This window comes from Lynx rufus, unplaced genomic scaffold (genome assembly GCF_022079265.1).
Source record: "Lynx rufus isolate CCGP_SWC_20201006 ecotype Redwood Valley unplaced genomic scaffold, mLynRuf1.p SCAF_20, whole genome shotgun sequence".
NCBI lineage: Eukaryota > Metazoa > Chordata > Mammalia > Carnivora > Felidae > Lynx > Lynx rufus.
In genome coordinates this window covers 9,248,147-9,392,325 of record NW_025814835.1, presented here as the reverse complement: position 1 = coordinate 9,392,325, position 144,179 = coordinate 9,248,147, and the positions used below count along the sequence as shown (strand labels likewise).

The following is a 144,179-nucleotide window of genomic DNA, read 5'->3' as shown; positions in this document are numbered from 1 at the left end:
CTCATTCCCCAAAGCAGCACTCGGAGGGCGCGCGAGCAGGCCTGTGATTCAAGCTGAGAAGGGTGACGTGCTAGGGTGAGAAGAGTAAAAACCAGGGACAACCCCCTTATTTAGGACTGGAATAATTTCTGTCTGTGTATCTTAGGTGGAGGATGCTTACCCTCAGGGCTGGCCCTTCCGGGTATTACATAATGCAATAACAGCCCTTCAGTTGGTTAGGACAGTATAAGCTGCAGATTAATTGGTACATACCGAGAGAAGTGCAAAGAAAGTCGAAATGGGCCATTCACAATACATCCCAGCTGAGACGCTAGGAAAGGCAGTCATTAACATCGCCACTCTATACTAAATTAAAAATTTCAAGACCAAAAGCCAAAAAGAAGACATCTCTTACCTCCATTTCCACAAATTGGCGTGTGCTTTCTGACAATTTTTTAAATATTTGAGTTTCATAGGAGGCTTATTTCCTGGAACCAGCCTACATAGATTTGTGTCGCAGCTCCAACCCTGACTAATGGTACGATTTGAAAAATCTATTTAACAATTCAGCACCTCAGTTTATTCACCTGGAAGTGAAGTAAGAATAGCACCTCCCCCCCCGCCGCCCAGTGTTATTGTGTGAATCACGTGAGTATGAAAGGGCTGAATTAGAGGGAGAACCCAGAATAAAATAAGTACTGTATGTGTTAGCAGTGTTTAGTATTACGTAAAATGCAGTAGATTCGAGAGCAGATACAGGTCTGTGACTCTAACTTAAATAGGATAAAAGGATATGAACAAGAGGGCAAATGGACCAATGATACTTGCTAAAGTCTATACTTTTTCTATTGAAAAACAGTAAACATTTATAAATGATATAAAAAAAACCTATAAATGAAGTAAAACAGTGTATTATAAACATTAATTTTAAAGAAAAAGGTTATTTTAAAGAAAAATGAAAAAGAAAAATTCTTAATACCATAACCTATGATACCAGGAAAAAACTGTATTTAAAAGGAGGTATAGGAGCACCTGTATAGGCTCAGTCGGTTTAGCATCCAGCTTTGGCTCAGGTCTTGATCTCATTGTTCATGAATTCGAGCCCCACATTGGGCTCTCTGCCCTCAGCACAGAGCTTCCTTAGGATCCTGTGTCCCCTTCTCTCTCTGCCTCTCTCTCTCTTTCTCTCTCTCTAAAAAAATAAACATGAAAAATTAGTTTAGTTCTATTTTAAAAAATAAAACACTAAAAGAAGCTACATAGCCTAAATATCTTAATTTGTAGACAATAAAGAGAAAAATAAGAAAATTAAATTCTTATCTTAAGAAATTAAAAGAACAATTTAAAAAACAAAGGGAGGGGCGCCTGGGTGGTGCAGTCGGTTAAGCGTCTGACTTCAGCCAGGTCACGATCTCGCGGTCCGTGAGTTCGAGCCCCGCGTCAGGCTCTGGGCTGATGGCTCAGAGCCTGGAGCCTGTTTCCGATTCTGTGTCTCCCTCTCTCTCTGCCCCTCCCCCGTTCATGCTGTGTCTCTCTCTGTCCCAAAAATAAAAAAAATAAATAAATAAAACGTTGAAAAAAAATAATTTAAAAAACAAAGGGAAACTAGGATAGGAAATTAATAAAGATATAGCTGATGTAAAATGAAATGTAAAACAAAAGCTATTTGAAAACCTAGATCTTAAATTGATACTTTGAAAAGATTACTAACATAGATTAACTCCATGCCAACATTACCGAAGCACAAAGATATTCGCACTGACAAGATCAGAGATTAAATAGGAATCAGACGAATAAATATAGAAAAAGTATGCTGATTATGGGCAAATACTTAGTGAACTAGATAGGGGTAAATTTGAAAAGTTAGAAAAAACACAATTTCTTTGCAAAATACAAATTTCCAAAATGAAATCAAGAAAATAGGAGGTGACAAGTCACTTACCACTGACAAGATTAGGAAAGTTGTTGTAGAGCTCTGTCACTGAAAAGGGTATCAGGAGCAAATGGATAAACAAATTTTCCTGTGTCTTAAAGAACAGATATTTCCAATATTATTTATAATATTCCAGGCCATGGAAATAAAACACACACACACACACACACACACACACACACACACGCACACACACACACGCACACACACACACACACACACACGCACACACACACACACACACACACACACTAATTTGTTTTATGAATAACATAAGCATATCCAAAGCTTGACAAAAGTAATACCAAAACCCAATCTGATTTAATTAAGAGTAGATATGCACAAGAAACAACATGTGTTGGCGTGGAAGCAGAGAAAGAGGAATCCTCTTGCACTTCTGGTGGGAATGCAAACCAGTGCAGCCACTCTGGAGAGATGGAGATCCCTCAAAAAACGAAAAATAGAACTACTCTACAATCCAGTAATTGCATTATTAGGTATTTACCCAAAGGATACAAAAATAGATTTGAAGGGATATGTGCGCTCTGATGTTTATAGCAGCATTATCAACAATAGCCAAACTATGGAGAGAGTTCAAATGTCCACTGACTGAAGAATGGATAAAGAAGGCGTGTATGTATATGTATATGTATATGTATATGTATATGTATATGTATAATGGAATATTACTTAGCCATTAAAAAGAATGAAATCTTGCCATTTGCAATGACATGGGTGGAGCTAGAATATATTATGCTAAGCTGAATAAGTCAATCAGAGAAAGACAATACCATATGATTTCACTTATATGTGGAATTTAAGAAAAAAAGAAACGGTTGAACATAGGGGAAGGGGGGAAGACAAGAGAGGGAAACAAACCACAAGAAATTCTTGACTATAGAGAACAAACTGAGGGTTGATGGAGGGAGGTGGGTGGGAGATGGGCTAGATAGGTGATGGGGATTAAGAAGCATACTGTTGTGATGAGCACTGGGTGTTGTATGTAAGGGATGAATCACTGAATTCTACCTGAAACCAATATTGCACTGTATGTTAACAAACTAAAATTTAAATTAAAAATGAGTAGATATGCAGATATAAGAAATAAATATTAGCAGAGAGATCCAAGAAGATGCAAAAATATATTATTCAGGTTCCATATCAGGTCTGCAAGACTGGTACAATGTCAGAAATTGTTTAGCACATTTTGCCACAGCAATACAATCAAAAACCATCTGATGACATCAATACATAGATACTGAAAAGAGTTTTATAAAAATTCCATGGTTATTAATAAAAACTACAGAGAGCAGGATAAATTTCCTTGGGAAATTAATAGAATTCTCACAATATTTTATTGCTACAGAGACTTGCATTTCATTAGATAAAATAAATGTTGTTCTTGGAAGTAAAGGCACTCGATTACAAAAGACCCCTGGAGCTTTTAACTTTATCTCAATGTCACTTTAAAATATTAAAGATGGAACATTAATTAAACATTGAGAGGTAAGATTTAAATATTAACTTGCAGACGACCAAGAGTTGTACTTAAAAGAGAATGAGAATCAACATCATGGGAGTGCTGGGGGCGGGGGAGTTTAATTCACACTCTACAGTTTACTTCAAGACAGGATTTTTCCCCAAATAAGATCAAATTATTGCAGTCCATTCTGAAAAATATAGTGCAAGTAGCAAAATATTTCTAATGGAATAGAAATAGCCCTGAGTTTTCTTTACTTCCCACTTTAGTATACTATATCACAAGATCTAGGGTGGATAAAGGCAGTTGTGGCCATTTATTATCAGAGAATGTTCTCTTGGATTGGACTAGAGGCATTGCGGTTTGAATACAAACCATGGAATAAAAAACAAGCAAACAGAACATTGCAGAAACTTTGTTTCAATTTATTGTATACTCTGCTAATTAAAGAGAATCATGTATTACTTTATTTGTGTCTTTGTGCCTTAAAATAAAAAAGGAGGGCTATTAGTTGGTAATGCCAGTTTAGGGATTTTTTTTAATGTTTGTTTTTGAGAAAGAGAGAGACAGAGTGCAAGCTGGGGAGGGGCAGAGAGAGAGGGAGACACAGAATCTGAAGCAGGCTCCAGGCTCTGAGCTGTCAGCACAAAGCCAGATGTGGGGCTGAACCATGAGATCACGACCTGAGCTGAAGTCAGAAGCTTAAACAACTGAGCCACCCAGGCGCCCCTTAAGATTTTTTTAAAGCCCACCTAAGCATTGTGAGATGAATTTAACAGTCCTTTGATATCTCTAGTCATGCTCAATATTAATTGAGGATTCTTGCACATGCACTTGCTGCCATGTATGTATATTAGAACCCTATCTATGATCACAGAAAATTCCTGAATTAAATAATTAAAATGTGAACTCATCTGCTTTCTCATGAGATAAAAGAAAACACATTGACTAAACTGTTCAGAAGATTGTATATCTAACATTATTCTAATAAATTGAGAGTAGAATGTCACCCTAAAAGCTAAATTTACAAGAACAGAAATATGTAATCTTTGGATTCTGTAATCTTCATTTCACAATGATTATCACTTAGGCACTTGTACTCAGCCCTAAAGGTAAGAAGGAGAAATGCTGTCCCTTCTCCAGAGAAAGTCACTGCCTAAAGTAGGGTACAGATACAAAAATCAAAATTAAATGGGATAGGCACAGATGAGTGATGTCAGCAAATGGTAGAATTTTTCAACCCTCATCTATTAGAATTAATAAACAATTTCAACAAAGTTGCAGGATATAAAGTCAACATATACAATGATCAGTTGCATTTCTGTGCACTAACAATGAACTATCCAAAAACAAAAAAGAGGAAATGAAGAAAGCAACCCAATTTAAAAGCTCCTCTAAAAGAACGAAATACTTAGGAATAAGTTTAACCAAGAAGGTGAAAGATCTGTATGCTGAAAGCTATTAAACATTGATGAAAAAAAGTGAAGAACATGCAAATAAACAAAAACATTGTGTGTTCATAGATGGGAAGAATTAATATTGCTAAGATGTCCAGAATGCCTAAAACGATCTACAGATTCAGTGCAATCCTATCAGAACTTCACGTTGCACACTTTAAATATAAACAATTTTATCTGCCAGTTATATGTAAATGAAGCTGAAAAAAAAATCACACTGAGAAAAGAGCTGTGCTATAAGTTTGTATGCTATGACCTTGTGGAGTAGGGATTATGTTCGGCTGTGAGTAAAGGAGGTGTTGCAGGAGGGAACGTTGGTGTGCGAATAGTGAAAAATAGAAAAGAGAATGAGCAAGGTAGAAAATGAGGCGTTTCAAGCAAGGAGAAGAGCTCATTCAAAGGCCCAGCTAAGGTGAAGCATGACCATGCACACGGAAGTGAGATGTGTCACAGAGGTGACACTGTGGCAACAGAGAAAGGGAGAATGACAAACCAAGGTGGCGTGGTGGCAGCTGGTAAGGAGAAAAGTGGGTGGAATCTAGAGTTCCTTCAAAGATGACCTTGTAAGTCTTTGTGACTAGTTGGATGTTGGTAGGAACCTGGAGAAGGACTTGTCTAAAATAACAAGCCTCAAAACTTGGTGAGATAGCAATGCTATTCACTGAGATGTAAAATATATAATAAGTGTAGAGGTTTATTGGAGAAAATGACAAGTTTAGTTGGCAGCATGTTGAGTTTAAGGTTCTGTGGAATATTTAGTTGGAGACAATCACAGCGAAATAGACTCAGAGGCCTGGAGAAAGTCATTTGGGGACATAGGAATTATGTTTCACCCAAATCCAAAGCCATGGGTAAAATGTCTATTGTGGAAACAATAGGAAATCATGTTGTAGTAGTTAAAGGTCATTAAGTCTAACCATCCGTGGAACTTGAGTCTGTTTTTAAGTGTTTTCTTCTAGCAAATCCAGGAAACATACTGTCTCCTAAACCAGTGAGTATATTAGAAATTCTTCTGTATGATCTATTAAAATCTCCACCTATATTCAGTCCTTCCTTCTTAATATTTAGTTTTTTTATTCACATTGCCCCCTTCAAGGACTCCATTTACACATACTTAAGCTGCTTGAAGCTGTACAGCTCAGTGCTGTTCTCCATTCATTTGTTTGTTTTTATCTATGAGTTTCATGTTGGGTGGTTTCTATTGTACATTTCCGAGTTCACTAATCTTTTCTTCTGCAATGTCTGTTCTGCTGTTAATCCAACGTACAGTTTTGCATCTCAAGTATTATACTGTTCATCTCTAGCAGTTTGATCTGAGTCTTTGAGGCCTTAGATGCTCTACTTAACATATTCAAACTTTCCTCTAGTTCTTTCATGTATAATACATTGTAAATAACTTCGATGTCCTTGTCTGCTAATCCTTACATCTTTGCCCTTATGCACTAGTTTCAGCTTCATTTTTCTCCCCATATTTCCTATTCCTTTGAATTCATAGCAATTTTCAATTAGATGTCAGACATCATATATTTTACCTTGTTGGGTATTGGGTATATTTTGTATCCCCATAGACATCTTGAGCTTTTTTTTCTGAGATACAGTTAACTTGCTTGGACACAGATTGATCCTTCAGTATGTTGCTTTTAAGATTTGTTAGGGCTACAGTCGCACATATTTCAGGGCTAATTATCTGTACGGTTGCCAAATTTAGCAAAGAGAAGTATAGCACACCCAGTTAAATTTTAAGTTAAGCAACAAATAATGTTTTTTAGTATAAGGATGTCCAATACCATATTGGGATATATTTATGTGTTAAGTTTTCTTGAAGATTCAATTCATTCACTCATTTGTTACACAAATCTTAATGAATTTCAAGTGTTCTCTTAGGGACTTGGGAGGCTAAAGAAAAGAATAATGAAGTGGAATATAATGTCTTGAAGAGCTTATAATCTAGGTGGGAGACACACAAGAAACAACAACAAATTATTTTTTAACAATAGGTGAAAAAGTGTTGGCACTATTTTAGAATTTCAGTCCACTGCCCCCCAGAAAAGTAAACAACAAATATTTATAAATGTAAAAGTGATTACTTACAAATGGATGCTGTTTTATGAAACATTACACAAACTCATTGGAGTTTGACCTGTTTAAAGGATGCATACCACTGCACAGGGTGGATTTTAAATGTATTAATGATGACATTTGCCCCCAGCAGCTTATGAAAGCCCAGCCTTGCATACATGTGCCTTGGTTGTATGAGACTGGTCTCCTGAGAACTATTACCATTCCAAGAGTAAAACTGGCAATAGGATCTACCTATATCATTAATATAGGAGCAGGAACTTCTCCAACACTATTATTATTTCATATTCTTAGGGAAATTTAAGAGCAATAATAATAAAAAGTCCATTACTGAATTTTTAAATATTTTTACCTCAAGCAAATGAAATTGAATGGTAATTATACTGTATATATCTCTCGTTAATGTTACTTTTTAGACACTTTATCAAATATGGATATGGGAAAGGAATATTATTTATTAAATAATGGATTAAATAAGTACAAGGAGAAGAATAAGATCTATATATTATTTATACTCCACTGGCTCATTTAACTTTGAATTAACCCAAAATATTTATGATCATCTCAAATTAATGATGGCCTTTTAAAATGAAACTTAGAATTACACAGAGAGAAAAACTGCAAATTTAATAAATGTCCTGCAAGGTAATAAAATTATAAAAAGTGAATATCTATCAAATAAGTTGGGGATTATGGTTAGATGCAGCATATATCCAAATCTAAGTTAATTTGATTTTAAACAGTGGTGCCCTCCTTAAGGCAACCACCAGCAACTGAAACAAGCAATTTAGATTTCAGAGCAAGATGTTTTTCTTATCAGAAACTTTAAAGGACTAATACTGCAGTTGAAATTTTATTTCATTTATTAGGAAAAAAAAAACTATCTGGTTTGGGAAGTTTGGATGGTCCAATACTTTGAAAAACCCTTCATGTTGTAGTTTCACTGTCAGATTTCCAGGGAGACATTACTCTTCACTGGGCAGTCACAGGAAGCATAGATGAAGAAAGCTTGTATGTTATGGATAAGTTCAGTTCAGTATCTGAAATCATATTAGATGAAAGTTTACTACCAGTTTAAATACAGAGCTGAAATATTTCCTTGTAATCATTTGAGGCTTCTCTCATGCTTTGGTGTCCAGAAAATACAAACTAAGGATATCCCTCTAAATACATACTTTTCATTGCCTTCTTGTTCTTTTACCTACTAAAAATCATTGTGTATCATACTACTTCACATGTATAAATGCCCTGGTATGTACGTATGTATGTACGTACAAACTTATGTATATATGTATTTTTATTTATTTTTATTTTTTTAAGTAGGCTTCATGCCCCGCGTGAAGCCCAATGCAGGGCTAGAACTCACAGCCCTGAGATCAAGAGTTGAACTGAGCCACCCAGGCGCCCCATCCCATGTATAAATGCCCTGGTTTAAGCGTGTATATTACACTTATGAAAAAATGCAAGAAAAAAAATGAAAGCATTATGCATAAAAGGAACACTTAATATTCCAAATCCTAATTAACATTCCAAAATTCAAAATAATAATCTTATCATTCATCTCCTTTATATTATCTCCCTATTTACATAAACTGAATGTTATTTTTCATACATAAATCTTTATATCCTTTAATGAAATATCCAATTTTCATGTGTCCCTTTGTTATTTTAGACAAAAAAAAAAATTGTTAGTGCACAGTGATCTACATAAAGAAAGTCCTGAAATTTGCTTTCTTTCTAAAAATTTTGATACTTAACCCCTGACATAAAACCATTTCATTTAGTATGTAGCCTGTAGCAATAGCTACTAACTTAGCAGCAGTCGTAGAGAGGAGACGAAAAGCTCCCAGCTGTGTTGTGAGCCAGCGCAGGAACATCTAGAAGTGGGTGCGTACAATTGCTTTCTTTTTTTTATTTATTTTTTATTTTTTTAACGTTTATTTATTTTTGAGACAGAGAGAGACAGAGCATGAACGGGGGAGGGTCAGAGAGAGAGAGAGAGAGAGAGAGAGAGAGAGCACAGAATCTGAAACAGGCTCCAGGCTCTGAGCTGTCAGCACATAGCCCGACGCGGGGCTCGAACTCACGGACCGCAAGATCATGACCTGAGCCGAAGTCGGACGCTCAACCGACTGAGCCACCCAGGCGCCCCTACAATCGCTTTCTGATTCCGGTGATGATAAGCCTTCACAAGAGATTCCCCCATAACATAACCTTAATCTACAAAATTCCTACATATTGCAACATTTGTATAATTGTAAGACGTAATTAGAGGGCTGGTGGTATACCTTCCTCATAATGATAAGTTGGTACAGGTTTATTTTTTTCTTTGAATTAAGAATTTATCCCCTGATGTTTTCTAAATGAATTTCCCTAATATTTTGGAGGACCTATTTCAAGGCAAAATTGATCATTCAAGTATTTACATCATCTGTAATGTTTCATACACCTGATAACTTAAAAAAGCTTCTTTTAACAGTTCTTGGAAACATAGTTTTATAGTCAATTAATTACATTTTAGTGTCTTTCTGTAACTGTGTCACTTTATACATAAAAATTAAAATTAAAAACATGCTTGCTTTAAAATGAGAAACACAGGTAAAAGTCAATATTAAAAATATGTTGAGGGGTCCTTTGGTGGCTCAGTTGGTTAAGCGTCCAACTCTTGATTTTGGCTTGAGTCATGACCTCACGGTTCATGCGTTCGAGCCCTGTGTCAGGCTGTGTGCTGACAGTGCAGAGCCTGCTAGAGATTCTCTCTCTCTCTTTCTCTCTGTCTCTCTCTCTCTCTCCCTCTCTCTCTCCCCCTCCCTCTCTCTCTCTCTCTCTCTCTCTCCCCCTCCCTCCGTCTCTCCCTCCCTCTCTCTCTCTCTCTCTCTCCCTCTGTCCCTCCCCCTCTCCCTTTCTCTCTCCCTCTCCCTCTCTCTCTCTCCCTCCCCCTCTCCTTCTCTCTCAAAATAAATAAATAAAATTAAATATATACATATATGTTGAACACCCTACACCCTATCCTCAATAGTAATAGTACATTTGTAGAAGTAATATAGATAGGAATACATATACACACATATAATGGTATACTAATACAAGAGAATATTACACAGTATTAAAATTTATTAATACTAATTTCATGGAAAAATGTTGACAATACAATATTTGGGGGGGGAACACTGCTCAAAGCAAATGTAATAATTATTTAATTCAAAGGGGGAAAATATAATTCACAGTGGGGAAGCTGGGCAGAAATCTACTTAACCAAGTGTTGTGCTCTAATGAGACGAATCAAAGTGTGTGCCACCAGATGGGATGCAATGAGGAGAACACAGAATCCTTTCTCTAACCTACCTGTGAACTTTAACCTGGATCTCATCATGATGAAACATCAGGCAAACCCAAATTGAGGGACACTAGAGAAACTGCCTAGCTTGTAATCTTTCAGTGTCTAGCTCAAGAAAATCCGGAAGAAGTTGAGGAAGTGTTACAAATGGAAGAAAACTGACAAATACAACACAAGATTCTGGATGTGAATACTATTGTTGTAAAGAACATTATGGCAGGGGTGCCTGGGTGGCTCAGTGAGTTAAGCATCAGACTCTTGGTTTCAACTCAGGTCATGATCTCACAGTTCGTGAGTTCAAGCCCCACTTTGGGCTCTGTGCTGACAATATGGAGTCTGCTTGGGATTCTTTCTCTCCCTCTATCTCTGCCCCTCCCCTGCTTGTGTTCTCTCTCTCTCAAAATAAATAAATAATCTTAAAAAAAATTGTGGCAGAAAATGGTAAAGCTTGAATGGTATCTAAGGACTAGATAGTAGTAATTGTCCAAGTTAATTTCTTGATTTTGATGGTTAGATTGTACTTATCCAGGAGAACGTCATTGTTTATAGGAAACAACGTTAGTGTGGAGGCGTTTTGGAGCATCATGTTGTGGTCTACTCTGAAACAGCTCTGGGGGAAAGGAAGTTCTGTTTACTATTCTTGCAATTTTTCATGTAAGCTTGAGATTGTTCAAGTAATGCATCAATAAATGAGATTAATAATTATATGCAACCTGGTTACCTGGATGACTGAGAGACATAATCTGGTTTTCATCCTTCTGTTAAGAAATTTGTTTTCCTATGAGTACCCCTCACCTGGGAAGTTCAGTGAGTTCCCAAGGATTGCTTTTTGGTTCCACAAATTCTTCCTAGCGGTCACATGTCATTTTCTCCAGCCAGTGTCCCTCCAGACCTCTGACAAGCTGGAGCCCTAGACAACCTTGTGCTTTTTCAGACTTCAACTGCTTTCTCTGCATGACTTCCCCTCAAGTACTTAATTTGATGTGGCCATTTGAGTGAGCCACATTGTCCGTATACTTGGTCAGATATTATTCTGGATATTTCCTTGAGGGATGTTTTAGTATTTTTTTAGATGAGATTAACATTTAAATTGGTAGGGCTGAGTAAAGAGGTTTACCCTCCATAATGTGGGTAGGCCTCATCAAACCAGTTGGAGACTGGTGTCCCCTAAACACGAGGGAATTCTGCAGCAGACCATCTTCAGATTTGAACTGCCATATTAGCCCTTCCCTGGGTTTGCAGCCTGATGGTTCATCCGGCAGATTTCAGACTTGCCAGCCTCCATAATCATGTGAGCCAATTCTATAAACTCTCTCTCTCTCTCTCTGTCTGTGTGTCTGTCTCTCTCTGTCTCTGTCTCTCTGTGTTTGTGTCTGTGTGTCTGTGTGTCTGTGTCTCTCTCTTTCTCTGTTTTTTGTCTCTCTTTCTGTGTGTGTGTATATATATATATATATATATATATATATATATATATACACATACATGTATATATATATACACATACATGTATATATATATATACACATACATGTATATATATATATATATATATATATATATATATATATACATACACGTATATATATATAAACAACTACTAGTGGAAGGAGGTACTTTGAGGGCCTGAAAAGAGCAAATAAAAGAACAAGCCCTACATAGATGAAGGCAGGCCTCACAGGACAGGGGTAGTTTCAACCCCCAAAAGGAATCTACTGGCATCAGTCTATACTAGAGTCTTGATCCAAAAACAAATTTTATTCCAGAAGGAAAAGTGGGGACTTCCTTCTCTCAGTTTTAAGGCCAACTGCCTTCCCCATCTGCCTGACAATAAAGCACCTTGTTCCTGGCTATTTGAAGTGCTTTGCGATTCTGTGTGAAGTTTTAGGATGAAATTTTATATCTGCAAAAAAATGCCTTTGGGATTTTAACAGATTGCATTGCATCTATAGATCACTTTGGGTAGTATGGACATTTTAACAGGATGGACATGGTTTTCCAATCCATGAACATGGGCTGTTTTTTTCTATTTGTGTGTGTGTGTCTTCTTTAAGGTCTTTAGTCAATGTTTTATACTTTTCAGTGTACAAGTCCTTCACCTCTTTGGTTATGTTTATTCCTGGTATTTCATTATTAGTTTTGGTGCTATTATAAATCATTTGTTTTCTTAATTTCTTTTTTCATTGTTTATTGTTAGTGTATAGAAACACAACTGATTTTTGAATGTTCATTTTGTATCCTACAATTGTTGTGAATTTGTTAATTAGTTCTAACAGATTTTTAAAAAGAATCGTTAGATATATATGCATATATATATATATGTATATATATGTATATATGTATATATATATATATATATATATATATAATCATGTCATCTGTAAACAGAGATCATTTTATCTCTTCCTTTCCAATTTGAATGCATTATTTTCTTGCCTAATTGCTCTGGCTAAGATTCTCAAGTGTTATGTCAAATAAAAATGGCAAGAGTGGGTATCTTTTCCTTGTACCAGATCTTTGAGGAAAAGCAGTCAGTCTTTCACTGTTGTGTATGATATTACCAATGGGCTTTTCATATATGGCCTTCGTTGTTTTGAGGTAGTTTCCTACTATTTCTAGTCTATTGAGAGTTTTTATCGTGAAAATGTGTACATTTAGTTAAATGATTTTTTTTTCTGTATCAGTTTAGTTGATCATATAGTTTTATACTTCATTTTTTTAATGTGGTGTTTACATTAATTGATGTTTGTCTTTTGACTCATTCTTGGATTCCAAGAATGAATCCTATTTGGTTATTTTATATAATTGTTTTAATGTACTGTTGAAATCAGTTTGGTATTTTGCTGAGGACTTTTGCATCAATATTCATCATGGATATTGGTCTGTAGTTTTCTTTTGTGGCTTTGTCTAAATTAGGCCGGTTTCATAGAACAAGCTTGGAAATGTTCCCTTCTCTCCAATTGCTTTTGTTTGTTTGTTTGTTTGTTTGTTTGTTTTTCTGTCTGTCTGTATGTTTGTTTCTGAAGAATTTCAGCAGGATTGATACTAATCCTTCTTTAAAATTTGATAGACTTTTCCAGTGAAGCCAATCTGGTCCTGGACTTTCTTTGTTGGGAAGTGTTTGATTACTGATTCAAAAACATGTTGTTGATCTCTTCAAGCTTTCTACTTATGATTCAGTCTCGGTAGGTTGTGTGCTTTTAGGATTTTATCTGTTTCTTCTAAATTGTTCAGTTTTTTTTGTGTGCAGTTGTTTATAGAATTCTTCTATATGTATATATTTTTTATTTCTGTGACATTTGTTGTAATAGCCTCTCTTTCATTTCTGGTTTTAGCTATTTGAGTCTTCTGTCTTTTTTATAGGTTATTTTAGCTCAGGGTTTTTCAATTTTGTTGATCTTTTCAACAAACCAACTCTTAGTTTCATCGATTTTTTTTCAATTTGTTCGTATTCTCTATTTGACTTTATTTCTGCTGTAATCTTTGTTATTCCTTTCCTTCTGTTAGCTTTAACTTTAGTTCTTCTTTTTCTAGTTTCTCGAGATGTAGAATTAATTTGCTGATTTGAGATCTTTCTTCTTTTTCTAATGTACACATTTATAACTATAAGCTTTCCTCTCCACACCATTTTGTGTACCCAGATCTTAGGCCCTAGCCTTAATCAATATTAAGTACCTTGTAAAGTGTGTTTATTTATTCTCCTTTGTTTCCTACACTGGATCCTCATCCTTTTGTGTGATGAGTATTAACTGAATGCCTTTTCTGTGCCAAGCACTGCATTGTAGCCGATGGACATCACAGACAAACAAAAGAGCAGTTATCCCCATATGATAAAGACCTTAAGGGAAGCAGTATATGGTGATAAAAGAACATGATGAGCCTGTATCAACTAGATGGTTTTCTGCAAGCAAAAACCTAAGTCATTTTGGCTGACAAATAAGGACATGTACTGTGTTATATAACTGGAAGTTCAGACAGATAGCAAGCATCATGGCTTTCCTAGCCCTACAATTCTGTCTCCCTTTCTCTGTGATTCTCCCAGCTCTCTTCTCTTTGTATGTTGGGCTCCTATTCTGGCTGGTAACAAGGAAACTACAGTGGTTATGGAGTGCACATTCAAAAGAAACAATGTCTAAAGGAAGCAGAGAAAATATTGCTGGCAAGAAGGATAAGATTAACATTCCCTGCAAAAGGATTTCAACAAAGTTTTCAAGAAACACTGCTTACGACTATGTGTCTAGAACTCTGTTTTGTTGTGTTCTATCTCATTTTAAAAACATTCTGGTCACCACAAACTAAATTTATTTAATGACTGACCCATGGAGCACTCACCGAGGGGTGAAAAATAGCTTAGATCTATTACAGTCCACCCCTCGAGCTAGATGCAACCCCCTACACTGCCTGATGTTGGAGGTTGATGTCAGGATTTCAGGAAGGAGGACCTCACAGTGTCTGCCATAGGCTCCTGACCTAAACCTGAAGGCTTGTGGTAGGAGGTAAAGGTATTTGAAACAAAATAATATTCAGTGAATTTAACAGTTCAGTGAGGCCAGGGGCACCTGGGCGGCTCAGTTGGTTAAGCATCTAACTTCAGCTCAGGTCATGATCTTGTGGTTCATGCGTACGAGCCCCACGTCGGGCTCGGTGCTGAGAGCTCGGAGCCTGGAGCCTGCTTCGGGTTCTGTGTCTCCCTCTCTCTCTGTCCCTCCCCCACTCGCACTGTGTGTGTGTGTGTCTCTCTCTCTCTCAAAATAAATAAATGTTTAAAATATTAAGAAAAATAAAAATGGTCAGTAAGGCCAGAATATAGAAAGTGAGATCAAAAGTGTGAGAATGGGCATTGAAAGGAATTTTAAGCAATTGAGACTTATCGTACAGCAAAAGGAGGTCATTAAAGATTTTAAAGCTGGGTGATAATGATAGGAAGATAATTCAAGCATAGTGTAAAAACATGTCTTAGAAAAGTGTTGCATGTAGCTGAGCTCATGGTGGGATATGGAGGGGATGGGGTGTATGGACAAGGAGATTGAAAGGGTTAAAAAGGATTCCTTTTAAGCAAGGAAAGAAGCAAGGAAATATTAGCCATGAGTTAGGAAACAGGACTATTAGCTAGATTGAAAACAAAAAAACAAAGTGAGCTAAAATTTGGAAATACTGTGTTCCTTTGTCTATGGGACCTTAAGAGATAAGTCAAGAGTCTACATCATGATTTGAAAATTAGTAGCATACAGAAAGAAATGGGGTTTAAAAAAGAAAGAGAGAAATGAGATTAATGTGAAAGACTATGGGGAGTGAGAGAATCAGACCAGGAACCCTAAGGCATACCCACATTTAAGGAGTGAGTAGAAAACAAGCACAAAGACTGGAAAAGAGCAGCCAACCATGTGAGAGACCTGGAGAGTGGGACAGCAAAGAAGCTAAGGGACAGAATAAAAGAGGAAAACTGGGAAATGCTGTAAGGATGTCAACTAAAGATAAATATGAAAATCGCCTATTCAGAGAGACAGAGAGAGATCACTAACCGTCTTGGGAGAGTAATTACACTGAAACTCCACAAGACTGGTGACCATGTGTTTAAAGGGTACATTATCAAGTGAACAAATGCTCCATTTCCATAAACTTCACCATGAGAGGCGAGGGAAAGATCTAGCCTGACAAACACCATTGAGGGAGGACTTTATTTTTGTTAAGATAAAAGAGACATGCAAATCACTTAAGTAAATATAACAACACAATTTTGAAACCATTGGGTTGCCTGGAATGGTATAGCCAAGAGGTACTACCTATACTGTAAGAAACATACATTGCAATACATCAAAATGAATTAGTGTTCAGCACAATCAATGGAACCTACTGAATTTTCACAAAGATAGTGCCTCTCCATCCTGATTTTCTGCTCAGAGCAGTAGCCAAGGAGCATTGTTATGCTTCTGTGGAAAGCAGTGCCACAACACTCCTGCAAGGAAAGGAGAGCGGTAACCTCTGTGAATGTGAAAATAGCCCTGCGGCCCAGAACGGGCCCTGTTGGCAATGCCTTGCCCAACAAAACACGAGCGGTTTGATCTCCCAGTCAGTACTTCTTCAGAAAAACTGCATCATAAATAACTACATGGAATCTTTCCTCTTGGACAGAAAGATAACTCCAGAGGGGGTAAGAAAGCCACTGCCTTTCCTGGTTTCTCTGAGGGCATTTGCATCATTTCACATCTGTATATTTCTGGGTGGTCCTGGGCACCTGTATTAATGGGACATATATCTGGGGTTTCTAGAGTATATGGACACGTAGTACCTAAACACCATAGATCAAAGAAAGAAGCTTTGCTCCAAAAGCTCTGAAAGATGAGTAAACTCCTCTACTCCCTATTTAGTTTCGCCCTCCATCACCTACAGGATTATGTCAACCCACTTTGCTTCATGTTCAAGGCTCTGTGAGTCTGGCCTACAGATTACCATATGATGCTTCTTTCCCTAGCCACACGCAGGAACTGTTTAAGCCACCTAGTCTACCTCGGTAGCTCCTTGTCTTTGCACAAGCATTGTGGAAAGTCCTCCCTAGCCTACTCCCTGGTCAAGCCTCCCCAACCGACAGATCCCACCCCCTGATTCATATTGTCTTCTCTGAACACTCTACCTGGTGTCCTTCTCTTAATTTCTTATACTACAGGTTTTGATATCAACTTCATAAAAAGCCTGGTGGTCATACATAGCTTCATGTTATATTCCAGAGATTCATTCAAGGAATATTTATTAAGGAGTTATATAGTGCGCATAAAATGTTTTTGCCTTCTTGGAACTATAGTTCTAGGAGGAGATACAAAAGAACAGTTACACAAGTGCCTTTCAAATCCGAATCTTTTGATCTGACCCCTTGCTAAGCAGAAGGCCACAAAAGTTGGTTTGTTGTACTGGAAAAGCATGGACTTTGGAGTTAGAGACACCTAATTCAAGTGTCAACTCTGTGTGACATAAGGTAATCCAATTAACTTCTCTGGAGCTCAGTTTCTATCATTTGTGAAATGAAGCCATTACTGTCTACTTCTTAGGTTTCTTGAGAGGATTAAACAATTTAACATACGTGAAGTTTTCTTAAACTTAGCGTTTGTCATTTAACAGGTACTGGAGGAACGAATGAATCTTTAGATCTGTGTGAAATGATTAAAGTGGTGCCTATATATGAAAATGAGGCCTAAGAATAAAAAAAAAGTTGCCGCTCCCAAAAACTAAAGAAAAAGAACAAAAATCTGAACAGGGAAAAAATATTGTCACAAAAAAATCTAAAAAGAAAAATGAATGGTTCTTATACTGTTATTTATTAAATGCTTACTATTTGCCAGGCCCTGAGCTAAGGAATTTAACTGTATTTCTCAAACCAACCAATTTATAGATTAACAACCAACAGATTACTAATAGATTGCTAATAGATTATCTATTAGATAACAACCAATTTAATCAAATTAAGGCTTAGGAAGGCAAGTAACAAGTCTAGTAAGTATCAGATCTGTGTGTATATGTTTACTGCCCAGAATACAGACTATAATGTGGCAAGAGGTTTTTTAACATAAGTACAAGAATTTTCATAGACACACCAGAGTAAACTGCACCAAAACTGCAACTCTAAATTATTAAGTTTCCACATTCTCTATGCATGGCTGATTTGTTGGCACTCACTGAGAACTCAGTAAGTGTTTAATAAATAAAAGAGTAAAGTTTTGTATTCAAATAGATGCTTAATTTAGAGTAGTCTTCTGTAGTCTTAGAAAATTCATTTGTGTATTTCAAGTATTATGGTACCGCTTATTTTCCAATTCCCAACCCACACAGTTTCTTCACAATTTGCGTAAAAAAAAAAAAAAAAAAGATTTTTTTTTTTTTTTTTTTGCATTTCTAAATTGGGACATTCTCCTCCTCTTCGATTAGTGGATGGGATTTTTGAAGATGATCAAAACTCATTCAAGGCCAGACCTAGAAAATAGAGAGTGTGAGCATGCTGGGCACAACAGCGGTGACATGACTGTGAAGTCACACAACAGATCAGATAAGTGAATTCAGATAAAAGAGGTGTAGCAAATCCTCCTGTGCTGTTGCGCACGTCGCTCTTACTCCACTCAGTTGTTTGGTAGATTTGATTGGTGCAAAAACCATGCCATAGAAAGAGTGCAGTTAACCTCCATCTTTGTTTTCTATCCCGTGGAGGCATTGCATAATCAACACCATGTGGAATCACTGGCAGGATCTGTCTCAAGATTCTACTTTCATTTGACAGTGTAAGTGATGACACTTTGCATTTTGTAGAGCGAGTTATCACTGTGACATATTTTGCAGTTAGTTAACCTCACAATGCCTCAAAGATGTAGTTGCTGGTATTTTCACTTCCTTTTTTTCTCCTAAGCATTGCAAGGACATTTCCCTCACATAGGGTTTCTGCCACATCATTCTAATCTAAGAAAGCAAGTAATTCTGTTTGGGTTTTCCATTTTTTTGTGAACTCTACTTACTTTTATCCCCTATTTGTGTTGTTTCCAACTTGATTTTGAATTTTAAATACTAAGGGACACCTGCATGGCTCAGTCGGTTAAGCATCTGACTTCGACTCAGGTCGTGATCTCACTGCTCATGAGTTTGAGCCCTGCGTTGGGCTCTGTGCTGACAGCTCAGAGCCTGGAGCCTGCTTCAGATTCTGTGTCTCCCTCTCTCTCTGTCCCTTCCCCACTCGTGCTCTGACTCTCTGTCTGTCTGTCTCTCTCTCAAAAATAAATAAACATTTAAAAAATTAAAGTTTAAATATTAAATCCTGCCTATTCGGAAAAGCCTCTTTCTCCACATGAAAATCAACACACGTCACAATACCGCCATTCCAGAAGCAATGAGACAAAAGTAGACTAATATGGCTACATAATTTGAAAATAAAAATCTTCACATAGCAATACACATCATAAGCAAAGTCAAAAGATCGATGACAGACTGGTAAAATCATTTGACAACTTTATATGACACTGTGGGTTACAATATTTTACACTGGTACAATGATTTATGGTTTGAACATAATTACATAATTGCCATTCAAATTCATGTCTTTTGACCCTCAACTAACAGAGGACTCTGGAAGACAATTTTTTGTATTAGGTAGAGCACAAACTTTGGAGTTAGACACCCCTAATTCAAGTGTCAACTCTGCGTGATGTAAGGTAAACCAATTAATGTTTCAGTGCCTCAGTTTCTGTACTTGTGAAATTAAGCCATCACTACCCGCTTCTTATATTTTAATATAATGTAGGTGGTATCACTTACATGTGGAATGTCAAGAAAAAAAAAAAAAGAAAAGGTCAAACTCATGTAAAAAAAAAAGAGTCGAAAAGTGATTGCCAGGAGCTGGGGGTGGAGGGAATAGAGAAAAGTGAATAGAAAAGGCTACACACTTTCAGCTATAAGATGAATAAAATCTGAGGCTCTAATGTAAAACATGGTGACAATAGTTAATAACGCTGTAGTGTATAATTGAAATTTGGTCAGAGAGTAACCTTAAATGTTCTCAGCAAAATCCAAAACAAAAGAAAAAAGTAATTATTATGTGAGGTGATGAATGTGTTAATTAACACAGTGAGGGAAATCCTGACACAATGTCTACATATATCAAGTCATCACATTGTGCACTTGGATGTCTTACAATTTTATTTGTCATTTATACCTCAATAAAGTTGGGAAAGTGAAATAAATAAATAAATAAATAAATAAATAAATAAATAAATAAATTTAAGCATCAGAAAGAATGATAACAGTGGGAGCTTTAAAAATATCAAAGGTGTTAAAAGGCATGAGTTATTATTTTTGCTATTACTAATAGTAGTGAAACTAACTGTCCAGTCCTAGAAATTGCCGAGATCCTCTGTCATGACTCTGGTGATTGATAAAGACATCTAGTTGCAGGGTTTTTTGGCTGTATTTGTGTGACCATGTGACAAGATGTATTCATATTCTATTTGTTTCCCTGCGAAAATAAATACAGTCCCATGGTGAAATCCCATTGGTACTTTCTCTTGTGTCATTTGGAATATAAAGCAGATAGTATCACTCACTAAAGACATACAAACCAAAAGCAGAATCAAGTTGACTGCTAAATGAAGGGGAATTTAAAGAAGCCATTTGCAGATTTCATTCACTCTCAGTTCCTATTACACAGCTGCGTTTTGAGAAGGATTATAGACCATACCAACCATGCTTAAGAGCAAGAGATATAATCTATCAGTACTTGGCTCCACCAAGAAGGAAAAATAATTTCATAGTAATGTCAGAAGTTTCAGGCCCTGTACATAGATTACCCCCACAATTCCCCCAGAACAGTAGTCTAGCAGGAAAGTCATATGTTGAAATCAGAACCCCCCAGTAACTCACAATGTGACAGTGTTTGGAGACAAGTTCTTTGCAGAGATAATTAAGCTAACATGAGGTCACCAGGATGGTTTCTAACCCAATTTAACTGGTGTCCTTATAAGAATAGTATTTAGACAAAGATATACAGACAGAAGGAAGATGATGGTGTGAAGACACAAAGACAAGGAGAGAGGCCTGAAGAGACCTTATTTCATGGCTCTCAGAAGGAACTAAACCTTCCCGACACGTTGATCTCAGACTTCTGGCCTTCACAGCGGTGAAAAAGTAGTTGCGTGTCGTTTAAGCCATCCAGTCTGTGGTGCTTACAGCAGCCCTCGCAAATGCCTATGAGGGCTGAAACACATCTTTGTCCAAATGGCATTTCCTAACCACCATGATTAATGCCTGGAACTTTGGGGCAGCATTCCCATGAAAGACACAGCTATATGTTCTTGTAGGAGTAACAAGGTATGGGAAAATTATGTAATTGTAAAGGGTAGATGCAGATGTAGAGACACAAGAAGAAACCAGTTAGTGACGAAACCACATGTTAGGAACATTTTCTACTCGTGCAGCTATATATTTTCCTGGAAACTTCAGGAGATTTTGCTACCTTCGCACTAAAAAATAGAGTTTAGTTACTGTGTGTATCAAAAGAAGGATTCCATTTCATGACATTTCGAAACAGAAAAGTTCAGCATATTGTAACTAAAATTAAATGGTACAAGTACATATTTACTTCTATAATTGCCCTTAAATGTATTATTTATCTCAGAAGCTTTCAGTTAAAATTGGAGTGAGTCACCTAAAATATAGAATAGAATGGACTATAGTTGTATGTCTTTCCCCAGTGAAAGAATATGTATTAAGGAAAAGCAGTTGTTTGATGGTGTGTCGGGCACAACCAGATCTATTTGTATTCTGCCCTTTGAAATAGTCCTTGTATATACATATTTTTTATGCCATACAGCTCAAGGGCTGGTGATTATCGCTTTAAAGGAACTGCTAACCATTTCAGGAAATTGTTGAATATAATATCTGAAAATGATTTCAGAGTGTGAAAACATTTTGTACACTTTGCAAATCAAATGCATTCGGCTAGAAGGGACTAGTTTATGTTACTGGCTCAATTTTGCATGTTTTTAATACTTAAGAGTTAGATGGTTTAATCTGTGGTTTCTTTGATAAGGTGTAGGTGCAATTACATTGATACACCTCAGTAAGCATCCTCCCTTAACATAATATGGGTTTTCAAGTTTGCCTCATGACACGACATTTTCTGCTGATGGCAGAATAGTAAGCAAATTAATGGGTCTTTTTCTATAGATTTTTTCTGCTTCCAGTCACACCTAGAGTTAATGAACATAAAAAGTTCAGAGTTGATCCAAAAAGAAAAGGGAAACAGTAAAATTGCAAGCAAAAATCTCCAACAAACTTGGGCTTGAAGCCAGTTCTAGAGTAACACCCTAATTAGTTTCTTTTGCTGACAAGGGAAAATGGGAATAAGAGAAAAACAGACATGCACAGCCATTAGCGTGGGGTCACAACTTCTGTAGACTAGCACCATAGTGACTTGGTGGACCTCATCACATCCCTATGAGATGACCTTGGGTCTAGACCCTATTTGCCTGTAAATTATATTATTTAAAACTACATAGTTCCAAAGGTACATGGGAAATCTCGATACCTTCCCGAAATGTTGCTGTGAACCTAAAACTGCTCTAAAAAGTTAAGTCTTAACAACTTTTGTTTTAGATACACAGTTCCACTTTGCAAACATCAGTTAAGAGAATGAAAAGACAAGCCACAGCCTGGAAGAAAATGTTTACAAAATACACATATAATAAAGGACTAGTATCCAAACTATACAAAGAATTCTTAGAAACCAACAATAGGAAAACGAACAACCCAATTTATAAGTGAACAAAAGATTTGAACAGACAGCTTACCAAAGCAAATACACAGATGGCAAACAAGCATGTTAAAAGATCCTCCATATCCTGTATCTTTAGGAAATTGCATATTAACACAGTAATAAAATACTAGGGCACATCTATTAGAATAGCTAACACCTGACATTTTCTGATAATACCAAATGGTGATAGGGACAGGGAACAACAGGAACTTGCATTCATTGCTCCTGGGAAAGAAAAAAATGAAACAGCCACTTTGGAAGACAGATTGATGCTTTCTTAGGGAAAGAAACATCATCTTACCTATAATCCAGCAGTTGGGCTACTTGGTATTTACCCAAATTGGTTGAAAACTTATGTCCGTGCAAAAACCACACTGATATTTTACAGCCATTTTATTCATATTTTACCAAAATTTGAAAGCAACCAGGATGTCCTTCAACAGGTAAACGGAAAAACGAGCTGTGGTGCATCCAGGTAACAGGATATTGTTTAGCAGCAAAAAGAAATGAGCTATGAAGAAACACACAGGAACAGTAAATGCACACAGCTAAATGAAAGAGGCCAATCAGAAAGGCTACGTACTAAACGATTCCAAATATATGACATTCTGGAAAAGGTACAACTATGGAAATAGTCAGAAAAAAAAATCAGTTGGTTTTCAGGGATTCAGGGAGAGAGGGAGAGGTATTAATACATTGAAAACGGGGAGTTTTTAGGACAGTAAAACTACTCTGTGATTTTGGACACATGTCATGGTGCATTTGTAAAAACTTACAAAATGCACACCACAAAAAGTGAATCCTAATGTAAACTGTGGACATACTAAGGTGTCAATATTGGCCCTTCAGTTGTCACAAATATGTTACACTAATTACACTAATGCAAGATGTTAATAATAGGAAACTGTACTAGGGTGTGGGGGAGAGGGGGTCTGTGGACACTCTCTTTACTTTCTGTTTAATTTCTCTGTAAATATAAAACTTCTCAGAAAATAAAGTCTATTGATTTTTAAAAAGTACACAATATTATAACACATTGAAAGAAATACTTCCCAAGATTGGGGCTAAAAGCAAAGGTCATGTTCTTTGTGGGAATCAAGTAATGACAAGTGGGTTGTGTGCCTGAATTCTACCCGCTTTTATTTAGTGGGCCTCAGCCATTATGGCATTCAGAAATGAAGGAAATAGATCTTGTTTTCCAGCCATTTTCACAAGTTCCAGTATCTCCATTTCAACACCATTAGAGAACCATGGGAAAAACCTCTTCTAGTAAAATATATACACAAAGATACAATGTTATCAGTTGTGCTTCATGCTTTATGAGCAATGACCAAAGGGAAAAAATAATTTTACATTAACTCCTACATAATACTTACTCATTTGGACATTTATGAAGTTTTAGACACCGAGGATGCACGCTTATGTCCCATGTCCTTAGGAAACTTACCGTATGCACTGTTACCATCTTTTTTTTCTTTTCTGTGGCTTCTTTTTCTCATATTGTCTTTAGCAAAATTTAAATTCAGTTAAACTCAAAAAGGACTACTTCAGCATCTACTATATACAAGACCCTACCATGGACATTTGAAGTGATAGAAAAGCATACAAATATATCTTTCTATTCAAGTAGACTACAAGTGTACAGGAAGACAAAGATATCATCTAAAGTATAATAAATAATGGTAAGTTCCCCCACTTACCGTTTAGGGGTAAACCAAGTGCTATGATAGTAAACGTGTGTATGGATTGCATGAATAATGAGTGAGAAGGAGTCACTGAGTAGGTGGCATAGAAACTGGGCAAAATGTTTTAATAGCTAATAAAGGGTAGGTAATTTCAGGGAGTGAGAAGGAAGTGATTAATGGGACAAACTTTATTTTGTTTATTTGTTTGTTTATTATTTATTATTCTTTAAATGCATAAGAATTTGCATCTTTACTTAGAGTTAAGCATGGGCCACATATTATTATTATTATTATTATTATTATTATTAATTATTATTATTAATTTTGTTCTTGGCTCAGTTTGGGGGTTACAGATATGCCAGCATCACATATGAGACTGAGAAAATTTTACCTTTTTTGTCATCTAGAGAAGTAAATAACATTGGAATTAATTTTACTTGAAAGTTTGGTAGAAACTTCCCTTTAAGATAACTGAAGTCATTTTTCGTAACTACACATCAAACTTGGAATACTTTTTAAATATCTTCTGAGTTTTACCTCCATAAGTTTGACATTTTTATTCTATTTTGATATTTTGTATTTTTGTAGAAGTTATCCATTTCATCTAAAAACTGATATTCCAAATAAATTGATAAATATTCAAGATATGAGGGTCTACTCTTTTTTACAATTATCATATATTTAATTATCTTTCCCTTTGTAAACATTGCATTTCTTTCCCCCACCTCAATTATTTTGTGAAGATGTGTGTGTGTGTGTGTGTGTGTGTGTGTAGAACTGGAGCTTGCTTTAATTGGATGTTTGTTATTTGCATTTGAGTATTTTCTATTTCAATTATTTCTACTTTTCTCCATATTAATTTAGACATTTTACATTCTTAGGATTTATTTTCATGTTTTTATTTGGTCAGTGGAACTTATCTACCCTCATCCCTTTTTCCTTTCAAAAAATTTATTTAAAACTCTACAATTTCTTGGGGCACCTGGGTGGCTCAGTCGGTTAAGCATCCAACTTCTGTTCAGGTCATGATCTCATGGGTCGTGGGTTTGAGCCCTGCGTTGGACTGTGTTGACAGAGCAGGCAGGAGGCAGAAGCCTGCTTCAGATTCTGTGTCTCCTCTCTCTGCCCCTCCCCTGCTGGCACTCAGAGTCTCTCTCTCTCTCTCTCTCTCTCTCTCTCTCTCTCTCAAAAATAAATAAATATTTTTTAAAATTTTGAAAAGCTCTACAATTTCTTCTCGGTATCAGTTTGATCACATTCCACAGTTGTTCCTTTTATTTGAGAAGAGAATGGGGGGAGGGGTAGAGGGAGAGAAAAAAGAGAGAAAATCCCAAGCAGGCTTCACATTCAGCTGGGGGCCCAATGTGGGGCTCAGTCCTATCACCCTGAGATAATGACTTACGCTGAAATCAAGAGTTGGATGTTCAACCTACTGAGCCACACAGATACCCCATCCATAGTTCTTAACTTGTAGTCTTATCACTGTATAGCTCAGAGTTTTGAATTTGAAGAACTCTTTGAAACCGTATTTTAAAAAATGCATTTAAAATTTAATGCATAGGCTTTTTTAAAATTATTTATTTGTTGTTGATTTTAAACTGACTTTAAGTAGTCAGAGAGTAATGATTGTGTCATTTTTTTCTTGAGAACTTAATCAGGTCTTTATGACTTAACACAGGGCCAATTTCTGTGATTGTTCATCTTTTTTTTTTTTAATAATATGCAATCTCTCTTGATTATTTGTTCTCATGAATGCTCAAGCTTCTTAATCAAAGGATTCGAATCCACGGTATCCTTACCTAAAAGTCTTCTCCACTTGGTCAATCCAGTGACCAGAGAATACTTTAAGTTTCCCAATTTGATCATTTTGTTTTCATATTCTCCTATTTCCATCAGTTTCTATTTCAGATTTTTCAAACTTATAATGTGTGTAAACACTCATGACTCTTGTACTTTCCGGTTGGATTTTATATTCTGTCAATATGAAATATCTCTCTGGATTCCTTTTTAATGCTGTTAGTATCAAAGTCTATGTTGTGAAATAACATTAGCAATTCTGTGATTTTTACGTATTTACTAGAAATTAGGGTTTTTTTCCTTCTCTTTTTCTCTTTCTTGCTCTCTCACTCTTTCTCCTTTTATAAAATAATAAAATCTGTGGCAGACACCAAATTGTGCTAAAGGGAAAATGAAATATTAACTAGTTTCCTTTTTTAAATTTTAACCAAAATGTCTTTTCTATCTTAAATTTATTTAAAATATTCCTCTGGAAATCTAGATCATGACTCTATATCATACTTGATCCAAGCATTATAATTCAGAGTGGTTGAAGCTCTGATTCAAAGCTGCCTTCTAAACTAAAGATCATTTAACAGAAAATTTTCTAAATTATCTTATACTTTTTCAATCCTGATCAAATTTCAATCCAAATTTGTAAATTCTCACCTCTCCTCTGTAGAAAACAGGCATTTCATTTTTAATATTACATACATGAAAGTAAGCATGTACAGAACGGGAGAAACTGGATCATTTTGAAGGTTCAAGCTTTATTTTTAAAAATAAGGAGAGAAGAAGGAAAATGTCAGACAATAGGGGAAAGCCCATAAACCGCTGACAGATTCAGCCCGCTGATGCTTGTTTCCTCTCTCAAGAGGGTTTGCTGCCCCCTGTCGTTATTTGCAGAAATAGGATGTCAGAAAAAGATTAAAAAGGCAAAACTTTTTTTTTTTAACAACGTCAACAAACAGCAAGCATCTGTAAACAAATGTCTTAAATGTCAAAAAAAAAAAAAAGGCAAACGTATAAGGGCTTGACTTTCAAATATTTTGGAGGACAATTTATGTGGTGTGTAAAATAACCTTTGTGGAGGGATCTGTGAGATTCCAAAGCTGCCTCATCCCTGGTCTCTATGGAGAAAATGGTGATTAAGGATCCCACCGTGTGAGCTATCAGCTTTATGTTATCTGATCGCACCCACTGATAGGTCTCCCTAATGATGACAACCATCTATACAGTCTGCACAAATTAGACTGTATGATATGAACTCCGTATAAAACTGCACAGAAAAAGCACCTCATGTTGAAAGATGATTAAACAGCTTTACAGGAGATACAAAGAGCACTACAGGAAATAAGGGAAACAGTAGGTAAAAGTTGAAGTTGATGGCAAAAGCAGGATTTGGCACAAAAAAGAGGTAAGAACACCATAGAGAAAACAAAATTAAAAAAAAAAAAAAAGCTCACTACAAGAGTTCACATGTTGAATAAGCCACAGATGCCCAGCGAAGGCTATTGCTACATCCTGAAAGGAATCCCAGGACAATTTGAGGCCTCTTGGAGATCATTCCCAGTATATATATACTCCCCAATTTATCTTTACAACAAACCCATGTTGCCTAATGGGCCTTAACTATACTTCTCTTCTTCCATGTGAAATGAAAGGTATTATTTTATACAAGCTACTTTAAATCTACAAATGTGTCAGTGATTAGTATATGTGGTAAGTCCTTAAATATGATAACGAAAGATGAACTGGTCCCATTTTCAATTCTTACGACATAGAATTCTGTAACTTAGGCAAACTACCTTTTCCAAACTTTATTTTCTTAATTTTTCTCTGCTTTATTGAAGTGTAATTGCTAAGAATTGTCTATATTTAAGGTGTAGAATGTAATGAGATAACACATGCATGCATTGTGAAACGACTACCATAATCAATTTAATGAACACATTCATCTTTTCACAGTTACCTTTTTTGTGTGTGAGATGAGAACACTTAAGGTCTACACGCAGCAAATTGCAAGTGTACAATACAATATTGTTAACTATAGCCACAACGCTATATATGAGATCCCCAGAACTTATTCATCTTATAACTAAAAGTGTGTACCTTTCGACCAACATCTCTGCGTTTCCCCGACCACCAGCCCCCAGCCCCCAGCCACCACCATCCCACCCCCAGTTTCGATGAGTTTGACTTTTTAGATTCCATGTGCAGTATTTGTCTTCCTGTGTCTGGCTTCGTTCAAGTAGCATGATGTTCTCCAGATTCAACCATGTTTTCCCAAATGGCAGAATCTCCTTTTTTTATGGTAGAATAATAATCCTTTGTATATATGCCACATATGTATATATATGGGTGTATACACACAAACACGCACACACACATAGATATATATCACCTTTTTTTCATCCATTCGTCTGTCAGTGGACATTTGGGTTGTTTTCATACCTTGGCACTAGTCAGTAATGCTGCAGTGAATGTGGGAGGGTAGATGTCTCTTCAACACACTGATTTCATTTCCTTCAGATAAATACCCAGAAGTGGAAATTGCTAGATCATATGGTGGTTCTATTTTTAATTTTTTCATGGAACTTCTATAGTGTTTTCCATAATGGCTGTACAAATTTACATTCCCACCAACACTATACTAGGATTCTTTTTCATTCACATCTTTGTCAGTATCTCTCTCTTTTTTTTTTTTAATAATAACCATTCTTGGGGCGCCTGGGTGGCGCAGTCGGTTAAGCGTCCGACTTCAGCCAGGTCACGATCTCACGGTCCGTGAGTTCGAGCCCCGCGTCAGGCTCTGGGCTGATGGCTCAGAGCCTGGAGCCTGTTTCCGATTCTGTGTCTCCCTCTCTCTGTCCCTCCCCCGTTCATGCTCTGTCTCTCTCTGTCCCAAAAATAAATAAACGTTGAAAAAAAAATTAAAAAAAAAATAATAATAATAACCATTCTAACAGCAGTGAGGTGATACCTCATCATGGTTTGAAGGTGGATTGTCCTGATGATAGTAATGTTGAGCATATTTTCATATGCTTGTTGGCCATTTGTATGTCTTTGAGAAAATGTCCAAATCAATTAATAAATAAGAAAAGTAGGCCAAGTAATGATCAAGATGAGGGCCTTTTATGGATCATGCTTACTTTGTGCGCTCCTGAGATTCAAAATGAAAAGAAAAGAAAAGAAACAAAGAAACAAAGAATTAGCAACATTATTCTTCTGGAACAGAGTGGTCCATACATATGCACATAACTGGTGTTCTAGAGAATACACTTTTTAATGGAAGATATGAAAAATTTAATGGAAAATTATCTTCAGATACATAACATGAAAAATAAACTTTCTGAAATAAAGTGTTGAATTTTCATATTAAAAGAGGAAAAAGTTATAAAGAATTACTAATTGCAGAACACATACTTACCGTAGTGGAGTCAGAAAAAATATAATCTTTACAAGAAGGAAAAATCAGGGACCTTAGAGTGTTCCACTGAACTTCCAATGTCAGCAAAGTTTTAAGGAAAAGAAAATGCAAAAAGAATTTTTATTCCTATTCATTTTTTTCCTAAAAGTATTAAGGAAATAGATATTCATTTTCAAGCACATACAACGCAGGAACATAGGACCCATGAGCTCTTCTTGAAAGGAAAAACGCATTTGAAGGTGAAATCCAGTCAACTCAGAGCAAATATAGAACAAAGAACTCAGGAAGGGAATCAGTAGTAAATGGATTGGGGATGAGCATCAAATTGATTTACACATAAAACTGTAACTAAACAACTCTGGGAACTCTGGTTACAAAGCAGAATGTGGAAATTATAAACCTTATTAAAATAAAAAATATAACAAAATCAATAGTTTAGGAGAATGGATGTAGGAGTAAGTGTAAGTACATTGATTTCCTCATTTTTCATAATACGGAGTCAGTAGACATGTCTAATTTTAATGGTGGTTAATGGACTGTAATCTCATGCAGTGTTAGTCATAGTCTTTGTTTTTAACCTGAGAGGAGCCCCTCAGGACATAATATATCATGAAGGCGTTTTCCTGAATTTCACCTATATCTACAGATCCATGTTATCATTTAAAATTGTATGCATGGAAGTTTATACCACAGTTAAATTTAGAAAATTTAGAAAAGGGAAAAGTTAATATCCATTCTGGAAAGAAAAATAACGTCATTATTCATTCCAAAGAAAAGCACAACACAGAAAAGGAAGAATCTCAGGAAACTATTCCCCTTTTTGAATAAAGTTCATTTTCGTCAAAAGGCAATCATTGCTGAATCATCACCTTTTAGGAAAGAAATGCAATCTGTGGCATTAACCCCTGGGTAATGATGTGTTCAACTGTTATTGATAGGTGAGCTTTATATGATTAACATAAATCATTGTCTCCTTGACATTTTGCTGTACAATCCTAAGTGACACCAATATGAACAGTTTACTGCTCAACAATAAAATTTTGTAGTAAAATATAAACCTAATTGACACATTCTTTTTACTAATCTGTTAGTGCTGGAGACTAAAACTTTAATAAATATTTCTATGATGGTATGAATATAGTTTTAGTGAACACAAGCATCTTTAGGAATTTTCTTTACTAGGGGAAGGTTTCATTGCATGACTGTGCCATGGCATTGACTCTAGACAACCACATTCCTGCCTGTAGACCTGGGAGAAAAACATGAAATGCTAATTGCTTTGCTCAGTAATTTGACATGCAGCCTGGGAAATGCAGACTACCTCTGGACACATTAACCCCTAAAATTCTCATCCATTTTCCCTGATTTCTTTTTTGTGTTTAGCTTTCTCTAACATTCTATATTCAATTTAGTTATTTATTGTCTGTCTCCTCCAGCAGTATATATGTGTGTATGTTGTATGTATACACATTCCATCATATATATATATATATATATATATAATGGAAAGACTTTAGTTTTGTTCATTGCAATGCTCCCAGATCCTAGAAATTTGACTGAGACATATTGGAGCTCACTAGATATTTGTTGAATAAACAAATTGAATGCATGAATATGCAAGCTATAACCAGAAGTTATCTACCATAAAGTATATTTTAGTATGAGGCCATTATTTCCAGAAGGAAATGTTGCTTTAGCCACATTACATTAAGAATATAATGAAAATTTTTGCATGAAAGCACTTATTAAAAACTAAACCTGTGGTCTTTTTTGATTCTGATATTGATATAATTGTCCCTAAATCCTATTAAGTAGTCACATCTTAAGTGCAGACAGACTCATGTTCAAATCCCAGTAGTTAAACTGTAAATTTACTGGCCATGTAGACTGCATAGTGGATATGTAGAATTTATTACCTAGTCTTGCTAAAACTCATTTCTAAATTGTAAAATAGAGCATGTAGAGACATCTAGTGTTTATCCTTGCCAGATTTTATTTTGTTTTGGTAGTAGATTATTTTTTCCACTCCTAAAATAGAGCAGGACCATTTAGCTCATCCTTACCAATTGGTTATAAACATAAGCTATTTTGGCAACTAAGGAGTTCCCCTGTTTAAGATAGTGTAGCACGAGATAGCAAAGTCTCCCACGGTCATATATATATATATATATATATATATATATATGTATGTGTATGTATATATATACGTATATATGTATGTATATATATATATGTATATGTATACGTATATATATGTATATGTATATATATATATATATATATATATATATATATATATATACTATCACTTCTTTAACCATTCATCAGTTGATGAATACTTGAGCTATTTCCATTGTTTGGCAATTGTAGATAATGCTGCTATAAACATCAGGGTGTATGTATCCCTTTGAATTAGTATTTTTGTGTTCTTTGGGTAAATACCCAGTTAGTGCAATTGCTGGATTAAAGGGTAATTCCATTTTTACCTTTTTGAGAGACCACCATACTGTTTCCCAGAGTGGCTACACCAGTTTGTATTCCTATCAACAGTGCAAGAAGAGTTTCCCTTTATCCTCATCCTCGCCAACACCTGTTGTTTCTTCCATTGTTGATGTTAGCCATTCTGGCAGGTATGAGGTAATAATCTCATTGTAGTTTTGATTTGCATTTCGCTGATGGTAAGTGATGATGAATATCTTTTCATGTGTCTGTTGGACATCCGTATGTTTTCTTTGGAAAAAAATGTCCATTCTTGTCTTCTACCCATTTTTAATTGGATTGTTTGTTTTTTGGGTTTGGGTTTTATAAGTTCTTTATATATTTTGGATACTAATTCTTTATCAGACATCATTTCCAAATAAATATCTTCTCTCATTCTGTGGGTTGCTTTTTAGTTTTGTTGATTATTTCCTTCACTGTGCACATTTTTATTTTGATGTAGCCCCAACAGTGTGATTTCTTGGTTTTGTTTCCCTTGCCTTAGAAGACCTATCTAGAAAAAAGCTATTATGGCTAATGTCAAGGAAATTACTGCCTGTGCTTTCTTCAAGGACTGTTATGGTTTCAGGCCTCACATTTAGGTCTTTCAGTTTTGAGTTTATTTTTGTGTGTGGTGAACAATAATGGTCCACAGTTTGATTTTTTTTGCATGTTGCTGTCCAGTTTTCCCAACACCATTTGTTGAAGAGATTATGTTTTTCCCCATTGTATATTCTTTCCTGCTTTGTTGAAGATTGATTTACCATATATTTGTGGGTTTGTTTCTGGGTTTTCTATTCTGTTCCATTGATCTATGGGTCTATATATATATATATATATATATATATATATATATGCCAGTACCATACTGTTTTGATCACTACAGCATTGTAATACAACAATACAAGTCTGGACTTGTGAAGCCTGGAGCTTTGCTTTTCCTTTTCAAGATTGCTTTGGCTATTAAAGTGTCTTTTATGGCTCCATACATATTTTAGGATTCTTTGTTCTAGTTCTGTGACAAATGCTGTTGGTATTTTGGTAGGGATTGCATTAAATGTGTAGATTGCTTTGGGTAATATAGACATTTTGACAATATTTGTCCTTCCAATCCATGAGCATAGAATGTCTTTCCATTTCTTTGTGTCATCTTCACTTTCTTTCATCTGTGTTTTGGAGTTTTCAAAGTACAAATCTTTAATCTCTTTGGTTAGGTTTATTTCCAGGTATCTTACTGTTTCTGGTGCGATTATAAATGGAAATGATTCCTTACTTTATCTTTCTGCTGCTTCATTATTGGTGTACAGAAATGCAACAGATTTCTATATGTTAATTTGGTGTCTGCAACTTTACTAAATTTGTTTATCAGTTCTAGCAGTATTTTAGTTGAGTCTTTTAGTCTTCAATAAATAATCATGTCATCTGCAAATAGTGAAATTTTTACCTCTTCCTTGCCAATTTGGATGCCTTTTTTTCTTTTTGTTGTCAGATTGCTGTGCTAGGACTTCCAGTACTATGTTGATTAAAAGTGGTGAGAGTACACATCCTTGTCTGGTCCCTTGCTGTAGAGGAAAAGCTCTCAGTTTTCCTGCATTTAGGATATTAGCTCTGGGTTTTTCATATACTGACTTTATTATTGTTGAGTCCAAATCTACTTTGTCATCAGTGGATGTTGTATTTTATCAAATGCTTTCTCAGTATCTATTGAAATAATCATGATTCTTATCCTTTCTTTTATTAATGTGGTGTATCATGTTGATTTATTTGTCCATATTGAACCACCCTTGACCCAGGAATAAATCCCACTTTTTCTTGGTAAATGATTGTCTTAATGTATTGTTGGATTCAGTTTCCTACTATTTTGTTGATTTTTACATCTATATTCATCAGGCATGTTGGCCTGCAGTTCTCTCTCTCCGTCTCTTTTGTGATGTTTATCTGACTTTGGTATCAGGGTAATGCTGGCCTCATAGAATAAAGTTGGAATTTTCTTTCTTTTTTTTTATTTTTTGGAACCATTAGAGAAGGATAGATATTAATTCTTCTTTAAGTGTTTGGTAGAATTTGCTGTGAAACCATCTAGTCCTGGACTTGTGTTTTTTTTTGGGGAGATTTTTGATTACTGATTAAATTTCTTTGCTGGTTGTTCTGTTCAAATTTTCTATTCCTGTTTCCATTTTGGTAGATAATTTCTAAGAATTTATCCATTTCTTCTAGGTTGTCCAATTTGTTGGTGTATAACTTTTCATAATGTTACCTTATAATTGTTTGTATTTCTGTGGTGTAGGTTGTTATCTCTCCTCTCTTATTTGTGATTTTATTTATTTGGGTCCTTTCTCTTTTCTTTTTGATAAGTCTGGCTAGAGGTTCATCAATTTTATTCACTTTTTCAAAGAACCAGTTCCTGGTTTCATTGATCTGTTCTATTGTTTGTTTGTTTGTTTGTTTATTCAATATCTTTTATTTCTGCTCTAATATTTAAAATATCCTGCCTTCTGCTGGCTTTAGGCTTCTTCTGTCGTTCTTTTCTAGCTCCTTTACGTATAAGGTTAGGTTGTTTATTTGAGATTTTCTTGCTTCTTCAGATAAGCCTGTATTGCTATATAATTCCCTCTTTTTTCCCTTTTTTTAACTGCTTTTGCTGCATCCCAAAGATTTTGGACCATTGTGTTTTTATTTTCATTTGTTTCCATGCTTTTTGAAAATTTCGTCTTTGATTTTCAGGTTGACCCATTCATTGTTTAGTAGCTGTTTAACCTCTATGTATTTATGGGCTTTCCAGATTTTTTCTTGTGGTTGACTTCTAGTTTCATAGCTTTGTGGTCATAAAACTTGCATGGTATGATTTTGATCTTCTTAATTTTGTCGAAGCCTGTTCTGTGGCCTAATATGTGACCTATTCTGGAAAATGTCCCATGTGCACTTGAAACGAATGTGTATTTTCTGTTTTAGGATGGAACGTTCTGTGAAGTTCATTTGGACCAGTGTGTCATTCAAAGCCATTTGTTCTCTTGTTTTTCTGTTTAGATGATCTTTCCATTGATGTAAGTGGGTGTTAAGTCCCTTACTATTACTGTGTTATTAGCAAGTAGTTCCTTTATGTTTGTTTTATGTATTTGGGACTTCCATGTTAGATGCATAAATATTTACAATTGCATCTTTTTGTTGGATTGTCCCCTTTATTATTATATAGTGCCCTTCTTTGTATCTTATTACAGTCAGTTTTAAATTTTTTTTTTCAACGTTTATTTATTTTTTTGGGACAGAGAGAGACAGAGCATGAACGGGGGAGGGGCAGAGAGAGAGGGAGACACAGAATCGGAAACAGGCTCCAGGCTCTAGCCATCAGCCCAGAGCCCGACGCGGGGCTCGAACTCACGGACCGCAAGATCGTGACCTGGCTGAAGTCGGACGCTTAACCGACTGCGCCACCCAGGCGCCCCAACAGTCAGTTTTAAAGTCTGGTTTGTCCAATATAAGTATTGGTACTCCAGCTTTCATTTAATATCCACTTGCATATTTCTCCATCCCCTCACTTTCAATCTGCAGGTGTCTTTAGCTGTAAAATAAGTGTCTTGGGGCACCTGAGTGGCTCAGTCGGTTAAGCGTCTGACTTCAGCTCAGGTCATGATCTCGTGGTTAGCGAGTTTAAGCCCCACATCAGGCTCTGTGCTGACAGCTTGGAGCCTGGAGCCTGCTTCAGATTCTTTATCTCCCTCTCTCTCTCTGCCCCTCCCCGTCATGCTCTGTCTCTCTCAAAAATAAATAAACATTAAAAAAAGAAGTCTCTTATAAGCAGCATATAATGGGTCTTTTTTTAATCCATTCAGACACCCTATATCTTTTGATTGGGATATTTAGTCCATTTACATTCAAGTAATTATTGACAAATATGTATATATTTCCATTTTCTCACTTGTTTTATTGTTGTTTCCAGAGATTTTCTCTAATCCTTTCTTGTTTTTCTGTGTTTCATATTTTGCTGATTTTCTTTAGTGATATATTTGGACTTCATTCTCTGGTGGTTTTGATATATGGTTACCATTAGGTTTGTAGATAACCTTTTCTGCATAGAGCAGTCTATGTTAAGTTGATGGCTGTTTAAGTTTGAACTCATTCTTTACTTCTCTCCTCCCCATACTTAGGTATATGTTATTATATTTTATATCTTTTTTGGAGTTCTTTGATATTTTTTATAGAAATATTCATTTTTACTTCTTTTGTGTTTTCTACCTTTATGCTATCACTTTTTGTCTCTCCTTTCTCTCCTTTCTTCTCAGAGTCCCCTTTAATATTTCTTGCTGGGCTAGTTTAGTGGTCACGATTCCTTTAGTTTTTGTTTATTTGGGAAACTCTGTATTTCTCCTTCTATGTCCTGAATGATAGCCTTGCTGGATGGAATATTCTTGACTGCAGATTTTTCCCATTCAGTGCTTTGAATACCTCATGCCACTGCCTTCTGGTCTGCAGAATTTCTATTGAAAAATTCCCTGCTAGCCTTATGAGTTTCGCCTTGTAAGTTACTGACTTCTTCTGTCTTGTTGCTTTTAAGATTTTTTTATCACTATATTTTGCAAATTTAATTACAATATGTCTTGGTGTATGTCTGCTTTTGTTGATTTTGATGGGATTTCTATGTTCTTTCTGTTTCATTCCCCAGATTGGAGAGTTTCCAGCTATTATTTCTTCAAATACATTTTCTGCCCCATTTTCTCTCTCTTTTTCTTCTGGGACTCCTATCCTATGAAAGTTCTTATGTCTGATGGAGTCCGTGAGTTCCCTAAGTCTTTTCTTGTTTGGCGTAATTCTTCTTTCTCTTTTGTTCGGCCTCATCATTTTCCGTTACTTTGTCTTCCAGGTAGTAATTTGTTCCTCTGCTTCTTCCAGCCTGCTGTTCATTGCATCAAAAGTGTTTCCTATCGCATTTATTGTGCTCTTCATCTTTGACTGATTCTTTTCTAACTATTTTCTCTCTCTGGAACGGGTCTCTCTGACGTCTTCCATTCTTTTCTCAAGTCCAGTGAGTGGGCAGGTGTATGTGCTGGTCTTCCAGGGGTGGGACCCACTGCACCGGTACCGAGGGAAGCGTGGCCGAGAAGTGCAGTTCCACAAGATCTAGGGGCTCAGTGTAAGCGAGTTAGGCCACCAGTGTCAGTGCTATGCTGCTTCCTGCAGGTGGCTCTGTGTTGATGCTGAGGGGCCGGGAGGGAAATGCCTTGGCCAGCTCCTCTGTCCCCAGGGAGATATTTCTATGAAGGCTGCCTCTCAGGGACACACTCTGAGAAGAGCAAATAATCTCCTTGCTGTGTCCGCAGGGGCTCTTCAGATTGCTGTGTCACACTCTATGCCCCTGGGTTGTTCGCCTGCCTTCTCCCCGAGAGCGGTGCAGTGCCCTGTAGTCTTTATCCTAGCCAAGCCCACCGACTTTTAAAACTCCAGGCTTTGAGCCACGCTAGTTGCAAGGACTCACAAAATACAGCCCCTCTTGAGGCAAACGGCTATGAAGAAACATTCTCCTCTGTGCTCCTCTCTCCCACCTTTCTCTGGGACCATGGCTCCCTCCCACTCACAGCAGCCAGGATCCTTTTCTCCCCCAAACCATGTCTCTGCACTTCCTATCTTCTTCGATGTGGCCTCTTCTCTCCTTTTAGCTGTGGAATTTGTTCTGCAAGTCTTCAGCTCAATTTCTGGGGTATTTAGGATTATTGGATAGTTACCTAGTTGCGTTTGCGGGACAAGGCAAGGCCAGGGTCCTACTCTGCCAGCGTCTTCCTGTCTCCTGAAAGGCCCTGTCTTAAATGACAAGTGATAGACAGGACAAAATATTTTCAAACTACGTATCTGACAAAAGGCTAGTATCTAGAATATGTAAAACGTCTCAGACGTTTTGTAAACGTGATGTAAAAATAACAACATACGGTTTGAAAGTAGGCGGAAGACATGAACATGCATTTTACCAAACAGGGTATAGGGAAAGCAAATGAGCAAATGAGAAGGTACTCAATTACATTAGCCATCCGAGAAATGCAAGTTAAAATCAGGAGACAGCCTAGAAAACTTCTAAATTAGTGACAATACCAAATGCTGATGAGGATGCAGAGAAGCAGGATCCCTCATACATTACAGCTACGAGGGTAAAATGGCACAGCAACTCCGGAAGATAGTGTAGCTGTTTCTTGTAACACTAAACACACAGTTACCGTATGAGCCACAAATTGCACCCTCTGGCATATGTCATAGCAACTTTATTTGTAATAGCCCAAAACCGGAAACAACCCAATGTCCTTCAAACAAATTGGTGAGTAGTTAAACTGTGCTATATCCATACCATAGAATATTCCATATCAAGCCCCACATTGAGCTCTGCACTGACAGCATGGAGCCTGCTTAGGATTCTCTCTCTCTCTGTCTCTCTGTCTCTCTCTCTCTCCCTCTCTTGGCCCCTCCCCTGCTTGTGCTCTCTCCCTCTCTCAAAATAAATAAGTAAACTGAAAAACAACAGAAAATTCTAACAATTGAGCAGAAATCTGAAATGAAAAATATTAAAGTGTAATAGAGAATGTCAAGTAAATATTAATAAGACCAATGATTATCACTAATCTAATGTGAAAATATCAAATTACCATACAAAGTAACAGATTACTAAACAGAGTTAAAATATTCAGTTGCATCCATGGATTCGATCCATCAAATCAGAAGGCTGAGAATAATGGTACTGAAACAGAAAAATTAAAAGATGCAAATAGAAAAATAAATAATTACTAAAGAAGAACTAAGAATGGCTGGTAAGCATAATATGTGATATTTAACCTCACCTACTTAATTAAATCAGGTTTACTTTTTTTCACATTAGGTTAAAACTTAAAAAAAAAAAAAGTACCCAATATTGATGAAAGTGTGGAAACTAGCTCTCTAATAAATCACTATGAAATAAAATCTAAAGAGTGTGCATACATTATCTTATGGAGTTAGATTTCACAGTAACATATAAAAGTCTTTGTGAAATTTTCAGTTAAAAAAATTTTTTTTGTGTTATATTTAACCTCTTTCCCAAACTTGTTTGACCACAGGCCCTTTTGCTAAGTAAGATATCTTAACATCCTGGGGCGCCTGTGTGGCTCAGTAGGTTAAGCGACTGATCAGGTCATGAACGCATGGTTCGTGGGTTTGAGCCCCGCGTGGGGCTCTGTGCTGACAGCTCAGAGCCTGGAGCCTGCTTCAGATTCTGTGTCTCCCTTGCTCTCTCCCCCTCCCCAGCTCACACTCTCTCACTCTTTCTCAAAAATAAATATTAAAAAAATTTGAAAGAAATGTTTTTAAAAAGATATATTAACGTCCTCTAAAACAATTAATACATGCTGCCTTAGTCAATGGCTTAGTTAAGGAATGTTGTTCCACAGGTCTACTGACTCCAGAACAAGTGTTCATTTAAAAGGAATAATAAAAACAAGTCACTTGAAAGAGAGTGAAAGATTTTTATATTAAGATTCCTGACTCCCGATACAGACTGTGTGTGTGTTTCAGCGATTCCCCCTCGAATCAAAACTCAGCATTGACTTTCAAGAATTAACAAATTAAGAAATGCTGTGCTGTAAACAGAATTAATTCATATTCAGTCTTCAGCTTCTCTTAAAACCAGTGTTGCTTATTTTCCAGATATGGAAATGATTTGCCTGGTAACATTTTAGGATAGGCCTTAATATTTGCTAATTTTACAGGAAATTCATAGAAATTTTTCTTAATATTTTATTAAGTTTCTCATGGTTGTCTGCCAATTGTCATGAAAAAAGCCTCTGTCCTTGTACTATCAACCATATTATGTTAGACTCTAAAAATATACTGACTTTTAATAAGAATTTGTATATAATATCAAAGATTAATTTTTAGGTGAAGCAAATTTAGAATTATTTACTAGTTTGATCACAGAATAAATATGCCGTTAATAAGGTATGTCAATAGGAGGTGAGTTGCAAAAGGCCATTCCTTGCTAAAACAATGTCATTTTGGTCTCATCTGCACAAATAAGATAATGTGTAAATTTTACTGTTACAGAGAGCTGATCTCATCTAAATACAGAAAGCACTCCTCCTTTGGATGCTTGGTCTGTGGTCTGAATGTTTATGTCTCCTCTCCCAAATTCATAGGTTGAAATACTAACGCAGAAAGAAAGGGTGGGGGGGGGAGAGGAGGGGAGGAGAGAGGAGGGAGGAAGGAAAAGGAAAAGGAAAAGGAAAAGGAAAAGGAAAGAAAAAAAATCCTAATGCTTCATGTGATGGTTTTAGGTGGAGGCCCCTTTGGGAGGAGCTGAAGTCAGGAGGGCGGAGCCTTCATGAATGGGATTAGTGCCTCATGAAAGAGGCTCCAGAGGGCTCCCTTGCCCCCTTCACTATGTGGAAGGTGCGAGCTATGAAACATGGTCCCTTGACCAGGCTCCCAGTCTCCAACATCCAGCCTCCAGAACTGTGGGAAATAAATTTCTGTTGTTTCTAAGCTACCCCGTCTGGTATTTTGTTGCACACAGCTCCACTCCACCAGGATGCCCCACACAAGATAGAGAGGCTGCCCGTCCTCCCCTTCATGGACATCCTCCAGGTGGCTGCTGGTGATCTTTTTCCTGCCGGTAGCCCCTTGACTGTCATTTTACCAGTTTTCACTTAAGTACCACATGGGGTAAGGAGAAGGTGGCACGGAGTGGGGTTTGTGCCAGAATGTGCAGCTTTAGAGATAGCCTGTTTACACTGCCCGCTCAGTTTGAATCAGATGGGTGACTGCTTGATCTGACAATTCTAAAATAGGATGCACTTAACTCACTATTCTCTACTCCCAGCGTAACATAGAATCTTTTCTGTTTTAAGTAAGCTATTCAATTTGGAGCAGCAGTAGCTCCAGAATTTCTGTTGTGAAGGGAACTAGGGGCCGTAATGTGGTTGGGAGGGATGGGTCAGGCAAGACGGAAGAGCTAAGGAATTTATCTAGACTTTTTCCCCCAGAACAGTACACTTACTGGAGGATGGAAATGGAGATCCTAAGGGAATAAAAGAGATCTTCAGCCTTTTTGGGGGCACCAATTAGCATTCAAATGGAAACTGCCTTTCTTCTGCATTTTTTCTGCAGTAGTGACCTTCACTGCTTGCTTTTATGATTTGAAGTTCAGTTTGTTGTTGTTAAGCACCTATAATTCTGTTTTGGCACGTGGTCATTGTGTAGTTCTGCTGGCGAAGTTGAGGCTGAAAACAGCTGAATCCCCTGCTTCTTGTGTTCTCAACACCCTCTCCTGTTGTATTTTCTTTGGGTTCTTTTATAAAGATGCAGAGAAAAATACAAAAAGTTTTATCTGTCAAACCCTGAAAATACTGTCATCCTTCCACATTTGTTTACTCGGCTTGATTTTTAATCCCTGGACAGGGTAAGTAATGGTGCAGTGTTGTCAAAAGGAAGGAGAAAGAAAAGTTACCCTTTTGTCTTTTAATTGAGATATAACTGACATATAACATTGTGTAAGTCTTACAGCCCATTGTATTGCTTTGATATATTTATGTATCGCAATACGCTTCCCACAGTAGCATCAGCCAGCACCTCTACTGGGTCACATCATTATCATTTCTTTTTTTGTAGTAGAAACAATCTAGATCTGACCTCTTGGCAACTTTGGAGTTTACAATACAGTTATTTGGAGTTACAAATACAATTTTTGTCTATAATCACTCTGCTGTGCATTAGATCTTCAGGACGTATTTATCTATTAGTTCTAAGTTTGTGCACTTAAACGTCTCCCCAGTTCTCCCGTCCCCCAGCCCCTGGTAACCACCATTCTACTTTCTGTGCTTACCAGTTCAGCTTTTTCAGATTCCACATATAGATGATGTCAGGACTTGTCTTTCTTAATTGTTTTTTATGGGGTTTTTTTTTGGCTCTCAGTAGAATGGCTGGAGCTGGTTCGAGAGCTGGGGAAGAACGTCCTTGGCTTTGCTCATGCATAATGAATTCGTAATGTTAAACAGAGCTTGCCACCTATAGGTCAGCACACCGTGGCTTAATATCATTCCACTGATTTTCTGCCTTCTCTTTCAAGAGGATCTGTGCAGAGATATCATTTTATCTAAGAAATATTGCTCCACGGGGCTTACAGTAAACTTTACTGGGGAGCCAAAGGGGTCGATTTGTCCCTTGAAATCTGCTCTTTCAAAGTTTTGCAGTGTTTTATATTTGAGAGTCACAGAATCCAGTTTGTTTCTGGAGTACCTGTTCCTCCAGATAAAATCTTGCTCTAAATAACTACTCAGCACTGTGAGGCTAGAGATGAGTGGCAGGCTTTAATGAGAACATGTGTTTGCACAACCACTGGATTGTTTTTCCTAAGGAAGAAACATAAAACTAAATTATTTATGTAACATTACTGACTCCCACACTATTGATCATAACCGCTGTCATCAATTTGCTCCCCCTCCAGCCGTCCCAACAGGTTATTAGTTACAGATTGTGGTATTATTTGCTGCCAGGATTGCATTTTTAAAAATAAGTATGAACAGTGGGAGGAAATTTTTAGCATACCAGAGAGTTCCTTTCCTCTTGAAAATGACATAAGCGGCATCTCTGGGTTTTAATTAATCGGATACCAAGAGTTGGTCCCAAAATTTCAAATAGGATCAAAATGAGTGGCAAATGATAAGCCTGAAATGATTGCACAGAATAAGGGAAGAAAATTATTAAAATGAGTTTCTTCATGACTTAAGACCAATGCCAGAGTAATCAAATATTGATCATGTTATTGACAAAAGACTAAAATTAAATAATATATTTACTAATTGGACGATAAAATAACAATGGCCTATTTAATTGTACATTCAGGCTCCTGGGTATAGAGAGAAAATATGAAATATAGCAAGCAACAAAAATTATTTATTTTCCATTAGCAATTAGGAGATTTCTAGTTAAATATTAAGGGATTACCTTGAAGAGTTTTCTTTTTTCCCTTCAGAAGCCTGAGAAAATTCCATTTATCCAATTTCAATACGCAGGTTAATAATGAGCTATGCAGGATGTCATTGTACCAATCCATAGAAGGTAAAACTAGGAAAAAACACTGTTATACCACAAAAATATGCTTTGTGCTATGTACAAAAGGATTAGTAAGGGAGTCTTGTCTTCTTCTTTGAAAAAGGTACTTAGTTTGGATAAGCTGTCTACTCTAAATCACACAAACAAACAGAATATTAATAATTTATAACTCCAGATTATCCTGGAGCTGGGTCCATAGTTTGTAAGTGAAGTTTCTCCCAACTTATTCTAATATCTGTGACAGGTATTTTCCTGCCCTCAAAATAATCACTAAGGGAATATTTGAGCAATCTCAACTAATGATGATTTAAAGAGACAGTCAAAACAGAACCCCAACAAACACAACAAGCCCAGAGACATTATTCAACCCAGTTCATCCCCCTCCCTGCCCCCCGCCCCCCCTCCCGCCCAGAGGAGCACACAGGTGTAAGTTATGGTAATTGTACTGATTTCTGTGCTTCCACAGCTGAAGAATCCACCTTAGAGTCATAAACTTATTTAAGTCTTAACCTTACTCTTTTTTTTTTTTTCAACGTTTATTTATTTTTTTGGGGACAGAGAGAGACAGAGCATGAACGGGGGAGGGGCAGAGAGAGAGGGAGACACAGAATCGGAAACAGGCTCCAGGCTCTGAGCCATCAGCCCAGAGCCTGACGCGGGGCTCGAACTCACGGACCGCGAGATCGTGACCTGGCTGAAGTCGGACGCTTAACCGACTGTGCCACCCAGGCGCCCCTTAACCTTACTCTTAATAGAGTTTTCCCATTTATGTATTCGTCTCCCCTCCTCAAGACTGAGAGGGTTTCCTAATGTCTAAATTTGTGGTTTTTTTTTTTTTTTTAATTTTAGTTAGCAAACAGGATTTGGTGTGCAATGGATGACTAATAGAGCCTACTTGAATTCAAATTGCCCACCTCATATGATACAGACTTTTTACATGAAATAACTGAAATTATTTATTTTTCTGTGCTTTATCATCATGTGGGACACACAGTCCACATCCACTTTTTATATCACTCTGATACACTTTGGATTCAAGTACTTAGACCCATTTGGTTCTCTTCTCAAGGAAGAAATGCATTGTGAATTGCTTAACAGATTATAGTCACCCACCTGGCAAACCTTCTCCCATCATTTAGCATTCCTAGAGCACTTTGGATTTGTTAAGTGCTTTATAATAATACTTATTCTCTTGACTGTTATACTTTTGATGAGTAACAATATTTCAGAGGTACTTTATTACCTTCTGGTTGCTTCTATACATCACTAAGGAGGAGAAATAAGATCGAGTAGGATGTCCTTGCACAATATTAGTTTGAAGGCTTTATACAGAGTATTAATATTTTAACCAAGCAGAAAACTTTGGAATAAATAGTATAATGTGAATTAAATCACCATTACTTTCCTATAATTTAGATCTATTTCTATGCATGTGAAAGCGCCGAGCTTTCTCCAGGGTACTCACATTTCTAAAGCCAACTTTCTGCTGAATCAGACTTGTCAGTAAATCACTGATTCGCTGATAATTTTTCAGGTTCAACGACAGTTTTTTTCTTCTTTTATATCACTTTGTGGTCCCCAGGTCCCTTAAGATGGTCATAATATTTCATCTTCAGCTAAAGAAATAACCTGGGTATATAGAGTGTACATTAAGATCTTTCTGGGCTTTCAATAAGTACACTGTTTCAGAAATATATCAGTTGTGAGTCATGATGCCTTTAGCATTTTCCAGTACCCTTTGCTAATATATGCTCAGATTATATATCAATATATCTCAGGAATTCAGAAGTAGCAAACAACACATTCTTGCAAACTGAAACTGCAAATCAACCAATATGGATTGCTATTTGTACAGTACAGTCTTATTCATCATGACTTCCAGTCATAAACCCCTCAAACTGTGCACACTAATTCACTTCTTATTAGCAACACATTGATTCATCACCTGCCTTAATTCTGTTCTATGATCTTGGATTTCATTGCCTCTTACCAATGCTCATTTAAAATGCAACAATCATTTCATACCCAATATTCACTTCAAGAGCCTTCCCCAACTAAGAGAACTCAGACATCTCCAGGAGCGCGTAATGAAAGAATAGTGGGATGACTGGACTTGAGTCCTGGGTTAAGTGTTTCCTGCTCCTGTGACACGAGGCACATGATCTGCTTCACTTAGGCTCAGATTCCTGATTTGCAGGAGTGGATGCTAAGTACACCTGTCTCTCGAGTGGCCAGTTATTCTAAAATGAAATAGCTCAAAAAAATCACTAAAAGTTATAGCATGTAAATTGTTTTCAAATTTTTGCAGAATAGTATTATACTTGGAGTCTGTGCATGTCACCTACCAGTTGAGTAACACATTGTTTCCTGTTTGTCTTCCCTCTCTTTCTTTTTTTTTTTGCTTTTAGCTTATTTATTTATTTGAGAGAGAGAGAGAGACAGAGGAGCAGAGGAGGGGCAGAGAGAGAGGGAGAGATTGAATTCCAAGCAGGTTCTGCACTGACAGCACAGAGCCCAATATGGGGCTCAAACCCACGAACGGTGAGATCATGACCTGAGTCGAAATCAAGAGTGGTAATAATAATAATAGTAATAATAGTAACAGTAATCTTGTTATGTTCTGCACAGCATGTAGTACAATGCTAGTCATATACCCGATTCAGTAAAATCTGATTACAGATAGATTCTCTCTCTTATTCATTAGGAACAAAATACATTATCTAGATCAGATGACTAGATTGACAAATGGGTTTAACTTGATGGAACTCATTCGACATTTCATTACATTTTTTCTTCAAAAGCGACTAAGGCATTTGTGCTATTTAAGGGAGATCCTTGGGGCGCCTGGGTGGCTCAGTTAGCGGAGCATCTGACTTAGGCTCAGGTCATGTTGTCACAGTTTGTAGTCTTGAGCCCCGTGTCGGGGTTTACACGGACAGCGCAGAGCCTGTTTCAAATTCTCTCTCCCTCTCTCTCTGCCCGTTCCCCGCTTGCACTCTGTTTAAAACATAAACTTAAAAGTTTAAGAGAGTTTCTTTCTGAAACAAAACATTGGAAGAGTAAATAAATAAAAATATTGTTTTAGGATAAAGCAGCAATAAACATCATTGAGGAGAAGACTGTATGCATTGAGGAAAGCTGAAAGAGAGCAAAAGTTAGCCAAGAAAGGAAATAGAGAAATTCGAAGATGGTCTGACCAAGATAATTCTGAATTCATACTACGCTGAGAACAGTTGGCAAGCTATGGAAAACTATGAGTTTCGGTGACCATCACATTCGAGCTCTGATACTTTGCACAAGTAGGTTAAACTTTTAATTACAAGTTTTATCATCTATAAAATGAGGCCATTATAACACCTGGTTCATAAAAGTAGTGAAAGTCAAAGTAAAAGCTTGCTTTTTAGCAAGCTCTCTGGTTCTCTAACTTTGGAGAATTTTCTCTAAAACATTATTAGTCTTGGGAGAAACGGGCTAGAGTGATCAAATCTGAATAGGTTATTAACATAATTAAACACATATTCAGGGTCTTGATTTTCCTTTGTGATTAAAAACTAAACCTTTATCTGTTACTTATGTAGCATATTTTCCAAAAAGCAGTTTCCTAATATCAAATAACCTATGTAACAATCTGTAGTGATTCCATGTAATAAAATACAAAAATCTCTATTAAAGCTTTATTAGATTATACCATTCACAAAAATTAACTCAAAATAGATCATATAGACATACACATAAAATGCAAAACTATAAAACTCCTAAAAGATTACATAAGAGAAAACCTAGATGACCTTGGACATGGCAATGACTTTGTAAATACAACACAGAGGCACAGTCTGTGAAACAAAGAGTTGATAAATTAGATTTCATTAAAGTTAAAAACTTTAAGGATACTGTCAACAGAATGAGAAGACATTCTCCTATAGACTGGGAGAAAATACATACAAAGACATATCTAATAAAAGGCTAATATCCCAAATATACAAAGAATTCTTAACACGCAACAGTAAGAAAACAAAAGAAAATCCAATTTAAAAACGAGCAAAGGGGACATCTGAGTGCCTCAGCCAGTTAAGCGTCATGATCTCAGGTCGTGATATCACTATCTGTGGCTTCAAGGCCTGCATGAGCCCCGCATGGGGCCATGTGCTGACAGCTCAGCGCCCAGAGCCTGCTTCGGATTCTGTGTCTGCCTCTTTCTCTGCCCCTCCCCTGCTCGCGCTCTGTCTCTCAAAAATAAGTAAAACAGGAAAAAAGTAATAATAATAAAAATAAAAATGAGCAAAAGATCTGAACAGACACCTCACCAAAGAAATATAAAGATACCAAATAAGCATATGAAAAAAGCTCGACATTGTAGGTCATCAGGGAACTGCATATTCAAAAAATTAAAAGAACCCTCCTATTAGAATGTGAAAACCAAAAAAAAAAAAAAAAGAACAAAAACAAAAACAAAAAACAAACAAAAAAAAAACCACTGACTACACTAATTGCTGGGGATGTATAGCAACAGGAACTCTCACTTGCTGCTGGTAGAACGAAAAATGGTACAGACACTTTGGAAGACAGTTTAGAAGTTTTTTACCCCTACACATACTCTTATCATACAATCCAATAATCGCCCTCCATATTTACTCAAAGGAATTGAAATCTTATGTATGCACAAAAAGTTTGGTCCAACATATGAAACTTTATTCATAATTGACAAAACTTAGAAGCAACCAAGATGCCCTTTGGTAAGCGAATGGATATATAAAATGTGGTCCATGCAGACAGTGGAATATTATTCAAAGCTAAAAGGAAATGAGCTATTAGGCCATGAAGAGACATGGAGGAAACTTGAATGCATATCACTAAGTGAAAAAAGCCCATTTGACAAGGCTACTTGCTATATGATTCCAACTATATGACATTCTGGAAAAGACGAAACTATGGAGACAGTAAAGAGATCAGTGGATGTCAAGAGTTACAGGGGAGGGAGGAGGAATAGGCTGAGCACAGAGCATTTTTAGGACAATGAAACTACTCTGTGTGATGCTATAATGATGGACACATGTTGTTATACATTTGTCAAAACCCATACACTATACAGCACCAAGAGTGGACCCAAAGGTAAACTATGGATTTGGGGGGATTATGTTGTGTCAGCGTAGGTTTATCTTTTGTAACAAATGTCCCATTCTGGTGGGGAATGTTGACCATAGAGGAGGATGTGCATGTGTCGGGAAGAGAGTCTATGGAAACTTTCCATACTTACCGCTCAGTTTTGCTGTGAACCTAAAAACTACTCTAAAAAATAAAGCTGATTCAAAAAACCTTTATTAAGACATCCAGAGAGACACAGGTAAGTATAAATTGTTAATGACTTTCAAGTCAATGGCCAGACTGGTTATGCTGAAAGTTGACATTTGAGTTTGAGTCCTGTGAAGGAGACAAAAGCAAGTGCGGTCAGGTGACGAAAGTTCTACGTGTCTCTTCCACTTCCTGTCCATGAACATGAGACTTATTTCTTTAACCCTCCTTCATCCGATCTTCTTCACACCCTGACTTGTTCCTGTTTGCAGGCTTTCTAAATACTGGTTTTCAAATTCCTTATTTCCATACCTATCCCAACCTGATTCCAATTTATGTAACTCCATTTCTTATTTTTCTGGTTTTGGTTCCTAGTTGTCTCTTGTCTCTGTTGAACTCAAAGGAACCCAGAAATAAAAATCCTGGCCCCTTCCCTTCCCATAAACTAGAGTATGGCAAATATGTTATTTAGATGGTGCTCATCTATTTTCTCAAAAAGGCTAAATTTAAACCACTACTAAAAACTTCCAGGTTAAGTTTTATTTTCGAAAATAACACTTCTATAGTGTAATTAAAATATACAATGATGCATTACAATGCTAAAAATAGACTGAAAAACTGAAAAACTGTTTGGAAATTAGATATTAATGTAATTTACAGGGGTTCCTGGGTGGCTCAGTCAGTTAAGGATCTGACTCTTGGTTTCAGCTCAGGTCTTGATCTTATGGTTTGTGAGATCAAGCCCATCATTGGGCTCCATGCTGAGTGTGGATGAGCTTGGGATTCTCTCTCTCTCTCTCTCTCTCTCTCTCTCTCTCTCCCTCTCCTTCCCTCTCCCTCTCCCCTGCTCATTCTCTCTCAAAATTAATAAACATTTAAAAATATATCTAAAATAATTGTAACAGGTAATAGAAACTACACCAGCAGCGATGAGAAATACACACATTCACAGACACACAGAGGCATTAGGATTTTAGTTCCTGCCTTCCATTGAGGCTTGAGCAAGAGCTGATTTCTTTAAAAGCTAACTTTGAAAAGATCTGCTGGGAAAAAATAATGTAAGACATTTAATAAGCATGTTAGGCTTTGGGTTTTTTTTTTTTTTCCTGAAAAGTGACTTGTTTGATTCATATACAAATTAAGAGAATTGCTCAGTTTGATTCAGTTGTCAAGAATTCTCAGCTTGCCAGTTTATCTTGGAGAATCATAAAGCAGAACTTTATTCGTGAATACATACTTGGTGTCTTACTTGATCAATAGGACAGTGATTGCATATGCAATCATCCTGTGAAGCAGTTTCTTTAGTAACCACCTTTATCACATGAAATTAGGAGTAAGAATATGAAAGTTTTATTTTTTTTTAAACATGCCATGCTTCAAGGATTTCTTCCCCCTCTCTATTTAAATACCAGAAAATAGAGATGAAGTGAGAAGCAGTTTGGAAAACTTCATGTTTGGATTTTATTTGCTCCTAAATGTTCTCCAGAAACTTTTTGAATATAGAAGATTTAAGATGCATACAGCTGACAGTAACAGAAAACCATATCACAATCTAGTTTAAACAATGAGAAAAATGCATTATCTCACATAGCAAGAAGTCCTGAGAGCAGTTCCAGGGCTCAGTAAGAGAACAGCTCAACGTTTAAACTGAGGGTTCTCTTCATCCTTCCAAGTGTGGAAGTGAGACCTGCTTTGTTCTCAGCTGTGTCTCATGGTTACAAGATGCCTACCAGAGTTCCTGTCTTCTCATGCTAACTTCGAAACAGTTAGCAGAAACACACAGAATATCTTCCTGTGTGTCTTTTGTTCTGAGGGGAGAATTGATAGAAAATATGTCCCATGCCCATTTCTAAAGCAGTCACTGGCAAGGGAAGTTGGATTGCCATAACTGATTTAGGAATACGAGTGAAGAGTGTGGATACAGAAATAAACCAACATTAGGGCACCTGGTGGCTCAGTCTGTTAAGCACCCAGCATCCAAGTCTTGATTTCGGCTCGGGTCATGATTTCACGGTTTGTAAGCTCAAGCCCCACATAGGGCTTCATGCTCACAGCCTGGCGCCTACTTGGGATTCTCTGTCCTCTTCTCTCTCTGCCCCTCCCCTGCTTGCTCTGTCGCTCTCCCTCCCAAAATAACTAAACATTTCTAAAAAACGAATCAACTTCTTTTTCTAGGAATAAATCCTGCAGGCACCATCACTAACTGTTGTGGAACTGAGAAGCAAACATTTTCCCCAGCTTTATTGAAATATAATTGACAAATAAACATTGTGTGTATTTAGGGCGTACAAAGCGATGTTCTGATATATTGTGTACATTGTGAAATAGCTACCACAACCAACTAATTAACATACGCCTCACCTTACATACTTACCTTTCTGTATATGCGCGAGTGGTGATAACACTAAAGATCTACTCTCTTAGCAAATTGTGAGAATACAGCACAGTATTGTTAATTATAGTCACCATGGAATACATTAGATCCCCAGAACTTAGTCATCCTGCATAACCAAAACCTGATACCCTTTGACCAACATCTCTCCGTTTCCTCTCTCCTCCAGCCCCTGACAACCACTATTCTATTTTTTAGATTCCATATAAATGGGATCACACAGTATTTGCCCCAGGTTCATTCCCAGGCATCTTCAAAAACCAAAATCCTTTGGTAGTCCCATAGCATAATAGCATTCTGCATTTTAAGAGGCAAATTATAATTGACAATTAAGACGTATCGCTTACCTGTTCTTTATCACATGTATACTCTCTTTATGTTTGGCTTCCCATACGAAATTTCAAAATCCTTTATTTTGAAGATGATCTGTTTACACCTTTATGTATATTCAGTATACACAAAATAGATATGCCAGAGATTTTTTTGTAGTTCATTATATTGTAATTTAATAACTCATAAAATATTCTCTTTAGAGTTTGGCATATGAACCCTGCCTGCAGTCATGGACTTCAAAGTAATAAATAGTGTCTGTCTTAGTTTAGTGCAAGCTCTGTGATAATTAGTCCCCAAGACCAGCTCATTTCTTGCCCACCAGTAATTGTCAGGTAATGTCCATAGTGTGGCCCACGTTCATGCAGTCATTTCTGGACCCAGGATAAGAAAAGTTCTGCCATGTTTAATTTTAAGTTTTCCCGAGGGATTATCTCTCCTCCAGCCTGCTGGAATGGGCACAGAGCATGGGAGGATCGGATAGACCAGGATTGGAAATGTTGCAAAGTCGTTTTCACTCACTGGCTAGAGCTCAATCTTAGGGTCACAGGTAACTAGTGGGCAAGGCTGGGAACAGAGCCTGGTTATACAGAGAGACGAGCTATTTGACACCCATGTGTCATGTTTGCATCCGTGACCCTGTTTTATTCTCCTAATAACCCCACGATATAAGTACGACTGATACCCCCATACGGCATATGAGAAAACAGACACATTCAAACAGGTTAATCAAATTGTTTTACAGTAAGTGGTAGAGCCTAGAGTCCAAGTTTCCAAGTTTTATCCTTTTTTATGCTGTAACAGTTGGCTGGCTGAGGCCAAACAAACTTTGGTCATTTGCCCTCTCAAGGTTCTCGTGAACATTCAGAGCACTTCGCTTAAGCCAACATCCAGCTGCCAGTACCTCCTCCCGCAGAAGTGCGTGTCAGTGACCCCCTGTGCTTGATGCCTTAGTGGGCACCCATATTGCCTTCTTCTGCCTTTCTGTATCCCTCCCACCCTTACCTATTGGTGTTCCCAAAACTTCCCACAAAAACTACTTTTCTTCAAACCTCTGTTTTAGGGTCTGCATCTGGGATAACGACAACTAGGACAGTCAATCGCAAAAACAGAGGTCTGAGGGGAAGAAAAGAGTTGCCGTACAATTCATAGAATATCGTAGCATTACACAGACAGACATATACGACTATAGATAGTTGTGTAGGGATATATACACGTGTGATAAATCATTTCTAAAAGGAAAGAATGATAAACACAATTCAGGAGAGTGGTGTCCTGTGGGAAAGTATCCCTGTGAGAGCACGTGGGCTTCTTCGTCATCTCCAACAGCCTGGCTCTTTTGTAAACAAAATATATTGAGTTTATCCTTTATGATAGTTCATAGCTTGCAAGTGGATTAGCGCACATTTATTCATGTGAATGGAAAAATACATGATTTTAAAACAAATATATTAAGAAAAGGACATTAAAAATATCCCAAAAGAAATAAATAAAGTAGGTACCATCTAAAGTCCTTAAATTCCAGTGGGGGGTTTAGGGACTTCTGAGCTGTATCTTCAGTTTATGTTTTTAAATGGACATTGTGCAAGGAGACAGTCACCACAATGGGCTCAACCAGAACTGCTCACCTGACGGGGTTTAGAAAAAAATGCAAAAAGGCAGCGCTCCCAATTACGTTTGAACTTCAGGTAAGCAACAAATAATATTTTAGCATAATTATGTTCCTAGTATCAGTTATGTGCCTCTCCCTTTAGTCTGGTGATGTCCATTTTATTTCTCTTTTAGCCCAGTGGGATATACGTTTTTCTGTTATTTAATGAATGTATTCAAATATTACGTGGGATATACTTACACTAAAACATGTGTTGATTATCTGAAATTCAAATCTAGCTGGGAATTCTGTCCTGTTTTGATTTTTCCCCAATCTGATAACCCCACTCATGAGCCTGCAGTTCATCTGATTCTGAACACACTTGTTATGAGTGAGAAATCGGTTAGACATTTACTTCCTGTTATGTCTCCTATGTCTGAACAAATGAGAGTCAATTAGGATATATGTATAAATTAATAAAAATTATACTTTACATTAGATTTTAGAGTAACTTGATCCTTGGTGCTGTGTCCTTCGGTCATATGTTTTTCATTTTACAAAGCTTTTTTTTTTTAGTCTCTTCAACTATGATAACTGTACTAAGCCTGAGAAAATGAACTTTAAATTCAGTTTCTTCACACATATAAGCACATAGCAGTTACCATCTACTTCCTGGAGAATGTGGAACATGTGATCAACAGAACATTCCCCGAGAGGAAACGATCAAAATATGAAGGAGATTTGACTTGAAAAGTATATACAATAAGGAGATTTGACCTGAAAAGTATATACAATATTACTTACCACATTGCAATTCCGTGTCATTTAGGAAAAGTACAGTATTAAGTATTTAGTTTCCAGTTCCTCCTTGACAAGGGTAGTGAAAATAAACATTAGAAGTTGACACACACAAAAATGTTAATTCTAGTGTGCTAATCCCATTCCTATAACAACTAGATGTTTTCCAATTTTTAATGGGAAATCAGTTTAATAATTACATTAGACAATTATAGACTTCTTCATGTGGGAGATATTTAATACATGTAAGAATTGACTTGCTATACTGACTAGGATTATTGTACTCCAAAATGCACAAAGAGGGTATTAATTACCTAGATATATCATGAAAAATTAATAACATACACAGAGATTGGGGGGTTGATTTAAACAGAATCCCCAGAGGATGGAAGTTGTGCCATTATATAAACATACGAGCATGATCATCAGCAAAGAAACATGAAAACATGTTCCCATCATGTCATCAGGAAAATGCGAATTAAAACATACCACTACACGCCGATAAAAATGGCCAAAATCTAGAATACTGACAACACCTCATCATGGTGAGGATGAGAAGCCATAGGAACTCTCATTTATTGCCACTGGAGTTGAAAAATAGTGCAGCCACCTTGGAAGGCAGTTTGGCAGTTTGGTACAAAATCAGATTTACTCTTTCCATACCATCCAGCAATCACACTTCGTGCCGTTTACCCAGAAGAGGTGAAAACTTGTGCACACACAAAATCCTGCACATGAAGCTTTACAACAGCTTTGTTCACAGTTGCCAAAACTTGGAAGCTACCAAAGTATCCCTCAGTGGGTGAAAGGATAAATAAACTGGCACATTCGGACAATGGAATACTAGTCCATGCCAGAAATGAGCTATGAGACCATGAAAAAAACCCTTAAGTGCATATTATGAGTGAAAGAAACCAATATGAAGAGGCTACCTATTGTATGATTCCAACTGGATGGCATTTGGGAGAGTCAAGATTATGGAGACAGTAAATGATCAGCCATTGGGTTAGGGGTTGGATTGGGGGCATGTATAGATGGGGCGCAGAAAATTTTTAGGGCAGTGAAACGTCTCTATATGATTCTATAGACAGATACATGTCATACGTTGGTTCGAACCCATATCCTGTGCATCAGAAAATAGAAGACACAGAATAAACATTTTCAGCTCAGTACTGAAGGCGTTTGCTCCTTCCAGGATGCCACTAAAGGCATTTTAAAATTGTAATTATATTTTAAAAATGTAAAAACAAAGCAAAGCAAAGCCAAACAAAAAAACCAACTTAATGTAACATAGTAATACCCAGTGATCTCACAATAAAGGCACAAGAAGTAGAATGCTTGTGAGCAATAGATTAATAAACAGACAGGTAGGTCTCATTTTTGACTGTAAAAATATCAATGACAATAGATGGTTTGTGGCATCTAAAATGCCTTATTATCAGCAACTAGTAAATAATCTCCATAATAATATTTCTATGTCAGGTTGTTGGCTTCACATCTGATGATACAATAACATGACAGAGGATAAAGATATGTTCAGAGTGAAAATATTTTGAGTGTTCTATAGAGGTCGAAAGATTAGAATTATTAAAGTTGTACTTTACTAAGTCGACAAGTCAAAACATGTTAAATTTCCTTATCCACATTACTAAAATTTCTGGAACTTCTCTCATTTCAAAAACCTTTTCACTTTGTGAAGACCAAATGAAATTAGAAATGATACCATGGTTTGAAAATCTTAATGAATTATATTTCAATAAAGCTGTCCAGTGAAAGGTTTCAGGACATGGGGATATTAAGAGTGGATTTATAATGTAAGACCTGGGCTAGGAAGGCCCAGAAGACACATTTTTCACCACAGCTGTGAGAAATAAATTCATGAGGGGAGCTCTAGCACTTTTGAAGAACTGTGTGGTCTTTTTCCACGTCATCAGTTGCAAGAGCCCTGCACATGGAAATGGGCTTTCAAACAAATGGGGATAATGGGACCCCAGGGTAGTAGGAGCCAAGTGAAGGACTTAATTACCAAAGGCAGAGTGAGTGTGGTTACTCTAATGGCACAGAGTTTAAATCCAATTGGTCAAACTAGAACTGAAACCAATGGGAAGTCTTACTTGCTCTGTATAAACAGAAAATCTGCAGGTCTGATGAACTGAAGTCTGAATTGAATGACTAAAAAAGAGGGCCATGCCCCTTAACCTAGTCCCAAGTCACACATTTACTGTAAATCATCTTCTCTACCCTTCCCTAAAGGGTACTGTCAGCCATTTACCAGGTGACAGTTTTGCAGAAGAAAAAATAATCAGATATTGATGATTTATGGACATAATTTATGGACATTATGACAGTACTTCCTGTGATCCACCAGTCAGAGAAGGAAATTACGGAGGTCAGATAATTAGTAGACTTTTGGCTTGAGTTTATCTCATAGTGAGCTCACCCTGATTATTTTCCTGGTTCTAGAATGGGTACTTACAATACATGTATAGCAACTCGCAGAACTTCCATATAGTACCTGATTACAGAGTGAGGGCTAAAAGAGAGAGAGCCAGATGGAAGCCACTGGAACGGACTCTACCTTTGAAAATCGCAAACCAAAGGCAACACCACATCCCTGAAGAAACTGCAGGAATTAGTGCCATCATCAAGGACTCGAAAAAGATACAAGGGTGGTGATTTTGTCCAACTCCCCCATTTTGCCTGTGTGGAAAATGGATGAGTATTAAAGACAGAAAGGTGATAATTGACAATTTAATCAGGCCTTGATCTAATTGCAGCTGCTGTTCTAGATGTGATCTATTTGCTGCAGCAAATTTAACACGTCACCCCCCCCCCCCCCACTCCTTGTGTCTGATGTATAGCTGTGGATCTGGTGAGTACTTTTTCCCTCTCTACCAGGCAAACTGTGGCTTGCTGACCGATTTCAGCCCGGAACCTGTTTTTGAAGAGGGCTTGAGTTAAGAAAGATTTTTACATTTTAAAAGAGTTTAAAGAAAAAAAAAGAATATGTAACAGAATCCATATGTGGTCTTCAAAGTCTAAATTATTTATTATCTGGCCATTTACAGAAAAATGTTTGCTGACCCCTTGTGGGGCTTTAAAGAACATGTTTCTATTTCTGCCTTGTGAGGGCTTTCTTAGCAGTTTTTGCTGAAACCTGGAACCTGGGCTGAAAGCAGGTAATTTATGACTGAATAGAATTTAGGAGAGCTTGCCTTCTGGAAGTATTGTTTTCATTTCAAGGGGGGCTGAGGCCTGAGATTTGGAGACATCCCTGGGCTGCTAGATACATTGGTTTTATCTTTCCCCTAGAGAAATGAATTTACATTCAAAGAGTTATAGTTAAGAACTCAGAACACTCAGGAAGGAGCAAATTTTTCTCCCTTCTTTCAGGAGGGAAGGTGGACATCACCTAGAGGTGTATATAAGCACCTCAATTTTGCAAGATTTCTCACCTGCACCACTGTTATGGACTGAATGTTTGTGTTCCCCTGCAAATTCATATGTTCAAATCCTTCCCCCAGTGTGTTCCCCTGCAAATTCATATGTTCAAATCCTTCCCCCAGTGTGATGGTGTTAGCATGTGGGACCTTTGGGCTGATTAAGTTAGGAAGGTGGAGCCATCATTGATAGGATTAGTGCCTTTCTAATGGACACCCCCACAGAGCTCTTTTGCCCCTTATAAACAAGAGGACCCAGCAGGAAGGTTCCCGGTCTTTGGCTATGAACCAGGAAGTGGTGGGGGCTGTAAAGGCTCCGCCTTCCTAAGACAGATACTTGTGTTTAGCACTGTAGGGGCTTCAGAAGGATCCTCATACCACCAAGGTCAGAGTCCACAAGGACTGCCATAGGCTTCTGTCAGCTTCTCCTTGCTCTCTACCACCTTACTTCCGTCTCACTGCCCAGCCAGCTCTGTGGACCACACACTCAAGCACCACATCCAAAGACTACAACCTTACAGAGAACTTTCAACCCGCTCCTATAACTGTGCACGTTCAAATTCCTGCAGTGAATCTCTTTGTGAGTGTGTGTGTGTGTGTTACAAATCATCTAGTGGTTCTGCTTCAGAGATACTCTATACTTATTGATTTAGCTGTCTCTGCACAGTTGACATTTTACAGTTTTCCAGTTTTGTGGAAATATGTAATGGAAATGTTGCCTTGTGATACTCTCATAGGAAAGGTATGATGTGTGAATTTAAGTGTATGCATGTATAGTCATTCCCAAGGAACTGACAGTGAAGATAGGAGCCTTTATTGAATGGTTTTGGAGGAGCACTGTGATTTGGCTATTTATAACCATTATGGTATTTTGAAAATTCTGTCTTATCTATCTATCCATTGCTCGATTCAACAGTGAACAATGGTTCATTCAAATTCTTACTGAACATTCAGCCCAGGCCACACAATATCAACTCTTAAAAATATTATCAGCTTTGGAGTAAATAAATACATTGGTTTAATTCATTAATAGTGCAATGCTGTACATTAAATACCAACTATGTTTATATAATGTCCTGTGTAGCAAGATGGTGGGAGGAAGGAATTAATATCCCTTGGAAGGGTCAGTGAAAGCTTCAAAGAGGTGGTGATTTATAAATTAGACTGGATTTTTTTCTTTTGTTAAGATTAGCAATACTCTGATATAATAAGTGACAGTAGTCAGACATATTTACATGCTTTCCTGGAAAAAATTATCATCAAATGTCTGCTTATATATTTATTAATTTTCCAAGTTGATTGAAAGGGATGAAACTTTGTGTCTATACTCCTGGCTTTTGAATATGATTTATTCATTTATTTTTAATAGCAAGAGACTTTTTAGAGTTTCCAGGAACCAATTTGTTCAAGCCTTTCACGTGCCTCTTTGAGTTGATATCAAGGTTTTTATGTTACATAAAGCATATGGCATCTAAGTTGTTTGAGATACATCATACTTGATATTAAAAACACCTCGGTGTTTATTCAGGATTACCACAATGAAACAAAAATTTACAATAATGCTTACTCTATTCCCCCCCCCACACACACACACATTCATTTTGAAATTTTGAAACCTACATGCAAGTTGCAAGAATAATACTTGTTGATTTTAGGTGAAGGACACATGGTACCTTCCTGTCCTGTACTACTGAGAACTACCCATTGTAAATATGTAGCTAATTTTACTTTACCTGTTTGTTTCCCTAAGTATATACACAAAGAAGTATTTGTGGGTGTTTGTTTAACTAGAACTATAAAGTTGACTAAAAGCAGAATCTTTGGGGTCCAAACCATGGTGCTGTCCCTTCTTCTGTTGTAACAGCCATCACTGCACAAAGACTGCAAATTTTAGTTCCTCTGTGGTTGTTATTATTGTGGCCAGTGTGAAGTTATACAGTCCAACATCTTTGGGAAGAAACTGAGATCACAAAAGTCTGATTACCGGGAAATGAACTGTACCTGATGACCACAAAGAGGTGGGACGGAAATGGCCTTCTGCAGAGATGGGCTTTGGTGTCCCTGAGCTACACCTCACATCATTAAATGGGTATCTCCATACACGTTGTATATTTGCCAGCAGTAACTGCTCACATAAGAAGCTTGTTTTACAGAAGGTAGCACAGAAGAAAGAGGCAAAATCGTGAATACTTTTGAGTTTTAAATTTCATTTTCTGCACAAATGGCTCACGGGGATGAATGAAGCCAGAAAGCGGGGTACTCTGACGTTCAGGCCTTACGAGTGCCCAGTCTTCACCCTCATCTCCAACAGCAGAGGCTAATTTCAGTCCACTGGGCCACACTGTTCCTCTCTAGAGGAAGGATGGTAGAGAAAGAGGGAAATAAATGATCCCAGCTGGACATAACCTACTTTCTTGTTCATAAGAAAAACAAAACAAAACAAACAAACAAACAAACAAAAAACACTTTCCCGAAGCTGCTACTGTTGTGCCAGCAAGTTTACTCACTGTTGGCCGAGGCTGCGGGATCACGGAAGGGAACTGAAGCATGTGATGCTCTTGGGTCATACGTGACCTCTGAACGCTTGCAAGGAAATCACAGAAAACCCAACTTCTTCCAAGGCACTGACACTTTTACCTTTCCTAACAATCATTTAAACCATTGGGTCACAACTGGGAGTCAACAGCAAAATCAGCTGGGGAAGGTTTTGTTTTCTCTTTGTTTTGGCATCAAGCAGAAGGTCATCCGAAATCAACCCAACGGATCTTCTAGGGCTTCTCCGTATTTTCATAAGTCATCTGAGGCAATGGATGCCTATGTGATTCCAATAATCACTGCTGGTTCGGAATCCATAACTTAAAGTGTAGTAATTATTGCCACAAGGCTAACAGTTTTACACTGACTTTTGCAAAAGAGCTAATTATTTTTCAATAGTATTTCAGGGATAGAGAATATTTGTTCCCTAAAAGTTTTCATAGTTCTTCATCTCTAATCCACTCTTACTGTCACTGTATAGATTTTAAGATTTTTGATCCCAAGCTAAATATTATAAAAATCTTCTGTATTAAAACATAAAATATTTCCAAAGTTTATGACCCTTTTATGTTAATTACTTTTTATATTGCTCAATCAGTAAACATTTAGATATTTTTGGAACATGCATTTAAAGTCTTCAATTAAAATAACTCTTTCTTCTGTTTTTTTTTTAATCAGAACCCTTCAACACTAACATACTAGTAATAAATACATCATTATATAAATACATATTCAATTACTCATTTATTTATTCATTTATTAGACAAATATTTATTGAATGCATACTTCATGCTAAGCATGTTTCAGGAACTGAGAATGTAGTGTTGGACAAAAAAAAAAAAAAAGTGTCTCTGACCACTCAGGGCTTATATTAGTGTGTATTTAAGGTGGGAAGCAGGCAGTAAACAAACACTACATAAGGTTACAAAGAAGTACTTGTAAAAAATAAGCAGCAAAGGGGTTAGGGAGAGTTGGAGTCCAGGAGGTCTAATTCATGTAGAATGGTTTAAGGCGTTAATAAGATGGCCTCCAGTATGGAGGGAGGGACTCACGTGGATATCCAGGAGACCGCCATTCTAGTCAGAGGAAATGGCTGGTGCAAAGCCTCGAACTTAGTGTGCTCCAGGAAGAGCAAGAGGGCAGGAGGATGTAATGGAATGAGCAGGAGGACTGGGGAAGTGATAGGAGATATAAATGTGGTAATGACCCAGGGGCAGGGATGTTGTAAGAAGCAACTACAAGTTGTATCAGTTTGGTAGGTTGCTGTAACACAGCACAACAAACTATGTGGTTTAAACAACGGAAAGTTACTGTCTCACATTTCTGGGGTCTGACGTCTAAGGTCAAGGTGTCTTGTGTCTTCCAGGGTTGGTTCCTTCAGAGGCTCAGACCGAGAATCTGCTGCAGACCTTTCTCCTGGCTTCCTGTGGCTTGCTGGCAATCTTCCGCAGCAACTCTGCCTTCATCCACACACGGTATCCTCCCTGTATGTGTGTTTGTCTCCAAGTTTCCCCTTTTTATTAGGACACCAGTCATTTGGGATTGGGATCCACTGTCCTCCAATATGACCTCATTTTAACTAATTACATCTAACGACCGTATTTCCAAAGGAAGTCACATTGTGAGGTGATGGGGTCAGGACTTCAACATATGAATTCGGAGTGACACATCTGAATCAATAACACAGTGCATGGTGAGGGAGGACCTTGTCTGTTAGACTAAGGTAGCAAGGCACTGGAATGTTTTGAGCAGAAAAATGCCATGATCTGCCTTACATCATAAAAGGGACCCCCTTAGCTATTCTTCAGGTAGTAGATTGCAGTCAGGCAATGGTGCAGGGCAGTGAAGTCTGGAACAGGGTGTGGTGGCCTAAACCAAACTGCTAACCTGTAAAGTGCTGTGAAGTTTGGCTTCCAAGTATATCTTAAAGACATAACTAACAAAAATTTCTCACAGGTTAGATAAGAGGTATTGAAGGACAGAAGTCTCAGATCAATCCAGGGCATTTGGCCCAAGTAGTTAAAATGATGTTACCATTTACTGAGATCAGAAAGACTGAGCATAAGCTGGTATTCGGTGAACAGCCAGTGCCTTGGATATGTTGTTTGAGTCGCTTACCAAACACCCAAGTAGAGATGTTGAGTCAGATATAAAGTCCAGAGTTCAAGCTGGAGGTCCCAATTTGTGAGAGGTCCACGCCGAGATTTTTAAAATCAAGAAACTGACTGAGGAATGATGTTGAGCACCTGTTAATAGGTTTATTGTCCATTTGGGTCTTCTCTTTTTGTAAGGTTCTTATCCAGGTCATGTCCTCATTGTTCAGACTGGGTTGTCTTTTCCTTACTGATTTGAAAGTGTTCCTTATATATTCTGGACACAAGTCCTTTGGTAGATGTAAGTATTGTGAATCTCTATCTCTTTTCCCTCTCTTAATGACATCTTTTCATAAACAGGAATTCTTGATTGAACAAAATCCAACTGATTTTTTTTTATGGTTATCTGTGTTGTGTCCTCTTATGCGTTTGTTCTCTACCAAAGGTCATGAATATTTTCTGTAAGAAACATTAGTTTTATTTTTCTATATTTAGGTTCATGATCCATCTTGAAATAATTTTTGTGGACACATTTAGTATGGCTCCAGGCAGGCTCTCTTAGCAAACATGCACGCTCCTGTCCAGCTTTCCACGGTCTCTTTCTTGTAAGAACCTTCCTGAAGATCACAGGGAGTAGCAGCATGCCCCATTACCCAGAGATTCTTCCCCCAAGTCCCATATGATCACACTGCTCAGAAGGGATGGTGAACGAGTCAGCCTCCCTCCTCCTATCCCATTTGGACTCCGCTAACAGAATGAGTAATAAAAGTTATTTGTTAAACAATTATCAAATAATTCTACAGAGATCTCAATCTTAGTTGATCTCCAAAGACCCTTTTGAACTATACATCATATCATAAATATATAAAAAAAATTAAAGTATCAATGACTTTTCTCCACAATATATCTGAGGCATATCTAATAATTTTATAAATAACTGTGGTTCTATTTGGAAAAATAAATTCTCCTAATACCTTCCTAGAGGTTGGTTGGCCCCTGTGAAAATCATTGTTATGATTCACACACGAGCAATTCAGAATTTGAGATTATATTGTTAACAGCTCACAATAGATTGTACCAAGTGTGGTAATTTGGACGTGAGAGGTTTATATATTATCTTGGAAGCTAAGATACCTAGTCTTTCACAAGAAATGTGAATTAACCTATGTCCAAATAGAAGGTGAATCTTTTACTCCTTCCAAAATAATTCCTTGTAAAAATGAATCACCTTCTACCTAACAAAAAAATCTTTCAGATTAAGTCAGTCTTGACTGGGTTATGGTTTGGAATAGGATTTCCAGGGATTAGCATCAAACATGTTGAGAGACTGGGTAGATCACCCACCTCTGATGGAAGAAAACCAGTTACATAAATCCACAAGTGAACATAGTGAGAATAGTGATGGAGTCATGTGAAAAAAACCGAGTAAGTAGAATATCCTCAGTTACTATGTATGTTTCAGTTTCACTGGATGACTACTTCATCCACCCAACTAAAATGTATTAAATTTAATATATTACAATCGGCCAATTTTTATTAAAAAAATGGTTTTTAAATTGGAAACAGAAGGGACTACTGTCAACTGGACATAGAGGGTGGTTTTAGTGCTTACATCTATGGCCTCGCAGAATGTCCGTCTCAGAAGGAAAGTCATGTGTAAATATTTTCAGTGTGGGTGCTCTGAACCTCCCGACAGCCCGTTCTGTCTCTGGAGAGTTCTTCTGTTGAGACCTCTTTGTATTGCGTTCCACACCCATTACCTGCACCTACAGTACGGGTGCAGTTCCAGACATGCTGAGCAAATCCAACGCCTTCATCTGTAGGAAGAAGGCCACTGTGTTCTACTCTGCCTGGTCTCTCTTACCCCGAGTCCCAGAGATCCCACAGACCTAACAAGGATTTCAGGTTGAACAACAGATTATAGGAGAAGGAAAACCAAGACAAACAGGAAAGTAAAACCTTGGAATTGAGCACTGTTAAGTGATGACTGAGGTCACAGCAGTTCTTTACTACTGTATCTGCGGTACACAGAAGACATTTAATAAACATTTGTTAAAAGAATAAATTGTAAGAAAACAACTGCCACTTTTTTACTAGTTGTTGAAAATGCCTTTTCAGTTTTTTTTTTTTTAATGTTTTTATTTATTTTTGAGACAGAGAGAGAGAGCGAGCATGAGCATGGGAGGGGCAGAGAGAGAGGGAGACACAGAATCCGAAGCAGGCTCCAGGCTCAGAGCTGTCAGCACAGAGCCCGACACGGGGCTCGAACTCACAAACCGTGAGATCATGACCTGAGCTGAAGTCAGACGCTTAACCGACTGAGCCACCCAGGCGCCCCATCCCTTTTCGGTTTATAGGGGATGGGCTCAGAGGAAAGTCAGGCACTGAGAAGTACTCAGGAAGGCTTTCAGGAGAATCAAATCATCTATATTCAGTATCCATTAGTGTTCTAAATCTGGGTCCAAATAACATTTACATCTGTCTAAACTATTTACACGGGCTGATAATCCTACTGAATACTTGTATCCTCCTCTTACGCTTACTCATTTTCACTGAAAGCACAAAACCCAAAGGATTTTCAGAGATGTTTGTCAACCTAAATTAGTTAATTTCAATGTTAAAGAAAACTTCTTTACATGTCTACCCACTGAAATTTGCTTGAATTGCAAAAAGTAGCTGAGCAAATTTAAGCATATTGGTATTTCATATTCCCAAAGTCTTGGCTTTTCTCTGTGGTAAGCAATACTAAATTCTAAAAGAAGTGAGAAGAGAAATAAGTTTGATACAAAAATGGTATAATTTCTGAGCTGTTTTCATGTGCCAGGCATGTTCTTAACATGCCTCATGTGTAACTCACCCGATCTCCTAATCCAGTGAGATGGGCGAAATCTTCCTGGAATTAGCACAGGAGCAGGGAGGGTAAGCGTCTTACCAACTATGCACAGAGGGTGACAGAGCGACTGGAGAGGTTGATTCTAACCAGCTCGTTTGTGTGATTCCCAAGTTGGGTGGGGCCATTTTTTTGGCTGTTATTCCCGTGCCAGAGCAATTCTTATTAAAAAATGTGCCCACAGTATAAAATATGAAAAATAAATTACTAAAAAAAACAGTATTTGTATATATATTTTTAATAATATACTCTCCCCATTTGATGCTATTTTTTTGACGTTTATTTGTTTATTTTGAGACAGAGACAGAGCGAGTAGGGGAGGGGCAGAGAGAATCCCAGGCAGGCTCTGCGCTGAAGGCACAGGGCTTGAACTCACCCAACTGTGAGATCATGACCTACACAGAAACCAAAGAGTCGGACTCTTAACTGACTGAGCCACCCAGGCACCCTCTCCCGCCATGCTGTTTTTAAAAAGAACATTTTGAGGCTTTAGATTCCAATTTTACTGACGATGAAAAGGAGGGGAGCCTGTGTTATGTCCGAGATCACAATGTAGCTGTCAATCGTGGACTCGGTTCCAATCACTTCAACTCTAAACTCTGAAATTAATATTTAAAAATAATCAAGTTTTAAATACAAAATATATCCAACCAATCTCGGGTTCTTCATCTATAAAGGGATAACAATCTGATCTCAGGTATGTTTACTCATTATATGTTTCTATAACGATGAAAAACTTACAACTTAATAAAAGAAAAAACACTTTGTGGAAGATCAGTCTTCGCTATCCTCTTCGCTTGCACAAGGAACTGTTTGTGTTGAAAACAAAATAAAAATAGTAAAAATAATAAACGTGTTTTCAATTAATTTATTTTAGAAAAAAACAGGTTTACAATTGGTGCCATAAGGCAAGATATCATGAATTCAACAAGTTAGTAATACAGACTTTCAAAAACCTTTATAGATTTAGTCCAAAGTAGAAAATTATTTTTTGCCCACTCTTGGACTCAGACACATTCAGAAAAAATATATATTTATAAAAATAAAATGGCAAACATAATCCCACCATTAATTGATAGTCTTAACATCCCACACTGGTTTATTTGAACAACGTGTGCATAATAAAAAGAGCTTAGTTTTTTTTCCTGTTCTATCTCCATAGCATATGAAGCAATGATCGAAATATGTAAATTACTTTTTAGAAAACCAAAACCAAACAAGCCCCTGAAGCAAAACACAAGAAACATCAACAACAAAAATCCACTAAAATAATAATAATAATAATAATAATAATAATAATAATACAGCTGTTTACTCACATAGGTCCTTCCTTCAGCCTCCAGATATTTGGCTCTTAATGCTGTTTGTAAGTCAGATACCAGGAGACCACTAGGTTCGAGGAAGAAAATAAAAATTCAGGCCTAATACACCTCAAACAAGTTTCAGATAATATAGCTAGGGAAATATTACTGTGTATGATGAAACAAAACAAAAAGGGTTGCAAGCTATAAGGGGATGCACGGCTTGATAAAAACATGTACTTTCTCTGCTAAAAAAATTGAGCAACAGATCCCACAACAACAAGCATCTAGAATTTTGAATTTTAGGATTAAAAAATAGAATTTTATTGCAACTGAAAGAAAACGTGAAACTCCAACTTAATATGCAATCATGGTAAGATTCACCAATGAATTAGGACATGTATGTCCTAATACTAAATTCATTAAGATATTAACTATATTTTGCAGTAATTTCTCCTGAAATGAAAGCAGCATTCCAAGTGCTGATACCACATTAAATGAGACCATATTAAAAGCATACTAGTGAACAAAATTTTTAATTTTTTTTGTAAGAACTTTGATAATATCCTAAAGTCGACAAAAAGCAAAATCTTAATACAAACAGAAAAGAAAATTATTTACTTATAAACTATCTAACCATTTTGTTTTCCTAACAGTCACACTTTGAAAAAACACAAATAGAATGTGAGCCAATGGGAGAGAGCTGTGAAAAAGGAAACAGAGAACTAAGGCATTAATTTACAGATAAAAAAAAAAAAAAATCCCAATACAAAGACTGCCAAACTTTTTGTATGTTGATATATATTGAGCATTTAATCTATTTTTCCCCCTACTGAGGTCTTTCATTTATAAGTGATGCCTGACAAAGGCTAAGAAATATGCAGATGACTGACAAGAAAACGGAGTCATTTCCTATCATTTCCTACTGTCACTGGCGGAGGCTAAGCTTTACCTTCCTTACTAGACTAGACTCGAGTGAGGCACTGTACCCACCTAAGCTTTTTTTCACTGCTGCAAAGCAAGCTTGACCACTGGGAACATTAAGATTGTTCCTCCAAAAGAATCCCTCACTACTCTTTGGAGAGGAACCTATTTGTTTAATTAAAAGCATTCATCTCCAGTTTCCACTTGAGAACATTTCTTTCCAGTATTTCCTGAAATTTCCTATGTGCTTCACTATTAAAAATAATAGAGTGCCAAACAGTAAAAATAAGCATTTAATCACCATATGTAAAAGAGCATATGGATACAATAAAACAATTGCTAGCAACTTCTTAGGACTTAGATACTCGAGTTTTGTTTTAGTCTTGAGCAGCTTAGTATCAGAAATCGTCAACAGCTGCTGCCTTGGGGACCAAAGCCCTAAACAACTTCAATGTCAGGACCATGAGTTGCGTATTTTTAAAATGATTACACATTTTTCAGTGTTTAACTCAGTTGCTCAACGAATGGTCACCCAATGGTCATCTCATAAAAATCTAAAGTTAGCTAAAATGAAGGGCTCAAAAATAATCTACAATAAATATACCACAGTGTTACTTGCAACAATTCCAATCTGTATACACGAGTTGGGACAGAATTCTTCTGTTACGCCATTATAGACAGAAGGTGAAAGGGGTGTCAGAATTGAGAGGATGGAGAGGGTAACACTTGGCTGTTGATCACTGGATACAGATTTTGCTGACAGGCTGATTATGTCACTCATTACTCATTATGAACATAGACATGCCCATAATATTACATATGTCAATAAATTTTATATATATATATGTAAATATATGTGCATGTTATGTGTGTATATAGATATATATATATATCTCTATCTATATACACACAACGATACACACATATTTTAAGTTACCATAAAGTTACCATACCATAAACATAAAAAATAAGATCTATATTACTTTTTAAAAAGCAGCAGGAGCTTTTTATCAAAGGAAATTTTCAGAAGAAATTCGAATATACAAAACAAGAAAGAGAAAAAAAAGTAGGTCATTCTGGCTAAAGAAGGGTAGGAGTAACAGACTCTCCCCTTTCTGCAGTGATCACTGAGACACCTGCTAAGCATGTCCCAGCACATGGTTTGAAATCACTACTCCAAGTAAATCGTGTTTAATTTGCAAAGATTAAACATAAGACTGTTTTTTTCCCACTATACAGACCCATATGAAAATTTTATAATGTAACTGAGTAGAAAGTTAAAAAGTAACATTTCTTCTCCGTTAAAAATAACTAACAAAATAAAATTGCTATGCTATATAAAACCAAATTATTTTTAAGTTGTAATCTGAATTTGATCCATGGAAAAAGGTGTTAGTTCTCCTTAAAGTGCTAAATTTTAAAGACTTAATTTTGCCCGTGTAAATCTCATCTAAAATACATGAGGAGAATGAATGGTAGGAGGTGAAAGTATTGTTTTTCTTTATCGAACATGTGTCTTCTACCTGACTGACCAATTTAAATATTCTGCCCAAGAATCTTAATTTGTCACAGAATGCTCAGATAGAGAAACATGCAAAAGAACTACTCTGCTAAAACGACATCTATAGGGTAAACTCTGATGGAGTGCTTCCTCATTTTTTTGTTTTAGATAAACATTTCCTGTGTTTGCTCCAAATGTCTCCCCATTTATGAAGGACTACTTTACTCCATGCAGTTTGATATTAGCAAAATACAAATAACATATTCTCTTTTGTAAAGATCATGATTAAATGTCTAAGTTCAATAAATAGACTCTTTGATAATCTGAAATCCTATCAAATATTCCACACTAGCCAAGATTCAATCTTTCTTCTTCTCTAATACGTCTTTGGGTTCTTGCACCCTAGGCCCGAGGGTGGCTCCATCGCTTGGCTCCTGTTCTTTGCTTTCTTCTACTGGTTCCTGGCTCTCGATTTCACTTCTGGACACCTCGTATCGTTCTTCTATGTACCCTCCATCAGTGTCCGCCGTGTAGATGCCGTAGCACATGATGCTGATGACACCCAGTGGAAGGCCAAAGAGAAAGCAGCCCATGAGGGGCGAGCTCTTGAATATAGACTGTGGGAAGATCATCACAGCTCAGTGTTTGTTAAAAAAACACTACAAAGTTCGTCCTCTTGCTACCCCCCAACTTCTTTTAGTTCCAATCAATCAAGGTCAGTATTTCTGCAGTAACTACCCTGTTACAGACACTGTTAAGAGACAGAAATTTTACACTGCGTGTGTGTGTGTGTGTGTGTGTGTGTGTGTGTGTGTGTGTGTGTATCCAGCTACCAGCAGCAGAAAGAGGCACCAAATACTCTATGACTTTTCTAAGGACATTCATTTTCCTCACATCAACCACAAAGGTCTCTCTGAGACGGTAACTACGTGCCCAGCAGCTTCGGAGTCGTATCTTGGACTAGACGAACCTGCTCACCAAGAAGGCTGCTTGTTTACCGTAAAGCAGGTGCATACGCATTCCTCTTCACAGGACGCTTTAAATCTTTTTTACTTTCTGGTTAGTAGCAAAGCCACACGAGCTTAATAACAACTCCTCTCAGCATATACACCATCTCCTCAGGTCTCAGGAAAAAGGAAAAGCAATTTGGCTGAACAGGTCTTTCAACTATACTGTATCCTATGGGTTGTGACTACACACTTCTCAGACGGTAACCCTGAGAACGATACAGGCGAATTCAGAGGAGGGCAAGGTCACCTTGGATTGAGACAACGGAAGAAGGCTTCCCAGAATAAAAGTGTTCTGAGGTGGAAATTTAAGCCTGAGTAAGAATGAGGCACTGAGAACACCCAGGCGGCTTCTGCAGTATTCGAGAACTAATGAGAACGCCCGAGGCGGACAGAGTATTGTCCCACGTGTCGCTGGAAAAGGGAAGGAGAGCGATCACAAGTGACCGTTTTAGGAATACTCACCGTGCAGTGGTAGAAACAATGCACGGAGCCAGGGTAAAAGGAAGGGAAGACACCGCGTGCAAGTCAGAGGAGCAGCTACGCATCACGTGCTGAGGGCCTACTCTGAGGACTTCCACTCTGAGAACTGCTTTCGGCCGTAATGAGCGAAAACACCTCTGGACTGAGCAGCTCAAGACAGACAACTAGAATGGAGTTTAAGGCTCCAACAAATCTAGGAATGCTGACCGAGAGCTGAAGCAGCTTCAGAACCAGCGACTGAAAAGGGCGGAAAGAGGCTCCGGAAAACGCTTATAAGTCACGTCACTGAGGTAATGGATTCTGAACTCTAGTCAACTCACCGATCGTACAGAAATAAGTAGACAAACTTAATTTCCACCCGAAGAATACATTTTCTTAATATAAATATGCACCAGTTCTCATCTTTAAAGATGTATTTTTAGGGGCACCTGGGCGGCTCAGTTGGTTAAGCGTCTGACTCTTGATTTAGGCTCAGGTCATGATCTCGAGGTCGTGACATCAAGCCCCGTGTCGGGCTCCGTGCCGGGTGAGGAGCTTACTTAAGATCCTCTCTCCCCTCCTCCCTCTGTCCCTCCCCACCTGCATGCACACGCCTGCACTCTCTTTCTCAAAAGAAGAAAAAAAAAGATGTATGTTTTTACTTAACCCTTTGAAATTTCAGATTTTACCTTCCTTAGACATTAACCCATACGTTTTCAATTATCAGTGACACCAAGCAAGCTGTCACGACTCACCACAATAGTCGATTTGGCATCAAATATTATTCTTTTCAATCTCTGCAAAATGCTATCACCTCCTTGGGCCTTAAATTTAACAGGAAGAGAACAATTACATTATTTAAGTACTATAACTTCATTTTCCTGTTATAATCTTACAACTGCAGGTCAGGGTTGACCCCAGAGGATTCCAAAAAGCACCTGAAAGAGCCATGCAGCAATATTTCCTGTGTTTTCCGTCCCCCTCCCCCCCAACCTCCTTTCTTGCGTGAATACACTCTGACCCTCCTCTGAAGACTCAGTCTCCCTACTGACGCTCCGAGCATCCTGGCTGATGCCGACCCACCTGAGCCCTGCCCAACTTCTTTCTGGGTTTAGCTGAGCTTGTTAAAGTCACTGCACCTCAACTATTGTGGAGGGAATCTCCCCAAGAATGCTGCCCAAAAGGCAAAAAAGTGCTCAAAGGGAGAGAAGAAAATTCCTGGTGAAAATCAAATCCCTGCCTTTAGGTATCTCTGAAGTCTGGCTCATTCCCTGAATTTCTGTACGAAGCTCACTTTGTGTTCAAACAGTTTGAACTGGGTTTCACTAACTGACATGTGGAAGAATCCTCACTCATATAGGTGAGTTTCATTTCAACAAGTATTGTTCTCACAAATATAAAACTCCTACTCTGTGATTGTTTTCAGAAGAACTGCTTGTTATTCTGTGAGCCAACTTTCAAAAAAGTTTGTAAAAACCTGAAACAAAGCTCTCACAAACCAGTAATTAGACTTCCTAGAAGTCTAGAAGTCTCCTACTTTTTCTATTTTATTCTAGCCTACTGAATTATGACGCCTGCCGCTCCTATCTGAAGTCATTTCATGAGCCCATAATACGGGTGACAACCCACACTTTGAGTAACACTGCAGTACTCCTTACAGGGAAAAATGCAAAGTGAAGACGACCCATTCATTATTTCTAGAAAATATTTTAGGTGGTTGGATTTGGAACTCTCCACTGAGGCTGATTCTCGGTACATTTCCCCATCTCTCAAAAAACTGACGTCTTAGTCACAGGTTTTTCTAAGGAAAGCAGTCTGAATAACTTAATCCAGTTATGCTCTTGAACCCAGAGAGGTTAAGGGCCGGGGCAGCTCGCTACTGGGATGCCTCTGCACACGGCAGACCTCTCAGCATCCGCAGCCCAACTCCAAACGTCACTGTGACAGCCAACGATGTCTTCCAGATACCCCTAGGATGTCCCCACCCATAAGCAGCTTCCGTGTCTCACAGAATGCGGCTCTGCGACATGAGAGAAGTGAGGCGGGAGCCCGCCCCCCACCCCGCCCCCCCTCCGCCAGGCGCCGCCCCTTCCTTTCAGAGTCCGAGGGCAAGAAGAAAACTTGTTTCTCCTCCACCTCCTCCCACGGCCCCTGTGAAACAGAAGCGAACAACTCACCGGGACTGTGCCATCTAAGATGTCACGAATGAAATGTGCCATGTCCTCGGCACTGCCGATCTGTCTGTCCAGTAAGAAGTATTGTTGGTTTGAAGTATTCAGTACAACCACAGTCGGGACTTTCAGTTCACTGAAAAGAGAAAAACAAAGGAATTAAAATACACATTGAACAGAGAGAGAACAAATATTCTGACAGTCATTTCTATTATAGCTAAGTAACAAGTACAAAAGGAGGAAGCTGTATGAATAGCTTTGCCTCCCTGTGTCTACATGAAGAAAATTTCAAATTGTGCATCAGTTTAAAAAAAGCTAAACGAGGACTGTATGATAAACTTTCTAATATATGGTATCAGACAGCTTGGTATTTATGATTAAACTGAAGGACAGAAATTATTATGTATGAAGTGTCAATTTCCGGGCAACCCCACTCCTTTCCCTCCAAATACCAGCAATGTTGGGTCACACACGACCCGCTCCAGTCAAGTGGCACAAAGGGAACTGGAAGGGAGAGAGCGCGGTATCTGGAGTCACGCCACCTGTGTGCAAGCCTGGGGCTTTCCCACCGTTTACTTTTCAAGCCTAATGTTTTTCATTTATAAACGAGTAAGAGGTGGGTAGTGGGAGGTTATCTTGTTTTAAAAATTAGGAAAACTCAAATATTCAGCACAGTCCCTCGTACATCGTACACGTTCAATAAATGCTATTCCAAATTCTCTGAACTCCCACTATCCCAATGCACATTCCACGGGCGTCCTCAGGAAGGGCCTCGCTGATACACTACGTATCAACTCAGTTGATACAAGAGAAAACATTACCAACAGGTGTCATTTAATTGAAATAATGTGTTTTTTTTTTCCTTTCAAGGATAGGTTGTTGAATAATCATAAAAGGAAGGGAGGTGCTCAATTCTGTATGTCACCTACACATGGGCTTACGGCTATTTGTGCCTATATAAAAATATTATACAAAAGCACAAAGCTACAGTAGAAACAATTTACACCACCACTGTATTATCACCACGTAAGTAACCGAGTCCTGTGGATTGCTTCATCGCTCATAATTCTCTCTCCTTCCCCACCCAAAGCCCTTTTCCCAGTGAGGCAAATCGTGCTCATGTGACTCCGGATGCTGGGCTCAGCCATGGACTTGGCCAGCCATGGACTTGGCCAGCCATGGACTTGGCCAGGGGGAAGGTAACAGAAGGGACTCGAGCAGAGGCTTCAACTATGCTTGCAGGGCAAGGCTTGCCTTCTTCTATTTCTGTGACTGCCACTAGAAGAGCCCCAGGAAAACGTCCTGCTAAGGTCAAGGACATGGAAGACTGTGCAGCTGATGGCACCTCAGTGGCAGTTTGGAGCCACATCCTTCTGTGCCCAGTCAACATCAGCCAAGCCGAGACAAGTGAGAGAGAACAAATACTATTGCTTGAAGCTACTGGGTATCAGGTGGTTGATTATCCAATATTATTGTTAGGCAAGAATTAACTGATTGTATAATTAAAAAGAAATCTTCATTCTTCCTAATAAATGCAAAAACCAACTTTTTGATTGATAACAGCTTAGTTATTAGTTATCATAATGTGTAAATAGCAAAAAACTTCTATATTTTATAGAATGGATTAGAATTTGGCCTTCCTATAAAAGCACATATTGTAAAAAAGTTCAATACACAGTTGAACTAAAGACTATCTGTTGTGAAATAATTCAATTCGAATAATGATGGAAATGGAAAACATCATTCCATCCCATTCCCTCTTAATTATATTCACAAAAACCCCAAACAAAACAAGTTAGTAGCCCCAGGGTCTGATAGTCCCTATTTATTTTGAGAAAATTTAAAAAGCATAGTGCTGCCATATAACTATCTTATAGAATATCATGTGTTTGTCCTAAGTTAAAAACATTTTAGGCATCAATACCTATTAAATTCCACTAATTTATCTGACAATATTAGTGTCACAGAAGAGCTTTGGAGTAAGAGAGATCTGGATTTGAGAACTGGATCTCTTTAACTTACTTGTTGGGCATCCTTTGGCATATTACTTAACTTCCTTGGGTTTCTTCTAAGAAATTTCAATTTCCTCATCTATACAAAATGGAAATAACAATCGTACTTATACCTTACTAAGTTCTACAAAAGTTCAAAAATACATATTGACCACTCAATCCAGTGTTGGTCACAGAATTAAGTGCTCAATAAGGACTTTCAATTATTATCACATAACCATCATATGCTTTCTCTTCTTTCAGAAAAGAAAAAAAAAAGCAAAATATGAATAAAAAACAAACAACACAACAAGGTGTTGGTGGTAGAGATTATTATTGTTCTCTGACCATGACTGTAGCTCAAAATGTCTACTATCTCACAACTTACATTAAAAGTCATACCCCTGAAGGACGGCCCATCATCTGTACATATTCTGAATATTTTATCCTGGATCAAGGAGCTGTTTATTAGACCCAGACTGCTTTGACTTCTTACAAACCATGTTTTACTGAATGCTGGCTTGCCTTGAAGGACATTGCAAGAAATGGTTGTATCAAAGTCCCTACTATATATCCTGTAAAAATCCTATTAAAAATATATTTCTATTATAGTGTCCTCCATTATGAGATTATATAGCATAGCATATTCTCTTAGGTTTCTGCAAAGTCTGCCATACTCCTTATAAGTGATAGTTGTTTGATAGACTATGGGGAATGTATAAATAATGTTTCTTTGAGTATGAAAAATTCAAGGCCAAATTTTTCAAGTACTTTAATAATTACCTACAAATGATAAATCCCTCAAATAATAAAGATCTTTTATTTTAGTTTCCTTTGTCTTGATGTCTTCGTGATATAGGATATCTGGTACTTTATGTCATTGGTAAACACTCTCAAATCTTTATTATAACAAAAGGGATAATAAATATAAATGAATAAAGGTAACGCTATAATTTTAAGACTTTTAACTGAAAATTACGAATGTTATCTTGGGATTGTAAATTTGGTTTTCATTTCCCCAATGGAATACATGCGCTGAAACCTGAAGCAAGGCAACGCTCTGCCTCTGCTCCCACGCCAAGCTAGAGAACACCACACACGGCACAAGGGCACAACGCCGTGAACTTGAACTGGCACCTCAGTGTCGCTGGAGGTCACCGGCCTCTAGTGAGTGAGCTTTCCGTACCTTCACTTCGGGGGCGATCTTAAAGCTCCACACTCTCCAAAGCCCCATTTTCCCACCACCTCTTGTGTGTGCTGTTAGGCTCTGTCTGGAATGAGTTCTCTGCTTTTCTTCTTGCAGGAAACTTCTCTTAATTACTGCCTCCTCTAGCAAGCATGTTCTGAACCTTCCACCTTTGTGTGCACTGGGGTGGGGGTGAGAGCCTCCATGTTTCCAAAACCTTCTACTACAAAGACCTTTTCATACAGTTGTGGAATTACTATGTTGTGTTACCCAGCAGACTGTAAGTATTTGAAGACAGGGACTCAACTCGTTTTCTACATCAACAGTACCAATCACAGTGTGTGACACCCAGTAGATATTAAATGTCTACTCCATAGAGTAGACTCTTACCTGAAATTCATTCAGTATAGATAGGTTAAGTGTTTTCTAATACCAACTTTTTGAAGTGACAAATCAAATCTTTACATCATAAACGTAACTGACAGAATTATTTTAAAATCATATATTTTCCCTATAAAGCTATTTTAATCTGTTAAAATAAATTCTTCTAAAATAGCAGTTAATTCTTGAATGTAAAAACATGCTACTTAAGGGGCGCCTGGGTGGCTCAGTTGGTTAAGCATCCAACTCCTGATTTCGGCTCAAGTCACAATCTCATGATTCATGAGTTTGAGCCCCACACAGGGCTCCGTGCTGGCAGTGCAGAGCCTGCTTGGAATTCTTTCTCCCTTTCTCCAACTCACATGGGTGCACCCTCTCCCTTTCAAAATAAACAAACTTAAAAAAAAATGTTTACTTAAGTTACATTTACTCATTAAAACTGAACTTAAAGTGTGTGTTAAATAGAAACTACAAAATCTAGAAGTTTTTGAACACTGTCTTCTTTCCAAAATACTATCAATTATTAACATGGAATTGGGAAATAAATTTTTTTCTATGTTTATCTGAGTGCGTGCGCACATTGTGCATTGGGGTGGGTGGGGGGAGCAGCGAGGGCTGAGAGAGAATCCCAAATAGGCTCTGTACTGTCAGCGTAGAGCCCGACATGGGGCTCAACTTCATGAAACCACGAGATCATGACATAAGCTGAAATCGAGAATCAGATGCTTAACTGACTGAGCCACCCAGGCACCCCGAGGTAATTTTTTTTAATATAGTACAATTATTAAAGCTCACTGAGTTTCAAATTTAGATTTAAAAATGAAAGTATGGTATCTGAGGAGAGAATATCTGTATCAGCATATAGGAAAGTTTGCTTTTTTTCCAGCTAGTAGTTCTTTTGTTTCTCAGAAACAGAAATTTAAAAATTGACAGAATTGATAAGGAAATCATGTAATCATTTAGAATTTTACTTACTCCATTAGCAAAGTATTTATATAGTCATTTCCATCCATATGGCCAAACTGAAAATCTCTAAATAACAACAACCAAAAGAAAAACAAAAGAGAGAGAGAGAGAGAGAGAGAGAGAGAGACAGAGAACACTATTAGATACAAAATAAGGTAAATACGTACCAAGAACTGAACTTCAGGGCTTGGTAAGCATGTAAACACTATAAACATTAAATATAAATCACATAAAATAAATGTAGGAAAGAGTATGAATTCTACTGGCCTCTGAGATACAAATACACATGAGTAATATTAAACAAGTCCTAAGACATTTCTAGTCTCTATATGTTTAACATGCAGGGCAATATAAACTTTTCTAATTAAAATATGTTTAAGAAAAAATACCCACTTCTAAAAAGAACTAATCAGAAAATGCTCACAGCAGGACAAATATAAATATGTATCACTCATCCTTCACTAGAAGACTCTGAATAAAAAGGGGATAAAAAGTAAATATAATGAATGTCTCTTATGGCAGCAACAAACACAATGGTTAGCACAAAGCAAAAAAGGTCACTTAGTTTTTATACTGTTATTCTTTGAGTTCCTGTGAAAATTATCATCTGTCAGTATCTGACTTGCGACCGCACATGTATCTTCAATGCAGGAGCGCAAGTCCATATATCCTAACCGCAAACGTATCCCGAATCCTATTAAGAAGCAAGTATGCTCCAAATTACAAATGAAAGTTTCTTTTTCACTTATATGACATCCATCAACAAATTTTAAGTCCAAACAATTCATACCGAAATGCAACATACTATAATTCACTTCAGTATCTTGACTCACCTTTGAAAGTACAAAACAGTACTATTTTTTGCCTTACTGTATAGCAAAACATAATTAAGCAAAGATAAAGGAATGTTCCTGAATGCAAGCACCTACCTGTGGAACTGGTCTCTGTAATCTCTAGCAACTTCCTGAATAATTGACTTTAATCTGTGAAGGAACACAAGAATATTTCATCTCTGCAGTTTAAAAATATATTATGACTTTTCAATTACAACATCTGCTGCCTTATCTAGCAGTGTAGGAAAAGTAAGATACTACATCAAGTTTATCTGAAACCACGTAAAGTTCGAATGAGATGATATTTGATATACCTGGTGTGTTCATTTGATGTATTTTTCTCATCAATAACTGCAATCGCCACAAGCTTTCCTGAAATTAAGAACGACATATACCTCAATTCAAAACCCTCGTTACACAAATTTTTCAATTTTTATTGTAGATATGAATCGGGAATTAGTAAACAGCTTCTAGAACTTAATTCCAATTATGCTACATGTTATGCACAGTAGACTGAATCAGTGCACTAGTCAACTCCAAGTGAGACAGATGCTCCCTCCCAACCCCCAAATGTAAATAACAGCAACTAACGACTTATATACTCGTAAGTTGTTGTTTTCACACAACTCACAAAGTGACTAAGTATTTTGTCAAAAACTAAGACATTAAGAAATAAGTTGATAAAAGAAATCTATCATCAACTAACGTAGCTCCAGAAGAATGACACGTAACAAGGGAATGATTTTTACACGCTATTCCACTCAGTACCACGCATGGGTCACTACTGCCAGTGATGCCACACAAAACAAAACGGACTGCAATTTACCTAACCCTGAATCCAACATGGATCCCTTTCATCTCTAACATCCTCTAGTGGACAGCAGGATGTCATAAGCAGAGCACTGGGACCGGAGTCACAAGACCAGACGCTGCGGTCCAGCGTGTCTATTCTGTTCTAGGTGGGGGGGGGAACCGCAGTGAGGCGCCACCATTTATTAGCTGAGGGACTTAACCACGCAGTGATGGCCACACAGACACAGCCCGGCACCAGTGGAGAGCACAGTCTGGTAGGGAAAATAATAGTAACATTTACAGATCATTTACAATACACAAACAGACGTATGGCTAACAACGAGAAGAGTTCCAAAGGAAAGGAACACGAAGCTACAAGAGGGCATGACACAGTGAACTTCGGTAGTTTGAGGGGACCAGTAAAAGATGTTCTTAAGAAGCAATGTCTGGTCTGAGTTTGATGGATGAGCATAAATTAACTACACATTTCTGGGTATTGAAGGTGCATTGGTACAAGGTTTCCAGCCTTTGAAGGAAACCGAGAAGTCAGTGTGGCTGGAGAGGAGGGTGAGGAAGACCAGAGAAAGAGGACACGGAGACTCAGGCGGGGTTAGAAGACACAGGGACCCGCCGCCACCAGGACAAGAGCCAGGACCTCTTGTGGTCGTGTGCAAAGTGGCCAGTGGGACAAGGAACAGGGGCCGAGCCGCAGCAACACAACCGAACAAGGGCAATTGTGTTGGACATAAAACAGGAACATTCCATAGCCAACTTCTTTCCGAATTAATCTGGGAGAAGAAGCTACAACCACCTCGAGGTCACGATGTCTCCTATGATTACTGAACCGAAAGCAAAACTACTGTATTCCTATATTGTCCCCCTCTTCCCTTCACAAGGGTGCGAGAGAATCCAGAAGTAAACCACATTCTTCGACAGTGTCCACACCACCTTCCAACACTGAGCGAGCACACACCCCCCTCCGTAAGGATAAGCAAAGACAGAAACGTCACCAGACACAGAACGTGAAAAAGTAGACTCAGGAGCCAGAACAAATATCCTCAGAGTCAGAAAATAACATGAGAACCTGTTAGAACATTTCTAATTTGCATTTTTAATCAGATTCAAAAGCAGGAAATCATCAAGAGGAAACTCTATGCACACCGCTTCTCATATAAAAAAAAAAAAAAAACTGAACCTTGAGTAACATTTTCCCGTTTTTTAAAAATCTGCAACTATACTTCCATCCCACTTATCAATGAAATTATAAATGAAAACAAATGTGGCAATAATATCCATAATTTATTTCTCATTTGTAATTCAACATAAATTGACAAAACGCTTCCTCCTACAACTTACATGGTTAGCTTCTTACAACAGTTTTCATCTATCTGAGACCCTACAGTCAGCTGCTGATCGCTTTCAGTTTTGCATCTATAAATATATTTACTTTGCTTGTCATTTCCAATCATGCAACTTTAAGAAACCATGCTAATGTGGTGTCTGTATTTTCCTCGCAAGTAAAAGCAGGCTTTAAGAGGTTGTGATGAGTTGTATTCCGACTCCCACTACAAAATCAGGCTCCTAATATAGGTTCCTGGTTATTTTTCCTCATTTCTTTATTACCCAGGCTCAGTTTTCCCTGGCACTATGAGTTCTAACTAGGAAACCTTTTCTAACTGACCTTTATCCCCATACAAATGTTTGTTCCTTGTTAATATTAATCTATATTCTCATAAAGCGGAACTGGCGTTGAGGTCTATTTAAAGAATGAAATTATGAAACAGGGCTTAAAATTCCCTTCCTACAAAGTCAGGTTTAAGTAACCAATAAAGGAAAAACTGTACAGATTGATGGAGCATTGTATATACGCTTGTTACCTGTGTCTCCAAGTTCATACAAGAGGAAGCCATCCACGGTAAGATAGTTCTGAAACCTCTCCCTGTTGATCCAAGATGACAGATCACCATCCTCGTACTCTTAAAAATACAACAAAACTAGTAAGTTATATGCAAATATGACTTTAAAATGCTTGTAGCATTCTAATCTAACAGTATACGTAAAATGCCTTGACACAGAATCGTAATCTTAAACTCATAAATTTCATTTTAGGGGTCTATTCTAGGCAAACAATGAGCTGTACAAAAGGATTAATGCACAAAGCAATTCTTCACCACAGCATCATTAAAAACAACAAAAGACAAATAAAAATAAAGGAAATAAGTGAAATACCCTCAACAGAAAATAATTTAAATAATTATGGTACATTTTGAGGAAGACCATTTACAGACTTTTAAAAAATGGATAATTAAGTGGTAAAGCAGGTTGCAAAACAGTATTACAGCATCACTGGAACTCTATAAAACATAAAGTATGAAAAAAACAGACAGAATGATAAAATGAAGGCATATACTCCTACCAAATGGTTATCCTAGACTGGGAGTTATCCCTGAATGATGGCAGTATGGGTAATTTTTTATTACAGTTTCTTTACCCTTTTCTATTTTATGACATTTCTACTGCACTTTAAAATCGTTTCTCATATGTACAACTACCATAGCACACATATGAAGCCACAGTATTTTGGCCTTTATCCAACATCAACTGCTTCCCCCACTAAACAGAGAGGAAGCATTTATAATATTCAAGAGAAATATTGTGTCCTGATTAGAAACAGAATTCTGAAGTACTTGTGAACGATTTTAACTGCATGATAAAGAAGGTGATGTAAAAGCCTACCAGTATGTTTGGCTAAAGACTGGATTTTAATGATTTCTTGAACGATGTGCTTTTTCTATCACTTGCATCGCTAAACAAAACATTTTCAAGTTATCGAACCTATCAAATAAGTGGCATAATCCAAATCTGGAAGTATTTTTGGCTTTGGATTTACAAATTAGAAAAATAAACATAAAAATAGGAGTTGATTATTGGGCCACAATCTCCACTCCAGGTCAAAAGTAAATGTTTCAAAGATTATACAGAGTGATAAATCTGGAACTCATCAGACAAACTATCCTTGGGGCACCTGGGTGGCTCAGTGGGTTAAGCACCGGACTTCAGTTCAGGTCATGATCTCATGGTTTGTGGGTTCGAGCCCTGAGTCAGGCTCTGTGCTGACGGATCAGAGCCTGGAGCCTGCTTAGGAGCCTCTGTCTCCCTCTCTCTCTGCTCCTCCCATGTTTGCACTCTCTCTCGCTGCCTCTTAAAAATAAATGAATGTTAAAAAAAAAAAAAAAAAAGAAAAAAGAAAAAGAAAAAAGAAAGAAAAGAAACAAAATGAAACTATCCTCCTGAGCCCCTATCACAAAGCTTCTAAATTTATTGGCAACAATTAAATACTAGAAGCAGCATTCAAAGTAAATGGTTTCCTCTGAAGCTTCAGCAGGTTCTTGATACTAGCCTACTGCACATTAAAAACTGCTGGCCTCTATAATAGCTACAGATACTTAACCTATCCCTCCTGTCCCCTCGTGGGAGGCCATGTCTGAAACACGGCGACATGAGGATGGGCACTCTTAGGCGTGATTCAAGAACAGATTTACATCTAAACAGGTATGAACAGGCTTTTTCCAAAAAGAAACAAAGTGGCTCTCTGAAGCATTAACAAACTCTTAACAGAACTAGAACAAGAGATCTGAAGACTAATGCTTGATTACACTATTTTGACTTGGGGGAAAAACACATTAATCCTATCTTTTCATTTGTAATATAGTAAGAATACCAGGATCTCAAAAGGGTTGTTATCAAATAGGACAATATATGTTAAGTGCTTATCACACAGGAGGGTCGTAATCAAAGAGCAAATGGATAGAATCAGTGTAGATGTGAATTATTTTCCTCCTCATATTTTCATATGCGCAAGTTCCTCCTAACTTCCTTTTTAAGCCCAATGTCTAATACGGACAATCAACAAATATCCGGTGAATGAACAAATGAATGAATGAACCTGCGAAGAATTATACATCCATTGCCTTATCTAACGCTCTTCGGTCCTCTCTTTCATAACCTCAGAATATTAATCTACCTGCTTTAATATCTATCCCTACAGAGGGGTGACGATAACATGGAATATCAAATACATAATAGTATCTGCTGTGTAAAATATAATGGGAGTTGTTATACTATAGCAAAAAAAATAAAATTCAGCCGTCACACTTACTTAAAATTAATGAAGATACAAGATTTTAGAAATGCTTAGTTTTCGATTAGTATAATAAAATGTTCCTTTCATTAGAAAAAATCAGAATATCCTTTTTATTAGATATTCTTCTATTTATTTGAGTTATTTAAGCAATACAAAGCTTACAGCTCTCAAGAAGTTCTAGTTTCTTTTCTGTTCTAAAATAACAAGACTCCAGAATATTTCTGTAATGACTAAAATGTTGCATATCTGTACTGTCCAACATAGTAACAAAAAGTCACACAAAGGCACTGAGTATTTCAAAGGTAGCTGGTGGAAATAAGAAACTGAAGCTTCGAGCCGAAATGTCCATCAACTGGACTGATGAATGGATAAAGAAGATGTGGTATACACACACACACACACACACACACACACACACACACAATGGAATATTAGAGATTAAAGAGAATGAAATCTTGCCATTTGCAACGACATGGCTGAAGCTAGAATGTATTATGCTAAGCGGAATAAGTCAGTCAGAGAAAGACAAATATCGTATGACTTCACTCATACGTGGAATTTAAGAAATAACACAAACAGAGAAGGGAAGGAAAAATGATAAAAACAGAGAAGAAGGCAAACCATAAGAGACTTTTTTTTTTTTTTTTTACAGTTTTTATTTATTTATTTTTGAGACAGAGAGAGACAGCGCATGAACGGGGGAGAGGCAGAGAGAGAGGGAGACACAGAATCCGAAGCAGGTTCCAGGCTCTGAGCTGTCAGCACAGAGCCCAACGCGGGCTTGAACTCACAGACCCAGAGATCATGACCTGAGCCGAAGTCGGATGCTCAACCGACTGAGCCGCCCAGGCGCCCCACAGAGAGACTCTTAAATCCAGAGAACAAGCTGAGGGTTGATGGAGGGAGGTGCGCGAGGGGCACTGAGGGGGACATCTGCTGGGATGAGCACTAGGTGGTCTAAGTCAGTGAGGAATCAATCACATTACACTGTTCACTAACTTGGATTTAACTAAAATTTTAAAAAACATATCGTATGCCTTTAAACATACACGATATTATATGTTAATTCTCTCAGTAAATCTGGAAACACACACACACACAAAAGAACTGAAGCTTCTACTTTATGAGACTAATGTAGAAGGTCACCGAGACTGCTACAAGCATGACTTTGCATTTACTTTTGCTTCTCAGGGGCTGTGTGGGATCCAACAGATGTTGAGTTTCACTGTTTCCCTTGAGATCTAAACGATCTCCCGGAGCCCCTGTGAGTTTGCTCCACTGGCCCGAGGAACCTCGCTGCACAGTTCTGAGATTGTGGGGGTAGGTATTTGATAATGCCAAGGAACTGCTGCAGATTTTTATTAAGTGTTATAACAGCACGTAATTATACATAAAGGAAAAATAACATTTCTAAAAAGATGCATAACAAGGCACATGGTGATGAAAAGCCTCTGGGATTTGCTTTAAAATACTTCCAACAAAGAAAAAAAGTGTTGAAGCAAATGTGGTAAGATCATGGTAATTGCCCAGCCTGGGTGATGGGGATGTATTTTTTATTACTCTAGCATTCTCTTTATTATGATGTACGTTTGGTAGAACACAAGTATTTTAAAAATAGACTAAGTACTTACTTCACTGAAGAAATGTTGAACAGTAGGTGGGTGGTTACTCTGTCAGGAAGGGAGAGATGGGAGCGAGGGCAGAACATACCCTACAGGGACTTCACCACTATCGAAGGGGTTTTAGTTATTCATCTTTTTGTGAGTCTGCAATGTTAGATCTTTTTTTCCTATATAAATAATTTTGAATGCTTTAAAATAACGCACAGAAATTGCTCAAAAGACAAATGACCAGACGAAAAAAAAAAAAGAAAAAGAAAAAGAAAAGAAATTCATTGTAGGCAAGACCCAGAAAGCACATTAGATGGAAAAACGAAAGTTGAAGGGCAAGAAGAACCTGTCAGTCACTCAACTAACGGGAGACAGAGGAATCGTCGAATCTGCCAATTCTTTGATCAACACCTAAGTCCTATAATAGACACAGCATTTTAATTTCAAAATGTTTTACATCAGTTAAAACTTCGGAACTTACCATCGTAAACAAAGTAAGTTTCATCTTTGAAAACAAGTACAGCAGGCATCTCCTTCAGTATCACATACTGCAAAAATAAGACGCGCAAACAACTTTTATCATTCTAAAAGTGTTTAATCGGTAGCTATAACTTCAAAAGTATCAAAAGAAATCAGAAAAAAAAACAACACAGCAATAATGAAATTGTTGCAAGCGGTTAAAAAGCAGCCAATCCCAAGCTTATCCAAGGATGGGTTTGGCATCTCTATACATCTCCAGGTACAGTGCCCTGTTTGCTGTGAGAGCCATGGAATATTCTTAGAGCTGACAACAGAGGTAAAGACACCACAGGAAGTACAGGAGACCCACTCTGAGGTAGGGAAGAGCAGTGGCTGAGGTAACGATCGGCACTGGTGGACTCAAGTCCCTCCCTGCCATTCCTCGACTGTGTGACACTGAGGCCACTTGTGTCCTGGGGAGTCGGGCTTTCTCCTCTGCAAATCAAGGACACTGAGTCCCTACCTCACCACAGAGTTAGGAAAATTAAGTCCGCTAACAAATGTGAGAGCAGGTTTAAACTGTAAATTGGCTTTATAAATGGGAACCTATAATGGCAATTAATAATAAGAAATTCTTTCAGAAGGCATGCTGTATTTATTTCAAAATAGTACTAGTATTACATAGTAGAGAAATCAGTATCCATGCGGAACAGATATAATTTGGGTAAGCCACACAGAATTATTCCATGATGTGGTAGTAATGAAAAGTAACAACAATCAATTGATAACTAATAAAATAAAAATAACAGTAACAGTAAAATAAAAATAAAGATGGCTGTTCTGGAAATATCAAAAAGGGGGGAAGGCATACCTCAGTAATATAGAATGAGCTGTTTACATGACTGCTAAAAAATGGTACAACACCATGAAAATAACTATTTTACTTTTTTATGAATATGATTTATTGTCTAATTGGTTTACATGCAACACCCAGTGCTCATCCCAGTAAGTGCCCTGCTCAATGCCCATCACCCATTTTCCCTCTCCCTCACCCCCCTCATCCACCCTTAGAGTTTGTTCTCTGTATTTAATAGTCTCTTATGGTTTGCCCCCCTCCCTCTCTGTTTGTATCTAGCTTTTCCCTTTCCCTTCCCCCATGGTCTTCTGTTCAGTTTCTCAAGATCCAGATATGAGTGAAAAAATAACTATTTTAAAGGCAGCAGAAAAGCTTGTAGGTAAGGCTCTATCATCAAGTAACTCTATTCGCCTGCTCTTGGCAACTCATCTACAAAGGTGCTTCGAAAGTATTTTTTAACATTCGGCATCCCTCTCTTTCAAGGATGCCCCTGAGGTGGCCGTACTGTTAACATTACTAGATACGTGGAATCTTGCAGCCTTTGATTTCCATAGATTCTGAACCCCTCGTCCTCTTTCTTTGTGTTCCTTAAACTATCTGATATCACAGTTATATGTCTATAGGCCATTTTTCTCCATTTACCTTTAAGTATCCTGAAATTAGAAATTGTCTTCATCTGTATATCCTTTCTTACACTTACTAAGGCTTTCAAAAATACTTAGCTAAAAAAGTATCTGTAAATCTAAGGAAGCTTTTCATGACCAAATATAAAATTCAAAATGGGGGGGAGAGGGAGGGGCATAAAATCAAGGGATTTGTCCTTACTTGAGAATTGTCTATGGGAATAAAAATCCTCATATGATTGTGAAATAACAGACTCCCCCCAGCAGACTTGTGCAACCACATATACAGAACTAAAAAAGAGATGACAAATATTGCTATTTGCAGGAATAATGAAGGGATGTTTGAAGAAAACTAGTTGAGAGGCTAATAATAATAAATACAGCACATGAGGGGTGCCTGGCTGGCTCAGTCCGTTAAGCGTCTGACTTCGGCTCAGGTCATGATCTCACGGTTTGTGAGTTCAAGCCCCGTGTCGGGCTCTGTGCTGACAGCTCAGAGCCCGGAGCCTGCTTCGGATTCTGTGTCTCCCTGTCTCTCTATCCCTCCCTGACTAGTGCTCTGTCTCGCTCTGTCTCTCAAAACTTAATATATATATATATATATATATATATATATATATATATATATATATAAAGTAAAAGTAAATACAGCACATGATAACCAACAGTCTGTCCAGGTAGCAGACACCATCTGTGCTCACCCAGAAGCTGTAGGTGCTAGAATTTTGATCTCGGACACCTGTCACTGCAGAAGGACCAGGGTGGCATCAGACGGTGTCAGGGGATGAAGCCAGCACGCTCTCTGCTGTACTCCAAAGAAACTGCTTGGAGAGCTTCGGAGGTGAAGGTGCAGCGTACATCCTCATCTCTAACACTAAAATGTGGTCCCCTGGCCTTTGGAGAGGAGAATGGACTAAAAGTTCCAGTTCCAGTCTATCCTAGGCCTTTCTAGCACATTGAGACAGTCCAAAGAAGTTCATAACCCTGTGGGGCGTCTATTTGAGAATCGAATGGCAAGCATGGCTCTTCATTCGCCCTATCTTCTCCCCCCCATCAGAAATAAATGCGTAAGCAAAATACTACAAAATAACTTCTTAGACCAAACTAAGTAAATAAACCTAGAACGAGTTTAAACTGACCAGAAATTGTCTGAGGCTCCCCCAAGGAGCTGAAACGTTTATGTACGTATTGCAGGAAGCACTAGACCATACTATGTAGGTAACTCAGTAATCTTCTTAAATCAATAGTATCTAAATATTAGAAAATCATAAACAAAAATTAATCAAATGTATATTATGACTTACCTTTGTGGGGGAAAAAAAAAAAACTTTTGATTTTTTGTAACTTATACTGATTAAAAAGAAAAAGCTTCCCTTGATTTCATGTTTCTCGCAGCTCCTGCCAAATTTCTCAGGTCCCTTCCCAGCAAAACCTTTCTAAAGAGAAGTCTACACTTGTAACCTACAATTTCTTACCTGCATTCTGTCAAATGACACCAGTGAGGCACCTGTCCCTCTCATAAAACCACCAACAACCTCCATGTGTGGACAAAATCACAGTTAACTGTACTTTCCTCATCTTGACCACTTTGCAAACACCTTGCACAATGGATCCTTTTTTAAAAAAAAATTTTTTTTAATGTTTATTTGTTTTGAGAGAGAGAAGGAGAGAGAGAATCCCAAGCAGGCTCCGCACTGTCAGCTCAGAGCCTAATGTGGGGCTCGAGCTCACAAACCATGAGATCATGGCCTGAGCTGAAATCAAGAGCTGGATGCTTATTAACCAACTGAGCTACCTAGGTGCCCTGGACCTCTCATTTTTAAACATTTTTTTTTTTTTTTTTTTTTAAATCTTGGTTTTCCACTCATCTTGTTTTCTTACTCACCGGCTATTTTCTTCGTATTTTCTTTTGCAGTCTTTAGGTCCTGGGCCCACTCATTTCCTTAAAAATTTGTATCCCGTGTCTACAAAGTTTTTTACACAGCCTTAACTCCAGAACCCTATATCCAACTGTGAATCTGATGCTTGTACTCAGATGTCTAATAAGTTGATCACTCACCCATTCCCAAATGTGTTCCTTTCGCCATATTCTCAAGCTCACGGATCACACTATCACCTACCCAAGTTTTTAAAACCAAACACCTACTTATCAAACTCAACACCCAAAAAACAAATAAGCCAGTGAAGAAATGGGCAAAAGACATGAACAGACACTTCTCCAAAGAAGATGTCCAGATGGCCAACCAACACATGAAAAAATGCTCAGCATCACTCATCATCAGGGAAACACAAATCAAAACCACAGTGAGATACCACCTTACACCTGTCAGAATGGCTAACATTAACAACTCAGGCAACAACAGATGTTGGTGAGGATATGGAGAAAGAGGATCTCTTTTGCATTGTTGGTGGGAATGCAAGCTGGTGCAGCCACTCTGGAAAACAGTATGGAGGTTCCTCAAAAATTAAAAATAGACCTATGACCCAGCAACTGCACTAATAGGCATTTATCCACGGGATACAGGTGTGCTGTTTCAGAGGGGCACATGCACCCCCATGTTCATAGCAGCACTTTCAACAATAGCCAAAGTATGGAAAGAGCCCAAATGTCCATAGATGGATGAATGGATAAAGAAAATGTGGTATGCATATACAATGGAGTATTGCTCGGCAATCAAAAAGAATGAAATCTTTCCATTTGCAACTATGTGGATGGAACCGGAGAGTATTATGCTAAGTGAAATTAGTCAGAGAAAGACAAAAATCATATGACTTCTCTCATATGACTTTAAGAGACAAAACAGATGAACATAAGGGAAGGGAAATGAAAATAATATAAAAACAGGGAGAGGGACAAAACAGAAGAGACTCATAAATACGGAGAACAGAGGATTACAGGAGGAGGTGTGGGGGGGGGACGGGCTAAATGAGGAAGGGGCACTAAGGAATCTACTCCTGAAATCACTGTTGCACTATATGCTAATTTGGATGTAAATTTTAAAAAATAAAAAATAAAATTAAAACAAACAAACAAACAAACTTCTAGCAGTTATCCTTGATTCTTCCCCTTTCCTCCAGGTCAATGAGCTTGAACAATTTCATTTCCCAAACCCAACATTTTCCCGTCTCCCCATTCCTTTGCAAACCTCCAAGCCCGAACTTGCCAGATTACTCCACGAGTTCAACTGCTGTGGGTCTACTCTCATCTCCGTCCAATTCATTCTGCTCTTAGCAGAGGAAAGTCCTTAAGATGAACATGAGACCAAGTCCTTCACTAACTTCAGCCCATCACATGCATGGCCATGACCTGCAAGGCCTCCCCTGGCCTCTCTGCCTATCTCCTTTCTCGCTGTGTTATAGCCACACTGGCCCAGCACCTGCTTCCCAAATACGCCCAAGAGTGTTCTCATCTTGGGCATTTGGAATATCTGTTCCCTGTTTCTAGTTTACTCAGGCCACAGATCTTTGCAGGGCTCCTTCACATCATGTAAGTCCCAGCTCAAATATTTTCTTCTCGGACATTTCTTGAGCAACCAATCTAGAACAGCCACCCCACCCTCCTGTTTCTACTATCACAATGCTCCTTTACTTTTTTCATACTAGGTATATTGTGTTTATATATTTGTTTACTGAACATGACCCCAAAGATGTAACCAGCAACAGTAAAATTTAGCACACTTCCTCTTTCCATGAGCACGTAAGCTCCACCCTATCAGGGTCCTGAGGATCTTGCTTGTCAAGAACTTACTAGAGTGTCACAGCACGTGATTAGGTAAGCAGCTGTGAATTAATATATAAAAACACATCACTCCATTGCTTATAAGCCAGCTGAAGTGTTTGAGTTATCACTTCTTACTACTGCTATTATTTTAAAGAAGAGAACAAGCACGGACCTAATAAACACAGTCCTTAAATGCTAGGAATCTAGTGGTATTTACTTATTAATAATAAGCAATCCGGTACCAGTAGTAAAGAGTTAATGTTTACTGTTTCTATACATATGACAGTAAGTAAATTTGATAAGTCAAGTAATAATTGAAAAAATGAAATTAAGTCATTAAAATCCAATTTTAAATATTACCTCAGGAACCACATCTTCTGAGGCAGAAAAGAAGTATGTATACACAATTAATTCTGAAGCAGCATCTATGTATTTCTCCTGTGAAGATACAAATAGAAAAGAGGTGACTTTTAAATACGAGGATCCAAATTCATTCCTCATTAAACATTCCGAACAGCGGTATCATCCCCAGCAGTCTCGTCACAACTGGACGCCTCAGTGTGTTTATGTGAGGAGATGATGGAATGTTGAGTAGCACATGAAGTAAATGGTTTCTAAAGCAAAGAGACCACTGTTACTCAGTGCTTTTATACTCCTCTAAACAAAGTTAAGTGTAAGATAAGCTCAATTCCTATTTATTAATTTGATAGTTACAGGAAAAGACGTGTGTTTATACATATATAAAATGATCTTTAAGAAGTTTACACTTAAATTGCATTCTGCAGTCTCAAGGAGCCAAAAATGCTAAAAAGTAACACTAAATTTGAGTAACCAGGTCAACGAGAGAAGAAATACTAAGGCAAGCAACACCTTTGAATTCATTTCTGTTTCATGAAGCAAACACAATAGAGGGCATGTAAGAAAGTGTTTTCATTAGAAAAATACTCACACTGAACTCTTATTACCAATAAGAGTGAAGTAATTTTGAGTTCTGGATGAAGTTTTGGCTATACGGAAAATTCAATTACAATACACCTGTTACTTGTGACTTTAAAAAATAAAACCATTTGATACCTTCAAAGGTGACTCTCCACCTATATAAACAAAAAACACACGATGTCTCTTTTGCACATGTTCAAACATCTGCTGACTTGGAAGTGGCCGAATTAGAGCCCTGTTTGAAAGCAAAACAAAAAACTAACTTGTGTTTGAACTAAAGATAGTACACAATATAGGTCTAAAGTTATGAAGTTTTAATGTTGTGTTAACTGCATTTTAAATAATCACCCAATCCACATAAGCCTAATAAAACTATAGCCATGACCACTATTTGTACCCACATAATAAAAACACAGTACCCACAAGTTAATCCATCAATTTAAAAAATAACTTAAAAAAAAAAAAGTAAGTTTAAAGTATATCCCTTTAGAGAGTACCATCTTAACCAATATTTTGGTAGGCAAGAACAGAACTGTAATCCATCGAGAGTCCTCAGCTAAAAATAAAACGATCCACGTGAGAATTACTTTTCTTTCTCTTTCATGAGATCGTTCACGCTAACACACTGTGAATGTGTTACCTCAGGAAATTAGAAATACTATGTGAAGATTTATATCCATTTAAATACTAGATAGCTTATGTCAAAGGTTATTATCAAACATATCACTTACAAAGTGTTATTAAAAAAACTAAAAAAGAGCCAGTCTTCTTAAAAATGTGGTCTGCATTATCAGATTTATCCTGCACTAAATCTGCAAAAAGAATAACATAGCGTTTGCAAAGGCAAACATATTTTCAAAATGCACAATTCCTCAGATGCACCGCACCACACTCACTGCTCGCCTCTATTTTCGTACTTGAGTAATTAACCAGCAAGTGATGCAAGTCCAGAACTGAGCCACGAAATTTCTGTGCAACAGAGTCACCCCTGGTTACATCAGAAGACCATCTTAAGCTTAAAGTGAAACTCGTTAAAAATCGCCAAAATATAGGGGCGCCTGGGTGGCGCAGTCGGTTAAGCGTCCGACTTCAGCCAGGTCACGATCTCGCGGTCCGTGAGTTCGAGCCCCGCGTCAGGCTCTGGGCTGATGGCTCAGAGCCTGGAGCCTGTTTCCGATTCTGTGTCTCCCTCTCTCTCTGCCCCTCCCCCGTTCATGCTCTGTTTCTCTCTGTCCCAAAAATAAATAAACGTTGAAAAAAAAAAAAAATTAAAAAAAAAAAATCGCCAAAATATAAAGACGAATCTAACCACAGGGAATAAAGCACATCCCACACCAATGCCCTACTATAATGTAAAAGGTATCTTAAAATTTATTCAGAAAGCATTTATAAAGAAAATGAGATATGCAATCAATGAGAAAATACAGTGAAAATTATATCAATAAGTTTTGCAGACTTGAATAAAGACCATTCTGTGTCTTTTCTCAAATACTTTAAGCCCGGCAGTGTCATGCATTCAACAAATCCCCCCCGATATCTCAATTTACTTTAAAGCTCTTTAAAGGTATCAATATAATATATCCTGTCAAACTCACAAGAAAGTGCCTATACTTTCGAAGTTAATATAGGCAAACCTACTTTGATGAATGTTCTCCTTAAGGAGTTCCACACACCCGCACTGAATAATTATAAGCACCAACTTTCTTTATACCTCAGCAAGGTAGATGTAGATTAAAAAAAAAAAAAAAAAAAAAAAGAATCACCATATTCAAACCAACAGGATGCTTATGAAAGAAAGTCTGTTTCCTTATCAGTAAAACCTCAGAGATCTATAACTCAAATAGACATCTGGGTTCTAATTATGCCACATTCTAAGCAAAATGTGCAATAATACCTCACAGTTGGCAGAAAGCAGCATGTAACAGATCAGGGAAAGTATTTTAATTAGCTGTATCTAAAAAGAATTTTCCAGTATCACAGGACAGGGATTAAACCCAAGTCTATCAGAAGAATAATACCGTGGGGTTTCTTTCAAAAACTCCAACATTAGGTAACAAGAAAAATAAGTTGATATAAATGAGGCAGTACAAGAGCAAATTTATAGTAAAATAAAAATTACAATTCACAAAGTTGTTAGAAGTAATCAAATTTTGAAAATGCTTCAAAAAATCCACTGGGGTGGGGAGCCTGGGTGGCTCAGTCGGTTAAGTGTCCGACTTCGGCTCAGGTCATGATCTCACAGTTCACGGGTTCGAGCCCCGTGTTGGGCTCTGTGCTGACAGCTCAGAGCCTGGAGCCTGTTTCAGATTCTGTGTCTCCCTCTCTCTCTGCCCTTCCCCTGCTCACGCTCTGTGTCTCTCTGTATCAAAAATAAATAAACATTAAAAAAAATTTTTTTTTAAATCTACTGGAGAACATCTTTTTTCTACATATGAAATGAATTTAAATGTGAGGTTAACAAGTACATAATACATATCACAGTTCTTTTTGTTTCTTTGAAGTATCTCTCTATACGCTGCATAACCCTACCTTCTGTCATACATGAACAGATTCTACTTAGGTTAAGCCCCTGAAAAATGTGCATTCAATACGGTCTATTAAAACACATTTAATTTTAAAATATTAGTATCCTATAGTAAAGGCCTTTCCTAATAAAAACTTACCCAGATACTCTGTGAGCAAACTCAATAATATCATCTTTAGTTCGTGGTCCTCTATAATTATATGCCAAGTCCCCTTTTAATCTTAAAAAGAAAAAAAAAAAGATAAAAGCTGAGATTATTTCAACTCTTTTAGTACGTAATGCTAATCACTACTGTCTCATAAAATTACAGAATATAAAATAATAAATGCAGAGTTTTTTTAGAAGCGGCATAACCATGTACAATACAGTGGGCAACTGGCTTCAGGGGACCAACAACTCAAAATATAAAGAAAAAGGCTGCATTTTATTAAAATTACATGAAAACAGTTTACTCTGTATTTGATACTTGCATTGTACCTATGCCTTCTGTAAAGTGCATAATCTACACATTCATGGTCAAGAGCTTGTCAAAGTAGTACAATTCTATCTTCTCTAGTTAAAAAAAAAAATGACAGGGAATTAACAGTATTTTGGTAGAGGGAGAACAAATGTTAAGCAACACAACATCATAGTAACTTGACAGAGGCTCTAAGATTACAGAGTAAAACAATGCATAAAACACCTATTCTAGAAAATTATGATAATTTTCCAAAAGCCTGTCAACGAATTATGTGTCCAACTGTGATTTAAAAAAAAAAAATGTGAAAGCACAAGGGAATACCTATAAGTAAACAAAAAGAACAGAAAGGATAATTTACTTGACACAAGTAAAAGAGGCTTAGCAAATGCTTTTTTGAAAGTAGGGGAAGGAGGGAAGTCAATATAAAACCCCAGAAATGAAAAATTAAAATTAGCCAAATTTGGAAATTTGAGATTTTAAAATACTGAAAACTTACTTTACTATAAAAATAAATTTCAAAATCATCCCTCAACTCGCACACTACCAAAATAAGGAAGAAACTCAAGAGAAAATTCAGTAAAATTATGATTATCAAATAAATCCTTTAGAATTAATTAGCACACACCATTTCTCCCAACTTATATACATACACTTTATATTATACTTCATCAACACTTTCAGGTTAGAATTAAGTCCATCAATTTGATGCTCTTGGTTTCTTTCATCTCTACTGAAATAAGTCTATTTTAATTATAGAAAAGTAAAATTTGTTAGGAGATGATACAGCAGAATACACTCTTGAGCTCCTCAAGGGTAAAAGCCCTTTCTCATAATCGACAGCTGGTCATCTGGTCCTGCAGGATGCCTGTCCCACAGGAAGCGCTCAGAGCGCATTCAACGAACTAGCCGAAAACACCACATTCGCTTCAATACACAGAAAAGCTGAAAGATGCAGTCCCTCTCCTTTGATCACATACTGCACCTAGAAAAAACTGCTGAACCCGTCTTCAATCCTCCAAGGAAGCTACTAGAAATTAATGTAATAAAACGTAAGCAGAGTGAACTCATAAAAATACACATATAAACATACAACACTCAACTTACAGCTTAATTGTTGGATAACCTCGAACTCCAAACTCTGAAGCAATGCCTTGATGAGAAAAAGAATAAATAATTCTAAATTTTTTTTTTAAATGAGAAACTAGGTAGTAAATGAGCCTTTTACTTAAAAATATAGATTTATACAAACCCTTATAGCTATGTTTTTAAGTCTTTAAAAAGGATATAAATTCACACACAAAAAAGAAAAAACATGACATTCTCGTACAAAACAATTACTTAATAATCCAAATTATGGCCAGCACAAAACACTACGACAAATTAAGGAATAAATGCCAAAAGAATCGTTAAAAGAATACTTATTTTAAAAGATATTCCTGTTAAAAAAATATATGTAAATAAAGTCTCACTTATCATCTGATTTCATTTTCCAGGACAAATACTTTTTTCTAGGTCTCATTGGCTCCTTGCAAAAAATAAAAATAAATAAAAAAACAAAAACAAGCAAAACCATGCTTTCCTTTTCTAAATCTTAAAATAACTGCATTATATTTTAATTTTTAAAAGATAAATTTTATTTGCAAAATTACTTAAAGAATCTGCACTCTATATATGATCTAAAAGCAACTTTATCTACTTGTTTTAGAAGTTTCTGCTACTGTAATAACCTAGAATAATTCTAGTGACTTTCAAAGATTATTCTGAAGTCCTCATGTTAATTAAAATGAGATACAGTTGCTACAACGGCATCTTTTTGAGGGAAAGAAGAAACGAGAACAATCAAATACAGAATTAGGACTTGAAGAGATATGGCAATCACTACTGCAAATTAATACTAACCTCCTTTACAGAATCAAGGCAATCAGGACAGTAAAGAAATAAAGCAGTCTCCGTAGACAAGAAAGATACAATATATTTACACAACCATACCAGTTTAGGTAAAATATAATGTATTTATTCATATGATCTTTCCCATTGTTAATTTTAGTAATTTCTAGGATATCTCATTGTGGTTGGGTAGAAGGACACTACACTATTGCACGTGGGTTCTGGTTTACCAATCACTCTAGTAATCATCCATCTCTGGTTTCTAGGTACTGCCCAATACACAAGAATAATGACAGAGTGAACCTGTGGCAAAATAATAGTCAAAATCTCTCGGCCTTCCTTTGTCATTATAATAGAGTTTCTCCCTTGAACACGAACAAAGGTGACTGAAAGGGTCAGGACAGTGATGAACTGGTTTTGATGGACAGGGTCAGGGTCAGGGCAGTGATGAAGTTTTTACTGGAAGCAACGCAGACAGCAGAGGTTAACATAAATAACTCAGGTTCTGAAGATAGAGGTCTTGCTTCTGAAAAGCCAGATGAACTTAAACCAATTACATACCTGCTTTGTGCCCATCTCTACTGCAGGATTTAATTCTGCCAAGTCTATTCTAATTGGAGACTACAGGAATTGAGACTGACTTCTGAGTAAAAAATATAAAAATGATATGGGGGGGATTATGCGATAAAATATGTCCTCAATGACCCCTTCCCAAATCAAGGAGGTGGGGGAAGGTCAGCCCTTATTACTTTCAGCTAAGACGAATATAATTGACTGGGAGAGAGGTGTATATGCCCCTAATAATTTAATTTATTGTAAGGTTTATTTTTAAACAGACCAATGAAGAAGATATGCAATCATTGAGAAAATGCAGCGGTGGTTCTCAAAACAGTTTTCAGAACAAAAATCCCGGCTCCACATTTAAGTCCCACCACTTAATTTCCTTGGCCTCAGTCAGCAAATGCGTCAGGTGGAGACAGATGTATACCACCCACTCTTTAGTACCCAGACTCTGAGCATTAAACTTCACTTCTGTTACAATTTTGACTTGACAGTGACTCCTAAAACCACATCTCCCTAGAGGAAACACAAACAAAGCATGGGTTATAGACGTAAAATGATGTAGGTCAGGGTTCCAACTTCACATTGAGCATCTGGCAACTCTTTCCCTTCTGAGGACAGCACTCATCTGGCTGGCCTTGTGGATGGGATTTGAAAATGAGAAAGCATGTGGACAAGAATCTAAGAGGGAGCCTGGCACACAGAGATCTTCAAATGTTAAGTCCATTTCCTTTCTATTTTTGATCCTGATCTGTTAGGTAGCTGCTGACACATCAACGTATAGAACAATAAGAAGAACTTTCGATGTAAAATACCTTATAATTGATTTCAGTATACCTTCAACTACGCCTTGAGACAATTTTGTGAGCAGGGGAAGGGAAGGGTGCTAATGTCACTCTTCAGATACCTAATACTTAGGAAGATGTGGTAACTTGTTTTAGCGCAAGCACTGAATCGGTAGCGGGGCTATGACTGAAGTTTTAACTTTTTGTTCTTTTTCATAGCAGAGACCTAAGATCAATTCTTTCACAAACCCATCTATAACATGAATAACTTCTCTGGAATTGTATCATTTTAAATGCTCGTAAAATGGGGTTAAACATACAGCCCCTTATTTCCTTTTTGTCTTCTCCTTGAAATGATAACAACTTGATAGTGGAGACAGGCTTGGATGTGAAACATGATGATCTTGGAATCTGGTCCTAATTCTGCCTCTAATTTTGGTGTCTGAAACCCCTCAGTCATTTCACTGTTAACTACCTGCTATTACTTCATCTATACAGTGGGCTGGGAGGGGGGTGGGGAGAAGGGAGGGGCCAGCCTTAATGTGAAGTCCTCAGCTCAAAATACTATTTTTAGCATTTACCGAGTGTCACTATGTGTCTAACATGAAAAAGATATAAAATATGGCAGCCGTTCTCAACTGAGAGATTTTGCCCTCCAGGAGACAATGGGTGATACCTAGAGACATTTTTGGTCGCCATAAATTAGTGGGAGGCTGGGCTGGGGAGAAGGGTGCTGCTGGTATCTAGAGGGTGGAGATCACAGATGATACTGGCAAATCAGTTTTACCTTTCTAGATTATAAGCCCTTTTGATCAGTGACTCTGTTTGAGAAATGCTCAGTCTTGGCACTCCAGACATTTGGGGCCAGATAATTCTTGCCTGTGGGGAGAGGCTGCTGTCCACTCTAGGATGTTCAGAAATATCCCTGATCTCCACCCTCTAGAATTTCAGCGGTTTTGTAATAGGAATCAGTACACTGTCACAGAGAGTATCATGACCTGTTTTAACTTACAAATGAGAAACAATTCTGGTTCTCAATGAAGAGAGACTAAAATATATATCTTTATATAGTTTTTTAACGTTGATTATAGCATTATTAGTTAAAACCATGCATCAAGAAAATCTTCACACAATTCCAAACACACGGGGCAGGATAATTCATGATAGTTCAACTTCCTAGTTGAAGAATTCTATACACAGAGATCTTCTGAGTGTGATGACGTGCACTTCCAATCTGTGCAATTACATTATTGAGAATAAGGTATGTCACATCCTCTAAGAGGTTTTCCATAATTGATCACTGAACAATCCATCCCTCTCCAAGCCCTGTAACTAACTGTTCCCTGGAATAATACTTTATGGTTCTCCAACTTGGGTAGCAGAAGTACCTGAAGTCCCTGTTAAAAATACAGATTATCATGACCCAATCTCCAAGACTTTCATTTGATGGGGCTGGTGTGGGTCTTCAGAGTCTACATTTATATTGGGCAGCCCAGGTAATCCTAATGTAGATTGTGGACTAAACGCTGAGAAACACTAATGCTGTGAATGCCTGAAAAGTGACCCATGGAGCGGATGAAATACACATGATACACCAATCCTTTAGTATTTACAATTAGACACAGCATAATGTTGACAGCTAGTTTGAAAAAAAAAAAAAAATTCAGTTATTTACCTGATTCCAAGTTCTACTAAAAGGCCCATACTGGAGCTGCACTGAGGTATTTAAGGGAATTTTAAGATTTACATGCCAAAAATCTATTTGTAATCTCTAGACAGTAGTTTGCAAATATGTTAAATCTTTTTTAAAAATACCAGGAAGATAACATTCTTTTTTCAATAGCACATAAAACACCACCTTGACTGCATAATAAAGAAGAAAATGCATCCGTTACGGATATCAAATACTAAATAGTATGACAATTTAACTTATGCTTACTGGCTATCATTTGTCTCTCCCGTCTAGCATAGAAGTTCCATGAAAGTAGAAATTTCTGTCTCTTTTGGTCACTGATGTATCACAGATGCCTACGATGTGTCTCGTACATTCTGGCATACAGTAAGTACTCATTAAATAACCGCTGAATGAATACTGACCCTACAACTTTTCAACAAAAGAATGATTTTTCAATAAGCCGTATTTGTATGATTTAGGTAGTCGCAAGGACTTACAAGCAAGCATCACCACACAGGTTGGGAAAGGGAGTGGAGGGTTTAGCATTGCACATCCAAGGAGTAAAGGATATAAAGTGTAGGAAGCACCCATCACAGTATCTGGCAGAGGTGTTCCTTGCATACCAGTCCCCTATCCCTTTTCCCAACGCTAGGTGCTTTGCCGGAGGTAAGGTGCTCTGCACGCTCCATAGAGATTTCTTCCCATGAACTCAACACAACATACAACACAGTGCTAAGTGAACAATAAATAAAATCTGTAACAATCACATATCAGAGACAAAAATTTAAACCTCTAAATGGCTTATGAATAATGGAATGAAAAACAGTCCCACCAAAAGCACCTAAAAAGCTATAATCCACATATTAAGTCTCAGTACCTACAAGAACACTGCATTTTAATCACAGCATTTAAATCATTTTTTCTCAGCTACTCAGGAAAAAATCTTACGTTTTCCCTCATCACAGTGTCACTTAAACAGTGACACACACGGGCACTAAATACACACTGAACAATAAGCTAATGAATTACAATTCATTTAATGTAAACCATAGCATTATTTTTATTATTTATTTTTTTCATTATTTTTCTTTATATACCCATATCCCTTTACATATTATTTTACTCTATTACTCCATTAAATGATTCAAACGATCACAGGAATTCGCTGTGTTTGAGACTTTATTGCACCTGTTGGTTTATTCATACTGTTCCCTCTATGAGACTAGCCATTTCCTGGACAAGAAGGATTCGTTCTGGTCTGTCTTTAATCTCTAGAGACTAACCCAGTAGTTCGTAAACAAACTGTCTCAGTGAATATGACTATGCTGGTGAACGTTTAAGTACACACGTGTCTAACCAACAAGACAGGATGAAACAAGATTGCCAACAGATGAGAACATGCTTTCGGGAACAACAGTTGAAAGCGATAATTTCTCAAACATTGTTAAAAGCTCATTTCAATAAAGCATTTCAACCCAAGCATATCATTCTCTCTTTGGGCGAGAACTCCTGCCATCGCTCTGGTCTCCTCTCAGGGCTTCAACAACTCGTGTTTGACTCTGCGACTGCAGCCCTCACACCTCACGGCACCCCGGCTCTTTGGACCCCAGCGCCTTGTTCTCCAACATCACTAGGCCAAACGCCATACATTCACAACAGCTGAGAAGTGGGAAACGCACAGAAAGTGAGTGTTTCGTTTCCATACAGCCAGCAGTGGTGCAGTTCAGTAACTACGCTAAGAATCTTATCCTGTTACTTCTGATGGTTCTTCTTCGTACCACACGGCCAATTCATCACATCTGTGATCTCAGCCTCGAAAATGTCTGGGAGCGGTTGCTGTTTCTTCTCTCCTCCGCGGTCACCACCACGTCTGGGCTCCCGGCATCCCACACCAAGATGCATACAGAAGTTGACCTAGGTGATCCTGTCTCTAACTGTTCTTTGCTATCCTACCTGTCGCTGCCAAAAACATTTTTATCTAACCGTCTGCCTTCTCAAAAATGTGTATTACCTCTTAATTCGCAACGGATAAAATCTAAAACACTAGGACGTGAGGTCCCCCTCAAATCTGGTCTTATGCTTCATCTTACATGCGCTGGCCACTGTGGCAACGATTTCGAATAGGAAACGCTAATACAATCCTCACAACCCTGAGGATTATCACTCCCCCATTTACAGACATGGAAACCACAATTGCGAGGTTAAGGTCTTCCCCGAAGCCCCAGAAGCAGCACATGACAGATGTGGGATCAAAACACAGGTCCGTCCCTTTCCAAAGCTGTACCCTGAGTACAATCCTGATTTCCTACAAAGAAACGTGCACCACATAATTCTGCTTTGTTCACTGATTAAAGGAAAAGGGGACCTCTGTGTACTGAATACAAGGACTTTACCTGTGCTACATATTCAGATCTCAAGAAAACAAAAAGAACAACAATAAAAGACACAAGGCAATACAACATCTAAAGTGGCAGGCAGAAGCAGCAAGTGAATATAGTTTTGCTTTCTGAAGCCTTGCTCCTTCCAAATTGCTAGGATACTCATACTTCACTCAACTTTCTTTTCTCAAATCCTTTCAGGTCGGCATTAGTACACGTTTCTTTCTGGAAAGGGTCAGATAGTATTTCAGGCACTGTGGGGAGAACAGGCTCCGTTACGCCTGCTCGACTCTGCCAGTGGAACACGGACAGAGACACGGACGACAGTAAACAAACGAGTGGGGCTGGGTTCCAGGACTGTTCTGTTTACAAAAATGGGCCGCGGGCCAGTTCGGTCCGTGACGGTAGTTTGCCAAGCTCTGCTTACAGGCGTTCATTCTCTGGAACGCACTTCGCTCATTTTCAACTCTACAATTTTGCCGAAATGTTCTCTCTAATGTGAATACTTTCTGGATCCTCCCTTGTATCCATTCCGACTCAACTCAACTTTTTAAAGTCCCTATTTACTCCTCCAACACGCCATCTCAGGCTACTGAGACGACAACTCACATTCTGACTTCACACGGCAACACCAACAGCTTCACACTCACGCTTGTGCAGCTGCCTCAGGTCAACGGAGCATCTCAAGTGGGCTCAAACTAGGAACCGTGGCTTATACGTCTGGCAGGCACAAGAGTAATGCATACAGCATGTTACACATTTGACGGCTGATTCGCTTCACTCAATAAAGTATATAATCTTCAATTATTAAGAGAGCCTTAATTTACATAAGCAAAGAGCAGATATTTCTTCTTCCTACCCTGAAGAATGCTTCATGTAATTAAAGCACTTTCACTACGAGAAGAATAAAACAGAGTAAATGCTTACTAGAATAGGAAGTAGCATCCATCTTCCCAACTTTAACTGGAGAACCAATGCTTTTCATCTCAAGACCAACTTCATTCCAAATCGGTTCCAGTTTTTTACAATGGCCACACCACGGTGCATAAAACTTGTTGGGGGGGAGGGGGGAGAAAGACAACCAGTAAAATGTTGTGCTATTATGTACATCAATCTTAATTTTTAAGCAATCTCTTTGACTAAATGTTCTGATAAAGAGTCCATTTTAGACAAAAAGTCTAAATATAATTTTTAAGGTGGTTACACAATAAAAGATGACACGCACACGAATCTAAATAATTTAACTCTTAGTATATACCTCAAAACTGGTTTTACCTTAAATTCATGTAAAATGACTACAAATTCCTATTTAAAATAACTTACAAGAAAAACATCTTTGCTTCACAATGAGTCTATGTTATATATAAAATGAAATCACCAAACACACATACATCACACACACATCCCTTAAGTGTTCAGGATGAACACTTTCTATTTTTATTACAAAAATCCCAACAGAGTAGGTACCTTTGCTACGTTAAGAATAACTACTGGCAAGGCAAACGGGAGATCACTAAGATGACTGGTTTGGCATAAGCACAAGTCAGGTTGATTAAACTGAAACCACCGTTCCTCTTTCTTCAATATCACCACAGGGCTGGGTGGAGGTGTAACAAACTGTTGTGCCTTCGTGAAACAAGACTTATCTATTTTTTTTTTTTAAGTTTATTTTGAGACCCTGCGAGCAGAGGAGGGGCAGACAGAGGGAGAGAGAGAATCCCAAGCAGGCTCTGTGCTGTTAGTGCAGAGTCTGATGCGGGGCTCGATCTCAGAAACCACGAGATCATGACCTGAGCTGAAATCAAGAGTCAGCCGCTTAACCGACTGAGCCACCCAGGCGCCCCAAGACTTACCTATCTTTTAACATGGAAACGTTCCAACATACACAATAGGAGAAAGAATTAAACAATGGACTCTCGTGCCCCATGGCTTAGCTTTAGCAATTGTCAACTCTGCTATTCCTATTCCATCTGTATTGCTGCCATTGATTTTTTACTGAGGCAAGTTAAAAGGAATCCCAAACACGAGGTTTAAATACATTCCAAACTTGAAAGTGAGTTAAAGAAGGAAAACGAAAATTTGATTTTGTTCCCTATTAACACGAAAACATGATTTTGACCATCAAGTGATATAAAAAATTTCAGAGTGAAGTCTGTAGTAAAGTCATACCACAATCTCCCTCAACATAATCCATACGTCAACCTCTTCAGAATTTCAGCAAACAGGTCCTTGCCAGGAACCTTAAGGCTGAGGTTCATTTTAATATGGTAACCCAAATAGTACTACCTGACAAAAATTGACTAATACACATCAAGTACTAACCATATACTACCATATGTGTCTGGAAGAGACTAGAAAGTAACACTTACAACAGCAGAGGTAGAAAACAAAAATTTACATACTCACATCTACAAGCCAGATGTCATCTTTTCGATTGTCTTTAAACCTATAAAACAAAAATGAGAAAACCAACCTCTGATCGTGTGTGTGTGTGTGTGTGTTTCCACTGTACAGCAGGTGGAGATAATCAACTGATAAATATTAGGGCACAGAACAAATTCTATCAACAAGTTTTTTATGTAATTTTTTTTTTTTTACTAAATGACCTCTAAATCTTATCCATAAAACATCTTTTAAAAAGTAGAGAACTGAGAAAGTAATCAACAGTTAAAAAAAAAAAAAAAAAATTGGGTGAGACCTGATAGAAACACAGGCATACGCCTCAGCTCCTGGCCTCTCTGCCCCATTTACACCCGTGCACTGCAGGTAACACAGCTGATCGGAGGCCGCTCTCCTGAACAAGTTCGGTCCTCCGTTGGTATCTGGGAATTTGAATTTCAGGACGGTTTCTACCATTTCCTGATAAGATGGCTCATGGTTCCAGGGCGCTTGGGTGGCTCAGTCACTTAAGTGTCTGACTTCGGCTCAGGTCATGATCTTGCAGTTCAGGAGTTTGAGCCCCGTGGCAGGCTCTCCGCTGACAGCTTGGAGCCTGGAGCCTGCCTTGGATCCTATCTCCCTTTGTCTCTGCCCCTCCCCTGCTCGTGCGTGGGGTCTCTCAAAAGTAAACATGAAAGAGGAAAACAAAGCAAAACAAAAAGATGGCTCATACTTCTAATGCTGTGCAAACAATGTGATTTTATGATGAACATCTGCTTTCCTTGTGGGAGTCTGAAAACCTGGTACAGACTAGGCAGGAGGGTGCTTATATGACCACAATCCCTAAGCATGGGGTCTCTACTGAGCTTCCTCAGTAGATAACATTTCACACTTGTGGTCACAATTCCAGATGAAGGAATTAAGCACATCCTATGGGACTCGACTGGGAGAGGACTCTTGGAACCTGTTCTGGTTTCCTCTGGAATTCACCCCCCGTGGCTTTTCCCTTTGTTGGTTTTGCTCTGTGTCCCCTCGCTATACTAAATTATGGCTGTGACTCCGACTACAGGCTGAGTCCTCTGAGCGCGCCTAGTCAATTACCCAACCTGGGGGTGTTCTGGGGACCCTGTGACACAATACCCTACAGCCACAGAATCTTCCTAAAACACTGTTCTGCTCGTTTGATCATGTCTCTCTTATTTGACACCTTCAAGGTACCCTCCCACCACCTACAAAAACAAGTATAAAGTGCCACACATACTCACGTACTAGCTGCAACTTAGCTTTCCACTCAAATATTATTAGCACCCTACAATTTCCAATCACCCTATGGTACGTATCAGTTAAATTCACATGTTTATTTGACTTTCGTGTTCACATCCTATTCAGCTAAAAGCATTTCTTACTCTATAATGCCTTCCTAAATTCCTCACAGCTAGAAACAATCTTTCCATATCATCTTTATCCTCTTTATGATTCTTATCCATTTCCACAAACGCAATACTTATGTATTATCCAACCAAAAGTATGCTCATCTCCTAATACCTTGCACAGAAATCTATATTCAAAATCTATACTGAATGAAATGACAGAAAGTCTCTATGGGGATATTTTAGTAAGATTCTTAAACCTACAATGAAGACAAAGAGAACGTATCTCCAGTATCTGAGCTCTTAGGTGGTCACATCTATCCAACTGTGACACAAACGGTCTGTCCTGCACTGTGGGCACTCTTAATCAATCTCCCAGGTTGGTAAACCCAAATCTTACCTTTGCTCCATTTAGTATAAACTTCTACTTTACATACCAGTATCTATCACGTGGAGCTACCCAGGCAAAGTGGAACAGCCACCTTAGGCAAACTGTTGAACCAGAAACTCAACTGATGGTCACTATTCTTGAGGCAAAACCCCATATTCTGCACCCAGTGGTAAATGGAGGAGGTTACTGTCTCCCAGTCCTTAAGATCTAACAGCCTTTTCATCTCTCAGTGATCTGAGTCTTTGGGAAGGAGTCGGAAGGGTGTGCAAGTCCTTTACAGGGGTCCCCCACCCCCCAACAGAGACTGTAGTCAGTAACTGTAAAATTGAAGGAAGGGGTCAGACAACCTGGTCAACCATGGAGCACTAGTGAAAAGTACCTGACTGGTGAACTGCTGCATTGAGACCCAGACTTGAGATGTGTAGTCCAGACTGGGGTCATCTTGTCCCCTCCCATCAGGGGATCAAGCCCGTACTTCGAAAGTTCATTAAAATGCTCAAGTACCCCTGTGGGTTAGGAGGGGTGTGGAGCACAGAGCCCACTATATGCTCCGTGACTGGGCCTATCACTGTGGAGCCTGAACGGTACACGCAGGGCTGTTATCAGATGCAGTTCTCAGGGAACCTGAACAGGAAGCAAATGTGAGTCTGCAGGGCCCAGGGAGCGTGGCTGGAGTCAGCGGAACGCAGTGGAATGGAGATGGGCGGGCCAAACACAAAGGTGTCAACTGACAGCAAGACCCGGCGGGACGCCAGGGGTGGGATGCGAACGGCGAGTCCACTGGCTTGAAGGAAACTATCTGGGGCAGCGTTAATAGCCTGGCCCGGGGCCTGACAAGCGGGATGCATTTTGCACAATGTTTTAGTGTCTTCTCACCACTGTGGCCGCTGTGCACTGCCAACCTAATCTACGATGGGGTCGGAATTCCCACGGGCCATCCTCTCGGGGATCCAGGAGCCAACGTACCGTGCGTATGTATGCTTGCTTTCGAGTGGAGAACGACTCGGTCTCCACATTTAGCTAAAAGCACGATATGCTTGTTGGATAGATTTCCTTTTGCAGCCCGGGGCCTCTCTGGTGGGCATTCACACAGGTTACAAAACATTTTATCTTGGCGGGCATTGCCTAAGGCCCACAACTGTCACTGTGCTGAATACCTCAAACTCACATGACACTGTACGTTAGAATAATAATGAGGAAAAAAAGCATTTACTAGGAGCAGAAATGATCTTCATGCAAATATCTCATCTCAACAGGGGATCCTGTTTTATATGCTACAGAACCAAATGGCCAAGCCATTAGCTATAGCCCCTGAGAGTGAAAACATAGCAGAGCTCATCTGCTGGGGCCAGAGCAATAAACAGGAGGTGGGGGAACGGTGGGGCAGACAGTGTCATCATCGTCCACACCGCATGAAGCTGCCCGCTGTGCAAGGGCTCCTTCCCATGCTCGCTGAAGGACAGGTCTCTTTCAGGTTGGATGGCAGCCACATCCAATTCCTACAAGTTAAGCCAGAGGAGCCATTAGTGCAACGGCCCAGCGGTGGTCCTGAAGGTCTACCGGGTCCCCATTGGGCCAGAGGCGGCAGTGTCTCCTTTGGTGTTACGTCTGGGAGGCGGAAGGGCCCGAGACCTTTCCATGCAGTTGCAAGATGCCGGCTGGGCTCCCGGAAGTTCCATTTCCATTCTCCTGGGGATCCAGAGCTGGCCCTATTTAGGAACAAGACTGGAACTTCTGCTCCTGAGCCCACCACTGCACTCCCCCAAGATCGATAATGGTCTCTCAAAGGGCGTGTACCTTTCCTTCAGCCAACTTGGGGAGCTTACAGGTTGGTCCACGTTGGCCTCTGGGGCTGTCCTCCTGCCATAGGCTCTGGTCAGCGAATTGAGAGTCTGCTGCGAGGTGTAACTCAAATGGCAGGTGTAGATCAGTGGGGCTAAGAGGGGAAGGCTTGGCGGCCTGTTGGAGGGCCTCCAGGGTATCCTGTTGGTTGGAGCCCCACTCAAGAGCAGCAGCCCTTCTCGTAACCTAACGGAAAGGCTCTATCAAATCTCCACATGGGCTCTCTAACATCATCAGTAGTCAAATAGGTCCACCAACCCCTGGTGGGATTGGGCCCCTTTTTCTATTTTTTGGGTCCAATAAGGTCAAAAGTTTGGTAATGATTTCCTGTGGAATGGGATGTCATACCACTTCCCAGATTAGGCCCAGGAATTTCAGTTGGGAACTAGGTCCTTGCACCCTGAGCGTGTTAACAGTCCAGCCACGATGCCCCTCGTGAGTCATCACGGCATCCGGTCCTTGTTGGGCAGTGCCCTCTCTAGGCCCTCTAGGAGGTTGTCATCAATAAGCAGAAAGCCAACGCCCCCTCCAGAAGGAGGATTTCTTCCCGACTCTGGCCTACCCATTGATAGCAGACAGTTGGGGAATTTGAACAGCCTTGAAGAAGGACATAAAGCTGTGCTGGAACCCATTCCATGTGAAGGAGATTGACCAGTCATCAGCCCTGTAGGGAGGGATGCTGGAAAAGGCATGTGTGATGTGAACTGCTACAGACCGGGCTACCTCCAGTACCTTCTTCATGATGTCAGGTATCACCAGTGGCAAGAGCAGCACTTTCTTATTGAGGGATCTATAACGAATATCTAGTCTCCCGGTACCCGAGGCCTTGTGCACAGGCCAGACGGAGCTACTGAATGGAGAAACAGTCTCACGGACCACTGTCTTCTTTCACTCAGAGATCAGGATGGCTATTTACTCACCAGGCAGCCAATAATGCTTTGGGGAGAAAATGGCACCAAGAGCCGGTAGTCAAACAGGTTCACCGTCTTCCACATGCTCCACTAAAACGGCCCTCATTATAGCAATTCCCAGTGGGGCTTAGGAACAAAGGTGAATGGGAGTTCACACAGACAATACATCTGTACCAATAAAACACGTAGCAGCAGGGGCCAGAAAGCACTCACCCAGAGCCAGCCCTGGCCAAAGTGCTGTACCAGTCACCGTGGACTCCAAACTGGGAGGCATCATATGCATCCTCCTCATCAAGGTCGCAGGGGTATCAGGGTGCACTGATACCGCAAAGGCCCAAGAAGTGCAGTTCTCCCCAACTTTCCCAGGAAACTCTGCCCACGGCACAAGATCTCCAGCCTACCCTGGGGGACAGAGGGACTCAGCCTAATACCTGCTGAAGGTCTGAGTAAATGTTTCAGAGCTTTTCCGCCGATCTGGAGGAGACACTGCCTGCAACAGTCACATAGGCTGTCATCACGCTGACCCTCATGGGGACTGCCCATCAGGCCTCTCCTTGCTTAACATCTGGCCGTGAGGTCCCTGGTGAGGAACCCATCAATCTCTCCCTATGAGACCCCATTATCGAATACACAGACCCAGAGACTTTTTAGGAAAGGTCTATGCCTCAGTTGCCCAAGGAAGGGCACTCGGTTCCCCCTCTTACATCACTGTGCTGCTCAATCTCTGCTATCTTGGTGGTGGCTGCTTTTTCCAGGTCTAGATTATTTGTGTCAGTGAAGACCTGGACTTCAGTCTCAGACAGACTGAACTGATGAGATGAGGCGGCTTACCTGGGTTTGGTAATAAGCAGGAGCATCGAAGAGAAACCTAGAAATCTGAGTCTGGGTAAGTCTCATTATCCACGGTTTCCTAATCTCTCAACGTAGACCCAAGGGATCGCCAGGATGGCTCGCAGGACCACTACGGCCTCTGTGAGAATGCGTCAGACACGTTTTTCAGTGACAGGAAACTTGTCACAGGTGGGCCCAACCTGGCAAACTCACCCAGCACGCTGCTGAGCAGGGTCGTAGGTACCCACACCTGCTCATCTCTCCCTTCCTCCCCCTACTTCGGCAGATGTTCCCACTGTGAGAGCAGTCTAAAGGAGAAAGTCTATACTAACACGGCCCTCAAGTCATTGCCAAGTTTAACCAGATTACCTCCACCTTAACAAGGGTTCCCTTCAGAATCAACATTTTGTGCAAACCATCTGCTGTCACTCTCCAATTATCCATCAGCATAGCTAGTGGAGTGCTCCACGGATCCTCAGTAATTTTGCTCTTCCAGCAAAGCGCTGTGCTCAAATGACCACCTGGCTACGGTACCAAGTTTGTTGTGTAAAGGCAGTTAATTAGGACGACAAACCAAACTGAAAGTAATAATCAAGTCTTTATTCACTCACTATGACAATGTAAGCCAACAGGCAAAAAAACCAACCGAACAAAGAAAAAAAGGCACCAGCTCCTCAGTGTTCCCTTTTTCCAAGTGGAACAGTACCAGGTGCGGGTCAGGCGGACGCGGCACAGACAAAAGAATTCATCTAACTGGAGAGGAGCACTGAACCAAAGGCTTCCGTCCCTTTAGGGACACGTGGGCAGGAGAATGAAAGATGGGAAGACACACGAGTGGAAAAGTACAGAGTCCAAGCAAAGAAAAGTGCCTTCAGCAAAGCCCCTAGATAAAGAGGTGTCAAAGGAGATGCCTAGGAAGTGCTCTGGGTGAGGCCCCCAGTAAGAAGCCTTCAAAAGAGGCAACTGGGCGAGGAAGGCACATATCCACGTGAGCTAAGCTGGCCCAGGGGCCTAGTCTGTGATCACAACTCCCTCCAGAGTCTGCAATGCGCTGGTGCACCAAGTCTGGGGTGGGGAGGACGGCTTCCCTGCTGAGGCCTGCCAGGAAAAGCCTTATAATCGCCTCTGGTCAGGCCTGAGAGACGGTAGGACTTCGGTCTGTCTAGAGCTGGACTCCTCACTATCACTACTGACCTAGTATAAGCAAAGCCTCGTAATTAATGCTATGGTACCATAGAAATATATAGTATAGTTACCAAATTCCAACACCTGCTCAGTTGTGATACAAGCAGAAAAACATAACACAATGAAAAATGATAAAACAAAATATGAATCGTTAGTAAACTCTTTTGAGTACAACAGCACTCAGAACAACTTCTGAAACAAAAATTACTGCTATATAAATACTGATCGTGACTACCTCTATTATGAAAAGATTAAATTCGTGCAAATATTCAGATAACGCCAGAGTTTAAAGAAGTTAAAATGCTATTTAAAAACAGGTATACTCACGATTCATCTAAATCTTCCACAAATCCTTTACAGAAAGCCATATCAAGTAAAAAAACTGGGAAAAAAAAGAAAACAAAGGACAAAATGTTTACAATAAAAGCTGACTTATTACTTGTTTTGTACTACATGCTTAGTCATCTACAAAATGTTTTTTATTTTTTTACAAACTACCATAAAAACCACCACTGATCCATTCCCAGGCACTAACAATGCGTAAATATAAGCAGTTCATCCGTTTACTACATATTTGCTCTGCAGGCAACTATACAGTGACCAGCAAGGTTTATGTTGGATTGTAAGTCTGAGGAACAGAGGTTCTCTTTCAACATATTTTTACTTTCATCCTGTTTTTCCTTTTGGCCATTCTACCTTTTTTTTTTTTTTTTTTTAACAGACACAGAAACCGTTCTTCTATATCTCTTCAGTAATAAGAAATATTACTTATCTTCTCCTCTGTATAAACTCCAACTGCCATTCAAAATCCTATGTTTTATTTTTTCCCACTTTATGGATAGAAACAAAACTGAGCTACACCTCTACCACTAACAGTTCTCACAGCCCGGCACGGGAACCAAACGGTTGCGGAGGAAGTGAGCACACTAATGGGGACCAGGGTACCTGATGCTGGCAAGAGGCCGAGAAAGGCCACCACAAACTCTGATCACTTTTCACAGTGCACAATCTGGCAACCTGACCATGACCCGTCCTTGGCCATCTCTCTTAGCCGCAGGTGGGTAAAAATTCATCAGACGTGACCAGACTCGGAACCTAAAGCCAAAGCAAGGTCTGGCCCCAAGCTGGGGTGGTGGAGTCAGCGCTATTGAAACGATCACGCCTATCAGTGGAGTCAGCGCTATTGAAACTTCCTGTCACACTAAGCAAAGAACCAAATGGAAGACAGGCGCATCTTTTTCAGGCACGGGTCCCCGGCACAGCCACTCTGGGGGAAGGAGCCAGCAGCTGGGGCTATCTCGGCGGATCCCAGGGCTTCTCTGCACGCAGGCGGGAGACCCCGGCCCAGGCCCGACCCCACCCCGGAAAGGTCCCAGCACGCGCCCGCCCCATCGCCCCCGCCCCCATCGCCCCCCGCGAGGTCCTTACCAGTGGCGCAGAGCCGCAGGCCGACCCCGCGTCTCCTAGGTGCCATACTCGCCACGGGAGAGCTGCACAAGCCGCGGAGAAGAAAGAGACACCGGGGGCCGAGGCTTGAGCTCCCGGAAAGGGAAGCTGGCCTTGGCCGCGCGGAAGGGAAGCTCTGCACGCAGGGCGGGGGCGGGGCAGGCGGGCCTCCTCTACTCTCCCAGGACCTCGCCGGCCTCCGCCTCTGAGCATGCGCGGAACCGCGGCGCATGCGCAGAACCGCAGCGCTTGCGCAGTTGCACCTTGAAATTCTGTGCGCCTCCGGCGGCCTCCGGGAGCGTGGGAACCTAGCCTACGGGCGCTTTCCTGTGGGGGCGGAGCGGCGTGTAGAGTCGGGGGGCGTTTCCGGGAAGTTAAATGCCAGCTAAACTTAGAGGGTAAAGTGAGGTAAACTCAAGCGCTGCTTGAGGTTTAGTTCGGCCAGCACTTTGGCTTGTTCCTCGTGGACAGCGAGCGATCAAATTCGTGAAAAGAGGTGGGTGTCAGCAGGTGTCAGAAAAATGGAAGCCTATGGATTGCAGTCTGAGCCCCCGTACGTTGCCAAAATATGGACTCTTCGAACCTGTTTGCAGAATGAGATACCTACTCTGGTGCTAAGCGCCATTAATGCGGGTTTTTTTGTTTTTTTGTTTTTTGCCAACTAAAGGGGTTCCGTTAAAAAAAGTCTTTTCTCTTGGAACCTGAAAAATTGAAGTTGATCTTATGATGTAATTGATAATTTGCACCTGTTTTTTTATTTCTTATAAGAGTAAGATACTAGAAAATACTTGTTGCTATTTTTCCATACACAACGACAAATATTTATAAATATTCCTGCCGCAATCACTACATCTGATTTAGATGAAAATTTCATCAGACATAAAATACCAGAGGATTTAGATTAAATCAACTTTGAACATGTGTTATGAGAATAGAAATGGATTATGATGTCACCCAGTTCACTTTAGGTTCAAGATTCCAACAGGCAGTGATCTCATAAATCTCTATTCCTAATTACTAGAAGATTAAATTATGATCTGATTGAGACCAGGCCCTAGATGTCATTCAGTTTATGCATACAGCATGGTATCCAGTGCAGGCCTTCAGCAGATTCAAACATTTTTTAATTGAGTAACTAGTTTATTCTGAGTTCAACATACAGAAATAGCTAATCCTCCGGTTCTCAAAATACGGATCATATATCCTGCGGCTCAGAAAAGGTAATTTACCTAATAGCTCTGAATGATGGAGTTGCCAGTTGAAACGTTTCAGACTCAGCTGTTGTTCTGCGTGTAAGCCCCACAGGGCCTCCCAGGATCTCTTTACCGCTGTAGAATTCTCTCCCTTCGTTTTCCTCCCCTTTTCAGTCAACCTAGTTGAGCTAATGGTACGAATGTTTGACCAATTTCCCTGGGAGTTATGCTAGGTTCTTCCCCACTTCATAAGTAAGGCACTCACTGTATGAGTTTCTGTACATAAGCTTAAAAACAGGGAAATCAAAAGTGTTCGAAGGAGGAGGTACAGGTTCTTTCTTCTTGATCTGAGTCCTAGGTGTATGGATCTGTTCACTTTGTGAAAACGCATTGAGCTCTGCCCTGACAGCTATGTACTTTTCTGTATATGCATCCTAACAATGAAAGTTTAAGAGCAAATAAAGCTACATAAGTTTTTTTTTTTTTTTTTTTTTTTTTTAATGAAAAGGTGCTCATTATATGGTGTTAAACAGGGCTTCACAAATTGGAATCATTTACCTGGAGAACCTGATAAAGCAGATTTCTGAATACTCCTTAGAGAATCTGAACCAGTAGGTCTGGATTTGTGTTTCTCACAGCTTCCCAGGTGATTCTGTTGCTCTGGCCTGCAGACCTCATTTAGTGTGGAAGGAAAATAAATTCAGAAAATACCATTCATTTTAGATTGCTTTGTGTAAAATACATGAAGTAAAAAAAAACATGTAGAAATAAAAATCGAGTTTTTCATAGTTATTTCTTGGTGTCTAATGGTTTTATTCCTGGTTTTAAATGGTATTTTTAAATGTCTAATTTATAATTTGGTAAATATTATTAGATATAACCCACATTAAAGAAAGGTCTCTGGAGTTCTCAATGTATTTTTAGGAATGTACAAAGGTCCTAAGAACAAAAGTTTAAAAACAAAGTGGACATTTGTAGAACTCTGCATTAAACAAGTAGGTAATGGATGTAGTAACATATATTGAAGAGGTAAAAGAAAAGCATATCATAAAGTAAGTTTCAACGGATTGAAAAAAGTGTGGTGTTATCAATGTGTTCTCTGACTACAACAATAAGATTATAAGGCTATAGAAGATAAAAATATCTCCCACATCTGGAAATTTAAAAACACTTATAAAGAACATCTTTGTAAAAAAAAATAATAGGAACTAAAATATACCTAGAAGTAAACAAAAAATATGCCTACAAAAATTGTAGGATGCAGCAAAATCTCAGGGAAATGTATAGATGCAAATACCTTTTTATTTTAGAATGAAAAAGATGAAAATTAGTGAACCAAAAAGTCTCCTTAAGAAGTGGGTGAAAAAAAAAAAACAGAAAAAGGATGGATGGCACAAAAGATACACAGGGATGTTCATTTTGTTTTGTTTGCCAGAAACTGCACTGAGAACATAACATTGAATAAACTGGACCCTCGTGCCGTTCACTTCCTGGTGGGTCGCAAGAGTTATCACTCATAAGGCTTATATATTGAGGCAAGCAGTGTTCTAAATGCTTTACATGTGTTAACTCATTTAGAAAGGAAAAAAAGATAGAGACTCAAAGGAAGTCCCAAAGCATGTTTTTGTTTTTTTTTTAAGTTTATTTATTTTGAGAGAGCACGTGTGCGTGAGCAGGGAAGAGCCAGAGAGACATGGAGAAGAGGGAGACAGAGAATCCCAAGCATCCCCAATGCGGGGCTCAATCCCACGAACCATGAGACCATGACCTGAGCCAAAATCAACAGTTGGACACCCAACCAACTGAACCACCCAGGTGCCCCACATGTAGGTTTTTTGAAGCAAGCGATAAAATGGACACATTTCTTGTTTTAGGGAGTCCGGAAATAGAGAGCATGAGAAAATATCTAAAGCATCCAGAAATCCTCTCCTGGACACCTTCCAAGAGGCAGCCTGAATCATCCTTCAGCCCCAGAGAAGGGGAAGCCAATTTCAGGTGTTCAGGTAAGAGAACTGCACACATCTCGTTTCCCCTGTCTACATGCCAACTCTTGAAGGAGAAGGCCCCAGTTAGCGAGCTGGGAAAGCAAAAGAGAGAGAGGTCAATCAAGACCCCCAGTCGCACTGTGAGTTTCCAGCCTAAAACAGTCTCTAGGATGAGAAAGAGAAAACTTTTTGATGGTAAATCTAGTTCAGAATTTTGTTAATACTAAGGACTGAGTATACAAGTAATTGAATTGTGCTTTCAACTTAATTACATCTTGTATCCAGATGGGCTTGTTAGAATTTTTATCCAGAGATCGGGGAAGAATACCTACACAGAGAAATATTTAAAGGAATGATGGAAGGAAATCAGTTATTTTTATTTTGTTGCCATTATAGTTTATTCAGTATAATTACATTAATATTCGGAACAGAAGAGGGACATAGATATAGACAGCAGAGGTTAAAGAGATAAACAACTTTCACACAATATAGACAAAAAATTAAACAAAATTGAAAAGTTATAAAAACAATAATTTACCAAAATCACTTCAAGACCTAGGAGGATAATAGGATAACCATGAAAGAAACTGAATCAGAATTTTTAAAGTGTCTTATAAAAAAGGTGCTATCCAGCTTTTATGAAAAAAAAGTCTGTTACAAACTCTTCCAGAGAATAAAAAAAAATAGGAAACTCCTCAATTTGTTCAAAAGGTGAGTATAAACTTGGTTTCAAAACGAGAGGAGGCATTTGTGAGAAAGGAAGTGTACAGATCATTCATGAACAAAAATGCAAAATATGCCAAATAAAATGTCATCAAATGGGATCTAGCAATACACCAAAAAAGATTAAATTGAGGTTTCTTGTCCAGAAAAACCAATTGTGTATTAACACCAGGGGGAAAAATTAGTGTAAATATTCCACAATTTACAGATAAAAGATGAAATTTATGTAACATTTAAATAAATGCAGTGAAATAATTTGAACTTGGTACACATCAACCTTCAATCACGATAGTAAACCGGAACCAAAGGAGCAATTTCTCAACATAATATTCTGTTCAGGTTAATGTCTGGCAGTCCTGGAATTAGCCTGAACTGTTTCGCTATAGAAGTTTCTGTTGGGTACTAACCTCTACTTGCAACACCTGAAACATGCTGATTAATAATGTTGCTTTCTAACTATGGGCACAAGGAGTTTTATGGTGGTTTTTTAACAACAACCTGTCAGCATTGTGTATTCGTAAGAGTGAGATCAGTGGTTTGCATCTGGTCTTCATGAGATCCCCCTCCCAGAGAGCTCTGCTGTTGAGGCTGATTTTGTACCAGGAATATGCATACGCAACCAGCAAAATATTAAAAAGCCCACTGAGAGTCCTAGGCTCCCTTGTTCCAACGTGTCTTATGCATGTGCAGGGGGTTCCTGATTCAAGAGAGAAAGTGCTTATTACAACAATGACTGTTACAGAAGATAGAAGTTTTGTACCGGGTCTCTACAGACCCCTTGTTGTGAGACAGCCTTTGACAGTGATCCAAACTCTTACTTCAACAAGGTTGTTATACAATAACAATATGGTTGTTATACTATACCAACGTTGTTGTTATACTCTGATGAGTTATAAAGTATTATTACTTGGCATCCTAACAGCCTTCTTAATTGAATCCTATTTTAGTGCAGTTGGCATTAGAGGTGGGGCTGCTTAGCAGACTTTTGACTCATTCTTTGCCAAAAATATGGCATAGGCATTATTTAGAAAGAAAAAGGATGACTCTGATCATGGGGATAGAAAGGAACTACTTATACGGACAGGATTGTCCCGCTAGGCTTGGTTCAGAGTAGCATAAGCTTTGAAATCAGTGACTGATAGTAAGACTTTCCATGACAGAAATGACAGAACCTGAATGCCAGGAGCTAGCAAAATTCGAAGACAAGTGCAAACTGATGGCAGGTTGGCTGAATCAGTTCCTATTTGCTGCTTTCAACATGAGCCAGAGGGAAGGTTCAGAGTCTCCTTCAACTCCATCCTCTCTTTCTAGCAAATGGAGCTCCAACCAAAGGAACGTAGGCACTATAACTTCTGATGGGTCAGCTAAGCCTGCGAGACCCATTACAACCAAGAAGGTAATTAGTGCTGTTGATGATGGAGGAAAGCCATAAAGTAAGGGATTATTTGGTAACAAAATGGAGGCCTTTTGTAGATGGTCATAAGCATTGTCCTGATGACCTTTGTTAAAATGGTTCCTGAGAGTTTTAGATTAAGTAGCAGTGTCTCCGGTTTTGAATACTGTGGAGTGGAGAGGATTTTTGCACTCATCCTGGATCTTCCATTGGCTGCTGTCTTCCTAGGGATAATTCAAGGAATAGTCCTTGCTGATTAGAATGGATTCAGGCAAGGGACATTCCTACTAGAGAAGGGTAATTCCTCTTCCCCTCTCTTGTCTTTTAAATAAATGTCAATGTCTACTGAAGTGGCAGAAATGCTGCAGATGGGGACTGTACTGGGGGGGGGTACAGGACAATGAAATCAGCCATGCATGGGATGCCCCTCACTCAGATTATAAGGAGCCCTACCACTGTGGACACCATATGTGATATTTCTCTTAGAGCTCAGAGGATGTAAAGAGGCAGTTTCCAGATCCCCTGTCCCAGCTTCCTTCTGGGAAGGTTAGTATAAAGGTTAGTATACTAACCTTTCAGGATAGTATACTAACCTTTCAAGATAGTATAAAGGTTACAGTTTTACAAGGGAAGGACAAGAAAAGGACAAAAATGAAGAACTTCTACAACTCAACACCAAGGACTGAATGATGTGGAAGTGTTTAGATGGTTAAAGTAAAATGGCATTAAAAAAGAGGAAATTGGGCCACCTGGGTGGCTCAGTCTTTTAAGCATCTGACTCTTGATTTTGGCTCAGGTCATGATCTCACGGTCATGAGATTGAGCCCTCTGTCAGCCTCTGCCCTGGGCGTAGAGCCTGCTTGAGATTCTCTCTCTTTCATTCTCCCTCTGCCCCTCTCCCTGCTTGTGTGTTCTCTCTCATAAATAAATAAATAAGGAAATAAATAAAATAAAATAAATAAATAGTGGGGAAATTGGAGTGTCCGCTGAAACCTTGATAGATTTTTAAAGAAGCCAGTAAAACGCAATTGCCTATCCTCAAGCTTCTCAAGATATAAAAATATCAAAGCATATATACTTATCTTGTCTGAGTGTAGAAGATTTTGACATAGAGAAAAGTTTTCATGAGCCTACAGCATCAAGTTCTAAAATACCAATTTTTAATACTAAGGCAAGATACCATTTTTCTATTTACTGCAACTGAAAACAACAGCAATTTATCTCACAGTTCTGCAGATTAGAAGTCCAGTAGACTAAACTAGTTGATCTGCTCTAGGTCGCACAAAGCCAAAAGTCAGGGTGTCAGAAGGCTCTGGGAAAGAACCCACTTCCAGGCTCGTTCATGTTGCTAGCATAATTTGCTTCCATGTGGTTGCGGGACTGTGGCCCCTGTTTCCTTGCTAGTTCATGGCTGGGAGTTCTTCTCTGCTTCTGGAGAGAACTTTCCTTGACTCTGGCCCCCTTCAAAGCCAACATCAGTGCATCACGTCCTTCCCAGGTGTCATATCCTTCTAACTTCCCCTTCTGCTTCAACCTTCTGACTCTTCTTCTTTCTTCTGTTTTCATGGGCTTGTGTGGCTACTTTGGGTCCACCTGGATAATCCAGGATGATTTCCCTACCTTAAAATCACTCATTCCGGGACGCCTGGGTGGCGCAGTCGGTTAAGCGTCCGACTTCAGCCAGGTCACGATCTCGCGGTCCGTGAGTTCGAGCCCCGCGTCGGGCTCTGGGCTGATGATGGCCCAGAGCCTGGAGCCTGCTTCCGATTCTGTGTCTCCCTCTCTCTTTGCCCCTCCCCCGTTCATGCTCTGTCTCTCTCTGTCCCAAAAATAAATAAACGTTGAAAAAAAAAAAATCACTCATTCCATGTGCAAAGGCCTTTCAGAGCAGTGCCTAGATAATTTTTCTGAGTGAATAAAGATATTATGTGAATCTTGAGAGGAATCTTAAGAATTTTGTCTACTATAGGCAGTGATGGAAGATAGAGCATTACAAGAAGGACAGGGTCTCCTGACCAAATCAATCCCTATGGGAGCACCACAGGGATGGGCGAAATGATCTGCAGGTGTAGAAGAAGTTCTTTTAGGTCAGCTGGTCATAGGAGCACTGCCTAGGTCTACTAATGAGCCCCTCGGGGGTGACAGAATAAACTTAGGGGAACAGGGAGATGCTACTGTAAAAAGGAATAAAAATTAAAGTCTCATTAATAGTTGAAATACATGATTTTAAAGAGTATACTGTGGGGATGTCTCCGTCACCTGAATGTATAATTGGTATGCATATAATGATTGGCTAAAAAGTCTTCCCCTACTGCTAAATTGAGAAAAATAAATAATTTGTAGATCTGCCCTAAATCCAGTACTAATTGGATATGAAAAATGGGAGCTGTTAGAGCTTTCTAAGCCTATTCAAATAGTTAATTTGAAACGCTATTATACGCTGAGGGCAACAAAAATTTACTGCCTTAATTAAGGACATGTTAGATGCAAGTATGTTAGTACCTATATACACTCACTCTGCAATAAGCTGATGTTGCCAGTGAGGAAGGCCAATGGCTCCTGGAGGGGACTCCAATAAAAAGTAACCTGAATAGCTTCAGGTATGTTCCAAAGTATTCAAGTGCTGAACAGATTATTTCAACAAGCTGAAGGTGACCAGTTTTCTGTAGTTGACCTGGCTAATACCTTTTTTCAATATTATTTGCTAGGGAGCATCAATAGCAACGTGCATTTGTGTGGAGTGGTTTCCAGTGTACATTTGCCTCAAGAATATTTGGACTCCTCTCTGCGTTGTCACAATGTATGAGGCAGATCTAGTGTAATATAACCATACAGTGTTCCTGTGGACTATACTGATGATATTATGATTATTTCTGAAACTGGGAACCAAACTAATAGCAACTTCATTGTGATCATGAGTCATATGACTGGTCAAGGATGGTTAATGAACCCTGAAAAAAGTTCAGGACGTTGTACAGACTGTAAAATTTGGGAGGAGTGCATGGCTAGAGTGTCCTGTTACACATGGACCACTAAGAATAAAATATTATTGTTCCCTGCCCCATAGACTAAACAAGAGACCTAATATCTAATTAGTTTATTTGGCTCTTGGAGAAATCGTATCCCCCATTTAAGGATACTGTTGGCCTTGATCTATTTAAATCACCTGGAGAAGGTCATATTTGATTGGAAGCCTGGAAGCCTTCCTGGAACTGGAGAAGCTATAGCCCAAGTTATCCTGTTTGCTCCTTATGTTACTGCTAAGACATCAATTGTGTGCCACCCATCCCTGCCCCTGCCCCTGGCCAAATTCATATGTTGAAGCCCTAACTCCTAATGGGATGGGTTTTTTTTAGAGATGTGGTCTTTGGGATACAATTAACTTCAAATGAGGTCATGGGAGGTAGGACCCCCATGATGGGATTAGTTCCCTTATAAGAAGAGAAAGAGATCTGAGAGCTCTCTCCTCTCCTCCATATAAGACAGCAAGAAATCAGCTGTCTGCAAGCCAGGAGGGATGCTCTCATCAGAACCCATCTGTGCTGTCACCCTGATCTCAGACTTCCAAGCCTCCAGAACTTTGAAAAATTAATGTCTGTTGTTTAAGACACCCAGTCTGTGGTATTTTGTTACAGCTGCCTGAGCTGATCCATCTAGGTGCTAATGCTGAAACGATACTTGAAATGTCAGCCACCTGCTTTGATGCAGACTCAGGTCTTTGGAAGAAAACCCATAATCGTAGTCAACAGTGACCTCTGGGATTTTGGGCTAGAAAATTATCTGGTATATTTCCTCGAAAGACAGTAATAAGCTAGTTATTGGGCATTTACTAAGACAGCCCCATTAACTGAAGCACATAACATTGTATCAATTCCTGAATTACCTCTCCTGTGCTGGGTAATGTCAAAAAAGAATCCCAACAAGGAGACAAATGCCCATCATAAAATGAAAATGGAATTACAGAAGCATTCTGCCATGGGGCATAGGAGGACTCAGTGAATTCATGAGCACATAGGCTATTTTCCGCTAGGACCTCATAAAAAACCTATCTAAAGATTTGCCTGCCGATATTATCGAAGTGTCTCACCTTTCCACCAATTTCCCAAGGATGTTAGGGAACTGAGCTGGTTCACAGGTGGCAGGTCCAGAATAGAGTGTCATGGCCCCATGGGGAAAGCAGTTGCCCTGTGCTAAGCAGACAGTAACCTCTTCACAGAAAGAGGCAAAAGCAAGTGAGAAGGCCAGTGGGCTGAGTTACAGCAAGGCCACTTCTAGGAAAAATACAATTCCTACCATTGGGTGCATACTTATACTTGGACTGTTGCTTATGTATGGACTTGCCATTTGGTCTGGCTGGTGGGCCATCGGTAACTGCACAATAAAGAGACCCCTGTGACAGGCACCACTCTGTGGAAATCACTATGGCAATTCTGAGTGCAATCAAAGTAGAACCTATTCACATTCACCAAAGAACTCCTAGTTTCTCTACGTGGCTGGAATCGGCTGATGCTCCACTGCTATCTCTTGAAGTGGCAAACTGAGGCCATGTAAGGACGTGCTAGAATTCAAGTCGTGCTGTGATAGGCTGAATGGCGACATATACCACTGGGCTCTGCTGAAACTCCAGTCATTACTAAAATTGTGCTACAACACAGAATGGGAAAGGCAACAGGAACGGGAAAGGCAACAGGAACAGGAAAGGCAATCCTGGGGAATGTTCCTGGGGAAGAAGAGCCAGCACATAACATGCAAGCCAGATCATACTCTTTCCCTATTCTTTCAAGAGGAATTGAATGGAATATATAGGCATGATACATATTCTTAATTTGGCCTTGCCTGCTCAGTAACTGAAGCCACCGCTGCTAAAACCACCTGAGGATTGAACAACAGAAACAAAAATACTGAGCCAGTTTGGGCCTTGTAGCTACAGTCCTCAGATCAAACTAAAGCTTTAAACCTGTTGTACCAACAGCACCTTGCAGCTGTGCTGTGTTGTCACTGCAGGCTTAGGTGAGGCAGACGTGGCCTGGAGTAGGCAGATCGATTTAGTCTCTTGTCTCCTGCCTTGAGCAGCCTCATTCATTTACATCAGAGTGCCCTGAAAGAATTATCTTCCTCTGTGGACTTTACTGTATTCAAAGAGTTGGGAAATACTAGGGTTCATAATAAGGATCAATAACATATCAAAAATTATTGTTAAGGGTAAAAAAATGGGAGACTTTCCTTTAATTTCAGCAACCAGATGAGAAGTTTATTATTACCACACCAATGAAATATCGCACTGAAAATCTTGACTTGGGTAGTAAAATAAAGAAGAAAAAGGGACAACATAAGAATGAGAATAAAAGGAAGCCGGCATTAATCTTACATAAGACTATTTATATTGAAAAAGGGGAGAGTTAAGATGACAGAGGAATAAGGGGACCCTAAGCTTGTCTCGACCCTTGAACGCAACTAGATGGTTATCACATCATTCTGAACACCCAAGAAATCATTATGATGACTGAGAGATCAAACTGCATATCTGCAGGTTGAAAAACAGCCACCTCGTGGAAGGTAGGAGCTGTGGAGAGTTGATTTGAGGGAGAAAGGATGCCCTTTCTCATGATTGCTGTGAAGGAGAGGAGTCCTGATCATGGAGGGAAGAGCAAGAGAGAGAGACAGAGAGAGGAAAAGTGAAAACAAGGGATTGCACAAGAAAAACTTTCCCCAAACCATTGACTGGAAAAGGAGAGGGACTGACTATGCACACTTTTATAAGCAGCAGGGCACGAAGTCTGAAGTTTTAGAAGTCCGTGCCATTGCCTGGGCCATGCCTGGTGGGCTCAGTGGTGCTCTGGTGGGGAAGGAGGACAGAGGCCTGGGAGCGGACAAGTGGTCTAAGGATCCTCTGGGTCAGGCTGGGAGAGACAGTTCCCCTTCTTGGAGTTCATTTGGGAGTGCTGGCGGAGCCTCTCTGGGGTCAAAACAACCGGCAGCAGCAACATGCTGCCCTGATCACTAGCATAGGAACACAGACACCGGCTGAGGGCCGCAAGCCTTGGTGCTCACTTTTTGCTGTGTTTTACCAGAAACGCTGAACTTCTGCACAGTTACGCGACCACTTTTCTGGGACAAACCAGCACCACCATGGCGTGGCTAGACACTCCCCTGGAGAATCAGCACAGGTCTGTGCCACGTGGGTCCCTAAAATTTGAAAGTCTGAAAGCCAGCTGTGTGCCTGAGATCAAACACAGTGGGATTGTGCTTTAGACAGAGACAGAGGCAGGGATCTGATGGAAGACAGGGACACAGGAGGTGTGATCGTTTGCTCTTTTGTGAGGGCTTCCTGAAGAGTGATGGGTGTGAAATCCCCAGTCCAGGGAGGAGAGAGTGGGGTGATGCCACTTCCCCTAGCCTGTCAGCACCGACCTACTTCGGTGAGCAACACACGACCACCCAGCGGAGGCCAGAAGTGCTGACACAAAGCCCTGCCCCCCCCAGCACCCTGCAGGTGCATCTCCACCTAAGAATCAGGATCAGCACAGCCAGAGCCTCCCTGAGAAAACTAGCACAAAACCCTCACATGCACCAAATTTACTGATCATAGAACGCTACAAAGCCTCAGCTCTAGGGGAAATGGGATCTACCTGCTTCTTTTTTGTTTGTTTTTTGATCTAGCTTCTTTTAACAAGCAGATGAAAACACACTTAGTTAAAACTTGCCACACAGTGGACAAGGTCTAAACACCCCTCATTTCAGGAAAGGAGAAACTCTGCAGAGGACTGACTTGAGGGAAGGAGCTAGCAAAACACAACAGCAGAGTACACACTCTGAAACACCTCTTGAAGCACCAGGCCCAAGACAGTACAGGATCCCTCCTCCTCCTCCTCCTCCTCCTCCTCCTCCTCCTCCTCCTTCTCTTTCTTTCTTTTCTTCTTCTTCTTCTCCTTTTCCTTCTCCTTCTTCTCCTTCTTCTCCTTCTTCTCCCTCTTCTTCTTTTTCTTCACCTCTTCTTAATAAAGCCATTACTCTCAGGAGCAAGAATATAACCAGCTTTCCTAACAACCACATAAGAAAATGTGACCTAGACAAAATGATAAGATGGAGGAATTCACCCCAAAAGAAAGAGCAGGAAGAGAAGTAATGGCTAGGGATTCAATCAATACAGATATAAGTAAGATGTCTGAACCAGAATTTAAAATAACAATTATAAGCATACTGACTGGACTCAAGAAAAGCATAGAAGACATTAGAGTATCTCTTACTTCACAGATAAAAGAACTAAAAACTAGTCAGGCCAAAATAAATGCTATAACCGAGGTGCAAAATTGAATTGAATAGATGCAATACAATAAGGATGGATGAAGCAGAGGAACAAATGACTGATATAGAAGGTATAATTATGGGAAATAATGAAGCTAAAAAGAAGAGAGAAAGGAAAATATTGGATCACAAATGTAGACTTAGAGGACTCTGACTCCTTAAAACATGATAACATTCATATCAGAGGAGTCCCAGAAGAAGAAGAGAAATTTGAGCAAATTACAACTGAAAACTTCCCTTATCTGGGGAAGGAAACAGGTATCAAAATCCAACAAACACAGAGGACTCCCACTAAATTCAACAAAGCCAGCCATCACCACGACAGATCATAGTCAAATTCACAAGTTACACAACCAGGAAAGAATCCTGAAAACAGCAAGGGAAGAATGCCCTTAAACTACAAGGGAAGATAGGTCAGGTTCGCAGCAGGTCTGTCCACAAAAACATGGCAGGCCAGAAGGGAGTGGCATGATATGTTCAATGTGCTAAATGGGAAAAATATGTAGCTAAGAATACTTTATCCAACAAGGCTGTTATTCAGAATAGAAGGAGAGATAAAGGGTTTCTCAGACATACGAAAGCTAAAGGAGTTTGTGATTACTAAACCAGCCCTGCAAGAAATATTAAAGAGGACTTTTTGAGTGGAGAAAAAAGACCAAAAGCAACAAAACTAGAAAGGAACAGAGAACATCACCAGAAACACCAACTTTACAGGTAACACAATGGCACAAAATTCATATCTATGAAAAGTCACTCCAAATGTAACATGTAATGACCATGTTTTGGTCAAAAGTCATAGGGTACCAGAATGGATTAAAAAACAAGACCCATCTATATACTGCCTAGAAGAAACTCATTTTAGATCTAAATATACCACCTGCATATTGAAAGTGAGGGGATGGAGAACCATCTGTCATACTAATGGACATCAAAAAAAATCATAAGCCATACTTACATCAGAGAAACTAGATTTTAAACCAGATATAGTAACAAGAGATGAAGAAGGGCATTATAATATAATTAAGGGGTATGTCCATCAAGAAAGAAGATCTAACAATTGTAAATATTTATGTCCCTAAATTGGAAGTAGTCAAATATATAGGTCAATTAATAACAAACATAAAGAAACTCACTGATAATAATACTATAATAGTAGGGAACTTTAACACACCACTTATAGCAATGGAGAGATCATCTAAGCAGAAAATCAACAGGGAAACAATTGCTTTGAATGACACACTGGATGGATGGACTTAATAGATACGTTCAGAACATTTCATCCTAAAGCAGCAGAATACACATTCTTCTTGAGTGCCCATGGAACATTCTCAATAATAGGTGACATACTGGATCACAAATCAGCCCTCAACAAGTACAAAAAGATTGAGATCATACCATGCATATTTTCTGACCACAACGTTGTGAAACTTGAAGTCAGCCACAAGAAAAAAACTGGAAAAACCCCAAATGCATGGAGGTTAAAGAACATCTTAATAAAGAATGAATGGGTTAACCAGGAATTTAAACAAGAAATAAAAAAATACATGGAAGCAAATGAAAATGAAAACACAACAGTCCAAAACCTTTGGGATAAAGCCAATGTGCTACTAAGAGGGAAGAATATTGCAATACAGGCCTACATGAAGAAGCAAGAAAGGCCTCAAGTACACAACCTAACCTATACCTAAAGGAGCTAGAAAAGGAACAGCAAATAAAGCCTGAAGCCATCAGAAGAAGGAAACTAATAAAGATTAGAGCAGAAATAAATATAGAAACAACAACAACAACAACAACAACAACAAAACAGTAGAACTGGTCAATGAAACTAAGAGCTGATTTTTGAAAGAATTAATAAAATTAACAAACACCTAGCCAGACTTATCTCAAAGAAAAGGGAAAGGACTCAAATAAATAAAATCACAAATGAAACAGGAGAAATCACAGCTAAAACCACAGAAATACAATCAATTATAACAGAATATTACAGGGGTGCCTGGGTGGCTCAGCCAGTTAAGCATCTGATTCTTGATTTCAGCTCAGATCATGATCTCCTGGTTTGTGAGTTCAAAGCCTGTGTTGGATTCTGCATGAGAATGTGGAGCCTGCTTAGAACTTTCTCTCTCCCTTTCTCTCTGCCCCTCCCCCATACACGTATGCATTCTTTCTCTCTCTCAAAAATAAACATTTTTCAAAAAGAACTAATTTTAAATATGAAAATTTATATGCCAACAAACTAGCCAATCTGGAAGTAATGGATAAATTCCTAGAAACATACAAACTTCCTAAACTAAAACAGGAAGAAACACAAAATTTGAACAGTTTTATAATCAGCAAAGAAATTGAGTCAGTAATCAAAAATCTCCCAACAAAAAAAAAAAGTTCCAGGGTTAGATGGCTTCCAAGGGGAATTCTACCAAACATTTAAAGAAGAGTTCATACCTATTCTTTTGAAGCTGTTCCAAAAAATGGAAATAATTTCCAAACTCATTTATGAGGCCAGTGTTACCTTGATTCCAAAACTAGACAAAGAGCCCACTAAAAAGGAGAATTATAGGCCAGTATTTTTGATGAACATGGATGAAAAAATTTTTGAGATACTAGCAGATCGAAGCCAACAGCACATTAAAAGAATTACCATGATCAAGTGGATTTATTCCTGGGCTGCAGGTTTGGTTCAATATTTTCAAATCAATCAACGTGATACACCACATTAATAAAAAAAGATAAGAACTATATGATTCTCTGAATAGATGCAGAAAAAGCATTTGACAAAAATATAGCATTCATTCTTGATAAAAAACCTCAACAAGTAGGTGTAGATGGAATATACCTCAACATCATAAAGGCCATGCAAAAGACCCACCGCTAATATTATCTTCAATGGGAAAAAAACTGAGAGCTCTTTCTCTACAGTCAGAAACAAGACAGAGATATCCACACTCACCATTAATATTTAACATAGTACTGGGAGTCGTAGTCTCAGCAATCAGAAAACAAAAAGAAATGAAAGGCATCCAAATTGGCAAGATAGAAGTCAAACTTTCACTATTTGCAGATAAAATGATACTTTATGTAGAAAACCTGAAATACTCCACCAAAAAATTGCTAGAAGTATATATGAATTCAGCAAAGTTGCAGGATATAAAATCAATGTATAGAAATCTGTTGCATTTCTATACACCTACAATGAAACAGCAGAAAAATAAATCAAGAAATCGATTCCCATTCATAATTGCACCAGAAACAATAAGAAACCTAGGAATAAACCTAACCAAAGAAGTAAATGATCTGTACTCTGAAAACTATAGGTCTCTTATGAAACAAATTGAAGAGGACAGAGAGAAATGGAAAAACATTCCATGCTCATGGATTAGAAAAACAAACATTGTTAAAATGTCTATACTACCCAAAGCAATCTACACATGTAATACAACCTCTATCAAAATACCACCAGCATTTTTCACAAATGTAACAAACAGTCCAAAAATTTGTATGGAATCACCAAAGACCCCAAATAGCCAAAGCAATCTTAAAAAAGAAAAGCAAAGATGGCGGCATCACAATTCCAGACTTCAAGCTTTATTACAAAGCTGCAGTCATCAAGACAGTATGATGCTGGCACAAACACAGGCACATAGATCAATGGAACAGAATAGAGAACCCATGAATGGACCCACAACTATATGGTTAACTGATCTTCAACAAGTCAGGAAAAAATGTCCAATGGAAAAAAGACCATCTCTTTAACAAATGGTTTTGGGAAAACTGGAAAGCAGCTTGCGGAAGAATGAAACTGGACCAGTTTATTACACCATACGCAAAAATAACTTCAAAGCGAATGAAAGACTTTAGAAAAGAATTAAATATGAGACAGGAAACTATCAAAATCCTAGAGGAGAACACAGGCGGCAACCTCTTTGACCTTGTCTGGAGCAACTTCTTGCTAGACATGTCACCACAGGCAAGGAAAACAAAAGCAAAAATAAATTATTGGGACTTCGTCAAGATAAAAAGCTTCTGCACAGTGAAGTAAACAATCAACAAAACTGAAAGGCGGCCTATGGAATGGGAAATGATATTTGCAAATAACATCTGATAAAAGGTTAGTATCCAAAATTTATAAAGAACTTCTCAAACTCAACACCCCAAAAACCAAATAATCCAGTTAAGAAATGGGCATAAGACATGAATAGACATTTTCCAAAGAAGACATCCAGATGGCTAACAGCCACATGAAAAGATGCTCAACATCATTCATCATCAGGGAACTACAAATGAAAACCACAATCAGATACCACCTCATACCTGTCAGAGTGACTAAAATTAACAACAGAGGAAACAACAGATATTGGTGAGAATGAGGAGAAAGGGGAACTCTCTTGCACTGTTGGTGGGAATGCAAACTGGTGTAGCCACTCTGGAGAACAGTAGGGAGGATCCTCAAAAAGTTAAAAATAGAACCACCCTAAGGACACCTCGTGGCTCAGTCAGTTAAGCTGTTAAGTTCTAACTCTTGATTTGGGCTCAGATCATGATTTCTCAGTTTATAAGATCAAGCCCTGTGTCAGACTCTGCACTGATACTGCACTGCACCTCTCTCTTTCTCTCTCAAAATAAATAAGTAAACTTAAAAGAGAACTACCCTACGATCCAGCAATTGCACTGCTAGCTATTTATCCAAAGGATACAAGACATAAATACAGATTTGAAGGGATACGTGCACCCTGATGTTTATAGCAGCATTATCAACAATAGCCAAACTATGGAGAGAGCCAAATGTCTATTAACTGATGAATGGATGGAAGACATATGGGGGATACACACACACACACACACACACACACACACACACACACTGGAATATTACTCAGTCATCAAAAAGAATGACATCTTGCCATTTAGCAATGAGGTAGATGGAGCTAGCGTGTGTTATGCTAAGCAAAATAAGTCAGTCAGATAAAAACAAATACCATATGACTTCACACATATGTAGAATTTAAGAAACAAAACAGATGATGAACACATGGGAAGGGGAAAAAAGAGAGATAGAGGGGGTAAGAAACAAGCCCATAAGAGACTCTTAATGATAGAGAACTGAGGGTTGATGGAGGGATATGGGTGGGAGATGGGCTAAATGGGTAATGAGTATCAAGGAGAACAATTTTTATGATGAGTACTGGGTGTTATATGTAAGTGATGAATCGCTAAATAAAAAATAAAATAAGGGAAGGAAATTAAAAAAGAAAAAGAAAAATGTGAACTTTTTGTAGTTTCGACATGGCTTCATATCTCAATAAAACACAGCATTGGTCAGTGTTCCAAACTGCAAGTTACAAAAACTAACTCAAGCGAGCTTGAACAAACAGGGTAGTGGGTTTCATGGCTAATGGGCTATCACGTGGAATCTAAAGGCAGCCTGGCATCTGCAGGGCCTGGAGCTACCAGAGTCAGGAGGGACTCTCCTGGCCTCTTCTCTGCTCCATTCTGATGCATTCATCATTTCCTGCAGACTAGATATCTCCTCTTCTCTATCTACATGATAAATGGAAGTTGGATGCTCTGTACCTCCCAAACCTGTGCCTCTTAAGTTTCAGCAAACAGCCCAGATAGAAACAGAACTCTCGCTCCTACTTCTCATTTTCTAAGAGAAAAAAGTTGCCCGACTTGGGGTTGCATATTCATCCCTGTTCCGTCAGCTGTGGCTGGAAGCAGGGTAGGACTATGATGCAAAATATTTGTCAAGAGCTCCTGATTCCTGTTGGGGTCTCAGCAGGGATGGGCAGATACCCCAAAGTGTCTCTACTTACAAATAAAACATACAATAATAATTTTTTTTAAAAAACCCATGTTAATTATTAGTACTAGTAAAGGTTTACGGAAGTGGGTAGGTATCAGATCACTATACAAAATGTAATTGTGTTTCTTTAAAAGAGCGATAAAGAGAAAGCATACATTTTAAAAACATATCATTAATATTAACAAAAAATGTTGCCTTCTAATAAACTAAGGATATGTGACAGCCATATGAATTGTAAACATTACTTAATTAAACTAAAAAAGACCCCAATAAATGGAGACAGAAAACACTTTTCGTGGAGAGAAAACTCAGTATCACATAGAGATATCTCTTGTCTCCTAGATTACTTATAGACTCAGTGACATATCATTGAAAATCTTAAGAAGTTTGACATGTTGGTAAAAATCCATATAGAAGAACAAATGTCCACATATATCCAAACATTCATTCAGAAAAAGAGGAAGATGAGAAACCTATTCTGCTAGACATCAAGGCTTGGGGACGATTAAGTATTGGCTCAGGGATAGGCATATTGACTAATGGAGTCAAATAGGTAGCTCAGAAGCAGATTCCTGTGGAATTGAGAACTTGACACATGGAAAACATCACACTGGAGAAGACAACTTACGGCACTGACACAATTTAATATCCATAAAATGAAGCAATTGATTTGGATTCAAATCTTATACCACTAACAAAAATCAATTCCAGCGAGAAAGAAAACAGATGAATAAGCAAAATATTAAAATCTATAGAAGTAAGTATATGGGAATATCTTTGAAACTTTACTGTAGAAAATAATTTCTTAACACAAAAATTGCTAGTCAAAAGGAAAGGATTGATATATTTATTGAAATATACTATGGAGAAAATGAAGCAAAAAGACAACAGAGCTTGAACTGTTATGTGCAAGATACACAACTCTGAGAGGATTGATTTTTAAAAAATAGAAAAAACTATAAAGCAGAGAACATAACAATGAACAAAGATGTAACAAGCAAAAAAAAAAAAAACGATAAGCAAAACATAACGAATAGGCATTTTACAGAAGAGGAAACACAAACATCAACAAATATACAACGATGCTCCACTTCATTTAAAATGTGCTAAATTCAAAATAAGAACTTCTTGATATACTGTTTGACTTTCATTTTTATTTATTTTTATTTTTTCAATATATGAAGTTTATTGTCAAATTGGTGTCCATACAACACCCAGTGCTCATCCCAAAAGGTGCCCTCCTCAATACCCATCACCCACCCTCCCCTCCCTCCCACCCCCCATCAACCCTCAGTTTGTTCTCAGTTTTTAAGAGTCTCTTATGCTTTGGCTCTCTCCCACTCTAACCTCTTTTTTTTTTTTTTCTCCTTCCCCTCCCCCATGGGTTTCTGTTAAGTTTCTCAGGATCCACATAAGAGTGAAACCATATGGTATCCGTGTGACTTTCGTTTTGTATGTGGTTGTGGAACATTGGGAATTCTCACACTGTTGATATGAGTAAGATTTATATTTATGAATAACATCTATCTATTTTTAGGATGTTTTAATACTAAATATAAATGTAAGGTTTCATCTAAATAAATTTCTTGATTTACAAATTTCATATTAGGTTCCAAGGTACTATTACAATAGGTCAGATTCTCTTACTCATTACAAATATAGAAATATAAAAAATATTAATGCTCTGTTTTCCATAAAATATATCTATATTTACATCCTAGTCTCCCTAGGGTTAAAAGGTGCTAACCTAATTATGGAAGTCAGTTAATATTCCAGTTAATTAGGTTATCTGCTTCTAGAGAGTTAGCCTAAGGGAATAACTTAGATTCTTGTCTATGACCCTGAAGAAACACTTTGAATCTTCTTTTTAATTATTATGCCAATTTTTAAAATAATTTTCAGCACAAGAGTCACTCAAGTGGTAATTCTGTCTTCTTATGGAAGTCTGCAACTCCACCTAGGATATGCAGCTGATTAGAACATTTTTATCTGTAAATATCTTTTCCCCTGAATTTTAAAGACTTTAAAACATTAATGCAATCTTATGCTCCTTCCTATTCTTAAAAGCATGCAAATCTTACTGATTTTAATGACAGCAGATTGATTTTGGATGTCATATATTGTGATCTGACTTGATGTTATGCATATGAGGCCATCCTTGAGACAGAAAAGGTCTTCTAAATGATGTATTTAATACTTACTAGAATATGTTTCGTTCATCAACATGTAAATATGTCAACAATACCAAAAAGACTGACAAATAAAATCCAGTAGGAATATACTGAGTATATTCTGATCTCTTGACCCTCTTTGTTGTATTTAAATTAATATTTATCTTTGTGTATAGTGGACTCAGGACTTTAATAGATTTAATGTTTTTTAATTAACCACAATCATTATTCCATTTTTGATGCTCAAATTGTCACCATCAAACCTTTATAATTTGGTCCCTGTGTCTTTTTTATCTGATTTTACTAAACCTGGAATGAGATCTTGCCTTCTGATAAGGAAGGTCTATACTTTCTTATACCTTCCTTCCCCAGACATGGAATCACTTATCCTTCCAAAACCCTGGTTCCTTTTCACAGAAAATTGATTTTATAACTGTAATCTGGGTTTCCTTTTTATATATTAGTTTGGTCCCACCTGAAATTCCATTGACTCTAGGCCATGTCAGTGGGCAGAGGGAGAAATTATACATATATATTATATACGTACAGCTGACCCTTGAACAGCATGGGTTTGAACTGCGTAGGTCCACTTATACATGGATTTGGCTTTCTTTTTGAGTAAATTTACAGTAAGGTACTGTAAATATATTTTCCTTATAATTTTCTTAATATTTTTTCTAGTTTATATTATTATAAGAATACAACACACAAAATGTGTTAACCAACTGTTTATATATGGGTAAGGCTTCTTACACTGAGATTTTTGACTGCATGGGGATTGGCACCCCTAACCACTGTGTTGTTCAAGAGTCAATTGTATGGGGGAAATACATATGTGTTATGTAATCTGCTACATAATAATGTCAATTCAGGTATATATCAGTTGTCAAATTCATTTGGAGGAGGGAAGCTCTTCAAACCATTGTTCTTAAGACTCTGGAATCTCTAAACACCATTTCCACATCAGTAGAAGTTCAGAAAATTATATGAATCCATACTCTTTTTGCTGGAAACATTTTTTTTAATAAACCTGTGATTATATCTCACATCCAAGAAGGGTTTATGGTTTTCCAGATTTAAATTTTAGTGTCTATTAAATATTTCCTGCTATGTTTCTTTCAAATAGAAAAAAAATTATCAAGCCTCTGACTTTATTTATTTATTTATCTATTTATTTATTCATTTCAGTGTTTATTTACTTTTGGGAGACAGAGAGAGAGAGAGAGGGATAGAGCACACAAGCGGGGGGTGGGGCAGAGAGAGAGGGAGACACACAATCCAAGGCAGGCTCTAGGCTGTGAGTGCAGAGCCCAGCGTGGGGCTTGAAGTCACAGATTATTAGATCATGACCTGAGCCAAAGTTGGATGCTTGACTGACTGAGCCACCCAGGTGCTCCTTAGTCTGCTGCCTTTCGTGTTCTATTATTCTGAGGGACTTTCTACATTTTGATACATATTCAGTTATTCAAACATTAAAGTTCAGAGAGTGGAAGAGTTAATTTCAATAAAATATACTGTTTAAGGAGAGGAATCTTGAATCTTTTTTATGTGGGCCAGATAAAGTTTATTGGACTACAAGGCTTCTGTGTGAGTACACTGTGTATTTTAAGTCTTTCTAGGGTGGACCCCAAGAGTGTTCAGGAAATAGTAATCAAACCTTGAAGCCAGATTCCTTTGGATGGGTGTTTGGCATTTTCTTGAGGGTTTTTAATAGGCATATCTCCTGGTTATCTGTCTGATGTAACTCTCACCTACCCACAGATCACATCTATTCAGGGTTGAAGGTTTCCAGTTTTCTCCTAAATGTTTCAGCATACCATGGCTCCCCGAACTATTGATAGAAAACTATAATTTTGAGGCATCTCTGCCATGCCAATTACAGATTTTCAGACCAGGGCCCATAACAGTTTAATATCAGTGGAACAAGGTTGGGGAGGGAGCTGCTTCCTGATCCTTGAATTGAGAACCTCACATAGAGTGATCTAGCCTAGGGACAAAATGAAGACATTCAGCTGACAAGGAGAACTTTATGGAGATGTAAACACTGGGGAAACCATTGTAAAGAGACTAAACAGGCTCAGTTTACCATCCTTCTGTGAATTCACAAGTCTTTCTAAACTAAAGCAGTTCATAAATGGCCAAAGCCATCCAGGTCCTACCCAGATAGCCAAGGGAAGAGGATGAGACGGGCTGGAAAGAAAGACCTAGTGACCTACCTCTCACATATTCTGTTTTGGTCCTGGAAGCTAAGAGCACAGACTCCCATTAAACCATAAGTGTTGTTTACTAAGAAACACATGGTAAATTAAATAAAGGAGAAGGGAGGAATACACAACACATATTGGTTCTTTAATACATTAAAATCACAGATCTGGTTAAGTTGCTTTGAGAATTACCTGCGGTGAATGGAAACAGACAGGGAAGAGAAGATATTGTGATCCTAACCAAGGGAGAGGAAGGATGAAGTTCCAATCATAAGGTAGGAAACTTCGAGAAGACCTTTGAAAAACGCACTTAATTTATAGATTTCAATGGGGTTATAATGTTTTTTTCTAACAAAATATTAAGGATCTATCATTTTGTTGAGACTCTATCTTTTTTAAACTACTGATCACGTAGGAGCTAAGTTCTTCATAATTTGGCTTTGTCCAATGAATCCTTGTTCTCTTAAAGCAAAGTAATTTTATAGGTGTTAAGGCATTCTGCATGTCAAGCACATCACGTACATTACTATATAACTCTCATATCAACCTCAGCTGTTAGGAATCGGTAAAACCCTTTATAGACAAGTAAATTGAGATTTAGGGAATAAGCTATAATACCTTGCCTAAAATCAGAACATATCTAAGAGGCCTTCCAGCCAATTACTTCTGTAAGTTCATTTATTAAAAATGAAATTTACACATGATGGCAGGTGTCTACTCCTTCTTCTTTGTGATATTTCCTGCATAAAAGCTAAGATTGTTTCCATCAGCCTGAAAGGACCTCTTTCAGGATTGAATTTTTGCTGGAAACAAGAATGGCGACATCTGCTGGAGGGAGGTGTTTCAGCACCACACATCTGGGTCTGAGAAACTGACTCATTTGACTCAAGTTCTGCCTTCATTTCCTAGCACAGGTTACAGGTACACATGCAAATGGAAAAATAATGGAGTCCGTGCTCTACTTATAATAAAGATTTATTATGGAAAGAGACAAGTTCTTTGAGACAAGATTTTGAAAGACCCGAAAGCTTCTAGAATTATCTTTGCAAAGAAATCCGCAGGACTCAGAAGCTGAAAAAGTCAGAGAAAGCAGTTTGCAGTGGTTGCCATAGTAGCAAAAGTAAGCCTGTCCTCCGGGAAGAACAGAGAATAGCTAGCTGCCCCCCAGGGAAGTAGATTTCAGGGCTCATTAAGAGGCCCCAGGTTACAGGAGATACCAAGCTCTGAAAAGACAAACAGCTGAAGAAGTGTCTGTCTGTAAGTGTGTCTATCACCAGAGGAGGCTTCATCAGAGGGGTACAGATCAGCCAAAACAACAGGGCACCAGCGGATGCATTATTTTGAAGTCCAAACTACATTTTACTGTCGGCAGGAGGCAGTACGCTTTGAATGCCACAGGATGACAATAGCGAGAGATTACTGTCTTCACCTTGCTTAGGGAGAAATTTCACTCCATCACATATATTTAAACCACAAACAGGAATCCATAAATGCCAAGGGTTTTATGTGTGGTGACTCAAATGTCACAATTTTAAATCTATTTTAGATTTAAAGCAATACCTCCTAATTCAGTATTCTGAAAATGATCCTCTCCTTATATTCCTTTCAGACTTTTTATAAATGTCAACCTTTCAAGATATTTTTTCAGAGCAAAGATCACAATCATTTAAGTACCTTTTCTGAAAGAAACGCTCGATCATTTTAGTTAATTATTTTCTAGACGTTTTTCATCTCATTATCCGCAAGTGGGCAGGACAAAGAGTGAAAGGTATGAGTGATTACTTTATCTCCTTTTTTCTCAACCTACTGAATTTTCTAGAATTGGGAACCGAGTGTTTATGGATATTTCTTCTTCTGCTTTTCTTTGGCATTTGGTGTTTTAGACCACACAATACTTCGTATTGTTATGTAATCACTCTTCCCATATCTCTTGAAACAATTTATCTGAGTATTTCCTTTGTGGTATAATGTTTTCTTTACTTTTTAATAATGGTTTTTAAATTTTTTAATGCTTATTTTTGAGAGACAGAGAGAGAGGGACAAGAGTGTGAGCAGGGGAGGGGCAGAGAGAGAGGGAGACCCGGAATCCGAAGCAAGTTCCAGTCTGTGTGAGCTGTCAGCACAGAGCCTGACGTGGGGCTTGAACTCATGAACTGCAAAAGCGTGACCTGAGCGGAAGTTGGAGGCTTAACTAACTGAGCCACCCAGGCTCCCCTTTAATAATGTTTTAGGTAGAAAAATTTCTGAAGACTGGTATTATTGAAATGTATTTCTATGACCACATATTTAAAAGGACGTTTGTTTGGGTTTATCATTTTATGTCTGCAATTCTTTTCCTTAAAAACTAAAACCGTACTCCTCCTTGTTTACTTGCATCCACTCTCACTGTTTTGGGCGGTGCCCTGATCCTTGTTCCTTTGTAGGCAATCTGCTGTAACTCACTGTAAGCTTTGTCATTTCTCTAGGTCTTTGACGTTTTTAAATTTCACAGTAGCATTTACAGGTACAGGGGTTTTGTTTGTTTGTTCTTTTAACGTATCCTCTTTGGCCTAAAGGGAGATCTGGTGAGCAAACTCTAGTACACACAGCCTTGGCTTTCCTAAAGGACTCACTCTGCTTACCAGGTGTCCCCATTAATCTGTGGGTTTCCATTATGTCCGGGATCTCCAACAAGAAGTCCTTTCTTAGGCAAGTGAGATGTGAGATTCAGTATAAACTCACCAGTTAGAAACACCTAATGCTGTGAAGATTTGTGCTGCTCAGAATACTTCTAACTGAACACTTTTTCTGCAGAGATGCTCTTTTGGCAATTTTTTAATTCCATGCTTAAAACCTTGTGTTAGAGTGACATCACGTGGTAGTGTGAGGTTATGCAGGCAAGGCTTGTTAGCAGGATTATCTGTTCAATAAATAAGGTCAACTCCTCAGTGACTGGGAATACTTCTAAGTTATTTCATACAAAATACCACATTCTTTTATCACTGTACAATAGAATTGAATCAGATGGTAATTCTCAGCATTTTAAAATGCATGTTGTTGAAATAAGTATTCGGAGTAACAATTCCCCCCCCCCTTTTTTTTCAAAGTTTTTATTTAATTCCGGTAAGTTAACATATAGTGTCAGATTAGCTTCAGTTGTACAATTTAGTGACTCAGCATTTCCATACAACACCCGGTGCTCATCACAGCAAGTGCACTCCGGAATCCCCATCACCTGTTTCACCCATCCCCCCACCCACCTCCCCTCAGCTTACCACCAGTTTGTTCTCTATAGTTAAGAGTCTGTTTCTTGGTTCACCTCTCCCTCTCCCTCTCTCCCTCTCCCTCTCTCCCTCTCCCTCTCTCCCTCTCCCTCTCTCTCTCTCTCCCTCTCCCCCCCTCCTCCTCTCCATCTCCCCTTCTCTCCCTCTCCCTCTCTCCCTCTCCCCCTCTCTCCTTCTCTCCCTCTCTCCTCTCTCCCTCTCTCCCTCTGTATCCGCCCCCCCTTCCCCTTTGCTCATTTGTTTTGCTTCTTAAATTGCACATATGAGTGAAAGGCTGTCCTAGCAAAAACAAAACTTCCTAGTGGATGTTATTTTTGAGAATTTTAAGCTTAAGCTTATTTAAAATTTAAATCCTAATCTTATAGTTTCCCACATTTTAAAAGAACTGTGAATTTTTATTTAATCATCAAAAACAGTGATGATAAACTAAAATATTGAGCCAAGTAATAGCATCTGTAAAACAATAAGATCTCTCTTCGACCTAGAATGAATTAACTGGGCTAACATTAACTAACTATGAGCTAACATAAGACCTGTATGATTTAAATTGTGTATGTTTTTAGCATTGTGATCAAAACCATTATTAATGTATGTTTTACCAGGCATATCACTTAGCTTTGTGTCCTAAGGCTAGGAGTTCAGTCTTACAGAAACTTTTCTTGATGGCATGTTGCTAGTTATATGTGCACTGTTTCCTTCTTATACTTTTATTTTGATTTAAATTTTATCTAATTGTTTATAGAATATCGAAGACCAAACTTATACAAAACATCAAGTGTTTTAGGTTTGGTTCCTAGCAGAGCCTGAGGTGGGATTCTGTTTTGGTGATTTAGTGAGGGAGGGTTGTCCAGAGAGTGCACTGGGGGACTCGGAACAGGAGAAGGGACTCCAGATCAGCACGAATGTGGTCTTAGCTGGAGACTTGGTTCAGACTGATCCCAGAGGAAAGCTCTAGAGCAATGCCGTCCAGAAGAAATACAGTAAATATGTTGCATGCCACATATTTAATTTTAAACTGTCTAGTAGCCGCATTTAAAAAGGTAAAAAGAAACAGATGGTTTACAACATTTTGTTTAAACCAATACATCCAAAGTATTGTCATTTCAGCATATCAATATTAAACATTGATGAGATATCTTACATTCATTTTTCATACTAACTTGTCGAAATCCAATGCATATCTCATTTCATCCGTTCAGTAACTGCTAGTCGCACTGTGTATTCAACAGCCAGTTCTAGAGCGTCAGTTGCGCAAAAGTTGACCCTATCTTGTGCTAAAGGAGTCAAATTTTCTATTCCCATTTCAGTCAGTTATTGGCTCTAACATGCCCTTAGAGAGTTCGCAAGAGTAGCCCGGAAGGTGCAGTGGCTCCCATTTGGCTGGGGGTAGTTCTCAAGAGAAGGTGTCATCTGTGAGTTTTGCTATCTGGGGGGTGGCTGCACCTGCCATAAAGAGGACCTAGGCATCCAACAAAGTATTCACCATAGTCCCTAGCACTGCTCACATACACTTGCTTCTCACGTCAAGTTCTTTCAGTGCAGGCTATGACTCTCTAGGATTCTAGTTGTTTCCATTTTCTGGGATAACTGCAAGAGGAGAGTAGAGGGGCCAGTGACAGCCTCTGCTGCAGAGTTGGCCCCAGTATTATAGCTTATACTCCAGGGGGTCAAGCCAGCTTTCGCAAACATTCATGGATGACCCAGTGAGACGCACCTTTCTTGAGTAGGCATGATTGAACCAGGGATTACATTTCTTCTTCACAAGAGACCCTAATGTCACTAAATAGAATCCACCTGCAACACAATCCAGGAAATAGCAGAAATACGGGGCTCTAAGGGGAAGTAGGAATGAAGAGGTTTCGAATATGGTGAACTGAAGAGAATTGCACGACAAACAAGACTGGGAACAGGATTGCCAGAGTTGAAATGTCTCAACTTTTCAGGAAGGCAGGTATGTTCTATTTATGGCCATCCTGAAGAAAGAGAAAGAACCCCTATCCAGAATTTAGTCCACATGTTAAGAGTGATGACACCATATACATGCAGAACAGATGGGAAAAGTTTACCACTCACATAACAAGGAGGCTCTGTAGTAGTTCCAAAAATGGCTTGAGACAGCAGGGGAAGGAGACTGGCCAATGAGGGTAAGGCAAAGCAGCGGTTCCTACAGGTGGTTTGAAGGTCCCATTGGTGTCAAAGAACGGAGCATCTGGGCCTTCTTACCTGCTTTTCCAGGTACTGGGTAGGAGGTAAAGGGGGGAGGGGAGAGATTTAAAATGGCCAGCAATGAGCGCTCAAAGCTGGAGTCAGGCTATGTATTTGCTTGCTAGAACCTGCTACAACAAATGACCATAAACGAAGGGCTTAAAATGAAAGGAATGTATTGTCTCACAGTTCAGAGACTGGAAATCTAGTATCAAGATGTCTGCAGGGTTGGTTTCTTCCGGAAGCTTTGAGGGAAAATCAGTTTCATGCTTCTTTCGTAGCTTCTGGTGATGGCTGGCAGTTCTTGGCACACTCCCCAGCTGATGGATGCCTCACTCCAATCTCTGCCTCTGCCCTCACAGGGTGTCCTGCCTGCACATCTGTCTCCTCTTGTAAGGACACCAGTCCTGTTGGATCAAAGATCCATCCTACTCTAGTATAACCTCCTCTTAACTTGAATTTCAATTACTTTTGCAAAGACTATTTCCTAGTAAGGTCACATTCATGGATATCAGGGATTAGAATTTAAGCTTGTTTTTTTGGACATACAATTTACCCCTCAACAGACCACTAAATTCCATATGCCACTCTTTGACAGAAGAGATTTGTGCCTGGATGTCAGGTAAACATAACAGCAGAATTAACTTCTTGATGGCTAATTTCTCCTTACTGTTAAGTTTAAGCTAATTGGTCATGGACCACTGTCACAGATTGATGGGTGTTCTGGGAGGGCTGAAAGCAATAATATTCTCCATGTACTTTTCTTCCCTGACAGCCATTGAGTTTCTCCTGAGATCTTTGGCATCACTAAGTATTGGTAATATGAACAAAATGTTGCCTACTCAACTGCTTTAGGGGCTGCAGATTACTTTGCTTTCTAAATTTGCTGGGTGTTGGGACAGTGTAGTGATAATCTTTGGACTCTTTAGAAAAGAGACTGCAGGATTAAGGATACTTACAACTGGTCTGTAATAGCTCCATCTTTATTTCTAGAGATGCCTGGATGTCTGGCTTTGACTCTTGGCCAAGAGAAGGGTCGTAAAATTGATAATGTGTGCTGTTCAAATTCTGACCCTTAGGGCCAGTTTGTTTGCTTCTGATTTCCAACTAGCACAATGGTTTAGACAACCCGGTCTGACTCTGTGATCAGAGGTACCTTAAAAATCTCCCTCGGAACTTCTGCTTTGAGCTGCCCAGAAGCCTACAGTCAAACACACACCTTGGTGGTTCAGTCCAGAGATCGTGTCAGTTTGCCAACAAGTACCCTGGGGAGTTAGCACCTAGATGTCTTTCAAAGCCTCCTTGCTTTCCTGTACTCCATTGTCTTTCTCTTAATGAATCATATCCTTGTAAATAAGTGCCTTGTGTAAGTGAGCAGTGTGGAGTCATGTCTTTTCAGGTATCTGGTCTTTTGAAATCTTTGCAGAGGCTGATCGAAGACTTGAGATTGGCACAGCTTTTGAGGCCTGAAGGCGCTTTAGTGCTTTCAGGAAGCGATTCTCCAGCCTGCTTCTGCTGAAAGAACCTCAGATCTTCCCAGTGAGTAAACATCTTGTTTTAGCTGAGACTGAGCAGAAAAAAAAAAACAAAAACAAAAAAAAAAAAACAAAACAAACAAACCTGGGGAGAAACAAAATTAATTTCTTTGAACTTCTGTAAGTACAAGACATTCTTATGGAGTTTTAATTGTTTTGGATTTGAAGTGTTTCACCTTGAAAACTTTTAGCATTTGCATTTAGTTCATCCTGGGAATCTTATTAATAAGAAACCATCTTCCATATGTGGAGCAATTCTATATTGTAGGGCTTTTATTATGAGAGTACCTTTATGAAACTTATTATTGGAATATCTTGTTGATGTCATTTAGTTTCCTTGAAGGTCTTCTGATATGCTCTGTTGAATTACTTACTGAACACAATCTGCATAGGAAATAGAATGGAAAAGTAATGTTCAGTCTTGGTGGAACACTCATCTTGGAGTTAGTATCTTCTTGTGCCTGATTTCAGATCATTATAAAACAAATTCAACACTAATATCTATTGGACTGTGAAGGTTTTGTAACACACCTGAAAATGGGCATTCCTCTCATGAGAATTGGCTTTTATGTTCGCTCCTCTTAAATTTGGACCTTTTCTAGTGATTTTGTGTGTAAAGAGTAGAATGCAGTAAAAGTCAAGTCCCTAAATCTTGGGTCTGGGTCAGAAAAAGCTATGGAGCTTCCATCTGGTTCTCTCAGGACACTTGTTTTGGAGCCTTGAGCAACTGTGTAAGAAGTCCACCCACACTGAGATGTCCAAGATATGAAGAAGCCCAGAGCATGTGGATTGGCCGTGTATAATGCTCCAGCCAAGGGCACCAGCTGAGGTCCTATGCAATAGCTTCAACCTAGTATCAGTTATCGGACATGTTTGTGAAGATTCCTCCTCCAGATTATTGTCCACCTGTCCACCCCCAGCCATCACATTGAAGGCCCAGAGAAACTGGATCAGAGACAGGACACTCGCACCGCATCACTCTGTAAATACTGAACAATTGTTGGTGTGTACTGTGTTTCAAAGGATTAGCAACTGTAAGCAGCAAGTCAACTCAGAAGTCTTAATGACGGAGCAGCAGCTGGCATTAGGTATACAACCTAAGGGCACCTAGGGGCTCAGTCCGTTGAGCGTCTGACTTCAGCTCAGGTCACGATCTCACAGTCTGAGTTTGAGCCCCACGTCGGGCTCTGTGCTGACAGCTTCAGGCCTGGAGCCTGCTTCGGATTCTTTGACCCCCTCTCTCTTGGCCCCTCCCCTGCGCTCTCACTCTGTTTCTCTCTCTCTCAAAAATAAACAAACATTAAAAAAAATGATGTACAACCTATTGAAAACTGAAGCGGGAAACTCTGATTGACATTTGGTTTCCTTCCTCGAGAAGAACAGTCAAAACCTGATTGACCATGGGGTTGGCCCTGTGGGTTAAGGGCATGAAAAGTTGAGCAAAGTTGGGGACAGACCTATCCTCCCCCACTTCTGAGTCAGGAGGAGAGGTACCATCACCATTCTCGGATCTTCTATCTTTTCAGTGACTCCCTCAGAGGTGGGGAAGGAGTGATGTTCTTGTTGGAGATTTGAGAAGAAATGGGATATTTGTTGCAGCTCATATCCTCTGCTTTCCTCTTTGGAAGCCAGCCTGACCAGAGGCAGCACACATTTCCTGCTCCTTTGGCCATGGCCTACGCTTACGGGGCAGGAGAGCACGTAGTGTTCTGGCTTCTTCTGCGACTAGGACTAAGTCTCCAGGTCACGTAGCTCATCCCCTACTGCCCCCACTTCTGTGTGCTATCTCCCACACACAGAAGATGATGTTTTGTCCTCCAAAGGTCTTATTCCTGACTTAATTTTTATTTTGTTCAGAACTCAGGTAGGGGTGAGGAGTGGCACGTATTGGGCTTTCTTAAGATGCTAAGACAATTCCTCTGTGTATATCATACACTCAGTCATATTATTTATGCTTTCATGTGAGCTACTAACACAGGACAGAGTAAACCTTTGATGTTTTTACTAACTTAGAGAAAATTAATATATATGTATTATATATATTTTTATGTATATCATATATAAATCATATCACGTATAAATATATCATACATATCATATATAAATATATATCATAAATATATATATTTATGATGTGACATCTTGTCCTAATCCTTAGAAATGGAGTCCAGATGCTTGGAAACCAGCCTGTCAATATATTACTACCATACTAAGAGCTTCTTCAAAATAACTGAACTTTGTGTAATTTCTGGACCCATAGAGTTACCTTACTTTAACTATTTGTGAATATAATTCACCACTTGAAGAAGTGATGAGACATTTAGAAATTACTAAAGAGATACTTTAAGTGTTTTCCTCTGAGAATCCTATTCTATCATAAAGAAGTTTCAGAGGGCTATTGGATGATTTGTTTTGTTTTGTTTTTTCAGAAAACAATCTTATACAATGTGATATGCTTCTTTTCTAATCCAAACCATCCTGGGATTGCACAGAGGAATGACAAAGTCCCTGGTCATAAAATTTCTGAGGAACACTGATGCCTTTGGAACTAGCAATCACCCAATCTTCTTGTTCTTAAGAAAAATACAATCTTGAAACATTTACTTCTGTAGGCAGAAATTTCTTTCTGAAATTCTTTTTCTGAGTTTTTGGTTTTATACTCCAGTCTTGTGAATATTAGCCCTTAAATTAGCTGCTTATTTTTTCTCTTCAGTCCCATAAAATCTACCATTACAATGGTAATGTAAAATTTTTCTTTTTTTTTCAACGTTTATTTATTTTTGGGACAGAGAGAGACAGAGCATGAACGGGGGAGGGGCAGAGAGAGAGGGAGACACAGAATGGGAAACAGGCTCCAGGCTCTGAGCCATCAGCCCAGAGCCTGACGCGGGGCTCGAACTCACGGACCACGAGATCGTGACCTGGCTGAAGTCGGACGCTTAACCGACTGCGCCACCCAGGCGCCCCTACAATGGTAATGTAAATACCATTACAAGGTTTTCAATTTTTTTAAAAAGTCAATTATTGTTATGTTTGGTTCTGCCCTAAAGGTTAACCTTAAATAACTTATATCAGCTTTACTGAGGAATAACTGATATACTGAAAAGAAATGAACATATTTAATATGTACAATTTAATGAGTTTGGACATAGACAAATGCCCATGATATGAGCACCATGATCAAAGGAAGAGATATGTCCATATCTCTCAGTTTCCCCTGCTCCACCATGTTTTGTTGTTGTTTTTAGTGTTAAGGACACTTCACATGAGATCTGCCCTCTTATGAATTTTGGAGGGCACAATAGTACACTGTCAACTATAGGCACTGTGTTGTACAGCAGATCTTTAGAGCTTATTCATCTTGCATAACTGAAACTATATCCATTGAACAGTTCCCCACTTCTCCCAGCCCCCGTCCCCTGGAAACTGCCATTCTATTCTTTGCTCCTATGAGTTTGACTATTTTCGATACGTCCTCGAAGTGGGATCATGCAGTATTTGTCCTTCTGTGACTGGCTTATGTCATTTAGCATAATGGCCTCCAGATCCATCCTTGTTGACTGAGCATTTTACTTAAATTTTA

General features: G+C 38.6%; 1 protein-coding gene across 6 annotated transcripts; it reads right to left on the bottom strand.

Moving 5' to 3' along the window:
- Window positions 1-58,932: 58,932 nt before the first annotated feature.
- On the bottom strand, window positions 58,933-111,054 carry TMX3 (thioredoxin related transmembrane protein 3). 6 transcript variants are annotated; one of them, XM_047086177.1, is made up of 16 exons: window positions 110,805-110,938; window positions 109,704-109,758; window positions 102,874-102,913; window positions 101,395-101,518; window positions 94,286-94,331; window positions 92,861-92,941; window positions 90,333-90,432; window positions 89,619-89,696; window positions 84,081-84,147; window positions 79,723-79,821; window positions 77,368-77,425; window positions 77,150-77,203; window positions 76,230-76,286; window positions 71,703-71,832; window positions 70,281-70,349; window positions 58,933-59,163 (listed from the first exon to the last, which is right to left on the bottom strand). In XM_047086177.1, the coding sequence occupies exons 1-16, from the start codon at window positions 110,848-110,850 to the stop codon at window positions 58,960-58,962; spliced, it is 1,308 nt and encodes a 435-aa protein (XP_046942133.1). In that variant the 5' UTR covers window positions 110,851-110,938; the 3' UTR covers window positions 58,933-58,959. The 6 variants fall into 6 exon arrangements, with proteins under 6 accessions (XP_046942133.1, XP_046942132.1, XP_046942134.1 ...); XM_047086176.1 differs by lacking the exon at window positions 58,933-59,163 and adding an exon at window positions 67,847-68,673 and having other exon boundaries at window positions 110,805-111,054; XM_047086178.1 differs by lacking the exons at window positions 58,933-59,163; window positions 70,281-70,349 and adding an exon at window positions 67,847-68,673.
- Window positions 111,055-144,179: the final 33,125 nt, after the last annotated feature.

What these genes read in the sequence shown, in the direction of transcription:
- TMX3 (XM_047086176.1), bottom strand. Translation starts at nt 111,054, where the DNA reads ATGCGCCGCGGTTCCGCGCATGCTCAGAGGCGGAGGCCGGCGAGGTCC. An exon ending in CCTGCGGCTCTGCGCCACTG is followed by an intron (nt 109,759 to 110,804) that starts GTAAGGACCTCG and finishes TTTTTTTCCCAG; the next exon opens with TTTTTTTACTTGATATGGCT. An exon ending in AACTTACTTTGTTTACGATG is followed by an intron (nt 79,822 to 84,080) that starts GTAAGTTCCGAA and finishes TGTATTTTTAAG; the next exon opens with AGTACGAGGATGGTGATCTG.